We start from the raw sequence: 144,179 nt of genomic DNA, 5'->3' as shown, positions 1-144,179 counted from the left end.
ATAAATTTAAGTGCGATTTACGATTTCAACCTTTGCACTCTTGACTGCTTGGCATTCTTTGGTGAAATCAGAGATGAAGGAGCAATATGAGTTGAGGTAAAAGCAGCATTGTGTTCTGTCCATGACAATGGAGCTTTGTTCTTTCTCCACAGGGCATGTTCGACTGGGTGGATATTTTGGAAAACAAACTGGATTCAATGTCACCTGTGGGCACAGACCTGGAGACCGTGAAACAGCAGATTGAGGAGCTGAAGGTATTACTTTACTGTTTCTGAATTTGTGTTAGGTTTTTCCTTTTCCAACACTGACCTGGGACCATTGACCATGTGTGGTTTACATTGATCAAAGCATAGAGACACATTTCAGTGATCCCACCCTTGTTTGATAAACACAGTGGCCCTACAGACCAAATAACAGCTGTGTTTATCTAGAAAACGTTCTCTCCATTTGCTCTCCCACAGTTAGTTCAAAGGTGCATTGTAGTAAATATTGTATTGTCAGTGCAATTCTAGAAAGAGATAAAGAAAAACAAACCTGGAATTTGTCTGTAATGTTAGCCAAAGAGTGCATATATACTCTAGGAGTTATTAATGAGGTGAATGTTTTATCTTGTCAAGCACATATCTTTTTTTTTTTTGTGCAGGAGTTCAAAGGTGAGGCATACCAACTTCAGATTGAGATGGAGAGGCTGAACCACCAAGCAGGACTGCTTCTGAAGAAAGTGTTAGAGGAAGGAGACCGTGTTGCCATCCAGGAACCCATTAATGAGCTCAAAATGCTCTGGGACAACCTGGATGAAAAAGTCATCAACAGACAGGTAGGGATTTAAATCTATAGGCTTTGCCGTATATGTTTATCTCATTTCTATTCTAATAGACCCCTGGGTTAAAACTTATGTTTTAACATTATACTATTAGTGTCATCTTAGCCATGTTCTTCACCTGCCATAATTGACTGATTTATTCTCCTAATGTCTTTCAGCACAAGCTGGAGGGTGCTCTTCTGGCACTAGGGCAATTCCAGCATGCTCTGGACGAGCTTCTGGCCTGGCTCACTCACACCGAAGACCTGCTTAACGAACAAAAGAAAACCAGTGGGGACCCCAAAGCAATTGAGATAGAGCTTGCCAAACACCATGTAAGTGTAGTTGACATGTTTATATAGTTGACATCAGTGGGGGAGCGTGTCAGGTTAAGGGTGGATTACATCAGTATGAGTATAAATTAAATTGTGTTGTCATTATGCCTCAGAGTCACAGAAATATTTCTTTTATTTGCAAATAAGTTCTTTCAGATCTGTATTTCCGGGAATATAAATTCTCTCAAATTCTAATTAAAGATATAGAATTTATAAGATTTAAAATAGAAGATATATAATTCTAAAACATAATTATTTTATCACCAGGTGCTGCAGAATGATGTCCTGGCTCATAAGAGCACAGTAGAGGCCGTGAAAAAGGCAGGAAGTGATCTAATGGAGTCCAGTGAAGGAGAGGAGGCCTGTGGCCTGCAGAACAAACTGGAAAACCTCAACCAGCGCTGGAGGGGCATCCTGGAGAAGACTGAGCAAAGGAGGCAACTTCTGGACAATGCTTTGCTCCAGGTCTGACTCAGACATATAATTTAGCTTACTGGCAGCTTAGTGGAATGTGGACGTTTGCTAGAAACAGTGTTGAGATTGATGATCCTCTCCAGAGGAGTAAGGGTCTTTAATGAAGGAATGTGAGGGGGCAGACAGAGAGGCTATGGCTTTTACAGACTCATAAATATCCACAAGAGCATATGCACATAACATATTGCCACTGTCACTTCAAATCCTTACATCACTATTTAATTTTTTTTTTTCAGAATTTGCCATTTGTGTTCAAATGTCATCATGATTAGACATAGTACAATGATTCAAAATTTGCTTGGAAAAATCACTTATTGCATTAAATTTCATTCTAAATTTAGAAGATTTTCCAACCAGTTTTGAAAGGAGGAAAGTTTGAAAAAATGGAAATTCTTCATTTTGGATATTTGTGGGTTTTGTTCAGAAAGCAACAACATGCAGCAACTATTATAAACGTATTTCATCTACAGACTCAGACGCTATTGTTCTAGCTGAGAAGTCTCAAAATCCCGCTGTTCTTTATTCACTCTGGATTAATAAATGAAACCACCATTTTTAAAACTCCTTTTCACCTCCTGAAGCCTCCACTAATGAGTCTTTGGAGTCCATTGTTATGACTCTGGCTGCTTTGTGTCCCAGGCCCAAGGTTTCCATGGTGAAATTGAAGATATGCAGCAATGGCTGAAAGACACAGAACGTCAGCTGTTAGCATCAAAGGCGGTTGGAGGCTTACCAGACACAGCTCGCGAGCAGCTTAACGCCCATCTGGTATGTATTTAAGACTCCGAAAGGCCTGCTACAGATGGCATGCTTGTACCAGTTCAAGTATACACAAAATTCATTTACAGTGTTTTTTTTTTTTTTTTTTGTAAATTATAGTAAACTATAAACATATCTGCATACATAATTAATAGCACCATTTAAATGCTTGTTTAGATGTTCTTATTAGAGTGTGTCTATGCAGAAAAGACATTTAACTCTGTCTTGCTTTATTTGTTTAACCTCAGATGAAGGCAGAGTCATAGTGAGTAGAAAAATACAGTGAGCACATGCAGTGTTTATCTATATATAAACACCATGGGAAGGCTACAAAGAGAGGTTTCTAATATGTCGGTGCATTGATAAAACCTCTCATCTCAGAATTAGTGTAAATGCTTCAGTTAAAATAAATTATTATTATTATTTAGGGCTGAAAATTAAACTAGTGCAATATTATGGCTTCAGCTGACAATATCACAGACAATAGTTTCATAGTAGTTGTTAAGTGAGGACCCTTTCTAGTCCTAGTTCTAACCCTATTGATGACAACAAGAGCAATGCAGGGATTTTAAAAAATGAAAGTAACTTTTAAGTAATTCCTGGCAGTTAATAGAGGAGTGATGAAGGTTTTCCTGCATGTCAGAACCAATTCATACTGGAGGATGTCTGCGTGTCACACACCATTTCCAGAAATGTTGGGACATTGTGTAAATCTCTTGAAACGTTATTTAACTGACAAAGTCACAAAAAAAGATTTCCATAGTTTTCACTGACCAACTTGATTATGTATTGAAAATATCAATATCTTTTGAATTTGTTGCCTGCAACACAAAGTATATATGTAGGTTTTGGAGCAACATGCTGCCTTCCAAGTAATTTATTTTTTCCTGGGAAGGACTTGCTTATTTCAGTTAAACAAGGCCAATCCACATTAGCATGGCTCCTTTATAATAGAGTCCAGGTGCTTAACTAGTGCAGATTTGTCACACTTTGTATTTTGAAATGGAAAACACTATAATGGAGACCCTGAGCTGTTGAGCAGCTTAAAATCGAGGGAGATTGGGAAAACATTTCACTTTCAAAACTACAGTAGATGGTCTCCTCAGTTCCTATATGTTTACAGAGTGTTGTTAAGATTCAACGCAGTGGTAAACATGCCCCTGTCCCAACTTTTTTTGGAAATATGGTTTTTATATACATTCCACGCTATCATGTGTTACAGTAATTTTACCTTCTTTTATTCAGCTAATTGTTTGGAATAGTAAACATGTTGAAATGTACATGAGTTTTAAACCAATACAAATGGAAATGTCACATTTCAAGTCTTGCAAACTGAGCCAAAACACAATACATGACTACATTGTACACAGGCAGGCAACTAAATGCTACTGGTGGTAAGCTAGCATTTAGCATTATTACACTTAAAGGTGGTTTAATAAAAAGATTAATTAATTAATTTATTTATTTATTAATAATCAAGTCAGTACATTCATAGAATACATGGTCTAATGATTGTTGCTTTCCTGATATAATTATTATTATATTTACATTAAAGACATTTGACAGACATTATTATGCATTACAACATCTGTAATTATGGTACACATGTAGACTCATACAGTGTTAAGAGTCTGGTCTATGGAGACTTGGTGTAGCATAGTGCCACCTGAGACCTGGGAACTGAACCTCAGCCTGCCAGATGAAAGACAGGGGTGTTATACATTATTGTTGTTTTAGTTGTTGTTAACAAAGTGATGTTCTTTGTGTGTAGGAGCTGTGCAGTACTATGGAGGTGAAGGAAGAAGTCTATCAACAGCTTCTACATAGAGGTCAGCAGCTGATAGCTCTGATGCCAGAAGGCCAGGACAGCACCACAGAACAAGACCTAAGCAACCTGCAGGAGAAGTGGGAGTGTGTCCAGGCCAAGGTGGCTGAGAGGAAGGTGGGTGCTGCTGGGAACTGATTACACATCTCAGCTGCCAGCGTGGATCAGTGTTTTGGGGCTTCAGATCCCACAAACGGAAACGGGCCATCATGCTGATCCATGTCTGATCCCTGAGCTGTGAATTGTGGTGATGTCAGTGAGGATGTGGTCAGATGGTGAGAGTCTCTATGAAACAAAATGGGTTGTTCTATGAAGTCATACATATGCCTGCGGCTTAGTGAGTGGGGTGTCAAGCCGGGAGGGAAGGGGAAAAAAATGTCATGTGGTCTGGTCCAGACATGTTCCTAACCCAAATCTTCTGCTCTTTGATGTATCATTTCAGGATTTAGGTACTATATGTTGGCACAAACTTGATGCGTCACATTCATTTTATTCACGTTTATTTATTTGAAACATTTTACAGTCTGATTTACAACATGAACATTATTCCAGAAAGCAATTGCCCTATTTGTAGTTGGTGTTGTTTTTTTTTTTTTATCTAAAGCAGTGGTGGAATGACTTGCTTGATTTTTTGTAATTTGCATGCATTAAACAAAATGATTCTAAAATAATTTCTAAAAAAACAATATAAATAATTAGGCCTAAACTGAATGTTTTAAACACAATTATACATTTATGAGAACATATAGCTCCAATTCTGAGGAAATTTTGAAAGAAATAAAAACATGAAGAGAAAAATTTATAATGCGCTTTAATAGACTATAGGTGAGAACAGAGCGGCGCTTGGAGCAGGTGCTCACAGTGGCTCTCAGCACTTGTCAGTAGGAGGTGCGGCGCTATTAAAAAGTGTTAAAGAACTCTAATGATGCGTGGATTGGCCACCTCGTTTTCCTTTAGTTAAGTGTTCTCTCTATTTATGCCTCTAGATTTAGTCCTTCTGGGCTTTCACGGGTATTTCACGGGTAGCAGTATTTCACGGGATTGGTTCTCGGTTTGTTTTTCTTCTTTCCACTTTGCCTTTTTCTGCAATAAAATACAAATTACTCACGTCTGTCTCTGGCCTTTGCTTGTAAGAAGCTGAAGCAGGGCTTTTTCTTTACATGGATTTTGCAAAATACTGGGAGATCAAATTCCCTCCCTGAAAATAAGAATCGAGGGAACACTGCTCAGCCCTTCCCTTATAGACTACTGAACTACTGTTTATTCGTAGCCCGTGTTGTATGTTTGTTTATTTATTTATTTATTTACACAAACAGGTTTCTTAAAGCTTTTTATGAAAAACATGAAACATTATGTAGTTTACACATGAACGTTTTTCAGTTTCAGATTTTCAGTTATTAATTAATTCTTTAGTTAAGTAGTGATTTTTTCAAGGTCATCTGGCGTACCACCACTTGCTGCTTCACGTACCACAGTTTGAGAACCACTGCTCTAGAGTATAGACAGATGTTTAAAATAGACCATAAAAGGTACTTTGGATATTTAATTCAAAAGCTAAGGTGTTTTATTTATTGTATTATGTAAATTCTATTCTATAATGAATTATAAAATTTACTACATTTTTATCTGATTATTTACCTCCAGAATTGCTCGGCTCTATTTAAATATGTGGTACCTGGTGTTTTAAACTATAAACACCTTTACCTGAAAAAAAGAAAACATTTAAAACTGCAGTAAAAATGAAAGCAATAATTTGTTAAATCAGTGGAACTTTTATTTAACTGATAAATGTAACTAAATGTTTTCAATATTTCCACACACAAGCCTAATTATATTTTATAAATATTTAAACAAAAATGGCACACAGGCAAAATAATAAAGGGTTATACAAGTAACAATGTTCTGTTTCACCATTTATACGAAACTTCATAGGAGAATTGTCAGTCAGTTCTCAGCACTAGATTGCAGAAGATTTAAGTCTTTCACCATTTACAGTTCACAATATCATATAAAGATTCAGGGTGTCAGGAAGTTTTGGTGTATAAATGCCAAGGACAGAAACCACTGCTATTGTTTGAGAATCCATCATGCTGCTGTGATGCACATAGCCACATGGGAAATTATTGTCACTTAACAGTCAATAGAAATGCTAAAATTGTATCATTCTTTGAGGAAGCCGTATATTAATTCTGGGCAGAAAGCTTGTGTTCTGGCCTCAAAGTCACCTGATTAACAGTACTGTATTAAATTAATGTAGTTAAACAGATGTTGAGTCAGATGATTCAGATCATTCTTTTCATCACATCCTCCTTCATTTACCTTTATGGTGCTTGTTGCTTAAGAGTGTGACTTCCACTCCATGTCTAGTCACAAAGGGATGCTGATGCTGATTTCCATCATTTTGATGAAATGATGAAATGAAGACTTGAGTGACCACAGCTGTATGTGATGTATTTGTGTGCATATGTGTGTTGTTGGTTTGTGTAGGTGAAACTGGAGGAGGCTTTAGCAATGGCCACAGATTTCCACAACTCCTTGCAAGACTTTATCAACTGGCTGACCCAAGCTGAACAAAATCTGACCATGGTTTCTCCAGCTTCCCTCATCCTGGAGACTATTTTGTTCCAGATTGATGAGCATAAGGTATCTATCGCCATAAGTGTGCGTGTGTGTGTTTGTTAGACCAATTTTAACTACATTAATTAGCGACATCATAATCTATAAATGCAATATTAGCAAACGTTTCTAGGGAGCATATTAGAACTTTCCATTTCCAGTTAATGATTCATCATGCTCTGATATTTCCGCCCCACATTATCCAAGTCACACACAATCAGGAAGCTTCTGCTCTTTCGAGTTTAGTCACATTTGGCTCAAGTCCATTTGGTTTCTGGACGTTTTTCCACATCAAAAGGGTTTGCCTTCACCGAGGCTTATTTTATCTGCAGGTGTTTGTGACAGAGGTGAACATGCACCGGGATCAGATTATTGAGCTGGATAAGACAGGAACCCATCTGAAGTACTTCAGCCAGAAGCAGGACGTGGTGTTGATTAAGAACCTGCTGCTGAGCGTGCAGAGCCGCTGGGAGAAAGTGGTGCAACGCTCAGTGGAGCGAGGACGCCTGCTGGACGATGCAAGGAAACGCGCCAAACAGGTGTGGAAACACTCAGGATAAAGTGATTTTACTCAGTGTAGTGTCTATTATTGTTTCTACAGTATTATTATAATTTAGCTAAATGAACTATTACACATGTTGTAGTTTTCTCTCAGTTCATCTCCAGCTTAGCACTCATCAGTCATTATTCCACTTTTGTCTGTTTAACAGAGGATTTTGCTTATGATTGAGCAAAACAATATAAGCCACATTAGGTCCTAAACCTTCCTGCAGTATACTGTTGTCTGATGAAATGACCACATGTCAGTGTGCTCCCTACTTCAAATAATGTTTGTTATACGTCCTCTTTGACTTTACTGGCCTTTTTTCTCTTGAGAGAAAACCTGTCACCATCTTAATGGTCATTCAGTTACAGTTTTCTAAACTTAAGTGTGTTAGATGATCTCTCAGGGGAAAGAGACCAAATGAACACAAGTGCTGACTTTTGTTTCCGTTTTCAGTTCTGCAAAAAATGGTGAGCAAAGTCATTTAAAACCAAAGCAATGAAATAATGCTTAATGTATCGACACCATGTCACTCAATTTGCTGTATTTACTTTTATATGATGTGAGATGTGATTCAGATCCATTCCATCTAAGAATAATATTTTTGATAGTGAAATACAGAACAAATCAAATGAGAAGCATTCTCCTTCTGTCTCCTCCCCCTCAGTTCCACGAGAGCTGGACTAAACTGATGGAGTGGCTGGAGGAATCCGAAAAGGCTCTGGACTCAGAGCTGGAAATTGCCAACGATCCGGACAAGATCAAACTGCAGCTGACTCAGCACAAGGTGACTGCATCTCATCTCACTTTTATCCTAAATAATGACAGTCTTCTCAACATCCTGCTGATCTATGGCGCCTTTGTGTTTATTTTATTTATTTCCACTAACTCACATGCCAGACATCTGTAGAAGCTCAGTAAATCATGTCCAGGCAAGGTGTGAATCACTTTAAACCAGCTGTTCTCTCAATTGCTGTTACTATGTTGTTATTCTTTGGCTGCAATTCATAAAAGAAGCATCACCCTCCTTTAGTTTAGTGACAGGAGTTCTGTGTTAATCCTTTGTGAAGTTGATAAAATACTGAGCTGAGGGATTTTGAAGCTTTCATAATGCCAGAATAATCCCTCCTGGAGCTAAATATATTAGGCCAGACCCTGATCTCTGACTCTTTTAATCTGGAACCCTGAGACCCCACACATGCTCATTTCCATTATGTGCCATACATACAGTGGCAGAAGCTTATTCAATTCAGTTTAAGGCCTATTTTCCCTGAGTTTTGAAACAGAACACACGCTTATTTATTGTGTGTTTCAATAACAGCCTTTTTTGGTTTGTTTTTTTTTCCATTGTATGGTTTTGATAAAATTTAGACTGACCAATGAGAGCTCAGTTGTCATGGTTGCAGACCAAACAAATGAACATCAAGATGGCAACAGAACAGCTCATTTTGTTCACAGCAGAACACAAAAACATATTGAGCCAGCAACATGGTGACTATAAAAAATTAATTAATTAATTCATTCCTTATCTGTAAGCGTTTATCCAGTTCATTGTCACAGTGGGTCCAGAGCCTACCTGGAATCACTGGGCGCAAGGCAGGAATACACATTCACACATACAGACGCTTTTGAGTCGCAAATCCACCTACTAGCATGTGTTTTTGGACTGTGGGAGGAAACCGGAGCACCCGGAGGAAACCCACGTGGACACAGGGAGAACACACCAAACTCCTCACAGACAGTCACCCGGAGCGGGAATCGAACCCACAACCTCCAGGTCCCTGAAGCTGTGTGACTGTGACACTACCTGCTGCGCCACCGTGCCTCCCACTATAAAATATGTGTCAGTTAAAGAAAATATGAAACTTGTTTTATTGAGAGGAGCAGTATTCCTTAATGAAACATGTCCCTACCATGTGATAGGATTCCAGTATTATTGTGCATATCTAAATATAATAAAAACATTTTCAGCCCAAACCTAACATTTTCCATTAGTTAGCATGCTCCACAAGAAGAATGACTCAGTGTTAGTCAGAGTAGAGGAGAGAACACACTGCAATGTAATTAACAGCTCAGCAGTGTGGACTCTGCAGATTCCTTGGTGTTCTGTTGACTCAGTTAACAAGGATACAGTGCCATTTAAGACCCAGCATGAATGTCCTTGACCTGAGCTTAAATGTTAACTATGACTCTCTGTTGTTGGGCTGTTTTAGGAGTTCCAAAAGGCTCTGGGTGGCAAGCACTCCGTGTACGATACCACTAGCCGCACAGGCCGAGCACTGAAAGACAAAACCTCCCTGAAGGATGACAACCAGAAACTGGATGATATGCTCTGCGAACTCAGGGATAAATGGGACACTGTGTGCGGCAAGTCTGTGGAGAGGTTTGTCTCACTGATGATATATTGCCTTAGTGCAGAATTTATAGCTGTAAAATAGGAGTTGATATCCAATATATTAATATAATATTCATTATATGGCAGGAATAATAAGAAAGACACTTGATCTACATGATTCAAGAGGCTAGGAGGAACCTGAAGAGAGTCATAAATATTAGAAATAGTGCCTGTTCATTTTAATGGGAGTTTTGCTCAATGGTGCTTATTCCTCCAGAATCATGTTGTGGATCATCTTTCATGAGGAGTTTCTTCTCAGACAGTGACATAAATGACATGACTGTCCAGACCAGAAAGTCAGAGCAATGATGTTAAAGCTGAGATCTTCATGTCCAGGCCCACATTTTAATCAATGCATTTTTTTTCAGTTTTACATTTTTCCAGACCTTTCATTTCAAAGTTCTAGAAAGTGTAATTAGACTCCCTTTCTAGCACAATGTAGTACTATGAGACCTAGCCAAAACGTCTTGCCAGACTTTCTAGGTAGAGTCTGGTACATATCACGACGTAACGTGGCCAAGAACCTCCTACTACAGCAGGAAAAGAAATGTGACTGACACACAAAAGGACTAATCACAAGTCTGCTATTTTGACATGACGTGTGGTCTTATATGTCAGACCAGTACCAGAGCCAGTACAAAATGACACATTTAGTGCGTATGTTAATCCTAAGAGTGAAGCCAACTTAACGCACTGAAAGTATCAGACTCTGCATCAACTTGTGGGTGGAGTCTGTGGCTGAGACTAAACGAAACACTAAATTATGAGCAGAAATTGGCCACAACAAATTTTAAGCAAAAATTTGGTTAAAAATAAATTAATAAAATAAAAATTATTATAATAAAAAATATTAGGTGTGCATATTATGAATTGTAATTCAAAATTCATACATTCTACTGCTCTTTCATCATTTTATGATAACTATTTCATAGTATTACAATTGACAATTGTTATTTTATTATTACTTGTGGATACAATACTATCCAAGAAAAAAACAAATACATGCTTTTCAGCTCTTTATCCTTGATGCAGTGATGAATTCCTCTTGTTTACCATTTTGAAACTACTTAATTTCTAGTTTATTTTTCTTGAATGAAATGATGAATTGTCATTTTTAATAGTATGCAACCGTTTCCATAAAATGACAAAAGATTGGAAGAATGTCTGAACTTTGAATTACAATTGTGTTACACAAAAAATAATATGTTACAAAAAATGATATATTAAAATGTTTGGACATCAAATGTATACATTGAGACATTAATATTTGCAATATTTCCTTGCTATAAATGTGGCTTTTTTCCTCTCTTTTTAGCAGTTTGCCTACAATATGTCAATTCATATGAGTATGTATATAATCATAAGTATTATTAATTTGTGCATTTGTTTTATCATGTGTTTTTCTCTCAGGCAAAACAAACTGGAAGAAGCTCTGCTATTTTCTGGCCAGTTCACAGATGCCCTTCAGGCCCTGATTGACTGGCTTTATAAAGTAGAACCACAGCTGGCCGAGGACCAGCCAGTGCATGGAGACATTGACTTGGTGCTCAATCTTATTGACAGCCATAAGGTAATATTATGATTGCGAACTGAATTCAGATAAGCCATGAGGTCATCACCAAAAGTGTTTCACTGTAGAGCAATGTTAGGCTGTGACTTGCCAGACATACATTAGAATGATTAATTGCTTGAAGAGGAATTACTACATATTGTATTCCAGTGTGGATTTCCCAGAAGATTTTAGTGTTGAAATATTCCTTCAAAATCTCTCTCGTCTTCCCCGCCCTCTCTGTCCTGTGGCTCTATTTTGGGAACTCTGGGTTCTGTTCTTGGAGCTCACGGCCACAGAGAAATCTAATTATGGCATGAGAATGGCAGTTTCTCTCCCTCTGCTCCTTGTCCGGGTGTGTAATGTGGAAAAGCCTGCTGGTTTCAATTAGAGATGACAGCTGAACTCAGTCATTTAACGAAACCTCATCTCTTCCTTTAGTCCGTCCTCCACATGAGCCTCTTACAACTTCAGTGAAAGCAATACACAGCTTCTGGGTTCAGCTGTTCAAAGATGAGGGCCTTGGATCACGGAACCGCGAGTGTTTTTAGACTTGTCTAGTCCTGTTAGTGCAGATTCCACCTAATCAGTGCTGATAGATTCTATTCCTCTTGGATGGGACTAAATCAAGAATGAGACTTCTGCCAAAAAACATAGCTCTGGCATCTGTCTTGGGACCAGAGCTGCTGGAATGTCACCCACTATTAGCCCAGGGTGTTCTGTTCTCATAAACCCTCACTGCATGTTAGCTCTAACTGTAATAGTCATAAATATACTTTACTTTCCCCCCTAAAATAAATTAAAATGCACTTTTATATAAGTGTACCCTAGCACATCCTTTGCTAGCATAGAGATGAGTCAGGGGGTGGGGGGTGTGAAATCAAAAAATTTGGGCTGGAGTGGTGTTCGGTGCAATGTAGTTCAACACAGGGATGAAAGGAGAATGATATATAGAAAGAATATAGAAAGAATGATGTATAGAAAGAGCAGTGGAGAGATAATTGGGCCATGGTCCAGCTCCTAAAAGATGTCACGTGGTGACTTCTTATAGCGTTCATGGGATAATGGGAGTGGGTACTCGGTTTATGCCTTACATACTAAAGTATAAAACATCAATATATCACTTGAAATATTAAAATATTATTTAACTGTAATGTTGTTTATCCTATCTGTACTTCTAGCCGTCCTGTGTGAATGCAGAATATGATTAGCATTGTAATTAGCTTGGGAACACAATCGCTGCATTTTGTTCTGTTCCAGTATATACATTGGGGGTTTCAACCTTAGATTATGAGCCTACAGTTACATACCTATGGTAGCGCTTCCATACTTAAGTGACTGTGGAAAGTAATTTCAATGGAATATTAACAAAATGAAAATGTGTGCTTATGTCTTTTTGTGTATGTGTGTGTGTGTTTGTTTGTTTGACAGGTGTTTCAAAAGGAGCTTGGCAAAAGGACAGGCTCTGTGCAAGCTTTGAAGCGCTCAGCCCGGGATCTGATTGAGAACAGCACTGATGATTCTTCATGGGTGAAAGTTCAGATGCAGGACCTAAGCACGCGATGGGATACTGTATGTGCTCTCTCAGTGTCCAAACAGACTCGGTTGGAGCAGGCACTGTGTCAGGTAACACACTCTCTGCACTCACACTGCGCTACACGCAACCAAAATTACACATAAATACATTGCATGTCTTGTCTTGAACACTTAAAATTAACCCTTCAACTGTAAGAGCCTGTTTATTTGTCCACACTTCAGTGGCTCACTCACGTAAGTTCAGAATTACAAAATAGTATAGTTTATAGTTTCCGAAAATGGTTAATATAACAGTAATAATGTATAAAGTGACACAGCAGGTAGTGTCGCAGTCACACAGCTCCAGTCCCGCTCCGGGTGACTGTCTGTGAGGAGTTTGGTGTGTTCTCCCTGTGTCCGCATGTGTTTCCTAGGGTGCTCCCTTTTCCTCCCACGGTGCAAAAACACACGTTGATAGATGGATTGGCGACTTCAAAAGTGTCCATAGGTGTGAGTGTGTGTCGCTCTGTGAAGGACTGGTGCCCCCTCCAGGGTGTATTTCTGCCTTGCGTGGCCTGTGATTCCGGGTAGGCTGGACCCATCACGATCCTGAATTGGATAAGCAGTTACAGACAATGAATGTATGAATGATGAGCGAAAATGTATAAATAAATGTCACGGTTGTCATTTACATTGACAGCGGCAGATATGTATACTTATAATATCGGATTTTGGCATCTGCCCAGAATTCCCATATCAGTGCATGCCTACACAGCATGTTTAATTTTAAACCATAAAGAGATGCAGGAATGAATTATGGTTTCAGTACGCCCACAAACGTACTGAACAAATTCAGGAAAAAAAAAAAAAAACTAATGCAAGAAAACTTTATGATATGACCCTTTAAATGGCAACATGAGTGGCTTAAGATTATTTTTGTTTATATTCGGGAAACATACTGTAATTAATGCTGAACAATCAAGTGGATTGTATATAAATAATTATAATTCTCTGAAATGTATTCCAGCATGGGGTGTGTCATCCCAGTGTCTTATGGTCTGTTTCTCAGGCAGAGGAGTTCCACTCGACTGTTCACATTCTGCTGGAGTGGCTGGCTGAAGCAGAACAGAGCCTCCGTTTCCATGGTTCCTTACCGGATGATGAGAAAGCTCTCCAAAATCTCATTGAACAGCACAAAGCAAGTTTCCATACAGCAACACCAAGCACACAAAGCATTTCCACAGAGCAATCATCCATGTGCCCCTTCATGGAAAAGAAGTGTCATCAATGAGCAAACGCAACAATTTCTTAAAATTGCGATCTGGAATGAATAAAATTCTGGAAATAAACTTTTAGTGCAGCAGTGCTAAAGAAATTGCTCAGATGTATTTGGCCACAGTTCCAGTCTTCTCTTATTAGCTGTTTCTAAAACAGTTTGGGGATTTTGATGTGCTTTGTGTTGCCCATCTGGATTGCTAGTGGAGTAACACAAACCATATATGGCCTCTCAAGCTTTATGAAGCACCTCGGGCCAAAAACAGGACTCGACCTCCGTTATTGCATATCCATTGAGCATGATCTCATATTTTAACCTGAAAAGTTTTGTTCTGAGTCCACATACTTCTCATCAAACATTATTCATACACACAGAATGTGGGTGGGAGGGGAAAAAACCTTGTTGGAAAAAAATGTAAAGTTTCTTTGTTGTGCCTTTGCGTTGGAATCATTGTAATGATAAGCCCTATGTTCTGAGCAGGAATTTATGAAGAGGCTGGAAGAGAAGAGAGTAGCTCTGGGCAAAGCTATCGGCATGGGAGAAGCCATCTTAGCCATCTGTCATCCGGACTCTATCACCACTGTCAAACACTGGAACACCATCATTAAAGCACGCTTTGAGGAGGTCTCTGCTCACACTAGTCACTACACACTCTTATAATGGCAGCATTTACACATACTGCTTCTGTAAAGTACATATGACCCATCTTCACTAGTGTTCAAATAATCCACGTTAATCAGCTTTGTTTCATCATTGGTATGTAAATAATTCTAAACATGGGAAGTTGTATATCTACTATATTTTAACACAGTGTTTTTACAACCACAGCACCCTGTAAAAGTATGCAACATTTCAGGTCATCCCACTATCAAATGTATTAAAAACATACTCTGCATCTGTCTGACAGAGAAAAGACATAAATACACACTCACAAACACACACACACACATACACACACACACACACTCCAATGGAAAATACTGACTAAATTTCTCATCGGGAATATTTAAATGCTGAGTGATAGTTTCAGAATATTGTGACTTGTTTTTCTCTCTATATATATTCTGACTTTATTTCTTGAAATATTATACATTTATTTTTCAGAAGTTTCTGACTGTAATATTGAAGCTGAATTTTGATAAGTTTTATAACCAGTGTTTTTATTTTTTCGTCAACAATGTCAGAATATTTTTGACTGTTGATAAAGGCTTTTAACATTTTATAAAATTGTTCATTAATTGTTATTTGTAAAAAAGTGACATTAATATTAATGTCAATGATTTTGATATGGCTATAAAATTATGTCTTTGTATATCAAGCTGTAGTTTATAGTTATACCTGCTCATTCTTACACAATGCCTACATACAAATGCCTTATTTGTTGTTAGTTTTCCCGCAATCTCATGCGTTTCATTGCATATTTACTGTCTATCAGGTCACAGCATGGGCACGGCAGCATCAGCAGAGGCTCGCCACTGCTCTCAGTGAGCTTCTGGCCACTCAGGAACTGCTGGAGAGTTTGCTGAGCTGGCTGCAGTGGGCAGAGAGCACACTCACAGAGCAAGACAAAGAGGTCTTGCCTCAGGAGATAGAAGAGGTTAAAGCACTTATTGCTGAGCATCAGGTACTGTCGTTACCTTCAGTGGTTCTTCATGTGTGTTATTGCTATTGAGTTCTCTTTGATGAGGTGTTTGCTGTCATTGAATTGAAGCCATATAATTCTCTTTATTTAGAACTTCATGGAGGAGATGACCAGGAAACAACCAGATGTGGACAAAGTTACTAAGACTCATAAGAGGAAAGTCACTGCAGATCCTCCGGTTCAGTCTCAGATTCCTGTGCTGGACAAAGGAAGAACAAGCCGTATGTTTTCACATTTCTTAATGCAGCCACCAAATATATTTCATACGCATTATTGTGTATAAAATTTTTATTTTTAGCCATTATTTAGCAAACGGCTGCTGACGAAACAAAACCTTCATTGATGATTTATTTAATATGAGAAGTGACTGACAGCTGTGCTATACAGTCAATATTTCATACAAACAGATCAGCATGAAAGGTGCACAACTTTTTTTGATAAAACCGTTTTTATATCTGACAGCATCAAAACATTTTTATAACTTCATGCAGAAACAATGTAACTGTTGTTCAATTCATTCGCCTGCTAATGGTTCATACTGTGTTGTTTACAATCAGGAAAAAGATCTCCGACTCAGACTGTGTATCCTACAACAGCTCAGACTCAAATTGAGACCAAGAACCCCAGAGTTAACTTGCTAGTCAGTAAGTGGCAGCAAGTTTGGCTTCTGGCTCTGGATAGGAGAAGAAAGCTCAATGATGCTCTGGACCGACTGGAGGAGGTCAGTTAGACCTTGCAAGCTTCAGCTTAGGTTTACAAAGGCCAAACATGACATTGTGTGATTGATAGCATCTTCTCTCCAATTTTCTCTCAGCTGAAAGAGTTTGCCAACTTTGACTTTGATGTCTGGAGGAAGCGCTACATGCGGTGGATGAACCACAAGAAATCCAGAGTCATGGACTTCTTCCGCCGCATTGATAAGGACCAAGATGGAAAAGTGACTAGACAAGAGTTTATTGAGGGCATCCTTTCTTCAAGTGAGTGAATATTTCATAACTATAGGGTTAAACTTGACTAAATACATGTAATGCATTTCCGCTTTAGTTCAGACAAAAACAATCTCAACTATCCTTAAAATTGTAATCCTTTTGCCATGCTTTCAAAGTTTCGTTAGCCTTGAGGATCATATTCACATTTCATTAATGACTTATCTGCTTCTATAATCAATTTGTTAGATTTATAGATGCAGAACACATTATGGACCTGGCTTGTATTAGATGTACAAATACGTTTTAAAGCTTTTTTTGTAACACATAATTGTAATGGGCGGCACAGTGGCGCAGCAAGTAGGGTCACATTCACACAGCTCCAGGGACATGGAAGTTGTGGGTTCGAGTACCACTCCGGCGTGGCGACTCAAAGTGTCCAGTGATTCTGGGTAGGCTTCGGACCCACTGCGACCCTGAACTGGATAGGTGGTTAAAGTCAATGAATGAATGAATGAATATAATTGTATTTTCTAATTTAAACATTCTCCTGCTCCTCTGCTTTCATTATAGTAATTGTTGCATAGTATTAAAAACAATTAATTAAAAATATATATTTTTTAAGTTCTAAATTCACAATAACTAACTACACAACAATTACCATGAATTAATACTTAATGTGCAAGTCAAGCCTATAATGGAGAACTGTTTTGTCTCTACTGTTTATAGAGTTCCCCACCAGCAGACTGGAGATGAGTGCGGTAGCAGACATTTTCGATCGTGATGGCGATGGCTACATCGATTATTACGAGTTTGTGGCTGCACTGCACCCCAACAAAGATGCCTACAAACCACTCACCGATGCTGACAAGATTGAAGATGAGGTATGTGAAGATTTATATTCCAGCAAGTGAAAGTCAGTGATTCATTTTGTTGTTGAGTTTTATGTCGTTACACATTGACACATACGCTTCATTTTTGTAGGTGACGCGCCAAGTGGCAAAGTGCAAGTGTCCTAAACGGTTCCAAGTGGAACAAATTGGTGCCAACAAATACCGGGTAAGAAACAGACCTTGCTGCTTTTTCTAAGTGAATCCGAGCGTAATGCTTTCATTTATGAAGACTGATGCAGGATGCAAACTGGAGGCCAAAGCAAATACGAAGGTCTGCAGCTCATATCTAGTATTGTGTTGAAAAGAACTTCTCAAGGGCCAATAGCAATTTGAAAGTGTGGAAAATTGGCAGTTCTCCATTGGCCTCTGTCAAACTACTTTCCAAGGCAGACATCATTGCCCCCACAGTTCTGTTGCCAGAAATAATGACTTCATAGCATTTTAATGTGGCAATAGATTTTACATTCTTTTACTAAGAGGGCAAGGACACTGTCAGAACCCATTTAGACATTTATACTCAAAATGACAGGGATTTTATTTTATTTATTCATTTTTTTGAGACCCAAGGAAAATAGTCTTTGCATCTACAGTCAAATTTTGAATTCCTCGCTACAAAACAATGAGTTTAAAACTTTAAAGAGGCAAAATCAAAACGATGTTTAAACTAGTTTAATTGTTAGTAGAATAAGAAACCATTGTATTCCATTATGGTGATTACAAAGTAAATTATCTGAAAAATAAAAATATATAGGAGAGAATGTACAGACAATGTTTCTAATGTTTGTTTTCTTTTTTTTTTTCCACTGTTTAGTTCTACCTTGGAAATCAGGTATATACACACGGTGCTTTTCATGTTGTGCTGTGGTGGTTGTCTATTATTGGGTGTGTGTGTGTGGGGGGGTGTTTAACCAATTGATTTAAAAATATATATTTCTTTATTCACTTTTCCACAACTTAAGTCTTAAGCTCAGAAGCGGATAAGCATACCTATAATAATTAAGAATACTTTTAAGAGTGCTCTCTCTCAATCCTAGCTTGTTTTTCTTTGATTGTAGTACACATATTTGTTATAATTTATTTGGTCCTTCTTTCGTGAGAAAGCATGTTGTGTGGCAGAGAGGGAGAGAGAGAGAGAGAGAGAGAGAGAGAGAGAGAGAGAGAGAGAGAGAGAGAGAGAGAGAGGGGAAAGGAGTGCTTAAAAGCCTCCTCCACTGTGCTAAAAATGTTGAAATGTATTAGTCAGAAGAATGACTCCAAACATGGTGTGGGCCACTATGTGAAGTAAATAAATAAAGATATTTATCAAGGTTCTAAAGTGCAGAACATTACTTAAAGACTGATTATCAATGTTAGATTAATGGTTGAATGAGAAACTATTTTAAGCACAAGGCTGAAGAAAGTGGTTTCTCTCCACCTTAGCCATACTCAGTTTGTGTTGGAACAAATGGAATTTTAGGCCTTTTTAGGAAGTTTCATTAAATCATGAATTTATATGGTCAAGCCTTGCATATCTGCTTTTGAGATACAGTGTATTTCTAACCACCTTTTTCCTCCCTGTTCAGTATGTGTGTTCTGATGTGTTCATCGTTTGGGAGCTTTGAAGTGTAACACAAAGTGTGCACTTGCCTTCTATTGCTTTCTGTAACGTCCTTGGCATGCTTTTACTTCCAGCTCAAAAGGACTTTAACCCAAGCTGAAATAATAACTGATGATTGAGGGGTTTTTTTCCTTTCCTTTTTTCCTGGCTGACATTAAAACCTAAGCCTGAAAAAATAGTCATTTTTTTATGGTTTGTTTATTTTATTATTATTTAAAAACAGCATAATCACATAAAACATGCTTTCTCAAGGTCATGCCTTGGAAAGGCACATGGTTATTCATAGCTGGTGGGATTTGATTGGGAGGGATTCATGCAAGATTCATTTTTTTGTTCCTCTGCTTGTTGTCAGGCTTTTTTTTTATGTTGTCATGTGCACCTGTCTGTTGCATTTTTTTGCTGTTCCACGTCAACTGAACCAATTCTTTCGACAGTTTGGTCTCGTTCACTGCTTACATGACCCCTTAATCGCCGATGAGAGTATAACAAACAGGGACAATCAAAATCTAAACCCCCAACTGCACGTTGCTGTTTTGGAAAGCTGTATCCTGGTAAATGGTCATCTTTAAGCTTTGTTGTGAATTCCTTTTTTTGAGTATTTCTTACGTGATCATGCTTCAAAAATCATCCCTCTCCCCCTACAATCACCAAATTCACCAGTGGCATTAAATCATTCTGGTTATCACATAATCGGAGCAGAGGCCAGAGAAAGGCTCAGCCAGAGGGTCATCAATGTGTTGATCGTGTTTGGTGTTAAGAGAGTCCAGTCATCTTTCCATATTGTTCCATTGGAGTCTAGCCATATTGGTTCTGCATCAGTGTCAACACACGCACACATCTTCTATGAGTATGGTGGTTTTGTAGTTCTAGGGACTGCAACCTTTGTATGTATTGCTGGTTTGTGGAAAGATTTTTTTCTTTGTTTCCAGTCTGATTTCTTCTTATTTTACCAGAAAGCATGAGGCCATAATTTTGTGTGTTTGTGTGTTGTGAAATCAGCGACAACATGGCCACATCCAACTGGCAAATTTCATTTTGACAGAAAGCCTTGCTGGTCGTATTAGCTTCTATCGTAGGTATTCAGCTTGTAGGACTCTGTCCAGTGCCAAATATAACTTTTCGCTATCTTTATCTGCTGTTGTGCTTCTGCAAAGGTGGACTGACAACACTACAGCACACTCTAGTGGTGTCAGCATAGTGTTGAACTGATCTGGAACCAAACCATGCTACAGGCCTGATTAACATATTACCACACTTTAAATCAGACGACTTTGAAGCACATCACCGGTCCCAAAGAATGGCATGTGCACATTCACATAAATCAGGGATTTAAACCAGTTGGATTGACCATTCATTTGTATGTCCTCTGGAATGAGACCAATGTCATGTCTTGATCCTAAAAATTTGTCTCGTGACCATTCAGCTGGGCAACAGGCGCAAACAGAATCAAACAGAAGCTTATGGAAGCAAAATCTGAATACACAATCTGATTCATATGACCACATGGACACTTATTCATCCCTCCCTTATAGTTAGCATATGCAGAATGTGCTCATAATGTTTTAAGAACATTAGATGTGGTCAATAAAGACCAGTGTCGTGTCCAGTTTGCACTGTTACTCAGCTGTGGGGTTGTCTCATTGTGATTGTAAAACAGTGACTCAGCACTGACTCTCTGGTCTTTGCTCCTTGCCCAGTTTGGAGACTCTCAGCAGCTTAGGCTGGTGCGGATCTTGCGCAGTACTGTCATGGTGCGAGTGGGAGGAGGCTGGATGGCCCTGGACGAGTTTTTAGTCAAGAACGACCCATGCAGAGGTAATCCTTTTTTGTTTCTTTAGTTCAAATATAAAGTGTCCATATTCCACTTTTGTCTTGTATATTGAGGTCTAATTATGACATTTATATGGTTTTAGGTGCCTACAGTATTATACATCTTTTGACATTTTACCAACCTCACTTTAAATCTAAGCAATAAAAGGGCTGTTGTTTTGTCACAGTGGCTTTCAGATGAAGCACTGAAACACCCCTTTTAACTTCAGTGTGAATGGGCAGGGCTCAACTTCTATCAGCACAATATGTAGTATGTAAGGATGTTGTTTTTTGTGACATCATAAAAATGTGGTTTCAAAATGGGCTGCTTATTTCACATATGGGTGGATGGTGATTATAAACTAAAAATGGGGTTTCCATGACATTGGCCCTGTAAATTACAGCAAAAGAACACTATTGATGAGAAGCCTTGTGTAGTGTGTTGTATAGTTCAAGAGATATGTTTTAGCTCAAATTTACATTGACATTTGTTTTTAAAAGATAAAGTCTAAGATTATTGACCATTGAGTAATTTATTTGGCTAAACAGAATGAATATTAAGACCTAAAATAAGCGTGATTTGGTCACAGTCCAAAGAAATGCATGTATCTCTATTAATGTCAATTTTCGGTTTATTCATTTGAACACAGCAGCTGTGATGAATGGACCAATAGAAATGCTCCAAATTACTTGGAATAAACTCCTTTTTACATTGACTCCCATGGAAAGTTAAGAAGGTTTTTATCCTTCTCCTTTAAAGTTACTATTTAGTATGCATGTTGTTCTTTGGACAGCGACGATATGTATTTCCAATTATTGGTCATGTACTAAATTGAGTCTGCTTCTGATTGGCTGTGTTTGGTATTCTGAGAGCTTGCTGCCATGTTCCTACTAAGCTTTCTCTGTGTTCTTCTATCTGTCCTTCTACTGTTCTCCTGCTGAATGTTCCTCCTGAATTCTACGTGTTATGAACCCAACTATTATTTCTTCTAGTTCATCACCACGGGAGTAAAATGTTGCGCTCGGAATCAAACTCGTCAATTACTCAGTCTCCTATAGGTTGGCAACTCTCACACTTTCTCTCCTTGCTCCATCCCAGTGGTATGTGTGCATCAATGTGTGATTGTGTGTGTGTGTGTGTGGGCATACCCTCTGCAGTGATGGTATTCTCATTAACATTAATCTCATGCTACCTTCTTGCATGCAGCTGTTTGTTGCATCACGTTACTGGCTGCTTTTTTTTCCCTTCAGCCTCTGCTGTCTCTCTGTTTTCAGCCCCTTGCATTGCAACCATGACAATCTCACTTGGGATAGATGTTCTTAATTCAGCACTAGGAAGGGTTTGGCTTGGTATGATACAGTTGGCACGTTGTAGTGTTAGTTTTACAATGTTTAATAGCCTGCTTTAAAAACCCATTAATTAAAAGATGTGTGATTAACATTACAAATTGTTCACAGAAAATAGTTGGCACATTTTAATACTCTACATTTATTTATTTTTTTTACTACATCAGGACATGAATCAGGATCATCACAATCACTTGTTTAAAATATATTAAACCACTTTTAATAGCAAACTGATTCAAATAAATTGGTTTACAACTAGTTTACAATATGAATGATAAACATGAAACTCTGAAACTCTCTACAAGTGGCAGTTATTATTACCACTGAACTTGCATTGCTGAGTATCCCTGAAAGAGAGGAAAAACCCACACAACTTGGATGTATATTTGTAGGAACAAATTTAAAGTACAGGAAATAAAATTAAATATTTCAAATTTCTGTGCATACAGAGAAATGGTAGGTAACCATCTTTAAATATATTTTGATTATACATGACATGTATAACAGTATTCAGTCTATATGAAAGCTGATATGTTGGAGCAGACTGAAAAAGAACAAGTAATGATACATTTTAAATTTACCATAACAAGAGCAAAGAGAAACTAGGCAAGTCTAATTTAGCCGGACCGCCATTAGCTATATATCCATTTTCACAGAGGTTTGTCTGGCATTTCAGAAACAGGAAAGCCCAAAATACATACCCTTGTCATTGGAAGGTCTGGAGAAGCTTTGGTGCTTCATATCAATGTCTTTGTTTACAATAATAACAAACAATACAAATAGTTTATCTTCTCAGTTGCAGACATTGTGTGTATGATCATGGAAAGCCTGTTATTTTCTGTTCATACAAAGCTACAATAACTGAATTCGTTATAGGGACAGACAAGATGACTTTGTTAAATATATAGAAGAAAACAAAAGGCTGGGTCACAGAAACATTCTCCAAACATACAGACTATAATAAATATTACCTCAACAACGTTCAACACATTTCTGTCTGAGGCTCCAGTAAAACACTGAACTGGTGGACCTACAGCACTGAAGCGGCACGAGTGTGTCCCAATTCACCTCTCAACTCTCTGACCCCTTAAACACTTGAACAAGCATTTTTTAGGTCCCAAAAAGAGGACTTGTCCAGGGAAAAGAGGACGTTAGTCACCGCAGAACGGTTCCAAATTTAGTTCATGAACTGAAATGTGAAATATGGCTGAGCTAACAACGTACAGTTTAGTGGTGTAGTGGCGCCACCTTAAGTTCTCTCTGTGAAATACGGCTGAATTAACAGTTCCTACTCGCGCATGCGCATTTTAACATTAGGTGTCAGTCAGTCAGTAAGCGCATATGCCTCTTCTAGGCTTTTACCTATCAAGGGGCACTAAATCCAGCTGAGCATGGCTAATTATGTTATGTTTGTAATGAAACATTAATGAAACATGCACTTGGTCAGTGTTCAATTACATGAAAATTCATGTATATTATGCTCAGGAAAGCATACTCGGTTACTGTGATATAATTATAATCTATCACAATGTATAACTAATGCACATTTGTAATATCAAATTTGAAACAAAAGAAAATATAACATGAAATTAAAATTGAAAATATGAAATTAAACATATATAAAGTAAAGAAAATGAGTATAAAATGAACAGCTCGCTAGACAGTCAAGAGTCTAGCAGCCTTAATATTCAAAGCTTCAGCCTTTTAGGTGCTTCCATAAGTAATTAAAAGTTTACATATACCTAGGTCCATAAATTCACTAAAATTAGTATTATACTGCCTGTGATCCTCAGGCTACTCAAAGTGATTTTTGCATTAAACATACATATATGACTGAAGTAAATATCAGAGATTTTTCAAAATGCTTTTATAAGAGACTTACAAAATCTGAAATGTGAAATCTGATATCTGTATATACCCAGATAATCTACAATTTTCATGCTGGTCTCTTTTACAGTATGAACCTGAGCCTCATGGACACATTTCAGTGTGTTTCAGCGGCTCGAATTAAACCTTTTTCTATAGTATATTCTGAATATGTAATTTAAAAAGTTTTTAGATTTAAAAGTGACCACATCTGAAAATGATCCCTACATTACTTGATTTATCAAATTATTGGTAAAAGCAGCCCAGAGTATATTATTTAACATCTAGTTGTTTCCTTTGAGGGAATTTGTCATATTTTTCCATAGAGCTCAATGATGTGAAACTGCATGTCACCTGCTCATATCATGTAGTATCCCTCAATCATCAGAGTCTCTCATTTTTTTCTCAGAACCCACTGCCGTCACTACAGGTTCATTTGACCCATTTATAAAATGGGCCTCATTTCCCAAACCACCTTCTCCATACAATCACCTCCCTTCAAAGCCCACCCTTCCGTGTCCTTCTAGTAGTTCTCGACTCATTGCTGTCTGCTTCTCTTCAGCTAAGGGCAGAACCAACGTGGAGCTGCGAGAGAAGTTCATCCTTCCAGAAGGCACCACGCAGGTGATGGCCAGCTTTCGCTACAGAGGCCGAAGGTCACGGCCGTCGTCGAGGGGCGCCTCCCCTAACAGATCAAACTCCAGCCTCAGCTGTCCTGCCCATCATAACCAAGCTGCTCCCGGCAGCAAGGTAATATGTTTGTCATAGCTTGTTTTTAGGCATACACCTGCAATATCATTGATTAACCCATTATTAGTAGCTTTCATGTTACTGTTTATTGAGTTTCCACATTGTCCATCTTGTCCTTTTTACAAAAGAAGGGTTCACCACTTTTTTATTTTCTCAAAAATTTCAAATGTTTAAATTTAAAGACTTTAGATGAAAGCTCCAGGGAGCACAAATCATTTATGCTCACACAAGTTTGTTTTAAAGTAGACCCTATAAAGAAATGTCCTCTGTCCATATTATGTCTATATTATATGAGGATTGGGCTGTAGAGCAGAAGCAATGAAACTCCATCATGTATCTCGTAGATAAGATGAAGTTTGTGATCAACATCTAGTCATCTCATATCCATCTCCATACCTAACTTCATTATTTCTCCCGTGGTTGAAATGCCATCAAATCCTCACAACAATGTTTAAGCATGTAGTCTAAAGCCTTTTCAGAAGAGCAGGAGTTGTAATTGCCACAAACACTCTACACTTTCTCTACACTTATTATTATACACATATTGATTTGTTTTCTCTGGGACTTTAAACAGATAGTCTACACCAGATTACATTAAACTGTCTGAAATTCAGGGTTTTTTAAACCTAGGATAAAATTTTGATTAACTGGTGAACCACTTCCATTCAAACCCCATTTTGTGTATTCATGTCTTTCACCTCCCATTGTTCCTCACAGACTCCCCAACATTTAACGCGCAATTATGATAAACCCTGGCTGACCAACAGCAAATCAGCTAGTCCTCTAAAATCATCCGACTCCTTTGAAAACCAAGGGTCATCCAATGAGGTATAGTGAATAAAGAGACGTGACAAATTCGACATATCAAGAGCTTATCTAACCACAGCCTTTAACCCCCTATCGGTTTCCTTCTCTATACCTGAGGTTAACTCTATGATATTTAAATGATGTCCAGACTCACACTTTGGTTTGCCAAAGCATGATGACTGCCATTTGTAGGGTTCTGATTAACAACGAAAAGAAGCTCTAATTATGATGTTGCATTAGAAAAGGTTTCATATTAACATACAGGGTTGGCTTTTTATTGTCTATAAATAGAAACAGGGTTGGGACACTAACAAACTTTCTCCTTACAGTTGGGTTTTGCTGGTCAACTTTTAACTACTAACTAAAATAGGAACAAATTTTTCTGTAACTGCTTTAGGATATGCCTTTCCATTCTGCCATTCTGTTTTTTATTTATTTATGTATGTATTTATTTATTTATTTATGTTTACTAAATTGCTTTCTCTACAATAAATGAGGTCTTCTCCTTCTCCAAATTTTCCCATGTAGCTTCTAATGTGAGGCATTACTCTACCTTTCAGTTTTAATATCCTGTGGCCATGTGATGGTTCAGCTGTAGCTTTAGAATGACACTGGTAATTAGAAAATTGAATCTCTTTAATTTGAATTACATATAGTGATGTGGTCTGAGGACTGGCACTCCAGCCATAACGTGACTAACCAACTGGAGTCTGCAGGGTATATTTATCTATTTAAAATCAGTTCACATTACTAATATCCAAATAACTACTTTGGAGAGAGAGAGAGAGAGAGAGAGAGAGAGAGAGAGAGAGAGAGAGAGAGAGAGAGAGACCTTAAACTATCTTCCTGTACAATTCTGACTGTTCTCTAATAAACCTCTTTGACAGAATACACCCATCCAAGGCAGCAAGCTCCGTCTGCCTGGCTATTTGTCAGGGAAGGGCTTTCAGTCTGCAGAGGAGGGCACCCTGATAAACGCAGCTGTTTTGAAGGCCAGGGGTCAAGCCATTGGTGAGTTACAGTCCTGTGTTCTGTAAAAACTGCTTCCGTTGTCAAAGTGAGAGTGTGTTGAAAAATCAGATTCACACCGTTTTTTTATGTTTGTGAGACTTGTTGTGAAGTGATGCTTAGTCAAAGTCAAACAACTCCAGGGACCTGGAGGTTGTGGGTTCAAGTCCCGCTCCGGGTGACTGTCTGTGAGGGGTTTGTTGTGTTGTCCATGTGGGGTGCTCCGGTTTTCTCTCACAGTCCAAAAACACACGTTGGTAGGTGAATTGACGACTCAAAAGTGTCTGTAGGTGTAAGTGTGTGAGTAAATGTGTGAGTGTGTGTGTCGCCTTGTGAAGGACTGGTGCCCCCTCCAGGGTGTGTTCCTGCCTTGCGCCCAATGATTCCGGGTAGGCTCCGGACCCACCGCGACCCTGAGCTGGATAAGCGGTAACAGACAATGAATGAAGTAATAATGGAAATGTATACACCTGTAATCATGCAATCAATACCTCAGTCATCACACATGTGCTTAAAACTGCTTTGTAATTAGCTGTTTGCTGTTTAGAGCTAGAAACAACAAAAGCAACTGACATCAGTTCACAGCTCAATGCATGTGGTTTGCAGGATTCTGAATGAAGCTCATAAGCTTGCACTGCAAGTTAGCTACATTAACCATGAGGCAAAAAAACAAAAAAGATATTACAATACACATCTGCTCATCCATTATTCTTCTGAAATAGACAATGGTTATACTGGTATTAATCAGTGGTGGAATGAATTACAAACACATGATTCAGGCAGGATTATAGTTTTTGAGTCACAGATCAGATTGTTTTTCAGATCACCAGATAGAAAATAAAACTGGCACTTGACTGACCTTCAACATTGAAATATAATTGAAATAAGGTCATTTCGTTATTTCATTGAAACAACATTGAAACCAATTTAAAGTCGGTTAAAGTCCCGCTCCGGGTGACTGTCTGTGAGGAGTTGGTGTGTTCTCCCTGTGTCTGTGTGGGTTTCCTCCGGGTGCTCCGGTTTCCTCCCACAGTCCAAAAACACACGTTGGTAGGTGGACTGGTGACTCAAAAGTGTCCGTAGGTGTGAGTGTGTGTGTATGTATGTGTCACCCTGTGAAGAACTGATGAATGAATGAATGTTGTGGTGTGATGTGATGTCATTGATCAGTTTCATTTCCGTTCTACATTAAAACGGAAGAGTAGAGTGTAGCCCATCACTCTAAGGTCGACTTGCATCAAGATTTCTCCATTATCCCCCAGCGTATAAGTCTCCACTCTTCACACAAATAGAGCTCTGCTCTCCGCAGACCCCAGAGCAATGTCGCTGCAGTCGTGTTCGCTCTGGCTCTAGTGGCACAGTGTTTACAAACTGTAACAGTTTTATCCACACGCTCCATTGCGGTGACACACTGCTGCTCTGTCTGTATGTCCTCACGGCACCTCTGAGTCAGGAATTAGGGAATCGTTACTGTAAAAAGCTATAGCAGCAGTAAAACTGCATTCCACTCTGTTGTGGTTAAATTTTGCAGATTAATCCGCAGTTCACACGTGTCCTGAATCTGCGTGGGGGCCATATGGGCCACAGAATATCCGTTACCTCGGTAGTATTAATAGTTTACCCCTCTCTGCTGCAGTAACAGCTTCTTGTTTTAGTAAAGCTTTACAAAAAATCTTGGGGCATTTCTCTAAAACATTTGATAGCATTCAGACTCATAAGCAGTAGTGAGGTTTTGGATGATTAGTTCTGGTTCGCACGCAACACTCCAACTCATCCCGAAGTGATAGAGCAGTGGAGCTTTGTGACCTTAATCTCATGCGCAGATGCTCTAGAGCATGTCATCTCATGCTTTTCTATGGGCTTTTACGAGCCAGGCCTTATATCAAGGGTGTCTACAAATTTTGGACATAAGGTGTATCTTGGTTTATCAATTGCACTTTTAAAAACAGTAAAGGTCTTGAAATCATTTCAAAATCAGATGAAATCATTAAGACATTATTGCACCTCTTCCCTCCTCAGGCCCCAGTAAGATTCCCAGCAGGCCGGGCAGTAAAGCGGGCAGCCGAGGGAGCAGCCGCAGAGGAAGTGACGCATCTGATTTCGACATCTCTGACATCCAGTCCGTCTGCTCAGACATGTCGGAGACAGTGACGGACTCAGGAAGGCCCACGCCCCGGTCAGCATCCCGCCAGCACGGAGGCAAGCCTTCCAAAATCCCCACCCCCCAGAGGCGGAGCACGCCCACCAGCAAACTGGCCAAATCCACCAAGAGATAGTCAGTAGCCTGGCTTTGGTAACAGAGAGAGACCAGCCTACACCTCCACCGCACTGTGCTGGCCAACACTGGACGGAGACTGGACACCCCTTAGACACTAAAGACTGCAAAACAACCATTATTTAAAACTAAAACAGTGTAGCAAGATGTAAATTATTCTGTGGCAAAACGTGGCGAAAGAGAAGCGCGTGAGTGGAATGTGATGGTTTTGTGTATTTGTCCTGTATTTTTATTTTATTTTGTGAATAATGTCGCATCAGATTATTATTATAATTATTATTATTATTTTATTTGATCCCTGCTACGCCTGGAGAGGTTAGCACCAGTGGGAAAGAAAGACTGTACATTGTGAAGCAAACTAACAGGCTTCCACATCGTTTGACTGAGCTGAAGCTGAATGTACTGTAACCTCCTCAAGCTGAGACGCTTGTGAGCAATGGTATGCCACTGTATATCGCCAGGGCACCACGACTATTTATTCATCTATTTAAAGTGCAATGATGTGCTGCTGATAATGCATTTTAAAAGGGCAATACAATATTTTAACTGTAACCACAGCAACTGCCCATCTTAAAACAAACACTACAGAGAACCTGGTCATGGCCTTCAAACAGTCCGTCATACCCACCTGATGCATTCGCAAATATCATTTATTTATCATCATCCATTTCTTGCATTGTGTGCCATTTAACCTTGACAGGAACCTCAGGAGGTTTCTGACAGTAGATGTTCATAAGTGCATTCATGTCTGTGTACTGTATGGGTCTTTTATTTTTGCCTGGGTGACAGTGGCTTACTCACAACCTTTTTTGTAATAAATCTGCTTGCAGAAAGCTATGACGGTATAAAAGCAAAGCTGCCTCATCTGTTTTCATCTGTACAGCATGTTTCTTGAAAAAAAAAAAGTCAGTGTAGCGGCCGAAACAAGGACGTATTGTGTCAGATGCAGATGTACGCAATAATGTTTAAATCAGTCTTAAGTCCTAAATAGGACGTTTTCACGAGATGTACGAGCTGGGGGGAAAGACAACGTCAGCATTCTGGTGCTTCCAGTGTGCCTTCTGCCAGGTCCTGAGAAGAAAGGGAAAAAAAGGGGGACTTCCCAGCTAAAGCATGCCAGATGGTCTTTGCTCTGCAGTGGATTAATGGTAGAATGAGTGAATGAGGCAAAGCATAACCAGCTGAGATGAAGGCAGGATCAGTAGCAGTCACCATACGCCCCCAACCTCGTACATGCTTTTACACAGTATAGCAAGTGACATAATACAATTCTGAAGACATGCTATGCTTCCCATAAGTGATATTTCCTTCCAGTTTTAGGAACTAAGCCAATGTTTCTGCCCTTTAACAGAATTAGCAAGTAGCGTGATTTAGAAACCATACTTTACAGTATCTACTCTTTTATCAGATTAATCACAGGATTTGCCCAGTCACACACACTTAATTCTTCAAAGAATGAGCATTTACTGCTAAGGTACTTGATTCTCTTTTAGAGTTTGGGTGAAATGTGCTGAACAGCCTGTGATTACAACAAGTCAACAGCCTGGAAAATATCCAGCTTCTCAGGACAGGTACATATATTTGTTGAACACAATTCCTACAGATTGGGCGAGTGTGTGATGCCCTGTGATGGACCTGCGTCCTGTCAAAGGTGGGTAGCCTGACTTGCACCCAATTCTGACACACTGCCAACCCGATAAAGCATTTACAGAAGATGAATGGGTAATATCCACAACCTGATTAATGATTTCCAGGCAGAAAATTAAAAAATGCATGTGTTTTGGTTTTATTTTTCATGCCATTGTATGTAACCGCTTATCCAATTCAGGGTCGCAGTGGATCCGGAGCCTACCCAGAATAACTGGGTGCAAGGCAGGAACACACCCTGGAGGGGGCGCCAGTCCTTCACAGTTCGACACACACTCACACATTCACTCACACCTATGGACAATTATGAGTAGTGTATCCACCTACCAGCGTGTGTTTTTGGACCAAAACCACACGGACACAAGGAGAGCTCCTCACAGACTCGAAACTACAACCTCCAGATCCCAGGAGCTGTGTGACTGTGACACTACCTGCTGTGCCACCATGCCACCACAAATGCTTATGTATGCATACAAACATAACTCGCTTCGAGTTCACTTATTCACTTACCAAAATTATTCAAATATGCAAATGCATGAATTATTTGGATATCTGCAGTGCTAGGTATAGACACATAAACTTACACAGTTTTGAACCACTAGCTACAAAAAATCACTTGGAATTACTCACCAAAAGCAACTTTTAGTTCAAAGAAATGATTATTTACATTTTTCAAACTTCAAGAACGAATCCCACTTTTAACATTAATTCTGTAACTAAATTATGTGTGCTAGGCATCACGTTTATTTACAGCTGCCTTTATTATCCATCTTTATTTTCAATCTTTATTGTTCATCTTTATTTACAGCTGCCTTCTAATTTTTCAAAAGCAGTGACAGTCCACCTCACTAAAATTTCAGAATAATTTTACACATTTGCCTGCAAATATATTTTAATTTGGAGATAAAAGTTTAGCATTTGAACAGTATAATGCTGCTGCATTTATTATTTATATGTACAGTTGTATTTATTAATTTATTTTCCCTGTTGCTGCGAGTAATTCTCAGTGGATCTCTGTACACAATTACCCCAGTTTTTAGACGCTATGTTTGCAGAACTCCACTCATGCCTATCTGTGACATTCTGCATCTTTCTATTAGAGGCCTCTCTCAGAGGATCCTCTGTCCTCCTGATCAACAGGCACTGCAGGACCTACAGTGTCTGGACAGGCCTCCTTTACTGTACTTATGACTGTATTTACTCTTGGATAATAATCATTAATGTTGCCAGAGTCCTGGGTAAGTATTTGGTCATTCAGTCCCTAAGACCGACCTGTCCAGCATTCAGTGAGGACGTCAACAGTGACACTAGAAACTCAGCAAAGTCTATACACACCATGCCTCCCAAGGGCTTTATGGCATAGTGTTTGCTTAAGATAATTCTTCCTAGTGACCACACTCTGCTGAAATTGGCCTCTAAGGAGCAGGCAGATCCCTCTGGACCGAAGGTGGAATGGAGCTTCAGGGGTCAGCTCCTGTGCCAGTACACGTTCAGTAAGTAGAGGCTAGTGAAGCAGGGCTAAAGGTTGGACTCACACAACTAATGCTGGACATGGCACTTTAAAATTGGATATAGCTTCACTGAACAACCTTCTGAGGAAAAGCCCACAGTGAGCACCTACCAAACTCTCTCTGCGGAATGTAAGTGTATACGTAAGTTAATGGAACGGATTTATCAAATTGGTCTGTAAAGTGAATGCTTAACTAATGCACTTTAGGACCAAGTCTAATCTTATAAGAGAATGGAGTGTTGTCTCATAAGAGGTCTGAAGTACAATTACTAATTGTGCATTTAATACAAAGAATTTAGATTTTCTGATATACATTTTTGATTTTTAACGCAAAATGGATGAGCGCTTCTAACCACATAACTTTGCCTTTTAATATTGCATTGTGTTGTTTTTATGTGTTCTAACATTATATATTTAGATGTATACTGCATATTTATTAAAACACATTTAACAGGTTGATGGCCATAAAAATGATCTACTATACAGTTAGATTTGGAAATTTATTTTGCACAGTAAAAAGGAGCTTATTATCAATGAAAGTTGATGTAACAGGTTTTAAAAGCAATTTTGACCAACTGATGATTCTAAATGTATTCAGTAATTTAAATGTGAAATAAGATTACTGGGTGAAAAAATGTTGTATTATTATTATTTTTTTTCAAAAACAGTTATTATTTATTTTTTATGGAATTTCCTTTATAGTGGACAACAGGATGACACACAGTAATTGTATTAATATAATATTTCTTATTTTCTATTCTGCATCAAACCAAATACCTGCTGCAACTAAGACAATCATGGAAACTAATTTAAATGAAAAATTGGTTAATTTGACCACCGTTTCCAAGAGTATTATGTAAATTTCTCTCTTTTGGTATTATTAGAAATACTTCAGATACACATTATATTAACATTTACAGTAACAATTTCCTATTCAGGAAAAAGAATAACCCAATCAAAAGGCGAAAATGTAATTTGACCAAAAAGATCCTTTTCCTATTGCCTTTCCAACCCTTTTAGCCACACTAACTCAACATGTGTCCGCAAGCCTAAGACTTTGAAGCCAAAGTTTTAAAACTTTCCATAGGTCGTACCTAATAGTATGACATACTGTATCCACACCAGCTTAGTGATGCCTCAGTAATTTCATTTTAATATTTTACATTTTAAATGTAAATTTTTTTAACATGAGATTTTCTAATCAATACAGAAATAAAAAAAGTCAAATATGATATTAAATCTGTTTTTCTGTGGAAATCATGGTAAGTACCAATGTCCACCACAGAGGACAACAAAATAAGTATACTGTTCTTCTCTATCTGCTCTAAAAATGAGTTAAAAGGTTTTCCTCCCTAAAACATATCAACTAAGGACTTTAGAAACATCATAAATATATTTCAACTACTTGCCTCGCTTGTTCCCATAAAATAGGTTTTTGAGATGGCGGCCATTTTGAAAAAGTAGAACGTCTGTTACAATTGACACACCTCAATAAATTATAAATCATAGGAAAGTAGCTGATATGTTTTACCATGTACCCCACAGGGGGGGGGGGGGGGGGGGATAAATTGCCAGGTCTTAAAAGGGTTATATATACATGCTGTACATAAATGGTAAATATGGAGATAGATGTAGGTGGAGGTTTTTACAGAATTTTTAATTTTTTAATTTTTAAAATTAATTAACTGTCTGCCACGTTTATTCTAGTGTTTATTCTAATGTAATTTTCTTTATTTATATCAGGTTTGAAGGCCTGTAGCTTTAGGTCAGCTTCACTGAATGTTTCAGCTGGACTCTGTGTAAAGTGAAAGCCATTGACGGGCATGAAACTGTTTTCCCACCATATCTATTCATTTATAACCGTTGTTTATTTTCTTGCCATTAAGTATGCAGCTTGTTGTCTGGCTAATTACAGAGGCTTTATAAGAGGATTTATTTGCGTTACTCTATTTTTTTAACAAAATTATATTTTTATCCCTTTTTTCAGGTATTAACGCACATCCAGGCTTTTGCAATGCCAGCTTTGAAGAAAATGCTGGTTCTTCGTGTCCTTTTGGCTTTTTTTGTCCTCGTCAAATGCCAGGATTTACCAAGTATGTTACCCTCATTACAGACCACAGATTTAAAAAGGAATTCCACAGATTTAACAAATGTCTAAATAATTAAATGTTTTGGGTGCAAGTCATACATAGACGTTTTACGTTTGAAGCTAAAGTATAAGAGCCATATTGTTTAGAGAAGTGGTTACAGGACTTATGAAAATATAACTCTAATCTACATCATGGAATACATCTATAGGCAACAATGGTTCCGATGCCAATGTAGAGTTAGAGTTTATATACAAGTTTTGCCTATTTTTTATTTAATCTATTCAAGGCATTATAACAAAAATTAGCCAATATTTGCTACTATTGCATCCTTATTCCCATTATATACAGGTCTGGTCACTTTGGACATTAAATAAGCATATCTTTTAAACCTGTAGACATTTTAACCCTAGTTCCTGTCACAAAAATGTGAAAATGTTACACCCCCAATGATAAACAATACAAAGCCTACATTAGTATAGTTTGCATAAGTATAGTATTATGTAGTTTCTAACACAGCTTTACTACTAGGGCACATGTGAACCATCTCATAACCTCATTATCATATCCTTCATTAGCTGGAGCAGGGAAAATCTGAAAAATCAGAAAATCTGAGCAACGAGTTTCTACATTCTGTACTTTACTGAAGTTCGAATATTCATCCAGCAGAGGCCAGTAGAGAACCGTTGACCTCAGGCCACTCCACAACTGCCGGAATGCGATGAGTATGAGGGGGATCCCTCGACCTCAGCATAATCTTCCCCATGTCGACTCTTTTTCAGCCTCTAAAACTGATCCTTCCATCAAATGAACACACGTTTAAGCTGCTTCGACCAGTTTGACTACATAAAATAGGCTGTGGTCACACTTTCGTGCTGTCATGTTTCCTCAAGTACAGAAATAGCGTGAAGCTCCTGGCTCTCCTCTTGGCCGTGGCACTGATTGCAATTAACTTTGCCAGGACATTATTAGCTTGTGCCTGAAAAATTTTTCCATAAACTTAGCAGGAATCATTATAGTCTCATTGAGCGATGGAATGATTGAATTTACAACAAAGGGAAGCTTGGCTCTTCCAAGTCTTCTGAAACATGAGGCCACACATTGAAGCGTATTATATTCTCTTTATACACAGAGTGACGGATAAAGCAAGTTTACCTGATTACCATAATCTCTGCATGCTTGTAATTATGTAATATAGACAGAGTTGAATTAGCATGCAGCACGAATCAGTAGAGGGGAGGGATGACAAATAGCTTGGCTCTGTATTTATTTGGTACCATAGACACTGTGTTTATTTTTAGGCTACGACCTGTTGGAAGAGTTCCGCCTGTCTGAGTCCAGAGGAGTGAGGCGGGTGGAGGGATCAGAACCAGATGCAGTAGCGTACCGTGTAAACCCCTCCCTTCACCTCCGAAAAAGCATGAGGTATTCTCACAACTGGAAGCAAGAACAGATTAAAGCAGCAGTGTGAATGGTGTACTGTTAGAAAAATGGACAAATATACAAACGACATACTGGTTTTGATTGGCTGCTAGGCAAAGTGTACTGTATGTCCAAAATTTGTAGACACCTCTTGTAATTAGTGATTTCATCTACTTTAAGGTGCATCCGTTGGTAACCCTTTCAAATCCTGCTCAACCTTTTTGGTAGAGCATATTTAGTCACTGTATCTTATTAAAAAATGTATAAACACAATGCTGACCCACTGGTGTGGTATGGTGAAACCTCTGTCCAAACCTCTGTGTGGAGATGTGAGAAATGCAATGTTTTCTCATGTCGACCAGCAATGTTTTGTAGCACACTACAAGAAATAAACTATAAATATAAATATAAATATAAAGCATATGCTCAGTTGCACCACCACACAAATGAGTATTGCAGTTCAATTTTTGCATTTGCATGTGTTCGGTTTTCACCACAAAGTGCCATAAAACATTTGGTAGAAGTGTATATTTCCAAAATTGTGGGGTCCTTTAAATAAACTATCAAACAAGCAAATAAATAAATACATAGGAGAACAAAAATATATATTATTGCCCTCAAAAAAATACAAAAGGTAAAAAAAAAAAGTTCATTGCCTAATTTCTTGGTGAAGATATTAAAGGGTTAAAATGTGTACAAGGTTTCTATAATCTTCACAAAAAAGCATGAAATAAAACCAGATGCTCTTGAGTAGCTGCACATAAGCCTGCCTTCCTCATGCCCAATGGAAGAGGGGTATAAATCCTTCTAGACACTGGGCAGTAGAACTAAACGTTCAACATCAGTACCTGAGTTCACCAATACAGTTAAATTCTCACTGGAATGTATTAACATCTAGTCCAGACCTTTCCGTAAGAGCAGAAGCTACTGCTGCAAAGGGGCAGGGCTGGGTCAGACCATCTGGTAATATTCTTGATGTTGATGTTATTCGAGCAGGTGCCCACCATCTTTTGATCACTGTATATTTGTTCAATTTTATAGATAATACCATGCAGACAGTGCAGAAACCACAAAAGCATGTGTCTTTGTGATCATTTATATAAACACAATACATTTGATGATCGTAGTGTGTACAACACCCGAATTAAGCTTCCTATACATGCTGGCGGCATTAGCCTTAAAGCCCCATGCTGTTCGCAGTCACACAGCTCCAGTCCTGCTCCGGGTGACTGTCTGTGAGGAGTTGGTGTGTTCTGCCCGTGTCTGCGTGGGTTTCCTCCAGGTGCTCCGGTTTTCTCCCACAGACGAAAAACACACGTTGGTAGGTGGATTGGCGACTCAAAAGTGTGAATGTGTGAGTGTGTGTTGCCCTGTGAAAGGCTGGCGCCCCCTCTAGGGTGTGATCTCGCCTTCCACCTAGTGATTCCAGGTAGGCTCCGGGTCCACCGTGACTCTGAACTGGATAAGCAGTTACAGACAATGAATGAATGAATGCATTACTTGAAATGATTATGTTATGTTATATATAATTAAATATAATATATCATTTGAAAAGGGCGGCATGGTGGCGCAGCAGGAGTTGGTGTGTTCTCCCCGTGTCCGTGTGGGTTTCCTCCGGGTGCTCCGGTTTCCTCCCACAGTCCGAAAACACACATTGGGAGGTGGATTGGCGACTCAAAAGTGTCCGTAGGTGTGAGTGAATGTGTCTGTGTTGCCCTGTGAAGGACTGGTGCCCCCTCCAGGGTGTATTCCTGCCTTGCGCCCAATGATTCCAGGTAGGCTCTGGACCCACCACGACCCTGAATTGGATAAGCGGTTACAGATAATGAATGAATGAATGAATATCAATTGAAAAATACTTTATCTGACATCTTTTCCCAAGAGATGACATTTAGCTTTTTATGTCCACTCCCAAGAACTGCACTCTAATCATTTTCAGTTATCAGAAGTCAGTAAATGAGACTGCAAAGATTAAAAAAAAAATAAAAAAAGCACATTAGAAATCTAGCATAGCTTAACAGACTATATCGTATTGCACTCTGTCACATGGCGTTTTGCAGGAATTCTAACAATTTTCTTTCAGTGAGTGAGTTTTCCGCTGGCCTTGGCCTTCCACTGAGTGCAACAAATCGCCGCTCTGAACAATAGCTTTAAATTTCTAATGCTGGATAAGCCACTGGATGCACAACTTGTATTCCTGACTTGTATTGCTGATAATATCAATCCACTTGTATGGGGATTCATACAGATTTCAGGAAAGATTCCAAATGTAACATGTAAAATCTTCATATATTCTTAGTATCTAAAGAGGTGCTGCTGTCCTGGAATGCCCTCACAGGATTTCCCACAATCTTGAGTAGGTTTTAATATGTTGCTGGGACCACAGCATGTTACAGTGCGCTAGTGTCATGCCTCCCAGGCACAGCAGTAGTTTCTCCATGTGCTGGGTCTTTCCTTTTTGTGTGTAGGCCAACCAAGCTGTCCTCAGTGAACTCCCACTGCTTGACAACCAAGCCATGTTTACATACAGAGAGAGAGAGAGAGAGAGAGAGAGAATTACTGTAAATCAGTGCACCAAATGTGGAGACAAAATGTGATCAGCGGCATTGAGGACAACAAGAGAGGGCTGATGCAGGGCCTCCAAGCAGATTTGTTCATAAACGTTGGAAATTGTGCAACAGCCTCATTGTTCTTGGAAACATTAACTGCTAATTTCAACAAACTGGCTCTGCCTAAAAACAAATCCAAAAAAGCACAGAAGCTATAGTACACAAACAAGCAGAAATACCAAAGCCTAAACAACAAGGCAGAGCTAAAGGAGAACATGTGGTTTAGATTAATGTGCAGATCAGCTTTAAGAGAACGCAGAGCACTGTATACAAACGTAAAGCCACAGCTGCTTGTATGTGTGACAAAGGATTTCAAATGGTGTTGTATTAGCACTTACATTATTTATGTACAATGTCATATTACAGCCTCTCAAACACAACCACAAACTTCTGGTAATCTGCCTCACGTTGTCTCTATCTCTTTGTCCTTACCTCCACTAGCGATGTTTACCCTGATGGCCTGCCTGAAGACTACTCTGTCATAGCCACCTTCAAACTGAGCAAGGACGCAGCTAAGCAGTCATGGAACCTGTGGCAGGTCAGCGATCCCGAGGGCCGGGAGCAGGTAGGGCTGCGATTTCATGGCGACTCCAGAACATTAGACTTTTTCTACAGTGGGCCCAGTGGCTCGCAGATGCTGCGCACCTTCCATGGTGTGGAGAAGCTGTTTGATGGCGAGTGGCACAAACTGGCGCTCAGCGTGAAAGGAGACCAGGCCAAGCTGCTGGTGGACTGTGAGGAGGTCAGCACTGAGCCCCTGGACGAGCCACGGCCACTCATCCGCAGCGGCTACACCTCAATCGCCAAGAGAGCTGTTGGGGATCGCTCTGTTTCTGTGAGTTTAAAATAAGAATTACTTGAAGTCTGAATATACATATACAGTTGTATACAAAGCAGGGGCACCAATATGTGTTTTTGTGTTTGTATATGTTTTCCTTTTATTACATTGAGGAAATAGATATTGTTTGCTTACTTGGAGTGATATTTCCAAGAACAGAATGCATATTTGGGATTTTAAATTTTTATATATTTATTTATTACTAGTCAGTCCACCATGTAATACAGTATTGGGTAAACTATTAACAATCGCAGATAAATAGGGGAAAACAAATATTTCAAATTTCGATTCAAAGAACGGAAATCCTAGAGGATGGCAAGCCATGTCCACCCCTAGCTATTCATTCATTCATTCATTATCTGTAAGCGCTTATCCAGTTCAGGGTCACGGTGGATCCAGAGCCTACCTGAAATCATTGGACGCAAGGCGGGGATACACCCTGGAGGAGGCGCCAGTCCTTCACAGGGGAACACACACATTCACTCACACACTCACACCTACGAACACTTTTGTGTCACCAATCCACCTACCAATGTGTGTTTTTGGACTGTGGAAGGAATCCGGAGCACCCGGAAGAAACCCACGCGGACACGGGAAGAACACACCAACTCCTCACAGACAGTCACCCGGAGTGGGACTCGAATGGGAATTGCTAATTATAGACACAAGAAATTTGTTTTGGTTTGAAAGACTGTATTCTTCCCTTCAGGTGCCTCAGTGGTTTGCTCCACTGCCTCCACTATCATCACGAGAGTTTAAGTGATATTGGGGTTTTTTTCTTATGAGGTTGCTCTCAAATGTTATTTGGCTCCTGTCTCCCTCCAACATACCTGTTTTATAAAGAGAAACTGACAGTTTGTCCAGCTGGTTATGTTCCATTAAGAATATGTTAGATGAGATCACGCCACTATGCCCATGTATAGAGTGCCATCTACTGGTCATTATTGGTTTTATTGGTTGAACATATATGTAGCTTTAAAACAACAGTACCCCATTTAGGAATTCCTCTTGAAAAATGTCATCTTTTTTTAATCATCATCCCTGGTTAATGCCTTTTTAGATCTCTATGTTAATTATAAAAACAAATTTGACAGACACATTTGAGTGGCACTGATGTATAGTTAGTGTGAGTACAACATTATTTTGCCTTTCTAAACACTTCCCAATTATGCTGAGAGAGAAAACAGCAGAAACTGAGGAAGAATGTGCACTTTAAGCACTTTTCAAGCTGGATTCGTTTCATCTGGGGACTAAAGATTTTCAAATTGTAATTCTCAACAATGAAATTTAGTCCAAGATTTGACCTAATCCATGTCCATGAAAGTAGCAAGTAAATTCATCCCATAAGAACCAGTCAATCTGATGCATTGCAACTGCATTATAGTGTCTCTTCTGTTAAAGCTACTACAGCTCTAATAGTTATGTTATTGCCTTATTACTGTGGGTTTAATTTCTGTTCTTGGAATACTCCTATTTGGCACAGTCTTCAATGCTTTAAAACACACCATAACACAAAGAAGGGTCTGTTAATTAACAAATGAGTTGGATTATGGGAGTCAAAAGAGGGAAATTACTAGAGAATTCAACACCAATACTGGGAAACGTCTTCCAACACCATTTAAGGTGATTTGGACTTCAGAAGAAAACCAGTGCAGCTCCAGTAATTTTTATAGTAAAATGCTTCTGAAAACAAACAGTTCAAAGATGAATTTTCATTATGTATTTAGACATTCAGTTGAAAGGCATGTAAAAATGTAATTTCTCTACTATGTTTTTTAAACAGATCGTTTACCTTGTTTGAAAGTCTGTTAACAAAAATGGGATTCCCTCTGATGTCACTGCGAATTCAAGTCTACAATTTAAACAGAAACAGTTTTCCGTGCACAAATGCTGCAGTTTGCATTCTTTTTTCTTTTTTATGTTAACGTTTAGTGGTTGACGTTGAGATTTAATATTGTGGGAAACATAAGGTTTGGATTAGGTGTAGTTGTGTTTGAGCCTGGAAGTCTGTGTATCCATCTGGAGGCTGAAACTATGCCTATGACAAACTTTAACAGCCCAAATAGGAATCTATAACCAAACCAACTTGTTTTAGATATTTTATACATATAAAGGAAAAGGAAAACCAGTGATGAGTATAAATCATTATTAAAGTATTTCAGTCCAGCTGCACGCATTGGTTATAGCTCACTGTGGGTTAGGCTGAGAATTACGACGTCCTTCACCTAAATCCTGTTTAGCTCTGGAGAGTGTTTCCATTTGGCAAGATAAGCCATTTGTGTGATGGAGGATAAATGAGTGCAGTATAATGACCGTTAAACATGCGATCACATGCACAGCTTGCTACATTACACTTGTGCTCAAATGTACACACTGGTGCCCTCTGATTATTCAGGTGGACCTACAGAAGATGCATGTCTCCTGTGATGCTGACCAGGCCTATTCTGAAGGCTGCTGCGAGCTGTCCAACATGGTGAGTCAGCTTCTGCTGCTGCTACTACTGTGTGTGTGTGTGAGTGTGTGTGTCAGCACCATCTGTTATCAGATTCATTTACATTGTGGTGTAAATGTACTCATGACTATTCAACTTGACTAAAGGATTTAGGAAGCTGTTTGGTGCAGCATAATAATATCTGAAATTCCTTTTGATTAGCTTACTTTATTCTGAAGATTTTTAAATACAAATACATATAATTCACAAATGGAACTAGGGAAATAACTGTAAAATATGGGTGACCAAATGTTTTGTCATGTTAAGTAAAAATGCAATGTATATTATTGGGCTGAGTGTCAATAAGACGATGTGTCCAAATAAACAATGTAAATAGACTTCAAATCATACATTTTACAGAGTTATATAGAAACAATTTGTAGTTACTGAATGAATACATGTATGGAGTAATTCACAGTGAAAAATCTGTATCTATAAAATAGTAATTTTACAGCAGAAGGAAAAAAAAGCCTTCTAAACTTGCAATGGAAAGTTATGTAAAAAAAATATTTAATTCCAAGTAATTTTGGAGCATTTCTATTGGTCCATTCATCATGAAGCATTCACACAGCAAAAATGGAGATACAGGCTTGTCATTGGACAGTAATGTTATTCAAATTATAATGCCATGATTTCTACTGCAGTATATTTGTGATTAAACAAATTAAATACAATGTACTCATTCACACGTCTTTTAATTTTACTCGATTTTGATTCGTCATGATGCTGTTTGTTGCACTCCAGTAACTTTACGAATGTATCATTTTATTTTGATTAAATAAGATAATAATAATAATATTAATAATAAAAAATAATAATAATAATAATAATAATCATAATAATAACCCACACAAACTAAAAAAAACAGAATCTAATAAACTCAATTTCCTATGTTGATAGACACAGTATACAATGAAAATTTACTCAGTACTTGATTATCATTTATTGAGCTGCTAGTTGTACTCAAAGATATATACATTAAAAAATACATCTAAATAGCTGAATATATTGTATTAAAAGTAGAATCAAAAAGATTTAAACATTTTTTTAGGTCAGGGTTGAGGTATATTACATGCAAGCTAAATGAAACACCTAATGTGCCAGCTTTGAATAATGGGCCACATTTTGGGCAGCCATTTTATTAAATATTATTATGGCCAGATTACAAATGAACATAACTTTCCATTGTTGCTGCAGCTGCCACCCTTAGTTTCGTACTCCTCCATCCCCAACTACTCTCTTTTACTTTCCTCTGTGCAGTGTGGAGGGTATGCTGAGATTGGCTTGACTGCTGGCAGAGGCAGAGCTGCATGTAAATGCCAGCATGGACAACCAGGTCCCCAGGGACGTCCCGGACAGAAGGTTAGCCGCACACCCAACTTTTAAAACATTTCATCTCTTACTCTTTATCGTCAAACTCATCTGTCTATCCACAGGGTCACAGGGGTCTGCCAGGGAACCCAGGAGAACCTGGACGAGTTGGGAACTGGGTAAGAAACTTCTCACCTCTGTGTGGGATTCCACTACATTTGGACTGAGCAAAGTCTGCAGCAGGTAACAGGAGGTAATTAGGCTCCTGTTTAGAATACACAGGGATGAGTGAAGGGTGGAGTGACTCTAAAAATGGAAGGAGAAAAGGCAAGGGATACATATATAGAGAGGGAAAGGAAGAGTGTGAAGCAGGCCAGCAAGATGGAGACCAGTTGTGGAAAATGGCAGTAGAAGCATTGCTGAGAGAAGGCATGATGGAAACAGAGCTGGGAACAGGCCTGTTCTCAAGACGGTAAACACTGTGGCTTCCCTCACTCTTTCAGCAGAGCAGCCCAGACATTAATCAGCATTTATTACCCTCATTTACATAAGGTGCCATTAATGCTTGAGTGTTTGTGTCACAGTCATGTAATCAGTATTGCCCAGGATAACAAAAGACTCCTTTTAAGTAGATAAAGATGACAAGGCACATTCTGATGAACACAAGAGCTCTGATTACTGTTTGATTCATGAGAAATTCTACAGTAGGGATGCCTAATGTGAGGGAGAGGAAATCAAACAACAACATGTGCCGCCACAATGCTTGGATCCTTCAGTTTCCTACAGTTTGAAAAAGTGACCACAGAGGAAAAGAATCCAAACTTTGGTTCTGGTGGTAAGGGAGAAATGGACTTCTGGCATGAGATCCAGCTCTTCTTCATTTGCTGCCACTTTCATTTTCTCTTCATATGTGACAGGGGCTGCAACATAGACTAAACCTTTGTAGAATGCTCTCTGGGGTCTTCTCACTTACTAAGCACTTTACTTGAGTGTTTGAGCTTTACTTGAGGTGGAATCATACAAACAAGGGATAAAAAGGACATAAAGTCTGACTAACGCAGAGTGAAAAAGCTAAACAGTAAGCAACAAATGCGCAAGAGAATGCTTCATGATCAACTTAATTAAAGGACATTGCACACTGCATAAGGATCCAATTACTTGTGTACATTTGGCCTATGTGAATTTAGCTCCCCCCCGAACAACCCTAGGCGGTAGACATGATTCTTTCCACTCCAGAGTTATGACTAATTTACATCTTTGATCCACATCCAGTTCTCAGTGGTGAGTTGGAACAGAAGGCCATCTTTAAAGCATGGCTCAAGCAGCATGTGCTTTAGTGAACATGATCTCTACTTACAGGGAAAATACATCTGAGATGCCCAATGGGAAGAGCATCTGTGATAAGCGCGGTATATGTGGGGGTCTATTAGTTCAGGGCTGGAGGGCCATTCGCAAATTTGGGTGCTGGAGGGCATCCTGGAATAGTTTGGGGACACACCTACTAAATCAGTCAATGGAATATTGAATCTGTAATTTGTGAAAATAAATTATTTTAAATTAATAAATTCATACATAAAATAAATCTCTCCAGAGGAAAAAGGGTCCCTTTAATGTCTCTGTAGTTTCTCTTACACAAAAATGAGATCAGATGGAAAGACAAATGAGACTTTAGCAAGTCTCCTGCTGCTGAAATGTATCTCCTGAGATAAAGGCCTTAGTCATTTCACACATGTCTCCTTTCGAATTTTGCTGGAGATCTCAGTAAAGCCACACCCTGTGCTTAAGTTTTCCAGAAGAACTAAACCCTAGTCTGTCCCCTATCTCTCTCTCATGTCTCAGGTCTCCTTTTTGTCTATTTTTTTCTCCTAAAGAAGAATCACCATTATGTATCCTGAGCCTACACATATGAGCAACCTTTTGAGCGCAATAAAACGTTTCCTCTGGGTCCTTAAAATCTCTAGACAATACTGAGATGAGATGGAGAATGTTGTTCCAGTGTCCTCCTTGGTTTTAGCAGTAATTTCTGTAAAGTCTCATACCGTACTCAGATTTTGCAAGATAACATCACTCAAGTTTATCTGCAACTGGACTTTAGACAGGAACTCAGTATGATCCATTTTTCATCCAAAGACTAAAAGTATTTTTTTTATCTGGGGCAGAAATATCCTGTGAAAATTATATTGTTTTCTAATCTAAATTCATGAGAATTGCCATTAATCTCCCCAGGGTTTAAAAGATCAACATTTGTGCATTAAAATTTTCCAAAGTATGCCTGACTGCGGTCCACAAGAACCAGAACCGAACATCCCTGCATTAGACTGAATGTCAGAGCCCCAGTATTTCTCCTTCTGTTTATTTTACACTGTTTTCCCATGAATACACACACACACACACACACACACACACACAGCAGTAGCCACGATGAATACAGAGCACCCGGTGGACATCTGTTCTGATTAACTTTTCGCAGCGTGTGTTTCACACTCTGTGTATTTCAGACTTGGGAAGAGTTGTGTTTACACCCCCTGTTAGGCTAGTGAGTACCTGCCCTGCCCTGTGCAGACAAACCTGCAGTGGGTGGTCTCAGACTAGATCAGATAAAGTCTGCTGACTCTACTCTCCTCCACAAAGCCCTTCCCCAAAGGCCTGTCCACTCATTCACACTCACTGTGAGTTACTGTCCGGACTGGGCTTGCGTTTGATGGACTGCTCTCCAATGAAGCTTCTTACTAAACAGGCGCTAAGTGAATAAGTGCTTGTTTATGACTGAAAGTGATTAGATGGTGGGGTGTGGGGAGAATTGCTCTTTACAAACAGGGCCTAGTTACACAGCTGGCTTCATTGGCGCAACAATTCAGGCCTGTTTTTATCAGGACTGTGCCACTGGGGCATTCAGATTGTTGTTAAATACATGTCAGTTAGCATCAGATTCACAGGAAAAAGCTTAGACAGCTGTACCGTCTTCCCACCCAAGCTAAAAGGATCACGATGCTGCAATGTCTAGTATTACAGATGCAGCCAGCTCATTTTAGTGAATAAAGAGTAACCAGGGTGTCAGAGTTCAACATTAATTATGTTTAATTGTTCATTATTTCTTGATTAATTGTTGCGACTCACAAAGATTAAACATATTCATTTTCAAAACATCCTGGCAGCTGTGGTCATTTGTATTAGTTAGGAGACATGCTAAAGGCAGATGTAGCCAGCATTTAATACAAAAATTCTTCACTATGACACTTTTGTGAGCATAATTATGCCATAAATTGGAATTCTTTACATTGTTGGTCAACATTATTGGCCAGTTAGGGCCAACGTTTTTATCTTTGGTGATTGTTGCACATTCTTGTTTACACAATATTTTAGCATCTAATGTTTTTTCAATTCTCTTAATGTTTCCTTGATGTAGGGGCCACGTGGAGAAACTGGAGCCTATGGAAAAATAGGAGAAACTGGTCCTAAGGTAAGGTCTATACTGCTAGATGTTTGAATGATAAATGTATTGACTTAAAACTAGTAATGCTGCTTATCCAATTCATTATACTTTTATTTGTTTCTTTAATTAAACTCTGTTTCTTTAGACTTTATCTGTGTTAAGTCTCATCAGTGATAGCATCTCCTGTGTAAAGGTCTATATAAAGAAAACTGAACTAGATTGTGTCCCTCTAGGGCGATGCTGGAATCAAAGGAGAGAAGGGAATGAGAGGACTGCATGGCCCTGAGGTAAACTGTCATAACCACTGTGGCCTTTGACATTCTGCTTCTAAGCATAAGTGATGTAAATGAGTCTTCCTTTCGCAGGGTGACCGGGGACCTAAAGGTCTGAAAGGTTTACCAGGTGCTACAGGACATAAGGTAAGAAATGCAGGAGAGACATACACTCCGACAGGAGAATATTAATCGTTTCCATACAACTTTGATGAACGGAGTGTATGCAAACAGAAATTTCTGAGCCACATATCCACAGTTTACGCTTTATGACTTGTAATAACTTAAACGCAACCATGTCTGTATTGTATCTCTTAGTTCTTCCAAGTTCCTTAATAGTTCCTGTTCTGTTCTAAAAACTGTAGGGAGTGCAAGGGCCTGCTGGAGAGAGAGGTGAGACCGGAGCTCTAGGATTGAAAGTAAGTTACATCAAAAATAAATAAATAAATAAAATAAAATAAAATAAAATGTAAAAAACTGTTCATAGCTGTTTTTTTTTTTGCTGTAAATATTAAGTGAGTCATTCACTCCTTGCCGCCTCTTCCAGGGTTTGACCGGAGATCGGGGATACATGGGGATTTCCGGATATCAAGGAGTGAAGGCAAGTGTGTTGCCTTTTTTGTGTCCAGTCTGAAAGACATGTATCAGCTCTGTGTGGTCCAAACACCTGATTGTTCCCGTTTTTTTCCTTCTAAAGGGAGAGGAGGGCTTCTCCGGAGCAGAAGGACCTGCAGGACCACGGGGCCCACAGGTATGGAAACGGGCTGGAGGCCCCTGCACACTGTGTACCATTAGTTACTACAATGACATTTAGGACCTCTGGGCCACTCTTAAATCCAAAATCTGTCACCTCTGAGGTTGTCTGTGCATGCACTATTTGTCAAATGATTCATTTTAATGCTGGTGTGTACACAGAGGAATTCACTTCAGCTTATGTTTTTGGCTCTGGCTCTTTTTAAACAAACAAGCAGCACCTGAGGATTAGGTAGTGGCAAGAGTGGGGTTATGTGATTTTGTTTTATTAAAGAACACTTCAGATAAAGGTGTGAATACAGTGTGCACCTATGTTGCAAAGGCTTCAATGGTAGAAGAACATAACACTGCTGGATATGTGGAAATATAAAGAGGGGAAAACACTGCTAATATTGGAACAGATTACTGTCAAGATAAAAATACAGTTGCCTTGGTGAGTGTTTTTTTTTTGTTGTTGTTGATAAACTGCTGCAAAATTATTTTGCAAAGCACAAATGAACTTTAAAATATCAAAGGCATTTTTGCCATATTTCGTAATATGAAGCATTTTACATAACATGCTACTTAGTGCCTCATATCTGATGACTCTGCTCTAATAAGATTTTGTCTTTGATTATTGTCTGTATGCTCTATAACAGGGTATTGTGGGAGATCCTGGTGAGAGGGGAAAACCTGGAGAAAAAGGAAAGCCTGTACATATTCCAACTATTACATTCTCATATTAAGTTAAATAAATGTTATTTTGTAATATGTTTACTATATTATTATTATATTTTTATTTATATTTAGGATGTTCTCCCTGTTTACTAGGATATACCTCTGTATATTTTCATTTTACTCAGGGTATTCAAGGCCTTAAAGGACAAGTTGGAGGCACAGGGGTGAAGGTAGACATGATGGAACCTATATACTTCACATCATAATTTACTAATTTATGGTGGCATTTCCAGTGTTGAGTAATATTGTTGTCAATCTCCTAGGGTATCGTTGGCGATCCAGGTTTGCCTGGGAGGGATGGAGATCCTGGCATTGAAGTAAATTCTATAAACATGTTTAAACCATGCAACATCCTCTTTTTATGTCCATATGTTTGTTTTACATTTTCCAGTTTGGTAGTGATCTCAGACTCATTTCTTCACAGGCCTATCAAGGACCGCAGGGGCCTGAGGGTCGAAGTGGAAAGGCTGGGGAGAGGGTAACATCAATCTGCTACATAAAACTTCTTCCTGACAAAATGCATTTTTTGTATGGCCATATAATCCTGGGGTCTATATTTCACACAGGGTGAGAAAGGTGCTCAGGGGCCTCCGGGGAACATGGGTCCTCAAGGACGTACTGTAAGTAGTTTTCAGTCTGGAACCTGCTATCAAACATGATCTCTTTAAACATCACCTGAATATTTTTGCCACTCTCTTGAGCTTCCAAGGTATAAAGAACTTAAAGTCTGCCTTAAAGTCTAAACTTATAAAATGTTACTATCTTCAGGGCTTGCAAGGTTACAAGGGCTCTGCTGGAAAGCCAGGAAGACCTGGATTTATAGGGCCCCCAGGCAGAACGGTGAGAGTTTAAGATAAATATTTCAAAGCCATGTATAATAAAAGCTTATTTCCTATAAAGGATTCATCTTAAAATATGTTTTTTTTTTTTTATTTCACCAGGGGCATGTGGGAATACCTGGACGACCAGGCCCAAAGGTAACAACCTCTACTAACTCTGTAAACCTTCTAACTCACTGCCGTAAATGTCAGCAGTCAGCAGTGATTTAGAAAAAGTTTACTGGTGTATGTGCAGAAGATATGTTCAAATCATTGTAGAGGTAGAAGCTTGTTAAAATGTAAATATACGATATGGGGAAAAGTGTGTACATTTCTTCTGAAATGAAGGTAATTTAAAAGTAATTTGGTCAATAATAACTTCTACTCTTCTGGGAAGGTTTTAGATCCAATGTAGGACCAGTTCTGGATTGATATAATGGCATTTAGCCAGGAGAATAAGTGAGGTCTGGACTTGATGTTGAATGTCAAAAAAATCACTTTTGGATCTCAAATGTCACTCATCTCAAATGAATGAATGGTGCGTCAACAAGAAAGCCCTTCTACTGCCCCACAGCCTAATGCTGGGGCTATGTGTGATGCTTGCCATTGGGTGTTTTGATTATAAACTGAAAGAAAAGAAAATCTGAAAAATCAACTGTAAAATTCTTGCAACCACAGCTGCCAGTAAAACTTGTTTATTTTATTTTACTGTAATTTTTTTTCAGTGCAATGTACAGTTGCTATGTGTAAGATATTAGAGTGTGCTTTGTCCCACATCTTAAATGTTATATTCAATAAATATTTTGTTTAAAATATATTACTGTGGGGAAAAAAAAAACAAATATACACTTTACTGTAAATATACAACCTTCTACCATAGTTTTGCCACAAAGTTAACATGAAAATACTGTGACAAGCACAAGGATGGAATTTGAGACAGCCATACTGTGAATAAACATCCTTAATACTGTCTTTAAAAGAACATAGTGAAGAAAGAAGTGAGGAAACAGGAAGTATTTGGGCTTTGTTTGTGACAAAATTCATGTGTGTGAGTGCCACGCTCCAGTGCCTGAACACAGAGGTGATCTCCTCTGACCCTCACACATCTTGTCACACAGAAACACACACCACTGAATATGTCCGTTTATGAATGCAGTGAGTATTTAACTTTAACGTTTAATTTTATTCTTCAGAAAATAGAGGTGTGTTTTGGCTAATAAAGTTTATTTTATTTTATTTTTAATGGCATTTCACTTTTTTTTGAGTTTACAGTCTTGGTTTGACAATGTTTCACCGAACATTTATTTATTTATTTATTTATTTATTTATTTATACAGTGTTCAGTCATGATTTTAGGCATTCCTAATTGTGTTTGTGTGTGTGGAATGTCCAGTTAAATGAGTGGAATCACTGTGTTCTAACAACAAAAACACTTAGCGGGACACATGGCAAACAGAGGTTGAGCACCCAGACAGTGTCAGCCTGGAGGACTGAAAGTAAATCAAACTCCTGTAAATCTTCAACATCACCTACATTTTTCTGCCTACAGAGATTCTGCTGTCAGTATTAGACTCCATGGAAGGCTCACTGCCACTGTGCAGTATCATATGATAGTATGGCTTTAGTGTTCAGGCATGTTTAATTCTCTTTCCATACCGTCATATTCTGTAAACCAATCTCTGTGAATGAAATGAAGAAAAAAATGTCTTCATGAAGCAAAATTGATTGCATGTGACTCCTATTTTCATTCTCAAATGTCTGTAGGTAAAACTATGCAAACCTTGATTTCCTTTGAAAGGGAACAGCCAAAAATTCTGTCCATTTAAACCTATATTAAAAAATGCCAATGAATTGCTTAATCATTGGCACATTATCCTTTTCAGTAGTATTGACTACCACTTAGACCACAGAAGTGCAAACAAAAGTTCGGTGCATGCTCTTGAACCTGCACGTGGTCCTCTGACAGTTCGGAACCCCTGCGTATTTTAACAGTGGTGTCATGTCTGTCCTTAGTTTTGCTTCACTGCTTAGCACACCAGCACTTATTCTCACAGCCAGCTGGCTCAGAGACCAGCCACACTACACTGTCTGTGACTGAAACCATCGACTGCTGTGTTCTCATTCCAGTGTCAGCAGTCTATTTCAATCTAAACGTTTGATATTTTCCACACATAACTGAAGATCACTCAGTCTCTCTGGAATTAGCCAATAATCAGTACTGTTAAAAGAATCATACTTTCCATTGCGCATCTTGTCATATATGTCATATCTTGTCATATATATGGCAAAGATAGTTTATTCTCTCCCCTTGGCCAAAGGTTTGAGTTAGTTCAGCTACTTTAAGGTGCAGTAATTGCTGACACAGACGTGCAGTTTTGCATGCGAAGCCTGTTCAAACATATTAATTCTCCATAGAAAATCATGAGATGGGATGTTGTATTAACCTAGTTTACACCTAAAGCTTACATTCTATGAGCTTAAATAACACATGAAGAATTCTAGTTGTCATTTTTCTCAACCCAAGTTTCAAGTAACATTATTTGACCCTCTGGTCATACACAATAAAATTAAAATGAAATTATCAGAAATTTTTCCAAAACAAATTCCAATTCAAATTTCCTTATATGTAACTGTACACTTTCACCTGCGTTCAGGCTGCACAGATCAATAAATGTGCAACTAGTCTTCGACTCCACCCACCTCTCTGCCACTGGCCTGCACCTCAAAATACTCACCCTGTACATTTCTGTGACTGGTTTCTTAGGTTTATCATTTATGTAAGAAAGCCTGGCTGTTTGAATCACACTGTAGGACATTTGTCTTTGGTACAGTGTAATTTCAAAGAGGAAATGCTCAGCAATAGTGTGGACTATTTCCCTAATGAATCCAGCATATAAAAAACACCATACAGATATTTTAAGACTATAAACATAGTTGATTGTCGGCGGTTAAGTCTTAAACATGATAAACCCACTTTATTTAAAACAAACAAACATATAAACAAACAGTTTAATCAAATAAAGCAGTGCACTGAAAGTAAGAGGCTACAATTATGCTACATTTTGAATTTGCCACCAAGTGCACCTGATATTTTTCATAAGCCTGCTGACTTTGTACTGATGTTGAACCCTTAATCTGATATGAATAACGCTTATTTATCTTGCAGGGAACCACTGGTATTCTGGGAATTCAAGGTGTAAAAGGGTCGAAGGTAGTAAATCAGTAATTTATTACACATTCTTTGCACATGTCCTCTACAGTTCTCAGATTAAATGTGCTTTATTATTTTTTTTAATATAGGGAGTGAAAGGACAAAAAGGACCAAAAGGCAGGGTAAGAGTGCCTTTCTGTTTTGCAGAGCCTGGTGAGCTGAGTATTCAATGATCTTTCCATGTAGTTTACATTTTAAGTGGCACTGTGTCTGCACGGTGAACTCTAGATTTTATCCCAGTATAACTCTGTGCTGTAACAGATGAGAGAACAGCAATCAGATTATTTAGAGAGACCTGTATGTGCACAGATGTAACAAATGGCAGCAACTTTGCTTAGACATCTGTGTATTCCTCTGGAGTTCCAGTCCTGACACTTGTTGCCAACAAATGTGACTTTCAGAATTGACTTAATATTACATATACTGTATAACACTAATGTTTGTGTGTGTTCAAGGCTGGGGATAGGGGTAAGCCAGGACCAAAGGGAGGCCAAGGAAAGCGAGGACCAGCTGGAGAGCCTGGTCGTAAAGGCCGTGTGGGGACCAAGGGCGTCAGAGGAGATGGAGGACCAGTGGGCTTTCAGGGGCCTCCAGGACCACCAGTGAGTTCTGGCTAGGCAAATGTAATCTTTAGTCACTCTGCTTTATTGGCTTTTTTGCATTTAAGTTACACTAGATTCTACTGACTCACAAATTATTAACAAAAAGTGAGCATTGTGTACATCTGCTGTTTTGCTTAGAGATTTAAAAGCTCAAGTAAGGTCCACTTTCACTGTGTACCAGAACACTCATAACAGAGGAATCATTTGACTGAAGGGTCCATTAGCAGAGTTTCTGAAGCACCCTCTAACCAACTCAAGGTTCTGTTCAGGGTTCCATAGTATGTTCCTTAAAAAAAAATACCCAGAAAAAGCTGTTACCACTTGCAGTGAACACACATCTTCAAAGTGGCAGTCTTTGTGCCACTTGGCATTGCGCGTCTAACATGTGTGGTAACCATTTTGTGTCAAGAGCCCTAGTAAACGCGTTCTCGTTAGTGTGGCTCAGCAGCCCAGGGCGAAGGCTGTAAATCTGTAATGAGCCCGGTGAAATTTTGTTGGCTGTGTTTGTTTCTCCCTCATTACACAGCTACCCATTTCCTCCCTAAACCTCTTAGCTTACTACAAGGCAAAGCAGCACTGAGCTGAGCAGTTTGTCTCAGGGCTGGGTCTCAGCCAGTGTTGGAAGCTGTAATGATCTCCCTATTTCTCCCATATTCTCTCTCTGTCTCTCTCAGGGCCCCACACTCCCTGCCCAACATGTTATCGAGGTTTGCAAGAAAGTGGTGCTGGAACAGATGTCTACTTTTGCCAACTCCGTGAAGCGAACATGTGCTGCTGTTTGTCCACTCTATGGCGACGTGCCCATGGGTGCCCCAGGACCTCCAGGACTAAAAGGACCACCTGGACCTCCTGTGAGTCACACTCCTCTGCCTGGGATAAAACCAAGAACAGCTAAAATGGAATCATCTTACTGCTGAATCTGCAAACATCCGCCTCTAGATGTGGCTTGTTTCAGATATCATAAATTAGTAATTTATGCTTGTCAGCTTCGCTGGATATCAAGACAGGTTTTTGCACATATTACACAAAGGAAGCCCATGCTCCATACATCAACAATCTCAGCATCTGCTGAGCCAACTTTGATATGCTCACAGTGTGTAGTCCTCTGGAGAACATGCCGCAGTGCTTGGCACTATTGGTTGGAATTAAAACATTCAGACTTTCCAAGTCTCCATGAAGACGAATAGGAAGTTCGAGATGAGGCACTTGCTCTGTGTTGAATACTTGTTGGAGAGGATCCCTCCTCTACACTGGAGTGGAAACCCTTTTCCATAATCCTCAAGCAGACCGTTTTTCAGGCTTCTCAAACATTTTCACTTGGGAGGCCCAAAGGCCGATAAAAGTTCACACAGCCTCAAATTCAGATATGTATGAAGTAGAGAACTGAAAAACTGACTCAGTAAGGGTTATGAAAGCCCTCACCACAACAAATAAAGTGCTTTTGAACACTTTTTTTTTCATGATCTCAAACCGAGTTTAGGAAAGAATAAAAAAATGTGGTTTTCCATTATCCACAGAACAACAGAACAGTCTAAATTTAAGGCAACTGAGAAAATATGTAAAAGGTTATATTCAGGCTGCTCAAATGGCTGCATATAGAGCCATAATTCCAAGAACAATTTATTATTTAAACTTTTATTTTTATTTTGGAAATAAAAAATGCCAACTTATTAAATATATATATTACTTTGTTGCCACCAGTCAAACTATTTCTTAATATATGGCAGCTTTTTTGCTGAGAGTGAATTCAAAACCAAACCCAGATAAAAATGATCAATGCCCATTTTGACTGCTATTTTAGGGTGATCCTGGAACTGATGGTGCTGATGGAGAAGTAGGACAGCAAGGTTTCTACGGAGAGGCTGGCGATCCTGGCAGAAAAGGAGAGCGAGGTAATACATTAATCCCATCAAATAACTGGTCAGAGATGTAGAAATCATGCAGGAATCAGCATTAGTAATGGTCCTGTGCACAGCTTTACTTGGTTTTTGATAAAAAAAAAAAAATGTTTCCTTTAATTCCAGGCAGCATGATATCTGCCATAATCTGTGGTTAGATGAGTAACCACTACATTTCCAGATTTCTGTTTCAGTAGTAGCCTGTACTTCAACTCAGAGAAAACAATTAAAGACCTCTTGGCTGTTTAAAATGCTCATTCAGTCAGCAGCCACAATGATCATATAGGTGTCATAAAGGTGCATTCCTCAGGTATAGAAGCCATAGTAGTAAGATATACATCTGGATCAGTTTCCTTGAATAAAGCAAAACATCTGAAAGCAAACATCTGCCAACACAGTATGACTATTAACATTATTAAGAATAACCAGCTGTGAGGCTCCCGTGCCAGATAATACTAAGATGACTAATGAATGCACAGATACAGCCAAAAGATGTTCGCGAATGGAGTGTTTGAAGAAGGATTACCTCCCACACCACCTTGGTTTGTTTGGACACCGAATGAGATATGAAAGTTGAAAAATGAAAACAATAAATGCAGATGGTTAGTTTAATGCAAAAACAAAAAGAACTAAAATTGCTAAAAGATGAATATACAGTTGTTAGTTCATTATTTGAGATACTGGATAAACCTGTAAAAAAGAAACATGAGCCAGATCACTATTAGAATACATCTGACAAGTTAACATGAATATATTTCAGAATATCACTATAATCAGATTCTCCCGATTCTCCAGCTCCTTTCTCCACTTGCACTGTAGGTTGCAGATAAGTGAGGACATTGAGAAATATGAATTATTACATTTGGCTGAGAGCTAAATTTACTACAACTCCCCACATTTTCATTTCACCAAGCTTTCACATCAGAGGTCATTTTGAAACTACAGATTAAAGAGCATTTTTTTCCAGCTTTAAAGGAACACAAGATTAGTTATTTTTGCTCCTGGGCTACACCAGCATTTGCAGAGTGTAATACACTTTTACAGCACTGTCCTGGAACCAAGGGGGAGTGAGAGGGAGGGGACTAGTTTTCTACCCTTCTCTAAAAGTTTCACAGTACAGTCTTTGCAGGTCTGAGCCTTAAGTAGCAAAGACAGAGGCTCTATCCTAATTATTACAGGTCAGTGGGGCATCACAATGATTCTGAAACTGTAATTGTAAAGTTTTACCTTGTGTTCCTTTAATTCACTATCAGATTTTCAGTGGGTCAAAATGGTTACATATGTTGATTGTCTCTTTAAACAGTCAGAAAATTTTTTAAATTGATATAATGGCCACATGCCAAATTAGGAGTGAATAATTGTAACCGTGACTGTACTTAAAGTCCTGTCTTTACAGCAATAGCCTTTTTCGCACTTGATAATGTCCAAGCAAATCAGTCAAGACCTCAGAAATAATTGTGGACATCCACAGGTCTGGGCCCCCTTAGAAACATTTTCCAAAAATCTAATTGATGCCACAAGCATCTAGACAAACATATACATTTAGGAAGAGACAAACTACATTGTTCAAGAAGACATGCAAATTAAGTCCCAGGGTTTAACGAATATATGTCCAAAAGGTTCAAATGAAATCAAAGTCAGTAAGACAGGAACTGGTGAATGACTCAGAGGTGTCAGGTACCAAACTGTCCACATCCACCATTAAAACCATGCTAAATCGCCACAGGCTGCCATGCAAGTGAGGTGCCCTAACCTCAAGACCAGCTAATAAAAAAGGCCAACCTGAAAACTGCATATGATAACAGGACAAAGACCTAGCATTTGGGGGAGTGCTCTCTAGTCTGATTAAACACAAATGGAACTGTTTGGTCACAATCAACAGCACTATATACAGGGGACAAAGGCTTATCCAAAGAACACCATCCCAACTGTGAAGCATTATGGGTGGCAGCATCATGTTGTGAAGCTGTTTTGCTGAGAATGTGACTGGTGCACTTCAGAAATTAGATGGCATCATGAGAGATGACTATTTCAAAATACTGAAACAGCACCTCAAGGCATCAGTCCACAAGCTGGATCATGGTCAAACAATTATCCTCAACATTCAAAACAGGCAAAAAGTTGTCTGTTTTGGAGTGTCCACTGCAAAGTCTTGACCTGAATCCCACAGGAAATCTGTGTGCTGAACTGACAAAGTATGTCTGAGCAAGGAGGCCAACAAACTTGACTAAATTACAGCAGCTCTTTGGGGAGGAATGGGCTGAAATTCCAGAAGAGTATTGTGAGAAATTTGTGAAATGTTTTCCTCAGCATTTCATTCAAGTTTAATTATTTAATAATTAAACACCCAAATCACCAAATATTAACAGCATATAAATTTCTGATCCATTGGAAATGCGATATAATAAAATAAGTCTGACATAAATCTTTATGTAGAAATAAAGGACATGAAACATATGGTGACGTGAAATGTGTGGAGATTGGAAGGCATTTGTAAATATATGTGTATGTAAACATTTAGCCTCAACTGTGTATATGACTAATGATATTTAATTACTGATTAAACTGTAATAACCCCTGGTGTATTCATAAGCACTGACAGGGATGAAAGGTGTTTTTTACGTGTTGTTATTTAGTCTGGTGTAAAATCTGTGGTACTGTCCCTAGCCAAGCTAATGAAATGTAAGAACATTTATTAGCGGTTTTATACATTTATTCTGTAGTGACCTCAGCCCCACTCATGCTCATTATTTAGTATGAACAGAATGTTTATGTGTAGCTGCTCTTTCCTTAGGCTATAGCATGCATGCATTCAGATTATTGTTTAGTTTAATGATTTCTGTTGATTTTTTCCCCCAGGTTCTCCAGGAGAGAGAGGAGACAGGGGACCTAAAGGCTATGGTTTACCTGGTTACACTGGAGACCAGGGACAAAAGGGTAATTTCAGCTTATATTTTCAAAAAAAAATAGCTCCATATGCTACTTTGTAGTTCTACAATTACAGACTATAGTAGTATAGTATAGTAGTAGTTAATCTGTTTCTCAGCATATGTTGTTAGTCCCCTTTCATCCTGTTCTTCAGTGGTCAAGACCGCCACAGGATCACCACAGAGCAGGCATGATTTGGGTGGTGGGTCATTCTCAGTGCTGATAGAAATGGATCAGACACAGCAGTGTGCCTCGAGTTTTTAAACATGTTGTCCATTCACTCTCCAATATATCAGACACTCCTACCATGGTGGTCCACCTTGAAGAGGCAAAGTCAGAGGCAATACCATATCTGTGCAGCAGTGACACTGAGTGCTTAAAAACCCCAGGAGCACTGCTGTGTCTAATCCACTCATACCAGTAAAACACACACTAAAATACAACCACCATATCAGTGTAATTGCAGAATGGCCACCAGCCAAATCATACCTGCTCTGTGGTGGTCTTAAAGGAGTCCTGATCATTGAAGAACAGGGTGAAAGGGGGATAAAAACATGTACAGAGTAAGAGGTGGACTACAGTCTGTAACTGCAGAACTACAAAGTACTCATGTATGGCCAGTTTAGCTGATAAAATGGACAATGAATGCAGATGTAAGGCAGGTGTTTCTAATCCAGTAATCCACTCAGTGTATACTATTAGCCATAAAACTGATAACACAGAAGTGAAAGACAAAAAAAAAATCTCTCCAAGCTGTATTTAGGCAAAATGTACAATGAGAAATTAATAACTGCTTCATCGTATGAACATAATTAAAAAAGATATTTTGGTAAATATAGCATGGATTCCATATTGATTCCTGGAGAAAATAAATTAGGACAGTCCTAAAATGTTTAAAAAATAAAAAGTGCAATCAAGGATAGGTCAAGGCCAAGGGTCAAGGCTCAGTACACACTGGCAAATAATCCAATTGTTAAAGAAGTATGCTCCTCAATGAGAAGTGATGACATCATCAAAAGACTTGGGTAATCCAGACAAATATTTAGATGTAAACGACAATGATGGCAATTGGACTGTTCGCTGATGTACCTCAAGCTTTGACCCATCCTCACTCTTAAAGTATTGGACCTATCCTGATAATGCTATCTGACTTTGGAATTACTTTGATAAACAGTTTGTTGTTGCAAATAAAAAACTGTACTCTGGAGAGCTGAAGCCATATGTCAGAAACATCCAGAAATGCTAGACTTCATCTGAAGTGAACTGAAGCTCCGTGGAAACATGTTTTGTGCTCCAACAAGTAAGTTAATCTATCAGAATGTTCATGGAAATAATGGACATTTTTTTCCAGAATAGAGCCCAAAACCAGGCCTTGTCATAGTAAGGGAACATGCCGGTGACTTTGGCAGCTGGCACATGTGAAGGCACGAATGCTGAAAGATATATACACATTTTTGAGTATGCTGCCTTTTAGGCAAAGTATTTTCAGGGATGGCCTTGATCATTTCAACATGACAGAAACCCACATTCTATGTAGGTGCAAGATTGCTCTGCTGAAAACATGTGGCACATTATGATGTGCAAAATACTCCTTGGTTGTATAGTTAAAGACTTGTACATCAGAAAGAGTGGGGTAAAAACCTGTTTAACATCTGTCTTAGTCACCAAATATTGTGTGGTATAAAAAGAAACATGACAGGTTAAGGTGATGGCTTGTTTTATTTTTTATATCATCGCCATCTATAAAATAGCTATATATAATAATAATAAGACATTAGCTTAAAGTTTATCTCATACTTACAGGGCAACGGGGACGACCTGGCAGGGTGTATGATGGGCAACCTGGTAAGATGGGCGAGAGAGGTCACGTTGGTCGACCAGGTTTGAGAGGTCATGCTGGACTACCTGGGGTTCCTGGACTTTGCTTGACCACTGGCTGTGCCTTGCTCAATGCCACTGCCAAAGGAGCACCAGTTCAGGTACAGGTACCCCAATGGGCACCAGAGCGGTCACCCCAGCGTTCGTCTCAGAGAGCATCCCAGCGGTCCTCCCAGCGATCCTCCCAGCGCTCATCCCAGAGACAGAGGACACGTCAATAAAGACAACTGAAAAAACTAAATCACACTTTATTTGAATGCTGAGAAGCAAAATAACTTTTATTTGCAACCGAGTAAAGGGAAAATAATTCATGTAAATACACACACACACACACACACTCACACAAACAAAGAGACAAAAATTCCAAATATTCTGCAAAGAACAATGAAAATGTTCTGGTATATTGCTTGGGGATAATATAGTTATATATGTATTTTATTTACAAATATTTTCAAATTCATGTGTAAAATATTCAAGTTCTTAACAGAAATTACCTCTATTTAGTTTTCGGTCATGATCTTTTTATTAAAACTAAGAAAATAGTTAATTTTTTATTCCAAGTAACTCTTAGCCATCACATGACCCGTTCTCTAGTTCTGCTGTAATTTAGGTTTCACATTAGTTGTTTACAGATCAGATGTCTTAAAGCAGTGTGTTCTTTTATGATTTGAATACACTATTTTCCTCAAAACTTGTGATTGGTCTTTTACTTTTTTGAACTTTTTTGAACTGACAATGACAGTTGACAGCAGTCACAACAGTGATGTGTTCTGATAATTATAAGGGTTTATTTTTGTTTGTTTGTTTGGGTTCATTTTTGCCTCTGTGTGAAGAGCTCCGATGATCTGCATACAATGCGTAAAGCTTCATATAATGCATTATATATATATATATATATATATACAGGTAGTGTCGCAGTCCCACAGCTCCAGGGACCTGGAGGTTGTGGGTTCGATTCCCGCTCAAGGTGAGTGTCTGTGAGGAGTTGGTGTGTTCTCCGCGTGGGTTTCCTCCGGGTGCTCCGGTTTCCTCCCACAGTCCAAAAACACACGTTGGTAGGTGGATTGGCGACTCAAAAAGTGTCTGTAGGTGTGAGTGAATGTGTGTGTGTGTGTGTCTGTGTTGCCCTGTGAAGGACTGGCGCCCCCTCCAGGGTGTATTCCCGCCTTGCACCCAATGATTCCAGGTAGGCTCTGGACCCACCGCGACCCTGAACTGGATAAACAGTTACAGATAATGAATGGATGAATGAATGAGTGTACACCATGAGAAAATTCAGGTACACTCTATGGTCCAACGTTTTAAAATACGCTATATAATTACTGAATTCAGCTTTTTTAATAAGGCACCCCCATAATGAAGTCAACCATTCAGTTGTCCACAAAAAGGCATGAAATGCAATAGGAAACTTTGAAGCAACTCTACCTGAACCTAATGTCACCATGCCTATTGACAAGTGATGGCTAAAAGGGGTATAAGCCCCAAGTACAGGGTTGAGGAGCAGTGGAATAATCCTGTTAGTTGCAAAGTGGTGCCTGCAAGGATCTGATTTGATTATCCCAACACTTCTTTGGGACCGGACTTGATGGGTTAAACTTAGCTTCCCATGTACATCAATGAGCCTTAGAAACCCATTTCCCTTCTTGGACCAATTTTGTTAGGTATTAAACCACTACATGCCAGGAACACCCCACAAGATCTGATACTCTGAAGATGCTCTAACCATCACGATTTAGCCTGTGCCAAATTTACTCACACTCTTTACCCTTACCTTTTTTTCAGTTCACTTGCTGCTTTATATATTTGAGAGGCTTGAGAAGCTATTGCAATGAAATAACTAAAGTGATTTATGTCAGCTTTCAGTGGATTTAGTCTTGTGGCTTGTAAATCTGTTTCCAGAAAAGCATCTAGAATCACTGCTGGAGGAAATGATTGGAGCAGAAAATTCTCTCAATGAACTGAAAGGATTGTAGTACTATAGATGATCAAGACACTTGCTATGTATATTATCATCATCATCTTATCCACTTCATTCATTTGCAGCAGCAGAGTGAACCCAGGCATCCCTGTCCCCCACTGCTGTCTTTAGCTCATCCTAGGTACTCCCAGGTTTGTTTTTAGGCCAGCCAGGAGATATAATGCCTCCAGCAAGAGGTCTACCTCAAGCTCCTTCTGGAGTGCATGTCTCCACAGAGCAACCTGGTGGAGAAAAAACAATCTTATTTTGTTTCCTTTTTCACTAATTCACTCCTGTACCTCTGTAAACTTTAATAACACAGAGACTACACCTAACTTACAATCGAGCTAATGACTCATGACATAAAACAAGATGCCAAGATAATTAATATCATCCACCTAGAGTAGGTTTTCACCCCCTACCTGAAGGGAGCATGCCATATTTTCCAGGAAATAGCAATGGTGTCAGACTTATAGATGCTGATTCGCATACTGACCACGTCACACTCAGCTGCAAACATCTGAACTGCATGCTGGAGGCTTCTGTACTATGAAGAAGGACATGAACATCTGAAAACAGAAGAGGTGACACTTCTGACAGGGTCCCACCAAGAGTAGCCCTCATGACCTAGGCTAGGTCATGTTCACTGAGATATTTTGTGGGGGTGCTCTGGGAGTATGGTGTGCCAGGGCTGGTCCTTTTACTCATGTGTTTTGTCTTCATTAATGCAAAATTAAGTGTGGGTGTTGGACTCTGTCAGGGCTGTGCCTCGTCTCCACTGTTTGTGATAGGGGTGTGTGTGTGTGTGTGTTTTTCCCTGGTCTCATTTGACAGAATCTTGGTGTAGCTGTACACAAACCTTTTTTGTGTGTCTGTATGAGACCTCATTCCCTCATACTGCTGCACCAATTCCTTCCATGGAAACTCTTATGATTTTTCTCCTTCTCCCTCTCATTTCTCCATTTCAGTCCGATCACTTGTTTCACCCACACATTACACTAATCTCCTGAACTCACCACAGCAGTGATCATGTTAATTGCCTTTACTGCATGGAATTATGAACCATTACAATGTTGGCAAATGGTTGTGCCAAAGAAGAGGCGTTTCTGTACCTGATGGTTAAGGATCAGGGCCTTAATATTAAGCTCAAAATGAAGGGGATACCCCCTATTGGTTTGCCACTGTGAAATGCTTTTTCCCCCCAATTTAGTATGCTCCAATGACATTGAGATTGAAAGGCCAACAAATAATAGGAATTCTTTGTTTTTATGAGGGAAGGATCCATGCTTTATGTTTATTCAGGCTCCACATTAAAAGCTAATGGTGCAAGCATGAATTTTCACCTATTTCACTGTTTAAATATTTTCTTTCTTCAGTAATAAAAAGCGTACATGTAAACATGTTGAAAATATCAAACACTGTGTTTTCTCAGGCACTCTGCATGTATTCCAGTCTCCTAACTCACAATAAACGTAGGCAAGTCCAAACTACACAAACCCTCCAAAATTAATCATTTTGGCTGTCACACCCCGCTGCTATTTAAACCAATAGAGGAAAGACATATGACCTGCACCTCACAGACATGACTTAGCAGTTGACTTTTCAAACCCCATGGAATGCGCAGTCTTCCAAAACCAGCTGTATCTTTCAATTTACAAGGAATCGGCTGAGAGGACTCCCCGGAACAGGCAGAGAAGGATCTGTGATTTACCAGAAGTTCTTTTTCAAATGCGTCAATCACTGCACCCCAATCCTCAGATTAAACATTCGTCATGGAGGCAGTTGTCTGCCAGAGACAGCAGGTGGGCCCCTTACAGAGGGGAGCTTTGGGATTCCAGTTTTCCAACAAATCAATCTTTGGAAGTCAATGGCAGAATTTGGGAACAAGATCAAAACTAGCAGATTAAGCAAAATCCCTTTACTTGTGTATTTGTATAGCTGGGTCTGGGAGAGAGGAGTAAATATGCATGCTAAATTTGCTTCCTGACTTTTCACAGAATCGCATGCTAGAGGAGTTGGAGGATGAGTCCCAGAAGATGTGAGTGATGATTCCTTAGAATTTGAGAAGATGGAGGCACAGTGTCTGTGGGCGGAGAAGAGAACAGAGCTTTTGCTCTCTGGCATGTTCATCATCCCCACGTCTGTTCAATCAAGCAGAGGCCAACAGGCATGAAATGTGCACTAAAAAAGGCTATTGAAGAGCTCATAGGATAGCCCCATTTTAGCCCATATAGGCTAAAACTGTGTAAGGGTGTCGGAGATCAACCTATGTTTACTTAATTTTCATTCATAACAAAAAACATTCCATTCATTTGTTGGTATAAGTTACTCCACTTGCTTAAGGAGGGGGTGTTTTTTTTTCCTGTCAAACATTTGTTTCGTAAGAAGCCAGCCCAAAGACATTGGTCTGAATATGTTTAGAAAACTAAACAATTATTTGTTCATTCATAGTCTATAACCAGTTTATCCTCTTCAATGTCACGGTGGGTCCATAGTCTACCCAGTATCATTGAGCACAAGGCAGAACGACAACATGTACAAAGCTCCGGTCCACAACATCACAAACTCACACAATGACAGCTTTGGAGTTTTTTGCACAGTCAATCCACTTAACAATATGTGTTTGTTTGTTTTTTCCACTGTTTTCTGGAGAATTAATGATTTAGGTAATGTCCTCTCTGACAAGAAATATATGGAGAGTAGCCTCTGACTTCATCGGAGTAGTGTATCCTCAGCTGCTAAACATGATGTTACAACTAATATTATTAGTTATTATTTCCATTAGAAAAAAACACAAGAATCCCACATTCTTTGGCTTATTTATAATCCTTTTTGTGAAAATTAAACAAAATGTTAACAAGAACATAAGCTTTATTTCATTGGTGCACCACCCTCAACACAAGCCACAAAATTGTGCATTTGTCCCTTATTTGTACTTGTTTCAAGTGAAGTCAAGTTTCAAGTCAAGTGAACACTACTTTGGATCATAAACAGTTTGTATGTGACCTGGACAGGATCTAGATAATTACACATCTAAAACAGACTGCAAGTGTCATGGTCTACAGAGGATTAAATAGGAAGTTGTGCTATCGATGATTTATAGTTGTTAACATTCCACAGTTGAAATATCCTCATTAAAGAGAGCACTTATTAAAGTTTTGCCAAGAATGGATTCTGTTCTCAAGTATATCATGCATCATGGTCAAGCACAGCATATTTTGGAGTGCGAAACTTACACTAGTGGCTTTTAAACTTACATGTATATTTATTTTAAATTACCATAGAAGTGTTGTTTTTTTTTGTTTTTTTTTCTTGAAAATAGATACCAATTTACTGGAGTGCCACAATAAGATAAAAATATACAATATATATATATATATATATATATATATATATATATATATATATATATATATATATATATATATTATCTGAATATAGAAACCTAGCTTGCAAGACTTAGATGCCAGCTTATGTGCTATATACTATCCTCTGTGGCTGACTTATGCCACACACATTCATATGAATTTCTATAATACAAGAGAATAGTGTTTTAATAAGAAAATCTAGCCTAATAAGACCAGGAAGAAAAAGTAATGTGTTTAAACAAACTGGACTCGGTATCAGAAAGCATGCAACTTATCTAATCTTGCGTATCATTCCAGAAACCCTCACTCACTGTTCATTGCCTCTGCAGGCATAACTAATCCAAATCCCTACGGTTTAGATAGATGTTGCCAACATTACAATTATTTTCCTTTGCTTTCAGAAAATGTGCTCTTATTCTCTTTTGCTATTTTTTTTATGAAGCTTTTCTTATCTGCATCTGTTTCCACCCCTTGGTAATTGAAAGTGGCTGGTAGCCAAAGAGAGATAGAGAGAAAAAGAAAAAGAGAGAGAGAGAGAACGAGAGAGAAAGAGAGAGAGAGAGAGAGAGAGAGAGAGAGAGAGAGAGAGAGAGAGAGAGAGAGAGTTGGAAAGGAGATGGAGAGGGCAGGCCCATTCACTGAAGGAACATCTGTGACTCTGCAGCCTCCCCAAACCCACCTCCTCCAGACTAGTGCTCTGCAAAACCCTGGGTATGGAACACCTATGAGGGCGTAAAGGGGGGACTTCATTCAGCAGGAGTCCAGCTCCACACACTTTGCGTTCTGGTAAACCTTTCCTTTTTCTTGCTTAAATTATGGTAGGGCAATTTAGTTGTAAATGCATGTTGTTGTTGTTGTTGTTGTTTCCTTGGTTTGTCATTGTGTGGATTTGGTGTTTGATTTTCTTTTATATAGCTCTGGCTGCTAACTGAGAATATCAGCATGACGAAGATTGAGATGTGTTACGTGTTTCATTCTGTGATGCGCTAATATTTAACAAAGGCATGTTTGGAAACATCATCTGGAACGTCTTGAGCAATACACATTTGTTTTTTATTTGACATGTTGTGCCTACAGCATTTTAAAAAACGTGTCCCATCCCTTGGTGAGAAGTGAAAGAATGTTTATATGCTGTGAAACCTATGAAAGAAAATGAAGCATGCCAAGATTCTTGTGAGTTCTACACTTATTTTTAACAACGTCCATGCAGGTTATTGAGCATACAGGTTTCCCAAGCCTGACAGCTGCATACTGAAAACATTAGGAATAGTTATCAGTTCCCTTACACATAAGAGGAATGAAAGGAAGGATTTAACTGCTGTTTTGGCAAAGCGCACGACTCATAAAGCTGATGTTTTTTTTTTTTTTCTATAAATAATAAGAAAAGCTCTGTGTTGCCCCTACAAGATGTTTCCTTGGTTCTTCTGAGAGTGGAAGCTTTAAAAGGCATGAACAGGGGTGGCTGAAGTGTAGTAATCAAAAAAAGGAACAGAGGGGGATCCCAGACATGGACAGAATGTTACTCTTGGGGATGGCCTGATGTAAGGAACAGTGGAAACCCCCTGAATGGCTGGAATTATTTAGTCCTCAGTGAAATTGCTTGGTTTTATGGTTTTCATTATTTGAAATCAATTCATTGGGCTCTCTGATGCAATGTATTTGTTCTTCCCTAGTGCTTTTGAGTGCTTTGAGACTTTGTGTGTTCATTTATTTGTCTCTTATGTTGGATACTTAAATGAAAATTCTTAACAGCAGTTCAAATTATTTCCACTTAAAATTCTATATACATCAAAAACCAGACTTTAGATATGAACAATTAAAGACAGAAGTGCCATGTAAAAACCCCTTTTTAGAAAACTTGGGACACTGAGCAAAATAAAGGGTATGCCATGTGAGCAAATCATTTAAACACACTATTTATTTGAAAATGTTAAAACTGAGAAATGTTGTTGTTCTTTGAAAAATATTTACCCATTTTAAATTTGATGCCCGCAACACATTACAGAAATGTTGGGACAGTGAACAAAATGCTCCATAATGCTATGGAAATTAAGCACACAGTTGAAAATCCAGCATCTGCTATGTTATGAGGGGAATTAGTGCACATGGCATTGGTGACTTGCACCTCAGTGAAGCCACTGTTAAGGCTGAGCAGGTGTTGGAGCAACATGCTGCCATCCAGATGACATCTTCTTCAGGAGAAGTCAAATTCACATTCTGCATGAATTACAACAGCATGGCTCCTTAGTAAAAGAATTTGGGTGCTATACTAGTCCAGACCTGTTACACACTGAAAACAACTTGTGCAATATGTAATGAAAAACACAATAGCAGAGTCCCTGAGCTTTTGAGCAGTTGAAATCCTATAAAAAGCAAGAATCAGAATATAGTTCACTTTCCAAACTATAGCAACTGATCTTCTCAGTTCCCAAACACTTACAGAGTGTTGTAAAATTGTGATGCATCACAGTCGTAAACATGCCCCCATTCCAAAAATTTTGCATCAAATTGGGCAAATATCTCTCAAAATTTCTCAATTTTACTGTTTAAAATATTGTCTTTGTACTATTTCTTCTATTTCTATTTATTTATTGGTTTTATTTCATCATTATTAGAAATATAGCTATTTTACAGCTTATTGACCCATTAAGCATTCCACTTAAAGTATTTTCTATATTTATTCACTAAATGATTTATCCCTTAAAATGATCTGGAATCTGTTATGAAATACACTAATCCAATTTACACGGTGGTCTATGTAGTTACTGAATAATAAGCTTCAGGGTGTAATAAGCCTAGGGATTAGCAGGGATAAAATAATTGCACAACACTATATTATGGCTATGGAGCAGTTAACACTCTGAGCAATACCTCATCTGGAGAACAGGGACGAATCAGCTGTTCAGCAAGTGTTTCCTGTCTCCCACATCTATTTGGATGAAACCCACTAGGCAGAAATAAATCTTAAACAAGTATCCCTGCAAACAAGATGAATTACTCTCTACCAAATTCCCGAGATTTCCATGAGATTTACATGTCATGTTTTGGATGATACATGCGAGGATACGCTGGTGTGAATTTGAGAGTGTAATAGTGCACTGTTATTTAAACATGTCACATTCCATCTATGCTATTGCCCTCTGTCTATGACCTGGGAAAGGAACTGTAAAGGTCTGGAAAGCCTTAATAACTTCAGAGTTCAATCAAAGCGTTATGGAGCAGAAAAATGCCATATGTCAAGAGGCACTGTCCAGGAGACACATATGCACAGCTAGTTTTAATGGAATTTAGTCCAACATTCATATTCATACCCACAAGACTTTGGTGTTGTCCACATTGGAAGGACTGATGTTGCATAACTGCTATGTCCAATCAAACTCTGTCTACTTTTTTTGGACAAATGTGGCCTTCATTTTGTCATGAGTACATGTGTTTGGTCACTGTTCAGAACTGGAAATTCACTGTCTGACACTGTAAATGGATTCCATGTGCGATTGGCAGTGAAGTAGAAATATCCAGTTCTGAGGAAAAGCAAGTAGGAGGGCGTATAACGGCTGGGTCGTGCAAATAATGGTGCGTTCCAGATCACTCCCCCCCACAAGCTGGGATTTGGGAAAGCACTGAAGCAAAAGGCCAGCTCTGTCATGGCAGTATAATTCTATGTAGTTGCTTCAATATGGAGGTCAAAGAGAGGAAAACCCCATTACTATAATAATAATAAAGAGGAATATACACAATGTATAGGGCACAGTGGCAAACAGTGCATCAGTCTGACCTGTGTTAAGGTCAACCTTATCTTTTAGATGGCTTCCAAAGGATTTCAAATGATCAAAGAAGCTCTTTGATCATTTGAAATCCTTTGGAAGGGTGGCACGGTAGCAGGTAGTGTCGTAGTCACCAGGTCACCAGGTGCTCTGGTTTCCTCCCACAGTCCAAAAACACACGTTGGTAGGTGAATTGGCGACTTAAAAGTGTCCGTAGATGTGAGTGTGTGTGTGTCTGCGTTGCCCTGTGAAGGACTGGCGCCCCCTCCAGGGTGTATTCCCGCCTTGCGGCCAATGATTCCAGGTAGGCTCTGGACCCACCGTGACCCTGAACTGGAAAAGCGGTTACAGATAATGAATGAATATATATATATATATAAAGATATTTATCTTATAGTATAAATGTTCTATTGAATGGTCCTCATTAGAATATTTACGTGAAGCTTTCACAGAAAGGTTTGTCACACACTTTATTTACAAAAATATTTCTCAAAAGAGCTTTTTATTAGATGGTGTGTGGTTATATAACATCATATTAACTACTGTATTTTGGCACGTACTCTTAAGAGAAAAGCTCTGAAAGCAACTCATGTTTTTCTTACCGCAGCTGTATTTATTAGCAATGCAAACCCACTCTGTCAGAAATCTCTGTTACTAATTTATTACTGTTTTTTGTCATGTCTGCAATTCTGTTTTTCTGGAAACTGCAGTAAAATACATGATTTTCCAAAGAAGCCAAAGTGCCTTTGGAAATGCAGTTCTATGTGCATGTCTGACACAGCCAAACCATGTTCGCTTTAATACCCAGTACATTTGATAGATGACGCTGTAAATGTTCAATCATTCAATTGAACATAAATTGTTCAGCTGGCTTCCACCAGTCTCTGTGTAATTTCTTTGTTTGCCATGGACAATTGTGGTCATTAACAATCATGTTCTTCTGGCATGGATTTCATTAACCTCACCATATTCTGTGCACCAGGAATTAAAAGCAATGTTATCTCTTTTTTTCTATGTGACACACAAAAAGCATGCTTTTCATGTAACAAACCATCATGAAGTCTGCTTTAACATCCACAAGATGTCACTGGTGTGAGGTCATCTAAGAACTGCACGTTTTGTCTTCATTTCCCTTTAGGATCAAAAACTGGAGCTTGGCACTTCAAGAACATGAGTTGCAAAACGAGATCCATGCATTTTGTCTTTTGGTGTCTGTACTCCATGCTCCTTCCCTTATTATGTACAGCACAAGATGAAGACATGAGATTAAGTAAGATGCTTCTCTCATCTCCATTACCATCGCATGTAGAAACTTGTCTCTGATAACATCACCTAATAAATCCTGTTAATTAATCAAGCATTTCAACCTACGTATTGCTCACTTATGGAACTTTTGCACTGCATGGTACTAAGCTTAGCTTGGCTCTACTCTGCTTTTTTCCTTTTCCACTAGACAAATCTGGTACCTGGGAATGGGTACTTTTTTTAGTCCTTGCTTGCTTGTGGTTCCAAGCAAGCTGAGTAGGGACTAATGAAGTGAAGTGTAAACTTTGCAGAGTGCTGTTTAGCCAGAGAGACTTGTCAATCACCATAAAAAGCAGACTTCCAGCACAAACTAGGCATTTTTAAAATATCCACGTTACAGTAGTGCAAGGCAGCTTGTAAAATTACGCAGTGGTCTTTGAAGCGGTCTTTGAATGCTCCTTGAATCAGTGGCCCAAGAACGTATTCAGCAAGACCTTTATGATGCAACAAGCAAAAAAAAAAAAATCTCTACTGATCTCTCTGAACTGAGGGGTGGTTAAACATTTTCAGTCAAAAAACCCCCCCCAAAAAAACCAAATATGTGATGCATAAACAATGTTACCGCTTCCATTGTTGTGGTTTCCAAAGCCCGCAGTTCCCATTGGAGATGGTGTTTTTCAATGTCACTGGCTACATCTGGGGGAAGGATGGGGGCTGCTAGTGGAAAATTTACCAGGGAACAAGACCCAAAATAAGTGAGTAGAACCAAGTAGTCAAATAGAGTAGGCACCATGCAGATGAAAAGCACCATGGTACTTTTCCAGTGCTTGGTAACTACTCTTCTTTGCTGTACTCTGATTTTGGTCTATGGTATATGATACTTTTTCAACTAAACCCCCAACATGTAGCCAGTAATGTCACAAAACACAGTCACTAACAGGAAAATCACAATAATGGTGGGGGTAAAGTTGAGCATTGTTTACTCTTTGTGTATATGTGTGTTGTTTTTAGGGACTGTATATGGCTTAACTGCACACCAGTTTGGACACATCAGTAGAGTTTTTTTTAATCCTTGTTGCACCACCCAGCTCTCGCTGTAGTCTTTCATTGGCAACTGATCCAACAAATGTTTCTATCTCTTGAAAAAGACCATTTATGTGCATCTGTGGTTTGAATAGAAACAAATGTGATATCTATTGTAGCTTGCAGATTTTACAAATGGCTACTTTGTGCTGGATATCTGCATTTCATTGTGACTGACAAGTGCTCTGCAAGGTTTTCACATTTTGTCTCAAATTGGCTCGCTGGGAATGATGAGTGAGCAGGCAGTAAAAGAAAGTACCTGGTTCCAGGTAGCAGGGAACAAATTTCCCTAATGGAAAAGGGGAAAAAAAAGATTAATAGAGCCAAGTCTAGTCGAGTAGGGACCATGCAATGAAAAAGTACCATTAGTGTCAACTTTTCTTACTCTTTTACACACAATGGGTAAAGATGTGACACCCCTACTTCCTTCCCTTTCCAGGTTGCAGAACAGCCCCTAGTGATTTAGTATTCATACTTGATGGCTCATGGAGTGTGGATGACACAAATTTTGAGATAGTTAAATGGTGGCTAGTGAACATCACAACGAGCTTCAACATTGGCCAGAAGTTCACCCAGATTGGGGTGGTCCAGTACAGTGATGATCCTGTCTTACATATACCACTGGGACAACATTACTCAACCAAAGACCTCAGCCAAAGTATAGAGTCTATAGACTACATGGGGGGCAACACCAACACGGGAAGAGCTATCAAATTTACCAGTCACGAGTTGTTTGACCTGTCTGAGCGCGGGCCGAATGGGGTAGCAAAAATTGCTGTGGTCCTGACAGATGGGAAGTCACAAGATGATGTGCAAGAAGCTGCAGACGCTGCTAGGAAAAAAGGGATAATCCTCTTTGCGATTGGTGTTGGGTCTGAGACAGAGGAGTCAGAGTTACGGGCAATTGCCAATAAGCCATCCTCTACCTATGTCTTCTATGTGGAAGACTACAAAGCCATCTCCAGGATCCGTGAAGTTATTAGGCAGAAGCTATGTGAAGGTAAAACGTTTTCTTTTGACTTACTGATGTGTTTAATGCTTTGTTTTGTCATGTTTAGGTATGTGCTAACCCCTAGTTTGTGTTTTTTGCAGATCTTGGTATTAAATTATTCTGTTTTATGGAGAGTCTTTAGAGAGGAAGTTGCCTCTTTACAAAATACCTGTACAGACAGATTTATTTCACCTCCCAGAATGAGCGTGCATAATTTGGTGATTTTCACAGATGAGATCAGCACTTGATTTACACTTCTGCACATTGAAGTTTTCTCTTTCCACCTGGCTGGTAGTAAATTTAAGTGTGAAATGAAGACAGAGAACTGGAAAATGTTCAAAACACTCAAGTATCTGAAAGCACAAGCTCAATATTTTGGTCTCTTTATACAAACTAGCCAGGTGTATGACAGACAAAAATTAAAAATAAAAAATAAATTCTTTCTGCCCACGAGTTTCTCATCAGTCTGTGCCTTGTGTTCCAACAGCATCTTATTACATTAAATTTATGTCACTCAGGTGTCTCATGTGAGGATGCTGTTATGACAAGTTGGGTTTATTTTAACAATCATAAACCAATTAAGAAACCTACCTTAAAATCAGAACAGCAATATTATTAAAATGTAAAACATGACAATTTGACTCATCCAGTAATTCACAGTTCCAGCAAGTTTGTTGCAAAAGAAGAAGCACAAGCTGTACTATCTGTAAGATACAGTAGAAGCATTGTCATGAATTTTGTTGTAAGATGTGTGAAGAAAACAAACAAATACCAAGTACTCAAATGCCCAAGTTTTTACATTAATTTAATTCTAGGGTGGGTGGTGAGAATATATTTTACTATAGGGATTTTCTGTTCTAATCCTTGATTACTAAAAATGGGACCCACAAATATCTGAATAACAATAAAGGAAAACCTGACCTCTATGAAAGTGTGTGTGGAACCAAATTTTTTTTCTGGATTCTGTAGTTCTTCTGGACATTGTCAGAGTTAAGATTAAGATATACTTTGGAAGTGATGGTCATTTGTCTGTTTTTTTTTTTTTTTTTTACAATGCCTGGGATGTTCTTTAGACCGGCATATTTGCAAAATGTCCAGGGTTCCATGCCAAGGTCCTTTGCTACAGATTCCAAGGCCAAATGAAACAAAGTCCAGCATTCCTTGAACGTTTAAAGATTCCCAACCACTCTACCTGATGTTACAGAAAATTTCATTGCAATTTCAATGAAAAATAAAAGCTATGATTGAATAAATGAAGTACATAGATTGAGTCGGAAGTATAAACTTTATTTTAAATAAAAATGATTCTCATGTGGAGTTAAGATATACAACATATAGCATAAAATGTAATTTGCAACACTTTCATTTTCCATTTTAATATTCCATAGAAACTGTGTGTCCAACAAAGATACCAATTGACTCTCGGGATGAAAAAGGATTTGATATTCTGCTGCACTTGAACTTGGCCAAGAAAATCGAAAAGACAAAAGGATCTCGGAATGGACTCAAAGCCTACCAAGTGATACCCCCCTTGGATCTAAGTGAGAACACCAGGTACACTTTGGAAAAAAGTATTGTATTTTTTAAACACTATTTACACATTTTATTCAACTTCAAACAATCTTTCTATTTTGCTATTTATAGGATTTTGTTTCCTGATGGGCTTCCACCATCTTATGTGTTTGTGGCCACTCTTAAGTACAAGGGCTCTGTGCTGATTGAGGAGTGGGATTTGTGGAGGATACAGACAACTGACGGAATGCCTCAAATGGCAGTCACTCTAAATGGTGTGGACAGAACACTCATGTTTACAACTACCAGCAGAACACCGAGTGGAACACAGACAGTGGTCTTTAAGAAGCCACCTGCAAAGGTAAATGTCACAAAACAGCATCTATCTTAAATAAAATATTGTGCAAGTCAAAAAATAAAAAACAAAACAAACAAAAAAATTAAAAATTAAAATACTGCATAATTATTATCCCATCATTAGAAATTAAAGAACACTAGGTAAGATTAGGGTTTTATGGGTTTTGGGTTCTTGGGGCTCCCCCTAGTGTAATTCATTTTGACAGCATTGTACTGACATCAATGGTGAAGGGTGGTCCTACTCTCCTCCAAAAGTTCTATAGAGCAGTTTTTGCAGTGTTATGTTCAGAGTAGCAATAATTTGGGATTGGACTTCTAATTACTTTTTTACTGTTGATTACAACTGGTGAACTAGTCAGACATGTAGTGTCTTTCAAATATTTGTAAGTGGCTCTATTATTTTTAAGTACATAATGTGGGAAATCTGCATTCTATTTCTCAGCATGATAGTAAAATAGTAACACTGCCTTGCTTTGAAATTATAGTCAAACAGCAATGTATATCTGTGCAAACAGAAGCACAAATATACCTGCTGTTAGTAACTACTGCCACCTCATTCCCCAGGTCTCCGGAGTATCATAAAATTCCTTCATCAGAGTTTGGTCTTCAAAATGTTGAAGAACCTTCTTAAACAGTTGTTTCATTGTTTCATGCTACCTTCTGATGTTTTATTCTGTCATGGACACAGAAACTTTTTGATGAACATTGGCATCAGCTGCGTCTCCTGGTAACAGAAGAGGAAGTCACTCTCTACGTTGATGACCTTGAAATAGAAACCTTGCAACTGGAACCCCCTGATGGCATTTTCATCAATGGAAAAACACAGGTTGGGAAATATGTCAGAAAAGAAACCACTGTTCCGGTAAGCATACCAACCTGGACTGTAATTCATTTAATATCCACTGACAGACACAAATCATGTACACCATGCGTTAACTCAAGACAAGCATATATTACTTTCACTAAACACACACTTACGAACATCCTAGCAGTAAAAAGAGTTTGGTGAGCCATTGGGTGTTGTAGTGTGGATAAACATTACTTTGCATGGTAAGTTTAATAAAAGTGCTTAATTAGAAACTACACCATCATCCCCTTTTTGATAACAATCTCAACAAAATACAAACTTTTAAGTTTAATCAGACTACATTTTATGTAGCTTTGAATTTCTCAACTGGCTTAAAAATGCAACAAAATCTATGTTCAAATGTTTGCAGACAGCCATTAAAATGAGTGAATTAAGTGGATTTTTTTTTTTTTTGGTGCACCCACTCTGGACAGAGTTTTTATACCATGTTGTCTCTAGAGCAGTGGAACTGTGTTCTCTGGAGTGGTGCAGCAGGACTCAATATATTTGGAATGGGCTTTATAATCCAAAACTAATTATACATCATCACCAGATCTCACTAATTTTCATGTAGTTGAATGCCACTGAAACCTAACAGCCAATTTAATGTTAAGTCTAAAACAATTTGTGGAAGAATACATGCTGCTTCAATGAGGGTACAATATTTTAAAAGTCCCTACATTTCAGAAGGAATGTGGGAGACTTCATTTCTTAGCTTTAATTCTGAATACACTTCTGTAGTGAGAAACCCTTATTATGTGACTGCAAATCATGTTGCAAACCTGACTTGGTCAAGCAGATTTCTCAGTTACAACATCCAGAGAATTTGACCTTTTCTCTCTAGAGGGGTCATCCAGGTGCTTGTTCAGTCTCTCATTTCAGGATTTGACAACTGCAACTCCTTTCTGGCTGGTCTGAGAGCTTTTGCTAAATGTCCTAAATGTAAATTAACTATAACAGAAGTCTTAGGCACCTAAGATAATTAAATATATTTAAACTAATGCCTTCTCACATTCACACACAGAATATCACATTGACTGGAATAATGTTATTTGGTTTTAATCTAATGTTGGGTATTATTTGTTACTGCTCAGACAAATACCTTTTTAAACCTCCGGTGCTTAAAACTATATATATATATATATATATATATATATATATATATATTTTAAATAATCAAAGGATTTCCTCAGAATTACTTTTTTTAAGCTCTGACAATTTCTGCTAACTTATCTCTGAACAGTTTGAACTTCAGAAGCTACGAATCTACTGTGACCCTGAGCAGAATAACAGAGAAACTGCTTGTGAAATACCTGGAGTTGTGAGTACAAGAATTTTGGATGCTCCTATTTTGGCACTCACAGATATATTCCATCCCTTAAAAGTCACATTGTTTTTCCAGTATAACCCATACTGTGATACCAATTATATGAGTATATAAGGTTGTGTTAACTCACAAATCTTTTAAGGAATATCATGTACACTGGTGCTTGAAAATTTAGAATGTTCTATATTTCTAAATTTGACTTTAAATTCATCAGATTTACACACAAGGCCTAAAAAGAGAAACACATCAAACAAATGAAACAATAATATCAGACTTGGACTTTTCTTAACTGAGAAAACTGCTCCAGTGTTACATATCTGTAAGTGGCAAAAAGAGGTGAACCTTTAGGGTTAGCATATAATTTGGAGGTGAAATTAAAGTCAGGTGTTTTTAGTCAGAGGGATGATAATCACATGGAGGTGGGTGCCCTGTTTTATTTAACGATCAGGGATCTATCAAAGTCTGATCTTCACAACACATTTGTGGAAGTGTATCATGGCTCAAACAAAGGAGCTTTCTGAAACCATCTGAAGAAAAGTCATTGATGCTGGACAAGGTTAGAAAACCATCTCTAAAACATTTGTGTACTGTGTACAAATGGAGGAAATTCAAGACAATTATTACCCTCTCCAGGATTGATTGGCTAAGAAACATCACTTCAAAAGCAAGGCATGCAATTGTCCTTGAAGTTACAAATAAACCCATGGTAACATCTAAGCAAGTAATGGCTTTTCTTACATTGGCTAATTTTAATGTTCATGAGACCACCATTAGGTGGTCAAAATTTAGTGGGAACATATAGTTGCAGTTATAGCTGCACAAGAGTGTCACTGCAGGTACCGATAGCTAAGGTTCACATGCTTTTGCCACTCACAGATATGTAATTTTGGAATGTTTTTCTCAATAAATAAATCAAGTTTAATAGTTTTGTCTAATTTATTTTATGGGATTATCTACTTTTAGGACTAAAGTCTGCTTTTAGGTTAAATTTATGCAGAAATACAGAAAGTTCTAAAAGGTTCACAAACTTTAAAACACCACTGTATTAGCAGGCACTGAAGATATAATGTGCATGTTAATGCTTCCAATGTTTCTTCTGCCTGCTTCTCTCTCAGTTATCATAAAATGCATTCAAAGAAACTTCTAGCTATTTCAAGTTTACTAACCAAGCTTGCAAAATGCAGAAAATATCAAAAGTCAGTGGTAAAACAAATTTACAGAGAAGATACATTTTCTTTCTGGCTAAGATCACATTTACATTCTTAAGCAATGAGTTTGCATTACACTTAATTAACCTGTGCTGATTTGCTGCACTTTGGCCGATTACATTATTTCACTCCTTTCATTTGTAGGATGGAGAGGTATGTATTTTGACCAATGTCTTTGCTCGCTTGAAAAAGTAACTGCTAAGCTCATTTTCAACTGCAGAGGTAAGACTCCCTGTGTTGTTCTTTAAGAGTGCCAAAATATACTGAAAACAGCTGTCTCAACCGTGTCATGCCATTTGATTTATTAAAGTTAGAAAGGCCAAAAGAACATACATTAACACCTCAAAAGCCAGCACAGCCTGGTAAAACCCCTTAAGAAGCCTCTTTAGAGGCTTCAGATGCATGTCTTTTAAAGGAACAATATGTAATACTGACAGCAGTGTTTAAAATGGCTACCAAAGTCTAAATTCAAAATGTGGAGAGAATTCTGTCCTGTCCCCCTCCACTCCTGACGAAAAACTCACGCAGGTTGCCAGGTTGAGGAAACCTACAGGATCGAGTGCAAGACGTGACCAAATCAAGACATTGATTCCTCACCTTGGTTGTTAAACACACAAACCACAGTTTTTGCCTTGAATCCATATATCTGTACTGTTGCTGACCATATTCGGGACGGCTGAGGCTTTTTAGGTCCAGTAGTATCTAACTTCATCTCTGTTCGCTTGCTCATTTCCATGGCTGCAGCACACTGTTTTTGCTTGCTGCTATTGTGTTTCATACCTGGCAATGCAGGAAATGGAAACAGTACTGGGGAAAGGGCAGTGGGCTGGATCAAAGGCTCTGCTCTGTACCAGACCTTCCTCGAAGGAAAACATACTGGCTGTAGCTCTGCTGTCAGAGATGCCAGTGCTTCAACTTAGCATGTTTCCTTAATCTTTGATGATACAATCAGGTCATTTTATAATGTAGTACAAGATTTATATTACATATTGCTCCTTTAAAGCTTTATTTGAACTTTCAATTGGTCTCTGTTGGAGATTCTCTTTTATTGCCTTATAACTTTCATGCCACATAATTCTCAGTCATGTAGACAGATCTAATTCAAGAATGTAAAAATCCCTTAAGTGTTCTATCTTCCCACTGAGTGAACTTTAATACCACATTTTGCTATGGCCTCTTTCAGTGCTGCTATGCTGTATTTGTGAATGCAGATATCATAAACGCGCTTAAGAAACAGACAAATGCCACTTTGTACAATATTGAAATCAACTGTATTTCACAGTTTGGGAAATATGAAATAATATCTGGTCTCTTTGGAATTCCTTCAGTGTGCTGATGTATTGGCTGACATTAATCCAACCACAGAACCCTGCATATGTCCTCCTGGGGAACCTGGAGCTTCTGGCCCAAAGGTTAAACATTTAACCATTTTACACTTTGACAAAATGCCTTGGTTAAAGGTTAAAGAAATTTACCTGTAGACTCTCACAGTGTTTAAAAATACCACTTAACTTTTCACTGCATTACATTTACACAGAAGTCTCCTTAAGGAATGTTTAAAATTTATAAGGTCAAGTCTATGCTTGAAAACATATGCTGCTTTTCAGTGGGAGATCACTTTAAAAGATAATCAGCTTTCTAAAATGCTTAAGGCTTATTCTTTTTTACAGTGTATTTTTATATAACTGTAGTTTAGAGGTCCACGGAGCTATTTCTTCTTATTAACCATATTGTTATTCTGAGCTGTGTTGCTCTTCTTGATTATAGATGTCATATTAAATTCAAAAGCTAGTAATTTAAATCTAAACAAAGCAGCATCCAAACAGTACATATGTACAGCCTTATTTTAATTCTATTAAAAATAAATAAATAAAAATAAAAATTCTTGTCTTTAATAGGGAGAGACAGGAAAAACGGGGGAGTCCGGCAGACCTGGCCTTCCTGGTGCTGATGGTAAGCCTGTGAGTACTACGCAGTTTAATACAAACCTCAAATCAGATGGAGCACTTGTAGTGCTGGGCAGGGTGCTAAAAGACTGAAGGATAATAATGTATTTTTAATGATGTAAGATCATTATAGAAGAAAGCAGTCAAGACTCCAGGAAATGCAAGGCAAAAACATATCACAAGTGATCCTGTTCTGATTATAGTGTCAAATTCATTTTACTTAGTAGAAAACTACTCATTACTACATATTTGCCCGCTACAACACTCATGTTGACAATCTACTCCTTGATCTATATATGGCTGTTTATGGTGGTTGTATGTGCAGCTGAACACATCCCAAATCTCAAGATGTGGAAGCCATTTGTCCACCTGTAGACAGTCCAGAGTTTAACTTCTCAGTACTGAATTTCTTATGGCTGTATTTAAATATCATATATCAGTCAAGCTTGACTCATTTCCAGAGAAAATTAGCACCAACCAATTATGATTTTCTGATCCAATAGAAGAATGCAAGATGGTGAGATGGCAAGAAATTTTTGCAACTGATTAGAAGTTTATTAAAATGTGCCTTCCAGGGATTCTAAATTAATCTGAATTAATTCAATCAGCATTTAAGGTTCAGAGCTAGGGTGGGTTCACTTGAATCATTTAACAAATACAGTGAATCATTTCTGAGTTACCACAAACTGTTGATGGGTGGCATTCATAAACATCCTTAAAAAATGAAGGCTGATTTCAGAGGCCAATATATAGTTTACTGACATTAATATTTACTTATAACATGTAAAATAGGTCAAATGAAGCACAGTAGATAACCCTGTTGCTTCACATACAGGAAAATAGGGTTTAGTTGGTATATGTAAATAACGTGCATGCCAAACAGTGCACATATTAAGAGACTTTAACATGTATTTTGTATTGTTTATCTACATAGTTGTGTTTTTAATAGTATGGTTGTATGACTTTTACAAGTTATAAATTACATATATTTTGAAATTATTTGCAATAGAAACTTTAAAAACTGTCCCCATTACTCATATTTTTCATAACTACAAATTACTGATGCCAGAGAAGTATTGCAACAGTTGGAGAATGAATAAATGCACTTATTGCAACACAGTCTAACATTTCTGCAACACATGGTCCTTGACTCCTTAGTTAGATACATGCTCTTGCCAAACAGTTATTGATTATATTGGTAATAATTCTAATTTCTAGCCCATGGCTTAATACATGCATAATTTAATAGGAACAGGGGAGGCTTATTTGTAGATTGGGAGGATCAAAAAACAACAACTGGAAATGCTTATAAAAGAAACAGAAACTTGCATAATCAGTGTTTCCATAAAAGTGCTATACCAAGTTATTGAAAGGAGATAAATGGATAAAACTGATTTGTATGCCATTGTGGCTGTCTTTGTAGTTTTCTTTGGCAAAATGAAATCTTGACTGAAAAAGCAATACTACTCACAAAGGAAAAGTGAACATTTTGTAGATATGTGCAAGGAACAAATTCACAGACTCTACTAGTTATGTAAAGAGAAAAAAATGTTACGTTAACAAATTAAATGCTATGAATCTAAACAACAATGATTCATTAAATAACAAACATATTGAACAAATACCTATGATATTTCAACAAAAACATATGAAATAGAATTTTCATAAACAGCAAGCGTCACAAGTTAAACACAGGAGAGCGCAAACACTACTGAGCTCTGTTTTAGACTTTTTTTTTTTTTTAATCAAATTTTGACAAGCCAATTGCTCCATGTGAATGCTCAGTAGGATAGTTAACTATTAATCCCACAGCAGTCTCACAAAGAAGGTAGAATTGAAGACAAACAACCATCTGTCACTTACAGGGAGGGAAAAAATGGCACATTGAAAATGTTTTCATTATTTAATAAACAGAATATTGCATTTAACAAAATCAACAAAATACGACATTTGAATGGGGCTATGTCTAAAATTCAGCATACAATTAAAGATGTGTTTTACCCAACTGTTCAAATTCTACAGGCAGTTAAATTAATACTTTTTTCCATTAGCGTCTTACATCTGTAAAGTTATGTGGTGCATTAAATTATGTCTCCTTTTCCACATTCGATCATAATATCTAAGGTCAACTTACTGTAAGGCTGTCTGTCTTAATACAAAGAATAATTCTTTGTTGGCCTCCATGCCCTTTGCGCGTTGGCAGTTGGACAGAGTGTCAATCCTCTCACTTGCCTATCATAAACTGAGGAGGACTGTACAGCATTCACAAATGTCAAGAACTCTCTTGTACTAAAAGGGTCTGGTTATGAAAAGCAAGATTTAGATTTAGTTTATGTCTCAAAGACAAAGGAATGAGTGTTATCCTCTCACTGAATAAAGGATTGCACAGATGTTAATTGTAGGCGTTTACAGATATCAAATGCTAATAATATGCTACATGTTCTAGAGAAATTATGCATAAAGCATTCTTGGCCTTTATATTAAACTTTTATTTCTGGATGCCCTTTTTAAATATTTTTTGGCAGGTTTTGCTGATTTTAAAGGTATAAAAACTTTAAAAACAGGAAATTTAAATGACATATTTCAGCACATTTTAATGTATAATTAATACATATTTAGAGGGAACATGACTGCAAAATGTGGGGCATCAGGGTTTTTTATTTATGTATTTATTTTTATTCTGTCACCATTTAAACCTCAGAGAGCAAACATCCCCCACTATCAGTGGAACTATGGTCCATCATACAAACATGATCTGAACAGAAGAGTCACTTGAAGGACAATTGGTTTCTATTTCTATTTGTTTTGTTCTGTTTTTTCCTTTTCTCATAGTAATATGTTTATTGCAGGCAACGTACTTTCAGTTATAATGTCAAAACCTACACTGACCAGAAAATCCCATACATCTGACACATTATCCTGAAGCAGATATGCTTAATATCTTGTATTGTGTAACTGATATAAAGATTATTCTACTTTCACACTGCTAGATTTCAAGGTCGCCTATTAAATGACACCTTTTTCTAAATTGGAGCATAGATATTGTCCAGTGCTACAAGAATTAACTAGCAATAGCTACTAAAAGTTTCTTTTAAATGATAAAATTCAACGGGCCTCTATTTCTTTTTGGACCAAATATTGAACATTTCTGTCACTGCTACAAACAATAGAAAAATGCATTTATATATTTTAAAAACAATGAAGAGAAAAATTAATTGTTTAATGTTTAAAAGACATGGAGAGGAAAATATGCTGCATGTTTGATTATTGACTGCTTTTAGATATGCATTTCAGAACTCAAACAGACGCCAACTAAACACTGAATGTGACAACAGTGTAAGAGCACATCCTAAATTAATTTATTCAGTTATAACACTCCACCTCAGCTATTAAAACAAATGTGGTGCACTACTACTTGTTTCTTGATACATTTACAGGACCTTATTTATTTATTTATTTATTTATTTATTTAAGGGTGTTCCTGGATCAAGAGGTATTCCTGGCCTTCAAGGTCCTCCTGGCATTGTGGTATGAATGCAACAGACAACAGGCTCAAATTATTAAAGTAATCACAGTAAAGCCTTGCTGAATATAAATAATATGGGATAATTTTTTCCTGTGTTTAGGGGCCTCGTGGAGCAGATGGGTATAAGGGAGAAAAGGGGAGCCCTGGACAGCCTGTAAGTAATTGTTAGTTTATCATATTTATTTTGTAATTCCTCACCATGTACATTTACTTAATGATATGTATCTGTTTCTTGCTTTTCAGGGTGAAAGGGGAGTCTCAGGGTTACCTGGGCCACCAGGTCAACGAGGTGATAAGGTAATATTTTCTTTAAAATATATTTACAATATATTTCCAAATTTATACACTTAAAGAGTATATCAAATAAGGTCATGCAAAGATATTATACAAGGGCTTTCAGACATCATTCAATCATGCATTCATTATCTGTAACCACTTATCCAGTTCAGGGTCGCGGTGGGTCCAGAGCCTACCTGGAGTCATTGGGCGCAAGGCGGGAATACACCCTGGAGGGGGCGCCAATCCTTCCCAGGGCAACACACACACTCACACATTCACACCTACGGACACTTTTGAGTCACTAGTCCATCTACCAACGTGTATTTTTGGACTGTGGGAGGAAACCGGAGCACCCGGAGAAAACCCACGCGGACAAACAACCTCCAGGCCCCTGGACACTACTACTTCGACGCTACCTGCTGCGCCACTGTGCATTTTTTCTGTTAAATATGTATTCTGCTTTTTTGATTTCCTTTTTGCTAAAACCTGCATTTAAAGGAGACGTTTAAAATGATACACAAATGCTAACTTGTAAATACCTATCAAAGTGGATTCAGAGAGTCTTCAATCTTAGCCATACTGCTTTAGGCAACCTTTATCCGCCATATAACAATATAGAAAAAAGGCAGCAAGTGAACAAGGCACACACACACCAAAACAAAAATAGTAAATAAACAATACACCACCCCTCCTCATCCACCCCAACATAACATTACACAAAATGTCCCAAAAATAACCCCAAAACAGTGAAGAAGGGAAGCCAAGGTGCATGCTTGGAACTCCTTGTGACACCCCAGCCCCTCCCAAAAACCAGCACCCCTACATTATTAAAGAACTGAAGGTTACAAAACAGCCATTTATCCTTATTTGAGTGCAATTTCAAATGTGTTCTGAATATTTGAATATTGATATATAAATATTTTTTTTATTTATTTCCTCACAGGGGGTTACTGGCTCTCAAGGTGTGCCAGGGATTCCAGGCAAAGATGGACTAGTGGTAAGTCAAACCTTTCACTAAATACTTTCTATATGTTGTGTAAAATTGTAAAATGTTTACCTGTGTACAAAAGAAATGAGGATAATGGGGATCCTGAGTAGTGCAATGCACCCATGTCTAAATATATAGGGAAGATTGTGCTTTTGCCACAGCTTCTCCCAGCTCAGCAATGCAAAAAAAAACAAAACTGCACTATGTAAATTTTGGATGAGGGTAGATCAAGAATCCAGCTCTAAGAATCCTGAGATACAGTACCTGTAGCTCCATTGTCATGCACATTACTCAGTTAAATATGTAAACGTGTACTTTTGTAATGTTTAATACATAATTTATTATCACTGTCCAACGAAAACATGTTAATAACTTGTAATAAATTTAAGTAAAAACCTTAACTTTAAATGGAAGCCAATGTAAAAAGATTTTGTAATTTTGTAAAATATTTTGTAAAAAAAGTAATTTTGGAGCATTTGTACCAGTTCATACATCATGACATTTTCCACGCAGTATGAAAGACTGCTGTAGCATTCAAATGATGTGGTAAACTAAAGATTGACAGAATATGTTTTTTTTCAGTTTCAAATGATCTAAACTTCAAGCAATTCCACTGTTAAAAACTACTGAATTAACTAATTATGTTGCAGAAGTGAATGAGTAATCGTGTTAAATAACCGTAATGTCAATACTGACCAAAATAATCATTATGGTTTTTGCAGTTATTGAGCAGCCCCAGCTAGGCGTTATGAAGAGTGATCTTATGAAGAGCGATCAATGTTTCAAAACATAATATAAACCCAACTTCCTGAGTATTCCTGAGTTTCCTGAGTATTCAGAGGAAATCTGTCTCCATTTCCAGACATTACACATATTTTCTGTTACAGGGTGAAAAGGGAAGCAGTGGACCTGCTGGTCCACCTGGATATCCAGGGGAGAATGTATGTATGCAGTTCCATCATTTATGCTCATAATCTCTGTTCGGTAAATATGAGGCAATCACCTGATCTACCCACCGCGCAGTGAACTTTGGTTTTTCAACAGGGGCCACCTGGAAGAGATGGAAACAATGGCATTCCAGGAGGGATTGGTCTAAAGGTTTGCATTATTTCAAGTTCTCAAAGAAAACAAAACAAACAAAAAACTTTATTAATTTAGGTAGTCATGCAAGATATTTGGCATTACATTGCTCCAGTGCAGCGTCACACCAAATCCCATTCATTTTCAATAGGAGGTGTTGGCCCAGTCAGTTGCACTTGTGATGCATGATGGGTGATAGGTCTGATCACGGCATAAGTGATCACAAAACCTTAAACAGAGATGAATTTTGCCACCTAATCTGGCCAACGCAATGTGTCTATCCAATGAGAAGACGACTCATTGTTGAGTGTTGAGTCCACAATACAATGAGTGAAGCATTTTTTCCATGTTCAATATGGACGAGATATTTGATGACAAAGGGTACACCTTTATTACTCCCACATACAGCCAGCAGAGGAGAGGTATGCATTCATGTCCATTAACTGTTGTAATGCATTCTTTCCTATTTGTCCAACATTTTAGAGCCAGCTTTTGAAGCAAATCCAGTAGATCCCATGTTATTCCCAATTCTCTGCTGTCCATGCTTGGCTCCTTAGACACTGAAATTTTTACGACAGGAACTTTTAAGACCTCAATCTTCCAAGCATCATCTCAGAAATGTTACGATATATTAAATTTGACCCACTGCAACTGGTGCAAGGGTGTGTGCACATAAATGAGGAGACTGCAGTGCCTGAGCCTCACGTGTTTCCCCCATGCCCTGTCGCTCTGCATGGTCATGCATCTCTAGTAACTTGCTTCATACAAGGCAAACATATTTGAAGGTGCTCTTGCAAATTAGGCACAAATCCACAGGCATTAATCCCTCTGGTTCCTCTGCAGGGAACCATAGAGAGAGTCAAATGGCCCAAAACTCATATTAGGAGCTTGTGTCAAGTCAAAAATAAACACATTTAGATTCAGTGCAAGTTTCCACACCTTTTACAGAGTCCTACAGTATTGTGCAAATGCACCTGAATTAGAATACAGTAGGACAGTTCATTTTTAGAGTTTGGTCTCTTAGAGTATTAGCATATACACTGAACGATAAATGGATTAGAAATGATCAATGGATTTTGTCAGCTCCACGGACCATAAAGGAGCACTTTGAACTTCTACAATTAGAAAATGACTGTAGTCCACCTATTTCTTTGCACATATATCTACCGCCATTTCACTCTGTTTTTCAATAGTCACAATCCCCACAGAGCAGGCATGATTTGGATGTTGGATCATTCCCAGCACTGCAGTGACACTGACATGATGTTGGTATGAGTGGATCTGGAGGTGGAATTTTTTTTTTTTTTTAATAAACACACTGTCCACTCATTTGTACACCTACCTCATTGTCCACCTTGTAGGTGTAAAGTCAGAGACTATAGCTCATCTGTTGCTGCACAGTTTTTGCTGATCGTCTTCTAGTCCTTCATCAGTGGACACAGGACGCCACGCACAGGACGCTGCAGATATTTTTCTGATTGGTGGGCTATTCTGTGCTGGTCCTGTGAGGTCGCTGTCCATTAAAGAACAGAGTGAAAGGGGGCAAACTATGTAGTTCTATAGTTACATACTGTAATCCATCTGTTGCTCTGCATACAAAGTCATACAAAGTGCTCCTGTATTATCAGTTGATCTGAAAGAATGGACAGTGAGTGTAGAAACAAGGAGGTAGTCATAATTCTATGGTTGGTCTGTATATATATACACTCAAATTACAGACCTCCCTAGGTAAAACAAATCCAGCTTTGTTCATTAGAATTTGTATAACAATGTTCTTCTCTGTACTGAACAACAATTTCAGTTTCCTGGCTTCTTTAGAGAAGCAGATGTTTCTTGTTATTCTGAGCGGTTCATCACAAACCACAAATCCTGAATGTTACACTTTGAAGCTTTGAAATGCAGACTCTTTAATATTCACATTTTCTGTTTTCTCAAATCCAGGGAGAAGCTATGGGAATAAGTGGTTTACCTTCAGAGCCTGAACAATCCTATAACTATTATATTTTGGCAGCAGTCCGCTAAATTCTCACTAAATATTCCTCCATTCAACTAAGTAGTCTCTCCTAGAAAGATCTTGGGTTATGCCTAGTTCAGTGTCTTTCTAAAACTCTGATATTTCTTGTGTTCCTATATTTCTTTAGGGAGATAAAGGAGATCCTGGCATTCCTGGCCTAGACGGAACACAAGGACATGTTGTAAGTATATGCTACCTGGTTCACACCTGTCTAGCAGTCATTTCCATTATGTTGATAAATATATTTTAACATAATTAAATGCTATTCTAAACTTTTTACTCTTAAGCACGCTGATCTGATCTGGTAAAGAGCATTAGTGAATACATGTTAGAGGGCTAGTGTTGGACAGCTGAAATCCTCTGTGTAGTAAGTGAGCCTGTGAGTGACTCAGCTATCCAGCTATTTATTGGAAAGTCAGTTTACTAGCCAGGAGCATGGTCTGAGTCACAGATTTGTGACCCCACTGAGGGGATTCCACAACAAAGTCCATTTTAAAGTGAAGACAGTGCTTAATTTGAGCCAGATCCTGTTGAAACAAGATCCAGCACCTCTTATCTTTGGAGCATGTGTTCCAGAACCTATTTACATGGATCCGGTGCCTCTGCATTTTTATATTAGACAATGATGTCTTCAACCCCTCCCATTCTGTTCATAAAACACAACTGTAAACCCATTCCAGATTCATCACGGTCCTTGCTCACTTGCTAGATAACTCCACTTTGGGGCCCCCTATCCCACTGTATACAAATTAAGCCAAGTGAAGGCACATATCAACCTTAATTTGCTTGCTACTGACATTGTGCAAACCTTAACCTATTAACCTTAGTTTTTGTCAAAGACAGGAATGCCTGCAATTGGGCAACTCTTAATGCTACTTATTGTGTACCTTATGTTATTTGAAACTGTTTTATAGAACAGAAAGTGGAAAAGTCCTCTCTGTCATTTACTTGGACAAACTGTAGACATATGTATTTCATAGGCCTACAGTTTTGCTAATAATACATTTTATTTATAAAGCGCTTTTCAATTACCCAAAGCGCTAACAATATTAAGTCGCAGAACAAAAACAGACACAGAACATCAAAGGACAAACAGACACAGGGCAGTAGGAAAATTTACAAAACCGCTTACACACAAAAAGTAAAACAAGGCTACATAGAGGCCAGTGAGCAGCACTGAGCCAAAGGGTTAAATTGGGTCCCAAGAATAACAGTCATTGTAAGCTGGAACAATTTTAGTGGCTGGTAGCCTAGTGGACCAGCAGTCCGCAGGTCACCAGTCACAGCCGGCGGACATTGAGGCCGTGCTCCCCCCAGCCACAGCACTTAGCATGCACTTATCAGCTGAATCAACAGCAGCTAGCGCAGGTGTTTATCAAACATACCCTCAGCCCACATCTGTAATAGCAGCTGCCACAGCAGGACACCAAACACAGGCGGCAGGCTCATTGGTCCATAATCCCAGTGCACAAAACAGCGATGACAGCCAGGCACATGCCAAACTGTGGCGATGGAAACGGCCCCCACGGTCAACAGGTCCAGCAGTTAGCATCAGAGATAGCACACAGCTAACCTCCAGGCAGCGAGAGAAAAAAAAACACACACAGGTTTGATCTTGGAGCAGAGAGTAGCAGAGGAGACTACCCCACTGCACTCAGATACCCTCACAAACAGCCGTAAGTTAAAAAAAACTACTAAACCATCAAATAAACGTAACACAAGTAATACATGGGCAGAAACTGCAGTCACAATATGGACGCCAGCGTGCCTTAGCCTAATAGTTGCCAGTGGACTATGAGACTTGAATGATTTCACTGAGTGATGTGCAAATAAATCTAGTTGCATATACCTACTGGACTTGAGAAAAAAAATGCCATTAAAAGTATTTGGCAGGAGAAAAACAGGTTTGTCCAAAATAGACACAGGGCGTCAGGAAATTAGTCCCTAGACATAGGTCTACTACTCAATTTTTGTAGACACACTATTTACACACTGAGACATTGTGAGGAAACACAAGTGTGACAGTCTTATAGTGTGCAGGTCTGACTTGTTACTAATAGTTAATTTCTAATTTACTTCATATCATATATGATCCCAGAGTGATGGATTGTGTGTTAGTTGTGAAGGACATGACAAGAATTTTTCAATGATGAACCAGCCAAGTGGCATTAATCAGCTAATAAATGGTGCAAACTACTGTTAGATGCCAATATTTATCCCAGTTTGTACTGCTGCTGTATATCAGTGAATTAGGCTGAACTTTCGCAAGGAATTTGTTACAGCACTGCACTGTATATTGTGTGCAGTGAGAAATGATTTCTGATCTACTTTCTTATTTGTGATGATAGAGCTGATATAATAGTGATGAGCTTTAATAAGCTGTTATAAAAAGAACCAATATCCAAGACATGCAACTTCCAAATTTTGAATCATGGTACACACAACTTGGGCAAGGCCAAAAATCTCTATACCCTTTCACACCAAGTATGGGAATAAAGGCATGCAATGGTGCACTGTCTTCAGTGTAACAATGTGATATCACATTTACATATACCTTTTTCCTACAAAATGTTCAGCCATTATATGTCCTTGAAGAATTAGACCTATAAAGAAGGAAGGAGCTTTATTTTGCAACATGTTTCCATGTTCCTTTTACTATTCCCTGATGAGCAAATTCTGACCAAACATCTGCTTCCGCTTATCATGGAAAACGTACAAATAAGCTATTTCAGCGTGGCTTTGCTGGATGTACTGGAATTATAAAGAGTTTGTTTGCTCCCCTGTTCATTCACAAACCACTCTATTTACTGTTTCCCCAAATGTATGCTCTCAAGAGACCATTAAACGCTTACTCAGTTTCCCATTAGTCTATAAATGAGAAATAATCACTGAATAATACAAAGTTGATGTAAAATACAGCAATCATTCTTGGTAAAGTGAATACACTTGTGGCCTGCTACTGAATTAATGGCTTGAATATATGTGTGTGGTTTTTTAAAAAATCTTTTTGCAGTCTTTAACAATAAATGTATATTCAGTAATGTTCAATTAATCTATTTAATTGCATAGAGTTATATATGCTCAGGTTTTTAATAGTCTAGATATTGATAAAAATACTGTTCAGTCCTATTAGACACCATTAAGTATTCACAAAGATAAAATGCAAATCTTCATATAATCAAAAATAGTTTTTACAGGGCACAACATAAGCAAACATTAGGGTGGACCATTATAAAACTCGTGTTTTGATCTTGTAAGCAGAGCAAAAAATAGTTTTAACTTACAAATTCCTCAGATGTTTTGACCAGTAATGAGATTATGTACCTTTTAGAAAACATTGAAGAGAAGGGAATGTTTTTAGCAGATATTACAGAGGCACATGTATTAAATTTCAAAAAGAAAGTGTGGATCACTTTGGGACCACTTCAGGATGATAAAATTTGGCATATGCATAATAAGTTGCAGGTGGTTTTAACTTCCCAAAGTTGTCAAATATAGTTCAATAAATAATTAAAAAGCTGAATATACCATAATTCACTGGAACACATTTGTCTGATTTGATTTCTCACCAAAAGAGGCATTTACTACATTACATTACAGTTTTGTGTTTACATAACAGCTAATTTAACATTTTAACAGTAAGGAACAGTGGAAATAGATACCATGAAATTACATATAATAATGTATAATTTAAAATGTTAACTACTTACAATGTTTCTTATATTTTATTCTTATATAGCCGCTGTCCAGTTAACACAGCAGCTGTCCTTCATATCATGTGAAAATTTCATGGGGAATGAACCAATTGAAATGCTCCAAATTTACTTGGAATTAAATTATTTTACATAGACCTCCACTGAAAGTTAAGAAAGTTTATTCCTCCTTCAGTAAAGTTAATATTTTGGGAGATTCATATTTTTTATTGGACAGCAATGATATGTAGTACCACAAACACCTATGTAAAATAATTTATTCTGCCCACAGTAATGTGCAAAGTCAAAGAGCACTATATCATATCTACAACCCATTTTGCGAGAAATGTGAAAGCTGAGGATAATAATTGTTAAAGTTCTTTCATGATAAAGGACTTCAGCTGTTTGCATGCACAAGATAACTGCCGGCATTGTCTTGCTGAAAAAACAGTCCTACGTTAAAATAAGTTTACAATTGTATAGGTTTTTCATTCATTCACTCATTCATTATCTGTAACCGTTTATCCAATTCAGGGTCGTGGTGGGTCCAGAGCCTACCTGGAATCATTGGGCGCAAGGTGGGACTACACCCTGGAGGGGGCTCCAGTCCTTCACAGGGCAACACAGACACACACACACACACACACACGGACACTTTTGAGTTGCCAATCCGCCTACCAACGTGTGTTTTTGGACTGTGGGAGGAAACCGGAGCACCCGGAGGAAACCCACACGGACACGGGGAGAACACACAACTCCTTACAGACAGCCATCCAGAGCGGGAATTGAACCCACAACCTCCAGGCCCCTGGAGCTTTGTGACTGCGACACTACCTGCTGCACCACCGTGCCGCCCTGTATAGGTTTTTAAATAATTTAAAAATCTGTGTATTAAATGGTCATTAATTAAATAAACACCTTAAAAGGCATTAATAATTGTAACACAGAGCTAGAAAGGGCCACAGTGACCTGATGTTTACTAAACAGTGATAGTGTCAGAAAAGTATCAAAAATAAAGAATACACTGAGATATAAGAAATTGAATTTAGACACTCCATATGTTAATGTTCAAACCACATTATCATTAATGTCTAAACAGACATTCTGTCTGTGGTTAATTGATCAAACATTCTGATTAGATGGTTAAACCTGTTAATAAACAAATGTGCTGAAGCTGACTGGGTTAATGTCAACTCATGGTGAAGACAAAGTGTAGTCAGTATTCTGCAAGATTTGAGGTTTAACTGTAGATGGATTTGGGTTCAGTATTTGGGAAAGAGCAGGTCATTGTTACGCTTCCTATCTGTGCGTTACAACTTATTATTAATCATTTTTTATTTATTTACAACCTAAACAATAATCATTAATAAACAGAATTAAACCATTTACACATCATTATGTGTAATCAAGTGTAATCTTATGATAAAATGGCAGCAACAATTGTCTCACAAGGAATGGCACAAAGAGTCAATGAGCCATGACCCACCTTAACTTGCATCTTAACTGGGCCTTTGGTGGTAGCATTTTGTACCTTTTTATTTTCACCTGCTTATTGTGGAATATTTTAAAATGGTGTAATTTGAATGTCCTATGACTTTTCACTCTTTATCTGGACCGGTCCCAACTTCTTTGGTGTGAAGTGGAAGCATCAGATCCTAATTTAGTTTACATTTAAAAAATACAATCCAATTATTCAATGAATTTATTGGAAATAATTTACATGTATTTTCATCCAATTAAATAAATTCATTAATTTTCTGTAACTGCTTAACCAGTTCAGGGTCATGGTGGGTCCGGAGCCTATCCGGAATCACTGGGTGCAAGGCAGGAACACATCCTGGAGGGGATGCCAGTCCTTCAATGTTCAAGAGTATTAAAGTTGTCTGTTTTCTGTATCATAAGCTTTTTTTTCAAGCTGGGCGATATGGCCAAAAATGTTATGACGATAAATGTTTCTATATTGATCGTTCTCGATATTTATCACAATATTAACATTTTGTCACACTGTGACAATATATGTCAAAATGATGTCAGGCAACTAACAGTGCTCGCGCAAATGGGAAAACCCATTTCCCAGGATGAAAATACACTTTGAGTGAAGAAAAACCTGCACGCAATGGAAAGATTCTGCGCTTGTTTTGTGACAGGGTGTAGCCATAACAGACAAAATGCACCCCAAACCACAGAAGATTTAATATATAAATATTTAATACATACACACAAGCAATTGAATTAAACCTATTATAGTCTTGTATACATTCTCACAATTGCCTATGTTCATTTAACATAATAGCATGAGTATATGTGCCTGATAGTGTGCAGCTGGCTATGCTAACTGGAAACAGAAATAGTTTATTGAACTTTATTACCCAAAGCTTATCGCTGTCACTGAGAAAAAAAATTATCATGAAACAAATCTATATCGTTTTATCCCCCAGCACTAAATTAACACCTTTGGACATTTTACCTTTAGCACTTGAAAAGACTACTGCAGAGCATCTTAGGCGTTATTGGGTAGTTGCTTATGTCATTGTTAGTGTATGTTATAATGGTAACAATGTCAGTGAGACCTAGGAACGCAGTTTGTTATTCAGTAGACATCTCGCCTGGAATATATAAATTGTAACAATGGTCATTGGCTTTTGCAGAGTGTTATATTTTGGTTTCACAAACTAACGTTACAATCAGGACTTATACAAGCAGAGAAAGTTACTCAGTAACTTCATTATTAAACAAGTGCATTGAAATGTACATGTTTGTGCAGCTTTAAAAATTAACAGAATATAAATCATAAAATGAACATGAACCATACTGCCTATTCTTAATAAGAATAACAGTAGTAGAACATGTTAGTGCCAAGTGCCAAGATCTTTGGTTTGGTCATTATTTAGAAGTTGTAGAGAGCTTATATCATGTTATTTTTGAGTTGTTTCCTATGTTATCCTGACAATGATATTTAACAACATCCTGTAAGACCTATTTCTCTCTCTGGCTGAGAAAGCTGCGGGGACAAATTACATATGTGATTAATCAAGGCATGCAGTGGAAAACAAACCCCTCGTCCCAGAGCCATGTATGTTAGCTTCATTAGAGGAAAAGGAAACTCTCTAGTTTGATTTGCCAACAATGTAATGTCCACAGTAGTTCTTACTTTAAATTGCTATTTGTTTTTTAAAAACTTGTCTGTTTAGCATGGTCACCGTCATCAATGTCATTAATTAGAGTTGTAATTTATTAGAAAACCTGAATATCCGCCACATAAAGGACAATAACAGATGTAATCAATATCGGTTCAATTTATTTATTTATTTTTAAGGGACTGCCTGGAATACCTGGCAGTGAAGGCCCACAAGGATTTAAGGTGAGTCTGTCATTTGCTTGGAATTTATATATATATATATATATATATATATATATATATATATATATATATATTTTTTTTTTTTTTTTTCTAATTAAATTGTAAGCAAATTTTCTACTCTTATTTATAACCATCAAACTGATACAACACATTAAGTATTAAGCCTATATATATAATATTTATATATAATTTAATATGTTTGGGAAGAAAAAGCTTCTGCTCAATTGTTTTAAAAACAGGGTGAAGATGGATTACCTGGCCCAAAGGGAGCCAGAGGGATACCTGGAGAAAATGTAAGTCTATAACTGCAAATTCACAACAAAATTATCAAGAACTGAGACCTTTCTACAAGAAAACATATACCAGCCTGTCTAGCCTTAACAGTGGAGATAAAAAAAAATCTGTGTAAGCAGACAATAAAATGAAATAAATAAATAAATAAATCAAACAATGCCATTTCAGTCTTAGGTGAAAAGACAGGAAAAGACGAATATATATATATATATATATATATATATATATATAGGGGTGCCAGGAGTCACGTATGTGATTCTTCATTCCATTTATAATAAGCGACACTAACAAAATCAGAAAACCAGTCATTAATAAACTCTCTTTCATTTGAGGAGTACAAATATTCAATATTTGATGTTATATCTCTGAGCTGCCTTTTTTTTTTTTTTTTTAAATAAAGATATGTATACGATCTTGTCAAGTAAAATATAACAGGTTAATTGTGTGTCTATCCATATTTTACAGGGTGAGATAGGTTTACCCGGAACACCTGGCTCTCCTGGATTACCTGGACCAAAGGTTAAAACATGTTTTTGTATTTTCCAATAAACTTATAATAATGTTGCTTTTAACTGAATGATGAGGGAGTTTATTTCAAAACTATTTATACAGTAGGACTATTAAGGGGGGGAGGGGGGACGAAAGATTATACATTTTTCATAGGAAAAGATTCTTAGTATAAAAAAACCAAAAGAACCGTGAAGCTCTTTTGATTAGGTTTAACAGCCTTAATACTGTGTTGTGATGATTAATGTAATCTTTTTGTGATAACTACAAGATATTTTTTAAATATTTTAAATAAAGCACAATTTTTCAAACACATTTTACGCCTTTTATATCATTAGGGCACTAAAGGAGATGATGGGGGAAAAGGCCAACCAGGGCTTCCTGGACAACAGGTCTGTATCCAAACAAGAATTCAGTAGCAATTTACACCATGACTCTGAGATGGATTAAGCAGAAGAAAATGAAATTAGTATTACCCAAATAAGTAGTCCAGACTAAATAAACTATTTAGTCAAAATCATGTGGGCTTCTCTATATTTGTGATGTTTGAACATCCTGTTGAATTAAAATTCATTCATTCATTCGTTATCTGTAACCGCTTATTCAGTTCAGGGACACGGTGGGCGCAAGGTGGGAATACACCCTGGAGGGGGCACCAGTCTTTCACATGGCAACGCAGACACACACATTCACTCACACCTATGGACACTTTTGAGTTGCCAATCCACCTGCCAACATGTGTTTTTGGACTGTGGGAGGAAACCGGAGCACCTGGAGGAAACCCACGCAGACACGGGGAGAACACACCAACTTCTCACAGACAGTCACCCGGAGCTGGAATCAAACCCACAACCTCCAGGCCCCTGGAGCTGTGTGACTATGACACTACCTGCTGCGCCACCGTGCCGCCCCAAATTAACATTACTCATATTAATTAAAGCCTTCTGTTATAGTCTTCTGCATAGAAAACAGCAGCTTTACCCACTACACGGCCCACACTATACACTAGAGAGGAATGCGACTATTTGATTATTTAAGCGTGTTTCGAAAATGTATTAAAATCAGTTATATGCAAATCAGCTTGTTCTAGTGTTATTGCTCTCGGTAACTTTGTGTGCATGACTGGCAGCCATCAGAAAGAGTGTTTCCTAAAGCAAGGCTCTTTCTTAGCTATCTTCATTCCAACTTCAACTTGGAGCAGTCAGAGATTGTTTTTTTGAGACAGGGTTGTTATTCAGCTAGGTTTTGGCCATTCAAGAGGAGCCATGAGAGATTGGACAGGGCTTTTATGTTATTCTGATCATTACGAGGTGGTTAGGAAAATGTGCATCCCTACTCCACACTTATTATCCACATATTCTGAGGAACTTATGTTTTCAGTGAGATACAGTAGCTAACAAATGAGTTTAAAAGAAGTGAGTTGGTGTTTTACAGTGCTAAAGCTATGTCGATACATATCAACATCAGCCTCTAATTTTGTCTAATGTAACAGATGAGAAATAGAATATGTTAAAGGAGAATTCATTCACTATTTATTAACAATAATAAAATTTTATTTACGTTGATTGTTACCATTACATAAAAATTTTATTACCCAATTATTTCCTTATTATAAGTGCTACCAATTGATTTATCTACTGTATAGCTGTGCCTGTGACAGCCAAATCCACAAATTACCATGAGTGTGCAAATACCTTTTACCGTAAAGTTGGTTTTGTAGTATTATATCAATACATTTTTAACTCTTATTTTTCATAAGGGTCATGCTGGAGAACCAGGCAGCCCAGGTCAGCCAGGACATCCAGGAATGCCTGGCATACAAGGAAAAAAGGTATTAATGACAACAGAAATTTTCTGTGGATTGTCTGTACCACACTGATAGAACAACTAGAGTTCAGCTTATGTACTATAAATGGGTAATGTTCCCCAAATTTGTTTGGTAATAATGAAAAATCAAATGTGTTTAGTGAATTTTACATGGAATCCCTCACGTGCTTTATCCTGAACAGATTTCTCTAAGCCTATTAACATTATTATTTAATGTCTGTCATGGAAAAAGAAAACATAGTTAGGTTAATACTGCAGGTAAGTGCTATTGAAGACATGCCAAATTTATTTTCATATACAATAAAACACAAATCTCTCTGCTTCTGAAATAGTTAAGACAAATGTTTGACGTCACATGGCATAAATGTTTATGTATTGTTGTGGTTTATTTTGTAATAATGAGCTTACAATTTTGAGCAGGGGCCATTATGGAGAATCCTCTAAAATCACTGAAATCCTATTTTAGAGACTTTTTTCAGATATCAAAGCATAGAATGTTATATTACACAAACTGAGACTAAAAATAATTACAACACAGTTAAGTAACTGTGCAAATGCAGGGGACGTTAAAAACTATACAGTTGTGCAGAGATTTTTTGTCTGTTAAAAATCTGTTCCTTCATATAATCCAGGGGAATGATCAATGTTCACAGAACTTGTTAGACACATTCCTTTGGGATCCCTCACTTATTTAAAATAGCACTCATTCTAAGAAATGGATTGGCCATAATAAATTTAATACAGATTCACTGCATTAAATCGTGCTTAGACTACATAATATTGTTTTTTTCCCCTCTTTCTTTTATCTGTCAGGGTGAAAGAGGAGAATCGGGTGAAAGAGGAGTAGAGGTATATCAAACCCCATATGCATGCCACTTTAAAATGCATTTAATGTAATTGTAACAGTCACTGATGACAATCATATTTATCTATGTATTTGTAGTCTTTCTCTCCCTCTGTAATTTTGTGTGGGGATATATCGTCACTGTGTAAAGAAAACATGTATCTTCAAAAAGAGTAACTTTACAAGTGAAGGAAAAATCTTAATATTCAATGGAAAATTCAATACAAAAAGATTTTATTCCAAGTAATTTTGGAACATTTTAATTAATCCATTCATCATGAAATATTTATAGAATATGAAAGACAACTATGTTCAGATGCAGTAAAATAGGGACAAAAGGGACATGACTTTACATTGGAGAGTGATGATATAAATTATTAGATCATCTGCTGAGCATTGTTACTTCATAATTAACTGACTTGGGGTCAATAAAAATATTTAATATTTCTGTAAACATCTACATTTAAATGATCTTTCCCAACTGTAAAACAGGGGATAAAAGGTGACAAAGGAGATCCAGGAAAACCTGGTGACAATGTAAGTTTCTCTGTTTACATAAAAATTTGTATTTTTTGCACATAGAAATTCAATGCCTATTCTTGGAACAGTTTCACTGTAATAACTAGTTTCTCTACAGTGCAGTATTTCAAATCAACCCCCTTTAAAACTGTTCGGGAAAATCGTGTTGCTTTGAAAATGTTCACAATGTGCTCTCTCTATGAACAGGGTTTAACTGGCCTGAGTGGGGAAAAAGGAGAGGTGGGTTAAAACCTATATATATTTCATTTGGAATTAGTTTTAAAACAAGGGTGGGTATCACAGTCAGTTCTATATATCTTTTAAGTCAGTACATTGATTGTGCCACTAAACACACAAGCATCAAACAATACAAATTTAAGAGTGCATTTACTACTTTGCTTTAAGCTTTGTCTTCAAAAAGAGTGAAAATGAATACATAAATAAAAATACTGTGATACTCTGAAACCACCATAATAGTGCTACACATGTTTAGCCATACCACCCAGCTTTAAGAAAAGTAATTAAAAAAAAACTGCTGTGGTTATCTATATACACTTGTAATAGAGCTGGATGGCGAAAACAATGCTAGTACATGAAAAAGTACTATTACTACTAACAATGGCAAAAGAGTGAAAAAGGAAAGTTTTGCATTAGAAAAAGCCATGACAAACCATGACAAAAAATCAAGCTGCTTGAATTTGTGTGCTAAGAGTAGCATAATCTCACCCACCAGCAGTGTGAAAGACTGGTGGACAGCATGCCGAGAATCATGGACCTGGGTTTAAGTTCTGGACTCCTGCTACATTTTGTATTGCCAATTCCTGTAAAATAGATGCTTTAAATAACATTTTTTTTCTGGTATTTGGAAGAAATTTTGCAATCATTTATCTGGAAATTGGGAGGAACTTTATAGAATTAAAACAACATTGCTCATTTTAGTCAAATGCATACCTACATGTTGTAAATATGGATCATTTTGCAGTGGTCTCTTTGCATACATCATAGATTCTATTGGTATATTGATGGCATTACCCGGTAGCATCTGTAGCACTTGAGCTAATCTTACAATATTACTACAGCAAAAGGACAGTTTAGAAGCCAACATGTTGACATGTGAGTATGTTTATATGTTGCTTTGGTACAAAAATGATGCAAAAAAGTAAAAACAAAACATTTCTGTTGGAAAACTGAAAACAGCCAGGCAAATTTTTCATGTCCTTAATCTATTATGAATCAGTTAATGCAGTGAAAAATAGACTATCAAATCTAACTTCATTGCTCATCATTAATGCATAACAGTTAAGCTAATATCCTTATTTTTAATTTAATTTTATTTTAATAATGTTGTTTGAATTGTTTGTTGATGCTGTGCTTGTGTGCATGTCAGAAAGGGACAACAGGAGACCCTGGCCAGAGGGGACAGGCAGGACACCAGGGACAGCCAGGAGTACCCGGGCAGCCAGGTCCCCCTGGATCCAGAGGACAAATTGGGGACACTGGTCCCCCTGGACAACCTGGACCTGAAGGAAGACCAGTATGTGTTTTATCTGCTTAAGAACTAAACACTTCAAGTAATACTACAAATTATCTGTAGGTGTGATCATAGACACTTTCTTGAAAACTCATAAAATTCACCATTAAAAAGTACATACAACTAAAAGCCTTTTATACAGATAGCAGTAAAATAATTAGAACTCAAACAGAGGGTATCTAGAACACCAATCAGCATATCTCTGAATACAGCTGCACATAATACGTTGGATTAAATGACAATTGTCATTTTTAATAGTATGCAACAGTTACCATAAAATGACAAAAGAGCAGGAGAACATTTAAAAATTTATATATTTGAATTAAAATTTTACACTCTTCAAAATTCTTTATAAGTAATTTAAGACTTCTTTTAGAGTGTGTCTTTTGTTTCACTTGGCAAGTGGTCAAAACCATTCACAAGAGGTAAAGTTTCTGTTTTGGCTGACAGTAAACCCTGACTGGCTTTATAAACAGAAAATAACAATAAGAAAAAAATAGGATGAACTAAAATATAATAGAGTCAAGAATAGGCAGACTGCGGTCCGAGACCGGACCCAGACGCTGTGCAATATGGACCTGTAACTGATAAACTATTAAGAGCTGTTTAATATTAAACAAAGAGTTTGTTTTAAGAGGTGTGACTCTACTGGTCATTACGGTTTAGTTTTAGTGCCCCAAGGATATTACCAGACTAATGACATGCGTTTCTGCATATGGCACGTGAAGTTCAGCGCATTATGATGATCAGTGACTCAAATGAGTGACACACACAGGGAAGGGCTCTAGACACTGCTGTCCTGGCACAGGTAAAAGAAAAAAAAGCCCAAGGCAACATGATAAAAAGTCTTTTGGGACACCTTTCTTTACGACAGTGTTGTGTGAGGTAAAACCAGAAACTTTAATGGGAAGGGAATGATTATCAGTTGAAATTCTTATAATGCTGAACATGGATTCAGGGCGGCACGGTGGCGCAGCAGGTAGTGTCGCAGTCACACAGCTCCAGGGGCCTGGACGTTGTGGGTTCGATTCCCGCTCTGGTTGACTGTCTGTGAGGAGTTGGTGTGTTCTCCCCGTGTCCGCGTGGGTTTCCTCCGGGTGCTCTGGTTTCCTCCCACAGTCCAAAAAACACACATTGGTAGGTGAATTGGTGACTCAAAAAGTGTCCGTGAGTGTGTGTCTGTGTTGCCCTGTGAAGGACTGGCGCCCCCTCCAGGGTGTATTCCTGCCTTGCGCCCAATGATTCCAGGTAGGCTCTGGACCCACCGTGACCCTGAATTGGATAAGCGGTTACAGATACTGAATGAATGAACATGGATTCTGTTTACGGATAAAGTCCCGTCCTTCAGAAATAAGAGCCAATCAGATGGTCATGGAAAAACAGTAAAGCCAACTGCAACTAAAAAAGTCATTAGGGACTTTATATAAAATATGCATATTTTTTTTTCCTCAAAGTCATTGATTTATTTGTCATTTTTTCTTGAAATTAGAAAAGGACATTTTAGAGTATAGGCTATTTATATTTATTAATAATCGTTGCAATATACTGAAATGTAATTGAAAGTGAAATTTGATTTGACGTTCCTTTCCTCCAGAAAATTATACTATTTTAAAGCAATTTTAATATACAAGATATGACACTGATCATAATTTTTTAATAATAACAGATTTTTTCTTTGTCTATCTTACAAGTATTGCATGAATTTAATTTTTCTGTTGCAGAACAGTGACATCTTATCTCTTCTTTGCAGGGAAGAGAATTATCTGAGCAACATATTCAGCAGATATGCAGAGAAGTCCTTCGATGTGAGTATTCAAAACAACTAAATACTGTAACACTCAACCAACCCATTCACATTTCTGCTTTGAAAAGGGAAGCTCAAAAATGTCAGTTAAATTAAAAGGACAAGAAATTTCTCCTGACCAACACTAGACAACTTGACAATATTTCACAAACTTTTGAATGTAGCCCACCCAGACCAGAGCCTAGCTGTTGGAAAGCAGTTATTATCGTATAGCAATGCTGCATTGTCTGTCACTGTATGCAGGTGAAACTTGTTACTGTTAGCTCACTTCCAAAACTCTACAGCCCAACTCTAAAGACCCAGTAAAAAGGGTAATTTAAACTCCACAAACATTTGCTTCCATTTTTGAAAAAGAACAATAACCCTCAGAATGTTTAATATGAAAATTGTCAACACTTTCCTTGTGGACTAAAATGTTGTGACATGACTTGTCCCATTTGATGTCATACATACTTCTTTGAATTGTAGCTGAAATTCCCTCGCTTCTACTGAGCAGTCAACACAGTCCACAGAGGGGTTGTGACCGCTGTCAAACAAGACCAGGATCTCCTGGACCACCAGGACCAGTAGGCCCCCAAGGTCAAAGAGGATTTCCAGGTGTGCCAGGATCTAACGGGATGCAGGGACACCGTGGTTTACCTGGGAGGCCTGGTATCCCTGGTATGAAAGGTATAAAGGCATGAACTTACATTAAAAGAGCAATATGTAATATTGACACCAAGCATTTAAAATCAAATCTATAATACAATTTAAAAACAGTGGAGAGAGCTGTCTGCCTCCTCCCCTTCTTCCCCAGACATGAAGTTCAAGCAGGTTGCCAGTTTGACGAGAAACTGAACAAACAAGCAAAAGAACTTGGACCGGAAATAGCTAAGAAGAATCTGCCATAATAAACACTTTTTATGAGATAAGTGCTTAAGAAAAGGGCTTCCTGAGTGTGGGTTGAGTGAAGGGTTTTTCGATCCTGTGCAGTTCAGCTTGGCACAACTTAACAGTGCAAACCAAAATACGTTGATGATTAAAAAAAAAAAACAAAACATCTGAGATATTCAGTTTCAGCGATTGGTGCTGGAGGAAAAGAAAAGTAAAAAAAAAATTAAAAAGTGAAATTAGCAGGGTCAGACACTGTTTAGAAACAGCTGGCCAGCTAACAGGCACGTGTTGTTTAGCCCATCACAGTACAGCTAAATTCACAAACCACCCGTGTTTACAGTGTGACATCACCAGTCGGTGAGGTCCCACAGCGCCCCATCCCTGTGGCTCTCTTAAATGCACATTAACTTTTGGCCTTGTACTTAAGACACAGAACAGAAATTTGACACATCACACACGTCACAAATAAATCTCTCATTTTCAGATACCGTGGTAAACATTATCACCATTATACCACCCAACCCTAATCTAATGTAAAAACAAGAATGAATCTCTCCAATTATTAAAAACTGTTATTAGAAATATCCTGTGACCATTATATCAGCTAGCATAGTACAGTATAAAAATTAAATACTTACTTCATGAGTTTCTGCATTAAGGAACTGTCAAACAGTATATGCTTTGTGATGCTTACTGTGCCTACTAAAAGATGCATGACTGATGTAAATAAAATACCTAATTTTATAATAAAAAATATAAAATAATAAAATTTTAAAATATAAAATATTTTAGCAATATTATGAACATCAGGTCTTACAAACCAGCAGCATTTATATTTAATACAAGTTTGTAAATGTTCTCAAATTGTGCAAATCTACCATTTTGCAATCTAAGTCACACCCTCAAAATTGCATCTTTGCCAGTAGGCGCATGTTTCCCCATAGCAGTGTTCTTCCTTAAAGGCAAATACACTGGTCCAAAAAAATAAATGATCAATGTAAATCAAAACTATCCCATGGAGGTCTGATTTTGGAATCATACTCAAAATAAAAGTGGAACATCAAATTACAGGCTGATCCAGCTTCAGTGGAAATTCCTCAAGACAGGTTAAAATGAGGCTCAGTAGTGTGTGTGATCTGTCTGCATGTTCTCCCTACAATGCATGGGCATGCTCATGAAGAGGCAGCAGATGTTGTCCTCAGGGATGGCCTGGACAGTCTGTGGTGCAACGTGGCTCATAAAAAAATATAATGCAAGTGAAAAGGCAACAAAAATGCATTTTAAACTGAAAATTCTCATTTTATCTTTATGCTGTACAAGTAGAAATACATTTATCTCCAAAAGTCTAACTATTTAAAAATCAAAGATTTTATTCCAAGTAATTTGAGCATTTTTCATAGAACCTTTTTTATGCATACATTTTCACACAATGTGAAGGACAGCTGCTGTGCTGAAATGATATAGTAAACTAAACATTTACATAAATAGATATATATCTTTTTCTTTGGACAGTTTTCCAAAATGTGACAAATTTCGCCTCTCCCATTACATCACAGCAAATATTACTGCATTAAAATGAATGATTAGTGTGCATAAGAAGCTAAATGCCTATTATTTATGTGAACAGTAATTGCTGTGCATGATAAACGTAAAACCACATACAACAACAAAAATATATTACAAGAAAGAATACATGCCAAAGTATCTGTAAATTCTATATATTACAAACAAGCTCAGTAAAATACAGGTGTTATGCACATTCTAGCTTGAGACAATATTTTAGTTGCTCAGCAGTTCTCTATAGTCCTTTTCCTGATCATCTCCACTTAACACTTTGGTGCACTTTGTTGGCCTAAATATTATTAGATTATATACATTATTAGACCTACATACATTAAGGACCACCACAAAGTAGGTTCAGCACTGCAATAACCAACCTGGTCTCATGCCTACTCGTGATATAGTCACATATATATAGAAGACTGCAATTCGTGACATAGTGGCACATTTTCGGCATTTTATGCGACAATATCACAATTGTAAGTGTATGGGTAATTACCATACAAACCCTCGTATCAGCGCCCCATGTTATGCGACAGTAACACGACAAATCTTCCTCATTACAGGCATCATTACCATCCATTAATTCCGCTGTCTTATTTATATTTACAGAAAATATAACCTTACTAATTCATTATTTGGTAAAATATCGATGCAAATAATGGCTAGAGAAATGTTCTTCTCAGTATTAACCTTTTGAAAATTAGTCAAAATAACGTTAAGTGAAAGAAATGTTCTTGTTAGAGTTAAAGCTAAAGTAGGACACCAATAATAAGCATTGCTTAGGAGAAATGTTATAATAAAATATTTTATGGCTTTGCTGGAATAACAACCTATGTTATGTAATTCGCATTATGCCTTTTTCTATGTTATGAGTAATGACGCCTGTAATGAGGAAGAGTTTGTGTGTTACTGTCGCATAGTGTTTGCATGGTAATTACCTATACACTTATGATTGTGATATTGTCACATAAAATACAGAAAATATGCGACTATGTCACGAATTGCAGTCTCCTATATATGTGACTATATCACGAGTAAGTGTGAGACCGGGGTTGCAATAACACACTTTAATGGAGATGTTGCATTAATTTGTGTGGATCAGACAGCAGTGCTGCTGGAGTTTTTAAACACCATTGTCACTGCTAGACTGAATAGTCCACCAACCAGAAATATCCAGCCAATATGGTCTTATTACCACTAGGACTAGAGGATAATAATATATTTTACTGCAACAACTGAGCTTCTGTGTTTGACTTTACACTTACAGGGTGGACCAATGAGATAGGTGTGTCTGATAGATTGGACAGTGTTGACAACACCTTTGTTGTAAGTGGAGCTGATAAAACAGACAAAGAGTGTAGAAAAAGTAGCTGGATTTAATATTAGAGCTGATCGGTGTATGCCGGTGCATCATGCATTTGGTCAACCAACATTTAAAAAGTCCTTGCGAAACTTTTTTGTAATGTAACAATTAAAAATAGAGTAAATAATGTTTTTATCCATGATTAATGGAATTTTTGATGAAACCTAAAGAATTATGTTGATTTTGAAATTTTCAGGTGATCCAGGAGAAAAGGGTGACAAAGGAAGTCAAGGGCGATCAGGAACTGGGGAGCCAGGTGCTCCAGGATTTCCAGGCAAGCAAATAGTTTCAGTAAAATGTGTATATACATTGTAGTTCCGACATACAGTCATGGCTGAAAGTGTAGGTTCCCCTGGACTTTTTTCCAGACAATGAAGTATTACTCCCAGAACATTATTGCAATGACACATGTTTTTTCCTTTGTGTATATTGGAACAACCCCCCCCCCAAAAAACAAAAACAAAAAAACAAAATTGATAGAATTTCAGGGAAAACCCCAAAAATAGGCCTGAAAAAATTATTGGCACCTTTTCATAAAAATCAAACCAGATTAAAGTTAAAGTTGCATTGTGTCACATTAAGCATGGAGAACAGAAGCGAATTGTCTGAGGACTTCAGAAACAAAATTGTGGAAAAATCTCAAGGTTACATGTCCATGTTCCTTTGTCCTCGGTGTGCAAGTTTACAGCCCATGGCACTGTAATCTCCCTGAATGTGGATGAAAGAGAAAAATTGATTACAATTTGCAACACAGAATAGCCCTGATGATGGATAAGCAGCCCCAATCAAATTCCAAAGAAATTCAAGCTGTACTCCAGGCTCAGGGTGCTTCAGTGTTAGCGTGAAGTATCCATCAATATTTGAATGAAATGAAACACTACGGCAGGAGACCCAAGAGGACCCCACTGCTGACACATACATTTCAGCAAACTGCAATCTAGCTTTGTCTGAGAGTAAGCCAAAATCCTTCTAGGAAAATGTCTTGTGGACAGATGAGAAATTCTGTTAAAAGCACATCATTTTACTGTTTACTGAAAATATAATGAGGCCTACAAAGAAAAGAACACAGTACACAGTGGAGGTTCAAAGATTTTTTGGGGTTGTTTTGCTGCCTCTGGCACTGGGTGCCTTGACTGTGTGCAAGGCATCATGAAATCTGAAGATTACCAAAGGATTTTATTTTACAATATAGGTCTCAGAAAGCTGGGTTTATATCTTAAGTCATGGGTCTTCCAGTACGACAATAACCCCAAACAAACTTCAAAAAGCACCCAGAAATGGATGACAGCAAAGCGCTGGACAGTTCTGAATCACACTGCACACCTGTGGAGAGATCTAAAAATTGCTCTTGGGAAAAGGCACCCTTAATATATGAGAGACCCAGAGCAGTTTGCAAAATAAGAGTGGTGCAAAATTCCAGTTGAGAAGTGTAAGAAGCTTGCTGATGGTTATAGGAAGCGATTGATCACCAAAGGGTGTGCAAACAAATATTAATTCAGGGTGCCAATGCTGTTGTCCAGCCCATTCTTGGAGTTTTGAGTAGTTCCAATATACACAAAGTAAATAAACGCGTATAACGAAACATACTTATTTGCTATAATTTACAGGGAGAAGTACTTTATTTTCTGGAAAAATTTCAGGGGTGCCAACACTTTTGGCCATGACTGTCAAATATAAGCTATTATCAGACTTATGTACTGTATTTTCACTAATTTGCTAATATTTTTTCTTCTTGGTAGGTCCAATGGGTCCACCTGGGGCGAGCAAATCAGGTCATCCCGGCAAACCAGGCCTGCCTGGACGTAACGGGCAGGAGGGTAAAAGAGGATATCCTGGAGAACCTGGGTCACCAGGTGTATGCCATCCATCCATGTGCTATGGCGCAATGTTCAGAAGAGATTCTTTTAGTAAAGGCCCAAACTATTGAAACAACCTTGGATGAAACATGGACTACCAGCCTGAATGTGGTGCTCAGTGAATGAGAGAAAAGTTAACAGCAAACCTTTCCAATCTCAGGATGATCATATTTTCAATGGTGTCTCTAATGCACATTAAGTACCTCTGATAGTGTAAATAATGAAATGAAACATGGCATTGCTTAAACATCATCACAAACTTTGCATCATAAACGAAATAGTGCCATTGGTAACTGACAGTGTTTTTATAGTAAGCAAAATGAATCAGACCAACTGCAATAAAAAGCATCCAGTGTCTGGAGCACTGCACTGCTTAGAAACATGAAACATATGGCACTGCTCGCTTCTTTACTCTGTAGCTCCCTCCAGTGTTTGTCTGTAGCTTTTCAACCATCCTGTAGTATCACACCTCTTTTAGTAACTTTTCATTATTTAATACATTGGAGAAGCATTGTCTGGCCACAAGTTAATCAACATCCTGTATGTTCTATACATTGACATCATGCTTTCCATCCATAGCTTTAATGTAAATCATAAAAACTGCATGCGTTTCATACAAGTGGCTCGCCGTCTGCTAATCTGTTAAATGAATGCCTCATTTTCCTTTATAGACAACATAAATGTTAGACTGGGCTCTTGTCCACATTTTTATAATGTTATAATAATTATTATTATTAATTTCAAATGTGAGCCTGTTATGAAACAGAATTAGCACTGCTGTGCTGTAATTTTCTGGATGCTCTTCAAACAATTAATAATGTTTTAGTTATTCTTATGAACACAATTCTACTTTTGTAAAGTGTCATTTCTTATTTTTAATGTGTTTATGACTTAAAGTGCTTTTGATAATGAATTAAAACCTTTTTTTATTAGGTCTGTCTCTTATTTGCTACCTTACATGTCAACAGGTTTATAAATATATTGAAACAATCATATGCTTTCAGAGGAAATGCACACTTGTTATTATGCTAGAAGAGAATACAGAGTGAATTTTAAAATGCATTTGAAACTAATCAAAACATGAAAAAAAACATTTCAACATTTGTAGCAATAAGAAATTTAAGATATATTTTGTTAATCGTATTTGTTTTACATTAGTTTTCAGGTGTGCCCTCCTCAAGGGTTTATGGTAAATTCTACAAACCCTACAAATTAACCAGGGCTTTTGGTTTTATTTAGTCATTAGTACAAGATAAACAATAACTGCATGACACAAGATCCTCAAGAGGGTTTGAATTTGACCTTAATTCTTTCTTTTCTAGCTAACAATCAGAAACATGTATAATTTTGTACAGTAATACCTACTAGTTATACTTAAAATGAAAGTGATCTTTAACAAAACATGAAGTGTCTCAAAGATGAAAGAGAATGAATACTGCCATGCTTACCCACTGGTTAGAGACAGCTGGAACACTAACAATGACTAAAAAATGACTAACAATGAGTTATTTTCTCACTCCTTTTTGTGTCTGCTGCTGTTCTGCACTTTGGTTGATATGTAATAATTTAATCCATAGAATATTATATTTTGATTGCACTGGAAAGAGAACAAACCATAATTCCAAACACTGTAAGAATATTTTAATCAGACATCTGCAAATAACCAAATGGATAGAGTGGATTTTATCATAAGGTATTTTAAGATTATTGTCCTGCATTGACAAGATAGCAGTGCCACAGGAATTTTATAACATTAATTTTCATGCATTTTCTAAAGTAAAACTGGCAGAGTTCTGAATATAACTTTTGTTCCATTATCATTCATTCATCACCTGTAACCGTTTATCCAGTTCAGGGTCACAGTGGGTCCAGAGCCTACCTGGAATCATGGGGCGCAAAGTAGGAATACACCCTGCAGGGCGCACCAGTCCTTCCCAGGGCACCACACACACCCCTATGGACACACCCAGAGCGGGACTTGAACCCACAACCTCCAGGTCCCTGAAGCTGTGTGACTGAGACACTACCTGCTGCACCACCGTGCCGCCCTTTGTTGCATTATGTTGGCCAAATATTAATAGACAATCAGTGCAAGACATTTTAAAACCATAAGGTATGCATATACACTCATTTACTTAGCCTACACAAAACTCTTCAAGATTTTACAAGATTTCTTTATAAATTTGTGACATTTGCTATGTGCTATTCAAACCGTGCCAAAGGTAGGGTGACCATATTTGAGTTTTCAAAAAAGAGGACACATGGGGCAGGTTGGCAGCACAAATGCTTCCAAAACCATGTAACTATGCTGCCGAAATGTAATACATAAACAGATACTTGTTTACAAGATAAAAAAATGCCTTTTAGGACAGATTCCTTTCCATTCCTTTCCTAAGCAAAAATAATAAAATAATATTTTTGTCCTTTCTTTACAGTTTATTATGGAAACCTGTTATTTTCTGTTCATTCCAAACTTCAAAACTGAAGCTCTGTATTAAAGCGACTTGTTTACTTTTTGGCTGTGTTTTTTAAACGTTACTAAAAGCAAGCACCACATTTTATCAACCAGAAGAAGTGTCAGTGTTCCAGCTGTCTCTAACCAGTGGGTATTCTTCATAAGTTTTCTTCATAAGACATTTGCCCAAGGTTTCATCAGCAATTCTAATATGTAAGGCATTTTGTATATTACATTTTAATATAATTTAGTTTTCTACAGTTGTTTTTGAAATCATTTAGATATAAAATGCCTTATAATTACAGTTTACTAAAGATAAGTTAAAACCTTTCAACTTGAACACAAAGTTAGGGGCCTATGCCAAACTTATACTAATACATCTAATGTCAAAATATCAGCAATTTTTAACAGGCTAAAGAATGCCTGAAAAATATTTATAAATGAGAATATAATGTATCTATCATGGAATTATAATTTGTATTGATAATATATTAAATATCTATTTATAATAGATATATTATATTTAATATTTTACATAATAATGCATTTCATTTAAGTGAAACTGCTTATTTGCAGTATGCTAATTTTACCAAGCTTTTTCTTTTTTTTTTGGCTTAAAGAGGAAAAAATCCTTATGCACAACTTGCAGCTGTTCCCTCATATCTCTTTACTAACACACCTTTACGGCTTTTAACTACTTTTTACAGAAGTTTATACGGAGGTATTATCGTTGTTTCATATTAGCAATGATGCTAGTTTTGGAAACCCTTGATAGCTAATGTCAGGGTTCATACACTTTTTTACCAAAACATTTCCATGACTTTTCCATGCCTTTGAGGCAAATTTTGCTGACCATACATTCTCTGAAACATCTGTGTAGATGTGAAAATGAAGATTATTTTAAGTAAAAATGAATGACAAGCCATATGAATTGGTTTAAATAAATATTTATTGAAGTCACACTGATACAGTGTTTTACAGAATTAAATGGGTTAAACCCTGAGAACTCTAGTAACATAAGTAATTAACAAATAACAGATATTTGGAAAGAATTGTGTTGAAAAAGAATTAAGTAAATAAAATGATCCATTAGTTTCACTTGACATTAACTTCAGAAGTCAGTGTCAAAGACTTTTTTGGAACACAAAAAGGGGAAAAAAAAAAAGAGTTTTATTAGACAAAGTCAAACAACGCAAATTCAACACACTGGTTTCTCTCCTGTATGACTGTATGTGTCTCTTAAGACTTAACTGTATAAGAACTTTATAAGAGTTTATAGCTTTTAATTGAAGCAGTGTGTGACCTAACAGTACCATTTTCCATTAGAATATCATGAAAAAGTTGATTTATTTCAGTAATTCCATTCAAAAAGTGAAACTTGTATATTACACATTCATTCATTATGCACAGACTGATATATTTCAAGTGTTTATTTCTTTTAATTTGATGATAACTGACAACTAATGAAAACCCCAAATTCAGTATCTCAGAAAATTAGAATCCTGTCAGTAATATAGACCACTGATACTAGTAAAAACCTTCTGGACCGATTACATGACAAATCGGTCACTCTGAAATATTTCGGGTGTAAGCAAGACGGTGTATGAAATCTGTATATTTCTCTCATTAAATCAGATGTCCTTCAGCAAGGGCTTCAGAACCTGCCCCAAGCAAAGGAGTTCAAGTGTCTCTAGATCTCGTTTAGGACTAATGGGAAGAGGGATTGTGACACAGACCGTGGGTTAGGTGCAGCCTTTGCAGTAATGAGGTCACTATAGCAACCCGTCGTGTTAAAGAGGGAGCTGAGCCATAAAGCAAAGCTCGAAATTGTGACTGGACAATTGGTATCGTGGGTCAAGAATTTTAATCAGCCCTTTGGAGCCCTTGGTCGCTGTGGGTCCGAAGCCTACTTGGAATTACTGGGTGCAATGCAAGATCACACCCTGGAGGGGGCCCCAGTCCTTCACAGGGCAACACACTCATTCAATCACACCAATGGCCACTTTTTGAGTCGCCAATCCACCTACCAATGTGTCTTTTTGGACCGTGGGACCTGGAAATGTTGGAAACTGGAGCACCTGGATGACCCACATGGACACACGGAGAAAACACTAAACTCCTCACAGACTGTCACCTGGAGCGGGACTTGAACCCACAACCTCCAGGTCCCTGGAGCTGTGTGACTGCAACACTAAAGGACTTATATTGTATTATTTTATTTTAAAGAGCTCTAAAATGAAATCTTACAAATGTTCACCTCTCCTTCTAGAGAAGAGAATGTAATGTACCTTTAGGAAACACAACTGGACAATAAAACCACTGTGACAGGCAGACACCCCCAAAAGTGCAAAGCTCTTGTACCCTTGCAAGAGCTTTGACCCTGGAGGTGGAACTTGGAGCTCCTCACTTGGCTCAGACCCAGAGTACCTTTTGGTGAGAACTCAGTGAGAAACACCTGGTAAAGGTGTGCTGGAGATGGCAAATAACCTGCCTAAAAACAATAAATAAATTAATTAATAATTGTGGAGTTTCAAATCATATAAATGTTACGCAATCAACCGTACGATTATGACCACCTCTTTGTTTGTTTCTACACCCACTGTCCATTTTCACAGCTCCACTGTCCACATGAGCACTTTGTAGTTCTATGATTACAGACTGAACACCATCTGTTGCTCTGTATACATTGATTGCCCACGTTCAGCCTGTTCTTCAATGGTCGGGAACACCAAAGGACCAACAAAGAGCAGGTATGGTTTGGGTGGTGGATCACTGTCAATGGCGCAGTGACACTGACGTGGTAGTAGTGTGTTAGTGTGTAGTATGCTGGTACAAATGGATCAGACACAGCAGTGCTGCTTGAGTTTTTAAAGCCCTCAGTGACACTGCTGGACTGAGAATAGTCCACCAACCAAAAACATCCACTAAAGAGCATCCTATGTCCACTGATGAACGACTAGAGGACGAGCAACACAAACTGTACAGCAACAGATGAGCTACTGTCTCTGACTTTACATCTACAAGGTCGACCAATGAGGTAGGTGTGTTTAATAGATCGGACACTGGGTTTAAAAACTTCAGCAGCATTGCTATGTCTGATACAATCATACTAACACAACACACATTAACACATCACCAACACAGTGTCATGGCAGCGCTGAGAATGAGACACCACCCAACATTGTCTGTGATGAAAATTCTGAAAATAGGAAGCAACATTTAACTAAATTCTGTGGACAATACGTAGGATAAGACATGAAAATATTCATAATTAATGTTAGTTTAATTTTATTAATTCATGTTGGACCATAATATTTTAAAATATATAATACATTTTGTTGCTTGTGGATTATAGAATTTTATATTTACTTTTTATAATTACCTCCAGAAAAAATCAGATGACTGGGGAACTTCCCAAAAAAAAAAAAAAAAAAAAAAACAACACTTTTTTTCAAATGGAAAAATAAATCACAAATATTATGGCAAAGTAATAATTGTGACACAAAATATGTAACAGTTACTAGTGAAAAAAGCAATGTAGAACTCTGCTACCATCTAGTGACTAAATAATATTAAATCTCAAATAACTACTCCATTAATAAGTTTGCTTCAGTCCAGGAAATATTAAGAATAGTACTGAGGCCACTACCATAAATAAAACATCTTCTTTCATACATACAATTTAACTTTAGAAATTAATTTTCAACATTGAACTATTGATATGAAAGCAAAATTTGGAAGAGGAAGAAAAATCCCTGGGAAAAAAGAGTCTCCTCTCTCTTAGGTGAGGCGTGCCTCCTCTGAGGAGTTTAGTCTCTCTCTCAGTGGAGTGAAGTGAGTCTCTCAGGTGTGGAGTATGTCTCTCAAGTGTGAAGTGTGTCTCTCAGGTGTAGAGTGAGTCTCTCAGGTGTGCAGTGTCTCTCAGGTGTGGAGTGTGTTTCTCAGGTGTAGAGTGAGTCTCTCAGGTGTGAAGTGAATCTCTCAGGTGTGGAGTGAGTCTCTCAGGTGTGAAGCGAATCTCTCAGGTGTGGAGTGTGTCTGTCAGGTGTGGAGTGTATCTCTCAGGTGTGAAGTGAGTCTCTCAGGTGTGGAGTGAGTCTCTCAGGTGTGGAGTGTCTCTCTCAGGTGTGAAGTGAGTCTCTCGGGGGTGAAATGAGTCTCTCAGGTGTGAAGTGAGTCTCTCGGGGGTGAAATGAGTCTCTCGGGTGTGGAGTGTGTCTCTCAGGTGTGAAGTGAGTCTCTCAGGTGTGGAGTGTGTCTCTCAGGTGTGGAGTGTCTCTCTCACGTGTGAAGTGAGTCTCTCAGGTGTGGAGTATGTCTCTCAGGTGTGGAATGTCTCTCTCAGGTGTTGAAGTGTGTATCTCAGATGTGGGGTGTGTCTCAGGTTTAGAGTGCCTTTCTCAGGTGTAGTGTTTGGAGTGTGTCTTAAGTTTAGTCTCTCCCAGGTGCTGAGTGTATCCCTCAGGTGTGGAGTGTGTCTCTCAGGTGTGGATTGTCTCTCGTGTCTGTCTTTATGACTCAGTGCTGCTGATGACCGCTAGAGGAGGAACAGAGCCGCAATAACTGCTCTCCACACACACACACACACACACACACACACACACACACACACACACATACGGGCTGAGGACATCACCCTGCCGCTCATGAACTGCGAAGCAGTCTGTGAAAGTTCAGCGTGGAGAAGTTTAGGGCTTTTCTCCATGTTTCTTTTCTCAGGAGAGACCTACGCGCGCGGGGCGCAGAAGAGTTCCCGCGGGTTTTGGTGCGCGAGGCGCCGCTGAGCCCCGGGAGTTTACTACAACAATCCAGCGTGCGGATACACCAGGATATTACTATAGTTTACAACTCTTGCTTTGTTTTGGGTTTCGTGTTTATGCATTTTTTAATGTTTAATTCGAGTAAATATAACATTAATCTTTATTAATTATTGCGCATTATTTTCCTTATTTTTTATTGTTGCTTAAATATCTCATTTAAATTTATATTTATTTTAAATATATGTTTTGACTTTTGTCGTTTTTTTTGGGAATAGTTAATATTTTAACTTTTACTTGATCTTAATCGAAATTGTAATTCTTATTGGGTTTTTAATTTTACTAACTTTCTAACTTGTTTTTTTTTTGTTTGTTTGTTTTTTGGCTTTTTATCTTTTTATTACGATTCGAAATATATATATACAACCCGTAAACAACAAGATAAACTGTTGGTATCGTTAACGGTATTTAGGATGGAGCTGGTCGTGAGCGCCGCGTACTGAGAGCGCTTCGCGTGTGTGAAGCGTGCGTGCGTGCGTGTGTGTGTGTGTGTGAAAAGTATGACGCCGCTGCTGAGTGTTTACGGACTCGTGTTGTGGAGTTGTTGTTGCGCTGGCGTGGCGCGGGCCGCCGTGGCGGAGCAGCACGTGCATTCGAGTTTCATCTACCGGCGCCTGCGGAGCCACGAGCGCCGCGACATGCAGCGCGAGATTCTATCCGTGCTGGGCTTGCCGCAACGCCCGCGCCCGCGTGCGCGCCCGGTCACTGCGCGCGCACACGCGGCTTCGGCGCCGCGCTTCATGCTGCGCCTCTACAACGCCCTGAACACGGAGCAGCAGGACGCGATTTCCGTTCAGAGCGGGCAGAGCTCCCCACAGCGTGAGACCCCCAACCACAGCGCGCAGCTCATCACCCAGCACGACACGAACTTCCTCAACGACGCAGACATGGTCATGAGCTTCGTCAACCTGGGTGAGTAAACTACACCTGAGCCCAGGGTTCTTTTGTGAGAGATCAGAGCACCTTAATGGCCCTTCAAGTTTTAACACCCAGATACACTCTCAGAAAAAACTGTCACTCTGGTGGTTCCATTCCCTGTCTCTGGTGACTGTCTTCAGTAATGAGGGAAAATGATTGCACTATATTTTTTAATTGCAATGTAGGTTTTTATAGATGCAATGAGTCCATGCACCCAGTGTCAACTGCAGACTTTTATTATGTTATTCTGTTTAAACCCATTCTGTTATGAAATCAAAATATTGACTATTCCTTCTGAGAATATGTATTTTCAAGGTCCACAGTTGGACTTTAAGAACATTGCAGTGTACCTTATACTGTACACTGTACCTTTAGTAAACAAATAGTCTACCATTTTACTGACAGTGTAGAGTGTTTCATAAACACAATGATCTTTCCAGAAAGCATCTTGCTTCTAACACCCATAACCCTGTCATCTTCACACTAGAGATTGGCTAATTCAGTCTTTAATTCAGCAATGATCTAGGATTCAGATCTGCATGTTTCATAGGCAAACTACATTGCAAATTTTAATAAAGTACTGGCCACCCAAATATTTACATGTTTCATAAAGATCACTCAGCCCTACCCAAGTCTGGCTGAACTGTTCTAGAGAGCCCAGCCAGATGTTTTACATTGAAAAGCAAACCAAAAAGCTTAGGGTTGACATTGATGTAAGAGAATCTTCAATTAAAAATAGAATATGATGCATATGTTTCCTAATTAATGGTCACTAAAACATCCTCTCTGGGTACCAGCACAGGGACAGTGATAGATTCTCTGAGAATGTGTCTGGGGAATATCTGTGTGTGAACAATTTGATTAAGGTGGACAGATTTTTGCCAGCCGGCTGCAAGACAAAACAGCAAACCTGAAGCCTGGGAACATTTGGGAAATATTTTCAAAATGACGGAAATGCAGTTAAAACTAGTAATGTGTTCTTTATCTCAAGGAAGTCATGAGTCAAGTCAAAGCTGTTTTCATGAATTAAAGTATTGGGTCAAAAAAATAAAAATAAAAAGTTCTCTATAGGACTGCAATGAAGCTTTTCGGTTCCCTCTGTCTACAAGTGAAATGTGTTAGGAACTTTATTTCACCATGCTACAGAGCGAAAAGCATGCTACAAAGATAAAGCAGTTCATGCAGAAGTCCTTCAGTTTTAGCTGACAAACCTTAAATATTCCTACCCATATATTTCTCGTGTAGCATAGCAATCACTTCAAGATCAAATTACTTAGAATAATCAGTACACCTAAGGATCTATTGCTTCAAATGTGCATATTTCTTTATCATAAATTGACATTGCTCAAATACAACTCCAATCTGGTTAGGCATATTTGTGCCTATATTGTTTCCTATAGTATTTTCTTTGAGGTTTTGGGAAATTGTAAGCACATTACGTTTTTTAATTCAGAATTGGTTAGCTCACCTGTACACAGAGCTTCGATTTTATGGCTGCTATTTAATCACCAGACAGGAAAGAACTGTCCAGTTTAATTCTATCATTTGTACCAAACTACTTCCCAGATTTCATGTTTCACAAACCTCTGACTCTATGACTCCAAACCCTACCCTTTCCATTAAATAAATGTCCAAAAAAAAAAAAAAAAACCAGCTGAAAACCTGGCCATTTTTAATTCAACAAAGACTGGTGCAACTGTACACGGGGCTGTGGCTGTCTCTTTAATCACAACCAACAGAAATGCAAACTTTAAAGAAAGTATTGTTTGTAATTTTCATGCAAAGTAAACAAATAAATACATAAATACATAATGATAGAAATTAGAAAGGACTATAAGATACTATAGTCATTGTATATGTCAATTTGAGGCAACTAGGACAGTGATTGTGAATAGGCCCCTGTCATTTGTATTATCAGCACATATGCAAAACATGCATGTCTTAACCCAAACACCCAGCTCACAACCCCCATCCCCCAAATATTTCTCTAATATTTCAAGCTAACAGGTAGTATACGTTTTGGATTACTTGCTGTAAAATAATAATAATAATAATAATAATAATAATAATAATAATAATAATAATAATAATTTAAAAAATCAATTTGAAATCTAAAATATAATTCAGGCACTAAATGTAAATGTCTGAAACATAGCAGAGTAAAACAGGGAACTCTTTCCTGACATCTGACAATAAGTAAAATATCATTTAGAGAAAGCAGGGATCTGTAAAAACATTTTGTCACAATATGTACACAAATTATAAAATAAGTGATATCTTTTGTTCAGTTGTTTGCCTGTGATCACACTGCCATATTATTATTTTTATTTTTGATGATAATTATTGATTATCTATATTTAAATAATGAAACGGGATTTAGACATGAAAAAACTTTTCCACACTGTTCCATATAGCAATGACTTGGTTTTAAATATACCACTAAAATGCAATATTAATCTTCCAGGCTGTTTCCAAAGAGAAGATATTTTAATCAAATCTCCAGATTATAAGAATCCAAACTAAGAAACTTTCCTCTGATTCAAAAGTTCACTTCAAACCGTAATTAATAAACCTGCTTGAAGGGAAATTCTTAATTTTTCTAGAATTTTGTATAATATTTTATTTGTAATATAAACAAAGTTGGTTGATGTGAGTATGGTCTGAGTTGTATGTGAAATTGTTGGTGTACAGTAGAAAAACATAAATTTTATTTGACCGTGGTGACAGGAAACAGGGGTAATGATATCCACATTTCAAATATAGCTTTTTATACTTTCTATCCAAAATGACAAGTGTTTTCTGAGGTATTTTGTATAATTGGTTTTAAGCAAAGATCTTTTTAAAATTGTTTTAAATATCTGAAAGCACATTTATAAACAATTTAATATAATAACTTCCCGTGAAAGGGGATTTTAAAGGATTTATTTATTTAATTCTGTTTTTTTTTTCAAACATCTGGTTCCTTTCAGTACCGGTGAAAATTTCCAAAACAAAAGTGTATCTCCACAGTACACTTTCCACAATCAAACCATTCAGAATTTATTTGTTTACATCTGAACCACAGAATTAGGCAAATATTGTACATTTGGTCCAATGGTCCTGTATTTATATTCCAAAAGTGACCTTTGCTAACATTCTGAGTGCTAAAACAGCAGGTGATCTTCTATTTTTGTCAAGTGTCTTTTTTTACAGCATGTTCCTGAAGAAAATATAGCCCAGTGTATCCTTGAGATCTCTGTAAAGTGAGTGAAACGAGCGGTATATATGGTCTCTGGAAACGTGGAGGCAATTGTAGGTTAGAGAGGAAACAGAAAACGGCCGCTAAAGAGGGTTATTATATCAGATCATTTGTTTGGAATAAAAAAGATTCCCTTTTAATAGTAACACTTCCATGGTGTCCACCCATATTCAGTTACACAGAGAATACTGGTACGTGTGAGCGAGCACGCACAGCACACAGACGAGCAGAAAAAGTTTACTAATGACAGATTTCCAGAGCCATCCTTAAACATTTTAGCTAAATTCTTGCCATTATACATTATACATACATTGATGCCATTGGCAACACTTTTTGTAAAAGTATAATTTGATCCAAGTCTCTTAAAACTTACCATCAAGTTACCAAGCAAAATTGATCTAGAACTTTAGGTACACAAATACCTTTTGTAATTAGACTTATCAAAGCCAAAGTAAGCATCATTCCTTGTTTTACAGCTGAGATTCAGTGTTGTAATAAATATACTTATATTAAAGAAGTGGTAGGTTACTTGTAAGTGTACTATTTCAGTACTTCTCAGGACTAAATTGGTCCATGTCTTATTTTATAAAATCTACTTTAAATATAAGTAATTAGGTGTAAGAGTAGTTAACTTTGAGTACAGAACTAATTTAGAAAATATTTATTTTGTACTTCATCTATTCTAAAAGTAAACTACTACTTCTTATACTATATACTAGTAACATACTTCTATGCCACCTAAAATTGTAATGGATTGTGATATGAATTAAGCCTGCATACATTACTCCCAAACCCAACCTGGTATCTTGGTGAAAATGTACGTTTTACTCAAATACCATTTCTGGAATTTCTAAACCCTGAGTGAAAAAGCAGACTTAAAACTTTGCCTAAGCCTAACCAAATGCATAAGCATAACCCTAACTCTAAAGGTATCCTGAAAATGTAAATGCAGCATCCAGAAAGTTAGAAATTCAGTTTTTTGTGTTTTAAATACTATCACTAAATAACATCTTTATAGCTCTTCTTGGGTAAATAACATTGATTGTATGCAATGAAACAGCACCACAAGTGATTGGAGGCTCACTTAGTGAATGTACAATAAATGCAAATTATGATGAAGCAAAGCAAAAGTATTAACTCACAAATTTAAATAATTAAATTCAGGTGTTCCAATCACTTCCATGGCTACAGGTGTATAAAACCAAACCCCTAGGCATGCAGAATGCGTTGCAACCTTTTTTGAAAGAATGGGTCACTCTCAGGAGCTCAGTGAAATCCAGTATGGTACCATGATAGGATGCCACATTTGCAACAAAAAGTTGTGAAATTTCCTGTCAATATTATTATAACAAAGTGGAAGTGATTGGAAATGACAGCAACTCATGATAGTGATAGGCCACGTAAAAAATTGAGTGGAGTCAGCGAATGCTAAGCTGCATAGTGTGCAGAGGTCAGCAACTTTCTGCAGAGTCAATCACTACAGACCTCCAAACCTCATGTGGCCTTCAGATTAGCTCAGGAACCGTGCATAGAGAGCTTTATGGAATGGGTTTCCATGGCCAAGCATCTGCACCCAAGCCTCATATCACCAAGCGCAATGCAAAGTGTCGGATGCAGCAGTGAAAAGCATGCTGCCACTAGACTCTAGATCATTAGATTTGCATTCTCTTGAGTGATGAATCACACTCCTTCTTCTGGCAATCTGATGGACGAGTCTGGGTTTGGCAGTTGCCAGGAGAATGGCACTTGTCTGACTGCATTGTGCCAAGTGTAAAGTTTGGTGAAGAGGGGATTATGGTGGGGTTGTTTTTCAGAAGTTGGGCTCTGCCCTTTAGATCCAGTGTAAGGAACTCTTAATGCTTCAGCATACCAAGCAATTTTGGGCAATTTCATTTTCCCAAATTTGTGGTAACAGTTTGGGGATGGCTCCTTCCTGCTCCATCATGTCTGTGCCCCAGTGCACAAAGCAAGGTCCAGAAAGACATTGATGAGTGAATTTGGGCCAGCCTCTCATTGCCCACCCAGACTCAAAGCCAGCTCAACCAAACAAAAAATATATATTTTCCTTTGCTTATTTCTGTATTTTTCACATTTTTAAATTCATGAATATTCTTTTTACATTTTTAATGAACTTATAATGATAAGAAAACGTATCACATGTAACCCCTGTTCAACTAAGCACCCTATTTCTGAGCCTGTTTCTAAAGCGCATGAAACACAGTTTATCCCTCTTTCCCTCTCACTGTGTGCTGTCTCAAGAGTTCGTGTTGAATCTCTGCTTTTATTAGGATCCTTTCTGTTTAGAAAGCTGTTAAACTGTCCAGACAGTCTAATGAGTGTATTATGTTGCCATATTCTTTCGAGTTTTTTTACCCTGAATCATATAACTCTGACATTGTGTGTGGTAAAGAAAACTCAGGTGAAATTAGAGAGTGCTAGCTAAAGAAATGTTTATGTGGAAATGTTAATGTTCAAAGACATTCAAAATGTTTACAAGCAAGAGAAAGAGAAAAAAACCCAGAGCATTAGAGGTATATGAAGTATATTCTATTTATATATTGACAAAATATTTGGTTCAGTTGTAAGCTTGGTGCTAGCAGGCCTAAGGGTCTGCCTGGGGTAGCATTGTGGCTAAAAGCGCTAATATATGAATTTAAGGTTTAAATGTGTTGATTCATTGTTTATTTCAAGTTGAATGTGCTTGAAGTACAGCATTACTAAACATAGTGCTGCATCATACTTTTTTTTTCTTTTACGGAAAATTAACAGAAGGGCGGCACGATGGTGCAGCAGGTAGTGTCATAGTCAAACAGCTCCAGGGACCTGGAGGTTGTGGGTTCAAGTCCCGCTCTGGGTGACTGTCTGTGAGGAGTTTGGTGTGTTCTCTCCATATCCACGTGGATTCCTCCGGGTGCTCCTGTTTCCTCCTACAGTCCAAAAACACTTTTGGTAGGTGGATTGGAGACTCAATAGCGTCCGTAGGTGTGAGTGCGTGAGTGAATGTGTGTGTGTGTCGCCCTGTGAAGGACTGGTGCTCCCTCCAGGGTGTGTTTCTGCCTTTTGCCCAATGATTCCGAGTAGGTTCCGGACCCACCGTGACCCTGAACTGGATAAGCGGCTACAGACAATGAACAAATGAATGAATGAAAAATTAACGGTCTCCTCAGAGCCAAGAAGCAGAGCCGAGAACTACAAGTCCCAGTGAGCTGTGCGGGTGATGTCAGCTGCGCACACATCCAGTCAGCACAGCAGGGAGAGAGAGAGAGACAGATAAAAGAAACACATACACACATGGAGCTTGTCTGTCTGTGTAGACTTGAACAAACTTTCTGATACACATACACAGGAAAGATCATTTAAAAGTAAATAAATCATGGCCAAAGTAAAAGAAACTGGGAAATGTTTTTATTGCAATTGTTTATGAATATAGTTTTTCTTGCTTGTTCTGATTCAACATTCCAAAATTCAGCCTATTCTGGACACATTTGTTGGCCACATGCGAAGGAGTTTTAGAAATGGGACAGAATAATCGCAGTGCTTATCAACCTATAAATGTGTCCTTCACAGTTTGCAGTCCCTAAATTGAACTGGCATCCCTGCTCAAATCAAACTTACAATACAGTTCTAGCTTTCTAAATGAGACTAAACACTTGCCAACGCATTATATTTTACTGCCCCCCAACCAAAGCAGTCTAGAACTGGGCCTGGAGTTGTGGTGTGGAAGAACTTGACTTGCCTGCACCGAGGCCTGACCTCAACTCAATAGAACACCTTTGGAATGAAGTAGAGTGAAAACTATGAGCCAGGCCTGGAAGAATGGTCAACAATTCCCATAGAGCTGCTATTAGAGCTGCAAAGTGTGGGCTGACATCATATTAAACCCTATGGATTAAGAATGGAATGACATATGAAGTTCATATGCATGCGAAGGCAGACGAGCAAATCAGTTAGGCAATATTTAAATATGGTTATCCTATGCTAAATGACTACCCATTTTGTTTGTATCTCGCACTTAACTCAAAAATTACTCTAAATAGGTTGAATACAGTTTCTGTTACAGTGAAATAATGTAAATATTTTTATTAGCCAAAACACAAATTTTTACATATCTTTACTGTAAAAAATATATTATTTAAAAGTTAAAACACTTGCACTGTGTTTATAACAAAAATATTCCATAATATTTATATAATGGAAAACACTTCTCATTTTTGCTTTTTTTTTTTTTTTGTAAAAAATTTATTTTGTCATTGTTAAATACAGAAAACATTATGGGCAGTGCAAGTGGCCAAGGATTGGGAGTAGCTGAGACTCATGGGAGAGCTCCCAGCATGCCTACCAGCTCCATATTTTCTGTCATTTTCAGAATTTGTCTTTTTTTCATGCTTTTTGGCTTTGGGGCGATTATTTTGTGCATGTTTAGTGCTGATGTCTAACAAGATGTGTGTTCATCAGGAAAGTTTATCATCAGCCTGTGCTGAATTGTGGCACCCAGATACTGAACATTCCTTTGCCCATTTGACAATTCCTCCTTTTAATATCTCAGTCTCCATTCTTTCATTTGTCACACTATTTACATGCTAATTTTTATGGCAAAACAATGTTTCTTGTTTTTTGTATATAAATACTATGGGTTTTTACAGTGTATATCTGTTTGTTTAAAATAAATGTACTGTAAAGACAGTTCTTGGCTGTAAAATTCATGATTGCCAAAAAGAATATATAAAATAATATATATACTACAGTGAAATTCTGGCAAACACAGCTGCTGTTTTTTTACAATATATATTTTATGGGTTTTTTTATCTAAACATTTCTAGTTTACAGTCCCCTCTCTCTCTCGCGTTATATATATATATATATATATATATATATATATATATATATATATATATATATATATATATATATATATATAATGTTGTACCCCGCTCTCGCTCAGATTAAACTGCATCTTGAAGTTGTTGTATCATTGAATGATCGTTTTGTATAACATTGAAACTGATCTCCAGGGACCTGGAGGTTGTGGGTTCGACTGTGAGGAGTTTGGTGTGTTATCCCTTTGTCCACATGGGTTTCCTCCAGGTGCTCCGATTTCCTCCCACAGTCCAAAAACACACTTTGGTAGGTGGATTGGTGACTCAAAAGTGTCCGTAGGTGTGAGTGTGTGAATGACTGTCTGTGTTGCCCTGTGAAGAACAGGCTCACTCTCCAATGTGGCCAATGTGGCTCTACATATAAGAGTATGATTGGTCCATAAAGATAGCTTGGAGGGAGGTTTGTCTGGGCCAGACTTAACTGCTGAATCTTCTGTTGTGGGTATTGTGGGCTTAATTCAGTAGCACAGATGGCGATAGGTGCCTACCTGATGACTCCTGTGAAGAGCTGGCAATGTTGTGGTTGCTTTCAAGAAGAGAGTGAACTGGGCCCTATGTGACGCTCTATTGGACTGGCATAATATGTTACATCTGTGTATAACCAAAATAATTAGTTACACTGTCCTGGAACAAATGTCCCAAAAAGATCTAGTATGTACTCCACGCGTTTCAAGTGTAACAAAGTTTAATGGTTAGAACTCACTATCATTGATATTCAACCAAAATATGTAGTACTTTGAAGCTCATACCCCACTCTTACTTCAATGCAACACACACACACACACACACACCTGGTTAATATCTCAATCTTTGTGGACAGTACAGTCTTTTCAGCTGGCATAGTTTTATGGAAGGTTGCGTGTTTTTTTAAGGAAAGTCTGTGTGATAAGCGTGATTAACCCTGTAATGCTTCAGTAGCACTGCCCCTTCTGACCCAGCAGTTCACACAAACCTATCTAACCACTGTGTGAGCCGCAGATAATTGGCAGTAATTATTTCCTGTTGCTGTAGAGTGGGCAGATGGTGTAGAAGGCCAAGTCTGCATTAGGTCAACACCACTGAGCCACTAAAACTGGGGGCCTTCTTCTTGTTTCTGTAACTCACTGATTGTTTGTCTACAGCTGTGCATTATATTCACTTTCACCAGACTTCAGACTATGTTTCTAGGCCTGTGTCCTCTTTTTTTTTAATTTGGAAGTTATTGTAGGTAATAGTTGTTAAATGGGAGGGAAAAACATCAACAGAGTTCTGTTGACACGAGAGCCAAGAAAGTAGGATTGAAACATTGGCTGGAGCTTGCAGAGTTTTAGTTAAGGTGGCCCATAGGGAAATCCATCCCCATGACCAAGCCACATATGTTTTCACTCAGAAACATCAGGGCATGTACACAGTCCGCTTTAAAAGAACGAGTCTCTTAATTGAGAGCAAGGCAAAGAGAAAAATCTGTTCCCACATTGCTCTGTGTTTCTAGCTTCTAAATAAAATGTACAGAAGCGAATGGTTGGCACTAATGGTGTGTGTGTGTGTGTGTGTGTGTGTGTGTGTGAATGATCATTAAACTTTTTGGTAACAGTTTCTATAAAGCCTGTATATGTAAACGTTTATATCATTGGACACTTCAAGTAAAGTAATTTAGTTATTAATTAAAGCACTTGTTTAATAATATACAATATTATTATTATTATTATTATAGTGACTATAATCACTATAAGGCATTTTATACATTTATAATATATTTATAATTCTCAACATGTATTATAGGCATTTTATAATTATGCACACATCATCCATTTAAAAGGCATTACAATGAAAAGGGTACCCTCTGTACCCTCACAGGCCACTTTATTAGGTACAATAAGGCACACCTTGCATCTAAATTGTCCATTTTATCAGCTTTACTGACCATACAGGAGCACTTTGTAGTTCTACAGTTACATAATGTAGTTAATCTGTTACTCTGCATACTTTATACTTCCTTTCACCCTGATCTTTCCTGGTCAGGACCCTCACACAGTAGGTATCACTGTCTACTATTGTTGGTCCAATTTGTCAGAGACAGTAGCTCACTTTTTGCTGCACAGTTTGTGTTGGTCATCCTCTAGTCCTTCATCAGTGGACACAGGATGCCGCTCACAGGACACTTGTGGTTGGATATTTTTGGTTGAACTATTCTCCGTCCATCAGCACTGCTGTGTCAGATCCACTCTTATCGGTACAACACGTACTGCAGCTATGAAAATGATCAAGCACCTAAATCATATCTGCTTTGTGGCCATTGTGTCATAGCTACATCTGGACCATTGAAAAGCAGGATGAAATGGGGATAAAAATGCATGCAAGTCCTGTATGGTCAGTGGAGCTGATAAAATGGACAATGACTGTAGATACAAGTTATTGTTATAAATGTTTTTGTAATATGTACAGTGGGTTTTTCTAACATTTTACGTTAATTATAAAATAAAAGGGGAATCTTATGCTTTGAAATCTTACCATAAAATTGAGCTGCCCATTTGTATATATATATATATATATATATATATATATATATATATATATACCCAGTGCAGTCTTTTTACATGTGTGTGAATGTCACTGCTTCCACTCAAAATATGTAATGTTTTGTATGAATAAATTAAGTGCTTCTATGACTTGACAGCCCGTCTAACACCCCACTCACCCTTCTCTGTTGTTAATTAGCAGACCAGGCTGGAGCTGAGTCTGACCAGCTGCTAAAACTCGAGCCTGACCCCTGACCTCTTCCTGTTAAGTAACCACAGACTTTCACTGTAGATAAATTATCAGAGAAAAGAGACGGGGCTGCCTTATTTCACTGGCACCATGGCACAAACTCACCCCACTGCTGCACAGGCACTCTTTACCCTCCGTTATTTCCGTTATTTTGATAGGAGGGCTGCATGCATTCTTTTAAAGGAGCACTAAGTGGGACAGAGCTTATCACTGTAGTGTATAACTGTTAGACAAATATGATGTAGACTTATAGGAATATTTTTGTTTTGTGAAATGTTTCATATAAATCAGGGATAACTTGATAGGCTGTTTTAGGACTATATATAGTGCTTTTGCCTTTTTCCTTTTTTCCTTTTTTTAAATTTCGTGTGTGTGTTTGTGTTTGTAAAGAGCAACATTTGTTTCCAAGGAATATATGTTTGAGAATATATTCATATAATGACAGATCACCAAAATTTCATGTTAAACAGCACCTAAAACATTCATGTTTTAAAGATAGGAGAAAATAAAACTTAATTTTTGCTTCCGATCTGACAAAATCAACAGGTGTTTCTTATGGCATGAACAACACAATGTCATGTTTCAGAAAGAATCTTGTGTTATGAATGGTAGCACATTTAATAAGGCTCGCCAAATATTCATTAATTATATGTTAACAAATAGTTATTCATTATCTACAGTTTACTGTTCATTGAGCATGTTTATTTCAATGATTCACTGGTAATGTATTAAATGTGAGTTAGAACTATTTTTACTTATTATAATAAGTAATGAAATAACTCACTAGTACTTGTGCCAGTTCTGTTAATGAACTTATTCATTGAAGTTGTGTTTAATACATATCTTAGTTCACAAATGTATATAAAATGAATGCATGTTAAGAGACATTTACTGTTAAAAAATGGCCAATTAGTCCAATTAGGGCTGTTAATTTTGATAGTAACAATTGTAAAGATGGTGTATTGTGACTTTACCAGGGATGGGGAACGGAGACTGAGACATTATTGCATTTTAAGTAACCTTAATCAAGCCAATAAAAGCGAACATGGAAAAGGAACTAAAGGAATGAGCAGCCTTTTGTTTTTTGGTGTGTGGTGGACCCAGCGGAGACCTCAACCAAAGCCCTGTAACTTCTTGCCAGGGTGCACTCTCTGCTGCTAACCAAAGCAAACTCCAATACATACATGCTGTTTTCCCTGGTGTCGTCCACTTTACAGTCTCCATGAATTTTTTGAATCACGGGACGTAAAGACACACAAGTGTAAAGTATGTGAAATATGTGCATGTTGTCAGGAGAACAAAAGCTTTATCTTGTGGACTTGGCCACGCTGAAGGGCAGAGTGTCATTAGCGAAGGCCTGTTTTGTTTAACGGCAGCCCATTCATCACCGTGAAAGAATAGTGAAGGCTCACAGTGGAGGGCCTGTCCTGAGAAGGCTACTTCTGCTCACTTGACCGATTTAATGAACTGGATATTGCTTTTTTTGGTCGTCTAAATGTTTGGCTTGGGAAGGGAACGCTGAGGAACCGTGATCGATGGCTGTTTCCAAGCAAGAAAGCAACTGTTGACACGTTACATGTGCGAGGCATATCTCACGCTCCTCCAGCAGAGACTGCTTAGACAGCACAGCTAAGAGAACACCCCACACCCCCACCAAAAAAAAAGAAAAAACTGGAGAGTGTGAAATAATGTATCAATCCTTTATTATTATTATTATTATTATTATTATTATTATTATTATTATTATTATTATTATAGCTGTTTTGAGTTTTTTTCTACTCAAATTTTGAAATCAATTTACTGCCTACCAATTCCACCTGCTAGCTAGGTCTCTCCTTGTCACGCATTGTGACCAAACTGGGAGGATGCAGGGAGTACATGCATCCCCTTTTTGGACTGCTGCTAACACAGTATCATGCTACAGCTCAGCATGCTTGGAGGAGAGCACCAAATACTCAGCTAACAAATGTACACATAAAGCTTGCACTGTGCTGAGCGATTTGGAAGAAGGAGGGTCATCCTACCCACTCAAAGAGAGCGAAAGCAACTCTTTAGGACTACCAACCTGATGTGCCTCAGGCATCACCGAGCATCAAACTTGTGATCTCCAGATGATAGAACCAGTGCTTTTGTTTCTTTTTTTTTACTAATGCATTCCGTGTGTTTTCTTGCAGTGGAGCGGGACCGGGATTTTTCCCACCAGAGGAGACATTATAAAGAGTTCCGCTTCGACCTGACTCAGATTCCCGAGGGAGAAGCAGTGACAGCGGCAGAGTTTCGCATCTTTAAAGATCACTGTCACGGCAAATATGAAAATGTCACGCTCATAGTTTCCATATACCAAGTTATCAAGGAATACCCAAACAGGTGAGTGACAAGAGCTATAGCCTTTACTACAGTGGTTCCCAAAGAGTGTGTATGTGTGTGTGTATGTACAAAATACATATTACTTGAAATAATTCCACTGGAAAATGGTGCATCAGTTTTATTTCGTTTTGTTCCATAAAAAGCAAAAATATTCTTATCTACAAAAGGTGGGCTTTGCATTCATCAGCATTAATTAATAGGAAACCACAGCTTTAAGAAATTATTAAATTAATATTTTCATACAGCAGCGTATGCTTTCAGCCAAATATTTCTGGACACCTGCTCATGCAAAATTCCTTTTCAAGTCTAGGTGATTAAATTAATGTAAGGGATTGAATTAAGGGATGATTTATGCTTCTGTGTTGTGGCCTAGGTAACGTGTTGCTGTATATCCTACAACGTACCCTATGCCATACTCTATGCCATACACTGCACCGTAGCTTTATGCCCCTCAAGCCAATGCATGCCATAGAGCATGATGGCCTTACAGTTTGATTCATGTTACATTTCACCTAAAGTTTTCTTAGTGGTTCACAGACCACACGGTTGAGTTACAGCAGAAGTGTTAAAGTTAGAAGTGTTTCTGTTTGGAGTGAACTCGGGTTCATGCATGCAGATATTATTCATAAATGTATGCTTTTGCTTATTAATGCTCTTGATGCTGACGTCAGTGAAAAACAAATTGAACTCCAAATATTTTGAAATGTTTTGGATGAGTTGAAGTGATGGATTTGGAAAAGTATTTATTGCTGTATTTCTTTATTTATGGATTTCAGTAGTGAATGACCATCAAGTTGATGCCCTTGAAGCTTAAAAGGATTAAATAAATATTGAATATGCTTTGGTTCTTGTTTACGTGCTGTGGAGATCCACTTTGCGGTAAAGCTCTGTGCAAAAGTTTGGACACCACTGGTCCAATGATATGATATGCTGCTTTCCTAACTGAGAAGATATACACATCCATCAATAACATTTTTCACATAGCTACGTTTGCAGCAAGTTTACAGTGTATATGATGAGTGTAACATACTGGGAAACAAAATAAACTTAAAATACTGTATGTGAGGGCAGCATGGTGGTGCAGCAGACAGTGCCACTGTCACCCAGCTCCAGGGTGTCTGTGAGTCACAATCCAGTCCTGCATGATGTAACACATCCGTCAGAGCAACGTTATTGTCATATTTTGCTAAAGCTTTTTTTATTGCATGTATATATGAATAATAATAATATATATATATATATATATATATATATATATATATATATATATTCTGTTTTGAATGTTTTCCCATGAAAACATATAGTAACAATCCTTTGTATGTGATGTGAGGAAGTCATCTACCCCTTTAACGTTTTTCTTATGGGAAAATAAGATTTATATTGCATATCAATTACATCATGCAGCAGTTTATAGAGCATAAACCTCACATAAAGGAACACCTTTTTGGTTTCTGGCAGCAACAATATGTGATGTATATGGATTTTAAACTTGTAAGTGAACATAGAAGCTGCCAAAGTTTGTCTTCCCCCGAACATTAGTTCATGTATGAGGGTCGACTTTGACACTGAGTGACATTCTTAGTTTCCCCTATGGCTCCAGTGGATGTTTTAAAACGCTCTTTTTAAAAAGCCACGGCTGCTCTGTAAAACAGTTTGGATGGGCAATCAGGCAGAAAATAAAAGGACATCCTGTTTATACTAGAGTGTCTGGAGTCTGTCTGGAGTCTCCTCAAGTGCTGATTAAACAGTGTGTCTCAGGAAGTTTTAAGAGTGTAATTTGTCACTATTGAAATACTGACAATGGTCTTAAGCCACACGTGGCAGTTAATATACTGCTTCACCAAGAAAGAACAGCTGAACAGCTAACTCAGAAATTACCTTTGATAAACCTTTTAAGCAGTTTGAATATAATATTTCTAAAGTAGGTTTATAGCATGGGTCTTGCTGTTAATTTCACAGTTTTTTTTACAATGAGTTAAACTTCTTATGAATACATAATAACCTATAATCTATAGCATAGGCCTGCAGCACTACTTATAAGTAGGTATAGTTACATGAAAAACCCTTTACAAAATACGTGTACATGACCTTTTTTTAGGCTTCATAACACATGAAAATAATGTAAAGACTACATTTACATTAATATAAATGTAATTAAATTAAATATTCATTCATTCATTATCTGTAACCGCCAGTTCAGGGTCGCAGTAGGTCCGGAGCCTACCTGGAATCATTGGGAGCAAGGCAGGAACACACCCTGGAGGGGGCGCCAGTCCTTCACAGGGCGACACACATTCACTCACACTCACACCTATGGACACTTTTGAGTTGCCAATCCACCTACTAATGTGTGGTTTTTTTGGACTGCGGGAGGAAACCGGAGCACCCGGAGGAAACCCACGCGGACATGGGGAGAACACATCAAACTCCTCACAGGCTTGAACCCACAACCTTCAGGTCCCTGGGGCTGTGAGACTGTGACACTACCTGCTGTTCCACCATGCTGCCCTTAAATTAAATATAATATAATTAAATTATAATTAATTCATTTCATAAGTATTATAAAAAGTTTACATTTATTAAGCAATAGGAATATAGGAAAATAGGAAATCTTACACTAGTTTTAAAGTTATTTTCCCAATAAAGTTAAGTTGTTTTCTTACCAGTCTTATTGGCACACATTTATAATCACTTGTTTTATTTAGTGCTGGAAAACTTCCAAATACCAAAGTGGCAGGTGGCACTTTTATCTGCATATATTTCACAAACAAAGCATATTTCATAACCTTCACAGATAACACTCCTCACTATGTCTCCTTGTTTTCATAAAAGTATGAAATGTAACTGTGTTAATGTAATAGGATACATTCTCTGACTTTAATCCAGTGGAAAAACTCAGCTGACTGTGGCATTATGGGCCTTTGAAGTAAAAATGAAATGAAATTTTGAAATGAAGACAAGCCTTTCATTAAAAGTGTAACAAGGGTGTTTGCAGACACCCCTTTAATTAGAGAATTTGGCTACCTTGAATTACACAGATGTTCAGCTGTGCGCACACAAACACACACACTCCTTGTATCATCTCATTAGAAAAGCATGAAATAAGCCAGGAAAATGTCACCATGCTAAATACCAGAAGTGTTTGGAATGTAGTCAAGCCCCACACTGTTGTGTTGTGTTGGGTTGTGGAGCAGTAGAACTGTGTTCCTGGAATGATGGATCTCCTTGTAGACTAATCATACAGCATTGATACCTCATTTTACTAATGTTCTTGTGGAACTTCATCAAATGCTCACAGAATTCAATAAACATATAGTGTAAGGCTTATTCGGAAGTTGTCAGTGCAGCAAAAGTGGACAAACAACTTATTAAAACTTTGATTTTAGATTTAAAATGGCATGTTTGGTCATCGTCTACATGTGTTATTTACCTGATCCAGGTTATTTAAAATGTATTTAATGGACATTTATAAATTAAAGATCCCTATATGTTTCTTACCTTAATCCCAAGACATGTACATTACATTTTGTACAGGTCTATTAAGCATTAAAGAGGTTCTTCAAACTGCACATCTCATTTAAAAACATGGTCCATTAACATCTCCTTAAATGGCCAGGACCTGCCAGCATTTTTAACCTAATAATAACTCTTCTATGACAGTGGTTCTCAAAAGGGTCCCCAGATGAGCCCCAGATGGCGCAGATATTTTTGCACTAACCTAACCGGCAACACATAGGGATAAACCAATAATGGGATCCATCTGGGGTGATTGAGAACCACTGTTCTTACATATTTGTGTTTGCAAAGTAGTCCATGCAGTAACTGGATAGTACACTTTAGGATAACAGTAATAAACATGGGATGTTAAAAAGCCTAGGAATGTAAGGGTTAAAGAACATTCAATTTAGAATTCCTTAATCCAATTCCTGATCCTGGGTTTTAAAATTACTGGCTGTGATGGCAATTATTGACTAGTCCATATTAGTAGAAGGGAATTTCCAGTTTTTGCCATGATTTGTGGATAAATAAAATTCATTCAGTGCTTTAAAGTGAAATGGCTAGTTCACGAGTATGTATGGGTTATGTACATATTACTTGTTGGTTGGGACATTGTCGTGTGTTTGCTTATAGTTGTTGAATTTTTTGGGAACACAGCTCTGCACTTCAGTTCAGACAGAACAGTATAGATTGTTTATTTATTTATTTAATTATGTATTTAGTTAGTTAGTTCCTTGTTGCATCATCCAACTCCTGCTGGAGTCATTAATTGGCCACCAATCTAAGGAGTGTTTGAATCACTACAAAAGACCACAGCATAATTGTGAGTTGGGTAATATATATATATATATATATATATCCTGTAGCTTGGAGATTTTATGGATTTAGTCTACTTTACACATCACGATTTGTTCCTACTCAGCTCACTTGGAACCATGAGTAAGCAGGTACTAGAAAAGCACTTGGTTCCAAGTACCAGGTACCAAATTTGATTAATAGAAAAGCAACAAAGATAAGTAGTGTAAAGCTCAGTGTATTTTAAAGTGGCACAGTATGTTTGAGGAAAAAATAAATGTTGTTGGTATGTGGCTGAATATGAACTTGTTTGTGAGTTTTTATTCAATGTCTGAATTACCACAGTACCTCATATGTTACTTGATTTCTTTAGTTCTATAGCACATTCTAATTTTACGTACATGCAGTTAACAATCTCCCGAATTTGGCATAAATTCCAACTTAAATAATTAGAAACAACAAAAGTAAGTCCATATTACCCAATTATGGAGTAGGAATAGAGCAATATCCTCATCTTGATTTGTGCTTTTCATTGCTTGCGGTCTATAAAACCACTGATGTGTTTTCTGTGCCGTGATCAAAGAGAGAAATCCTAGCATTTCCTTTTTTTTTTTTTTAACTCATTTACCGACACTGGGGCTTTGTAAACACATTAGACCTTTTTAAGCATGCAAAACCAATGAAGAGCAACAAATTGTGAGTAAACGTTCTGAATTTTATAAAAATTATTTTCATTAAAATCATGCACAAAGCCTTTAACAATTAGTGCTTACAAACTGCAGGACTGGCAATGTGCCATAGAAACCATTTTGAATCTTTCATTTTTAAAAGTTTACTGACTTTTTTCTCTGCTACAGTGTGTGCAGCTGTTAATTCAAAGTTGAATCTTTGAATGTTCCTGAAACTGCATAAGCTGTAAACCGGGGGTTAGTCAGCTGGGCTTCTGCTGTATCTAATCTATCAACCTGCACTCATCCAAGGCCTTGGCAGAACTGAGGACTGTCTTTGTTCTAGGCCATGTGCACAATGTGAGAATGTGTCACCCCCTTGCATCACTTCCCCTTCCATTCCAACCCTGTTCCTCCTCACTCGCAGGGTTCACACTCCCTGATAAAGTCCAAGGATAAGGCTTTACCATTAACAGGTCATTTGCAAGTTCCCTCTACTTACGAAGTTTCAGAAGCCCATCAGTTATCGCTCCTGCCAGTCTTTGTCAGGCCACTCACATCCAAGCAGGACCATCTGCTGCTAATAGAGGCCTCCAGGGGAGGAAGACCATTCCCTTCAATCCCTCAATCCCACCTGCCTCTGCTGCAGTTATAAGCCACAGGAAGAGGCTTATCTAGGACAGGGCATTGACCATTAGGAAGGTTTCGATGAAAACACAATACTGATGTTAAGGGGCTAAAATTCAGTTAATACATATTTTATAGTGTCAAAATTAAACCAACAGATTTTATTTAAATAGTGATTCATACTGTAAATTTTCAAACACAAATGTTGGTCCTCAAGGGATAGATTTCTCAAACTCTAGAAGCAGAAACTCTCTAGTCTATAGTGCTTTTCCACTACATGGTACAGACTTTACTTCACTTTGCACATCTTGGCTTTCTTTTTGGATTTTCCATGAGGAAATCATGGCACCTGGTACATGGAAATCTGGGACTTTTGTAGCTCATAGGGCTTTTGGTATGGCCAAAAATTTGCATTGCATAATTTTTTTTAAATTTACAATTATTATGTATTGTTTGTTTACGGCATGACTGGGATCTTATATAGGTTTGCCACTTATATATAGGTTTGCCACTTATTCTTGTGCCAAAAATACACTTCATAATGAAGGCTTTAAGTGTTGTACAGTTTGCGCACAAAATGACAATAAATGAAGGAATAAAATAGGCAAATTTGTACTACCAAAGATGTTTAAATGAAGAAACTACTTAAAGATCTGCAGCAGCCTGATGGAAAATTCAGGAGCGAGCGAGAGAGAGAGAGAGAGAGAGAGAGAGAGAGAGAGAGAGAGAGAGAGAGAACAGATCTCTTTTGCCATGTCTCTCAAAGCTGTTGGTTAGGATGCAAAAACGTTCCGGGGGGTCATTAGCGAGAGTGCACATGCACTAGCCTAATGTTGCTAGCCACAGGAGTGCTAAATGTTTGTGCTGTGCCTAAATTACACAGCCCTCAATTTTGTTTTTGCTATTTTGTTGCACACTGATTGACAGGTATACAGCCCAGCTCTGCCTGCTCACTAGTGTTTATAAGTGAGTAGAGTAGGGACTAAACCATGATGTGTAAATCTTGTAGAGCACTGATTGGCCAGACATCCAGAACAACCAACTGGTTATAAAATCTACAAGCTACAGCAGGAATCACATTTGTTTTCATCTGACCCACAACAGCAGCTCTTAAAATGACATGATGGTGTCTGACAAAAGACTCCACTGAGAGCTGGACTGTGCAACCAGAAAAGATATATCTGAAATGGTGCATGGCTAAGTGGGGTTTGCAAAGTAAAAAATGCATGATGAATAAACAACACTTGCTGTGGCCTAGTGTTGCCAGATTGGGTGAATACCCACCACATTGTACAGATTTAGTTTTAAATCAAATTGTATTGCTTTATGAAGCATTTTAGGAAATTATTATTATCAGCAATTAATGGGCTATTAGGCCATTAATTATGCATTTTGGCTGATTTTGAAAGACATTTTGCCTGAAAACTCGTGTACAATCTAGCAGCACTGCTATTGTCATTGTTGTAGTTTCCAAAGCCTGTGGTTGCAATATCACCCTTTACATTTCAGGGAGAGGCATGCTAGTGGAAAATCAAGTATCAGGTACCAAGTTCCAAAATGTGAATAGACTCAAATAAAATTGAGTATATAGGGCCCGGACCCACTGTGACCATGAACTGGATAAGCGGTTACAGACAATGAATGAATGAATAGTAAACAAAATTGTCAGATAAAGGTCAGTAGTACATTAATACTGACTGATATTATTGGCCAAACAATATATCAGTCAAGCCCTATGTTTTCGCTTATATTTGAGCAGGACATAGCTGTGGCTTGCACTTCCCTGGCTTGCATGCCATAGAGAGATGGAGGTGGAGATATGGTTCTCCAGGGGTTCTCCGATGGTGATTTGAAACAACCTTGACCACCCGAGGCCTCAAAACCACCAGGCCACTCTACTTTTATGAGGAAACTGGATCTAAAACCTTCACACATTCACCCCCTTTTCCGTGTGGCTTTTATTCCTTTGATAAATGGAATTTCTCAGCTCAGCACCCAGTTCTGGAAGTCTCACCTTAGGTCATACTCCACTCTGCGGGTGTTAACTGCTTAGCAATGTGCAGTAATTGTTAAGGAAAAGCTGTGAAATGGTGATAAAAGTATTAAAAATAAAGCATTTCATGTAGGATCTGCTGTAAGCTAAGGATTATACATACTGGATTTGCCATGTGTATATTTAAAGTAAAGATTTATACAAGACTTGATAACATTTTTTGTTTGTGGTATGAGATCAGGGCCAATTTGTGTGTGTGTGTGTGTGTGTGTGTGTGTTATGCATGTCTGGGCCTGTTAAATTGTCTTTTTTCTAACCTCACAGTGTGTGGACCATAGGATATTTTGGAACATGATTTAGTGGTACAAATTTGAAGCCAAGATAACAAAGAAAGACTGCATTCATTTTAAGGCTTAATCTTTGAATTTGCATTTGTAATTGCACATGAAGAAGGTAATTATGGATCTTTATATATGCATATGCAAATAAGACATATGCTCAAAACTATATTCTCAATGATCTTTTCAGAGATGCTGAGACATTTTTGCTGGATTCAAAGAAAGTCCGTGCCTCAGATGGGGGATGGCTGGTGTTTGACATCACAGCTACCAGTAACCACTGGGTGCTGAACCCTCAGCAGAACATGGGCCTTCAGCTTGGCATAGAAACAATGGATGGTAAGGCAAAGACATGAGCTTATTTTCTAAGCATAAAGCATCATAATGTTAGTGAACCACACTGCCTGTTTCAAAAGTCACTTGAAAAGTTATCATTTGTAGTCCAATGATTGCTCCCAATGATTCCAGGTAGGCTCTGGACCCACCGCAAGGCTGAACTGGATAAGCGGTTACAGATAATGAATGAATGAATGAATGTAGTCCCTTAGTGGACTTTTTGTGTGCACATTAGCCCTATTCAGACAAGATGTTTTTACATGGAGAGCTGAGGTAATGTAATTTTACCACATAACATCAGTAATGTTTACCTACCTATAGCGGCCAGAAGTTTTATTCCTCTGAGTAACAACCTCCTTTAGATTGTCATATGGATTTGCATGTGATGCATCATTCAGCACCAGAGGTTCACCAACAACTGGGATGATTCATATGATTTTTACCATACGTTACATCTCTAAATGCCTTCTCCAGCACCTTCACTCCTGAGAAAACACACAAGAAACTCCTTTAACATGGGATATGATTGAAGACCCCCCAAACACAAACACATGTCTATTCACATGGGATTAATTTACCCCAGGGTTATTTTTACTGGTCTTTTTATAGTAGTTAAATGATTCCAGAATCTTTCCTGAAACGGGAGCGGGCACACCAGAAAAATTACTGAAATGGTCTAATCAGACATGAATAAACCTACTGAAATACTCCATTAACAACCCCATTTCCAGAAAAGTTGGGAGAGTGTGCAAAATGTAAATAAAAACAGAATGAATAATGTGCAAATCATTTAAACCATGTTTATTTATTTAATTTAAAATAGAACAAAGGCATTTTTCAACATATTTCAAATGGAGTTTTATTGCCCATTTTAAATTTGACTTCAAAGAAATGTGTTGCTGCAACACATTCCAGAAAATTTAGGATGGTGAATAAAAGACTAGTAAACTTACATAATGTTACAAACAAATAAATGAGGTTAACTGGTAAAAGGTCAGTGAAATGTTTAGGTTTAAAAAGAGCATCTCAAAGAGTTGATGAGGGGGGCTTCACTACACTGTGAAAGACTGTGCAAAGAGTGAAATAATTCAAGGATTACATTAACACACATAAACAGGATCCAAAACATGGGGCCTTTTCTGGGACCCATTCAACTTAAGATAGATTGAGGCAATATGGAAAGATGTCCTGCGGTCTGACAAATACATTTTTTTTAATTCTTTATGTAAATCATAGATGCAGCGTCATCTGGGCTAAAGAAGAGAGGGACCATCCAGCTTATTATAAGCGCACAGTTCAAAATCCAGCATCTGTGATGGTTGGGGGTGGGGGTACTTTAGTTCACATAGCATTGAGTGACTTTTACATTTATGCACTGTTAATGTTGACTGACATATACAGGTTTTGGGGCAGCATGCTGTCATCCAGGTGTCTTCTTTCCAGGAAATCCTTGCTGATTTCAGTAAGACAAAAATGTTTTTGTTTTTTTTAAATGACTTGCTAACTCACAAATAAAGATGAGAATACATAATCTATTTTTAATAATACAAATTTGCATTGAAATACATTTCTCCAGTCTGGTTATTGATTGAAAAATGGAGAAAGCTTTTCTCTTTTCTTTCCTCCAACTTAACTGGCTAAAACCTATATCTGACCATAGTAGCTCAACATTAAACCTTAAATCAGATGTTATTCTGAAGAAAATTTAAACCATATCTCCTCTCTCATAAGCCATGTGCATGTTTTGTATTGCATTTGTATTTCATATTGTCACCATGGTTTCAAATAGCCTTATCATGTGGGTGGACATGGGAGGAAAGACTGTCTGCACTTATTGTTGGATGGTTATTTTCCTCATCCTGTTCACCATGTGATTTTACACTGGCTACCTAGAGTCTGCACTGTACATTATTTATTATGTCATAACTGTTATTTTCAAGTGTCTTCTCAGGAGCTCAGGATGTTTAAGCTCAGTCTAGCATTCATTGCTTATACTCATGTTCTGTGTTGCACCATGGTCCTGGAGGAACGTTGTCTCATTACAGTGTGTACTTTGATATAGCTGAAAAAAGCCTCTTGAAACTTTTTATAAAAGTTATATATAACAGTTAAATATAATTTTTTATATAGCTTAATATGGCCCTCTCTTCACTTTTGAAGGGGTTGAGGGATCGGGAGGTATTGTTGGGATGAATATATAAAATCTATATTTTTGTTGCTCACAGGTATGATATCTGAACTTTTTTTTTTTTGGTAATAATTGATCAAACAGGCTTTGGACCTTAGTGCTTCTTCCTGCGTCACACAGTGCAGAACTCCCTCATGCTTAGCCTCTCTGCATAACAATTTGTTATGCCAAGTTGTTATCACATTTCCCCACTGGATATGTAGGTAATTTTGTTTCTTAAAGCCATATTAATATATTTTGTATAGGCAGTTATTTGTGATTTTTAATTAATTATTACCATATACTGGAATACCAGTGGCAGATTGTTAAAGGTATTTATTTTTTCAGTTTCTGTAAAGATTTGAGAAACCTTTAGTATTCTTATTTTTTCCAGGGGTTCAGCAAATATTACAGTAATAAATTGGAGTTATACACATAATTTATCTTGCAAGCCTATTGTCTTTTGAGACTTTTGGTGTATTGTGTATCTTATTGTGCCAAAGAACCACTAATATGTTATGAAAAGGAAAATTGCAGACAATAGCTTTAGTGGGTAGAGGGCTAGAGGCAGTCAATTTTTAGGTCTACAACAACAACAACAACAACAAAATTATTTTGTCAGCAAAAAAATTTTTCATATTTTTTTATGGACACAATGGTATTAATTACATTCATGTTTTTTTTAATCCAGTGTTGTTGTTTTTTTTTTGCTCTCTGTACCTGAAAATGTGCTCTTTTGCACAGATATGATAATAGTTTGAAAACAGTGCACAGTTCAAAACCAGTGCACATGTTTAAACAATAGAAAGCAGACAGTCTGTACTTCTGTCAGAAGAGTAAAATCAGTCATAAAATCATTTCTTCTGGGAGCTGTTTGATTTTGAAGTGCCATTTTTTGGCTTTTGCAGTAAAACTAAAAAGTGTAACTGCTGTTTATCTCTGAAAAAACTAATTCTGTTCCTCTTATTGTTGGACTATTGTTTTGCTGACCCAAGGATGCTCTTCTTTTAAGACTTGATTCTTCTTAAGATTTTTTATTTCTTGCTGAACCTTAATTATATTCTGAAATCATGAAAACACCCAATTATTCCTCACTGTAACACACGACACATGAGTGTCGTTATATAGAATCTCATTTTATCTCACAGGATAAACATATACTTTACCTAATGTGTTTATTCAGCTAAAACTATCTGGGCAAATATATTCAGACATCCACTTTTAGAATGAAGTTTTTTCCCCTTTCCTGCAGGCTGTACTCCTCTATGAAGTTTTAACACTTGTTACGTAAATATTCCTGTGTGGGCTTGATGACATTCTGTGTTCAGTATTAACATTCACTAATTATAAGATGTTTCATTAACATTTGGACATATACTTTATGTCTTAGTGTGTAGAGGCACAGGATTTTAAAACAATGCTACAAAAAAAAACCACACACAACAAAATCAAAAGTCTTGCATTGTTGTAAAAATGGGTGAGCATTAGATAAGATTAAATTACTACATTATATTACGCTTGAAAAAGATACAAATTTGTTCCTAAAACATTCTCTTCAAAGTTTTAAACAGTGTGTTTTGTCTTTGTTCATATCCAGGACGAAGCATCAACATGAAATCTGCTGGGATCATTGGAAGGAGTGGGCCACAGTCCAAGCAGCCTTTTCTTGTCGCATTTTTCAAAGCCAGTGAAGTGTTGCTGCGCTCTGTCAGGGCCGCTGGGGGCAAGAGGAAGAACCACAGCAGAAACAAAAGCAGAAGTCAACAGAAAACCTCACAGGCTCCCTGGAGTGCAGGTACAGTTTGTGTACATCCAATGTCTAAGCTATAAATCCCACTGTGTCTGTAGCATAAATTTCACTGGCTTTTGCAAGTACATAATTTTTAACAAAACAGAGCCTTGTCTTATTGTTTTTTACAGTTTAAAAATTTTATTTAATTCCAATTTTTTTTTTTGCGCTTTCTACAAACTGAAATTGTGACAAAGCAACTATACAGGAATCGGGAATTAACAGAAAATAGACAATACAATAAAGTAAATTAAGCACTGTTTTCAAAGCACTGTTTTAGACAAGTATAAATACAAGGAATATACCCAGTTTTAGAAACACCATCTCATCCTACATTTCTTCTGAAATAAATGATATTATTAGGGAGTTTGTCCCCCTTTTGCCTCAGGAACAGCTTCTGCTCTTCTGGGAAGATTTTACACAAGATGGAGATACACTGCTGCAAAGATTAGATAGCATAAAGTCTTTAGAGAACTTTAGTAAGATCTTTTGTATTTGTAGAAAATTCCACTTTTCTTCATCCAAATGGTGTATCCTTTATACTCCTCTAGTACATTCTTGGTTAGCTTAGGCTCATGTGCAGAGCTTCCCTCATTCATGTCACGCTTATCTAAACAGACTACACAAACTGTAAGCCTATATTTTCACAATGGAAACATCTAAATGCAGCCAAGTTGGAGTTCATTCATTTTAAGTGGCATCCACAATTTTGAAGATATAATAGGATGTGGTAGCATGATCATCTGGTCTTTGGGAAATGATTTAACTAATTTCATTGCTAAGTGAGGACCATCCGTCAGCTGGTAACACAAAGGGGAATGCCCATGAGGGTTGGACACTGAAGCCCACCCATGCAGAAGTAGACTAAACAACATTAAATGACTTTGCTGGCGTTTGAAAACTGACGGTGGGGGCTTTTGCTGTTGCTTTTTTTTAAAAATCTAGATCAAAACACCAGTGAGCAGAAGCAAGCCTGCAAAAAGCATGAGCTTTACGTCAGCTTCCGAGACTTAGGATGGCAGGTACGGAAATGTCAGAGAAACAAACAAAGGAAAAGTAAACATATCTCAAATCATGTTCACAGAGAAGATTATTTTGTCTAACTATTTTGTATTCTCTCTCTCTCTCTCTCTCTCTCTCTCTCTCTTTCTCTCTCTCTCTCTCTCTCTCTCTCTCTCTCTCTTTCTCTCTCTCTCTCTCTCTCTCTCTCTCTCTCTCTCTCTCTCCTTATGCTATATGAAGGACTGGATAATTGCACCTGAGGGCTATGCAGCATTTTACTGTGATGGAGAATGCTCCTTCCCACTCAATGCACATATGAATGCAACAAATCATGCAATAGTCCAGACTTTGGTAAGTACCAAATATATATATATATAGGGTGGGTTTATTGTATGGCTACGCCTTAATAAAATGGGAATGGTTGGTGATATTAACTTCCTGTTTGCGGCACATTAGTATATGGGAAGGGGGAAACTTTTCAAGATGGGTGGTGACCATGGTGGCCATTTTGAAGTCGGCCATTTTGCATCAAACTTTTGTTTTTTCAATGGGAAGAGGGTCATGTGACACATCAAACTTATTGGGATTTTCAAAAGAAAAACAGTGGTGGTTTTAATGTAACTTTATTCTTTCGTGAGTTATTTACAAGTTTCTGACCACTTATAAAATGTGTTCAAAGTGCCGCCCATTGTGTTGGATTGTCAATGCAACCCTCTTCTCCCACTCTTCACACACTGATAGCAACTCCGCAGGACAAATGCTAGCACAGGCTTCCAGTATCCGTAGTTTCAGTGGCCTTGAGGTTTCCATTGATGAAGAATGGCCCCACTATCTTTGTACCCCATATACCACACCATAACATCAAGATGTGCAGCACCTGAAACTACGGATACTGGAAGCCTGTGCTAGCATTTCTCCTGCAGTGTTGCTATCAGTGTGTGAAGAGTGGGAGAAGAGTGTTAGTAAATATTGCATCCCTAGTTGTATTATGTCACATAAATTACTTATTTAGTCAGTGGTATTGCATTCTTCTCTGACAACGCATAACTATTCTTGATCTTCCCATCCCAGGTCCATCTTATGTTCCCTCAGAATGTGCCAAAACCCTGCTGTGCCCCCACCAAGCTGAACGCTATATCTGTGCTCTACTTTGATGACAGCTCTAACGTAATTCTGAAGAAATACCGCAACATGGTGGTCAGGTCTTGTGGGTGCCACTGAGTGTTTGGGTGTTTGTTTTTGCAGACACAGATAAAGGCTAATCTTAGGCTAAATTACCCTACATGGAGATTATCCATTGAAATCAGTTTAATCTAGAGCTCCATGTTAATCTTTGTTTGTAAAACCCATCAAGATGGAAATATTACTGGAATTAAATCCATACTCTCCTAGTAGATAGTTTTGATATTTGGTGTACAGTGTTATGTATATATTAGCTCATGAATGCTCTTATTTATTTGCCTTTAACTGTTCTAATAGAGGGTATGTAGAACCAAGTTACCACTTACAGATACATATCTGATACTGAAGACTGGTTTTCCCAAACAAGAATAAGCCTAAAATTAGCCTGATTAGAATCTCTAATAGAGTTTCACCAGGGGGACAGCAGTTTAGTCCAAGACTGGACTTACTCTATTTCTGAGGAAGCAGTCCTGAGTGATCTTTCCTGAAAAGTGAGGCCAGTACAGCTAGCAATAGCTATGACATTTCTAATGATCCATTGGTTCCATTCACCAAGAACATTTGTGTATATGTTAAACTCTGACATTTTGTATTCAAGTCATTGTCAATTCATATTTCAGACCACTCTAAAAATTAAATGCTGCTATTTTTGGAAGAGATGAAAATATGCAATATTTAGTAACTACTTTGTAACATTTTACTGCGGCAAATGTTAAATTTGGATTATCTATATTTTTGTATTAAGATAAAATGAACATGTTCCTCTCTAGCTCTTGTCAACAGCTTTGAATCATAGAAATAGGAATACCAAATATGGTCGTGTTGAGATGGGACTCAATTCCCCCTTGCCCCCACCACAAACACACCCTAGAGTCACTTTAATTAATTTCATTCTTGCTCTTTCTTTCTGGAAAACCTATGATTTGTTTAAGTTAATAGTCTTCCAAGCTGTTCCTGACTTTTTAAAAACATTTACATTAGTAATTTGAGTAATATATTTTTGGAGAATATTGCATTTACTGTATTAGAACAATGTTTATGTGTCATTAAATATATTTTCAAATAACAACTGGTCATCTTTTTTGTCTTTCTCTACACATTAAAAATGTTCCATTTGTTTGGTGATGTTCTAGGCAGTAAATGGAGGTAGATACAAATTGATGTTGCAAATTATAATATTGAAAAGAAAGATATTGACATTAGTGTTAATATGACATACCTAAATTGTTGAAACAGAATGAAACAGATAAAGTACTGTGTAAAAATAAGATAAGTATCTCTAGGTGTAAAGAAAAGGAAAATAAAATTAGCAAATTGTATAAAAAAATTGGGTGTCTGAATATTCTTGAGGTTACTTATTTTTAATCATAACGAGGAGATGGAAATGATGAATAAAATAACTG

The 144,179-nt window shown here is 37.8% G+C and overlaps 4 protein-coding genes across 6 annotated transcripts in view; all 4 read left to right on the top strand.

Annotated features, from left to right (window-relative positions):
- dst (dystonin) overlaps nucleotides 1-29,850 on the top strand; it is a 194,724-nt gene extending 164,874 nt beyond the window's left edge. The window contains exons 75-101 of the mRNA XM_066678377.1: nucleotides 153-254; nucleotides 644-817; nucleotides 982-1,137; nucleotides 1,405-1,602; nucleotides 2,251-2,379; nucleotides 4,142-4,312; nucleotides 6,683-6,838; nucleotides 7,144-7,350; nucleotides 8,023-8,142; nucleotides 9,569-9,738; nucleotides 11,161-11,320; nucleotides 12,731-12,925; nucleotides 13,884-14,012; nucleotides 14,571-14,714; nucleotides 15,526-15,714; nucleotides 15,824-15,953; nucleotides 16,290-16,453; nucleotides 16,547-16,709; nucleotides 17,388-17,542; nucleotides 17,643-17,717; nucleotides 18,363-18,380; nucleotides 20,846-20,963; nucleotides 21,951-22,016; nucleotides 24,733-24,920; nucleotides 25,638-25,748; nucleotides 26,615-26,738; nucleotides 28,755-29,850. Of these exons, the coding sequence (XP_066534474.1) occupies nucleotides 153-254; nucleotides 644-817; nucleotides 982-1,137; nucleotides 1,405-1,602; nucleotides 2,251-2,379; nucleotides 4,142-4,312; nucleotides 6,683-6,838; nucleotides 7,144-7,350; nucleotides 8,023-8,142; nucleotides 9,569-9,738; nucleotides 11,161-11,320; nucleotides 12,731-12,925; nucleotides 13,884-14,012; nucleotides 14,571-14,714; nucleotides 15,526-15,714; nucleotides 15,824-15,953; nucleotides 16,290-16,453; nucleotides 16,547-16,709; nucleotides 17,388-17,542; nucleotides 17,643-17,717; nucleotides 18,363-18,380; nucleotides 20,846-20,963; nucleotides 21,951-22,016; nucleotides 24,733-24,920; nucleotides 25,638-25,748; nucleotides 26,615-26,738; nucleotides 28,755-29,011 (3,969 nt within the window). The 3' untranslated portion in view covers nucleotides 29,012-29,850. The remainder of the gene's footprint in view (nucleotides 1-152; nucleotides 255-643; nucleotides 818-981; nucleotides 1,138-1,404; nucleotides 1,603-2,250; nucleotides 2,380-4,141; nucleotides 4,313-6,682; nucleotides 6,839-7,143; nucleotides 7,351-8,022; nucleotides 8,143-9,568; nucleotides 9,739-11,160; nucleotides 11,321-12,730; nucleotides 12,926-13,883; nucleotides 14,013-14,570; nucleotides 14,715-15,525; nucleotides 15,715-15,823; nucleotides 15,954-16,289; nucleotides 16,454-16,546; nucleotides 16,710-17,387; nucleotides 17,543-17,642; nucleotides 17,718-18,362; nucleotides 18,381-20,845; nucleotides 20,964-21,950; nucleotides 22,017-24,732; nucleotides 24,921-25,637; nucleotides 25,749-26,614; nucleotides 26,739-28,754) is intronic.
- A 4,121-nt stretch (nucleotides 29,851-33,971) lies between these two features.
- zmp:0000000760 (collagen alpha-1(IX) chain) lies at nucleotides 33,972-60,002 on the top strand. 2 transcript variants are annotated; one of them, XM_066679667.1, is made up of 27 exons: nucleotides 33,972-34,052; nucleotides 34,155-34,260; nucleotides 35,556-35,679; nucleotides 38,727-39,120; nucleotides 41,519-41,596; nucleotides 42,875-42,976; nucleotides 43,051-43,104; nucleotides 46,332-46,385; nucleotides 46,592-46,645; nucleotides 46,724-46,777; nucleotides 46,996-47,049; nucleotides 47,178-47,231; nucleotides 47,328-47,381; nucleotides 48,022-48,075; nucleotides 48,226-48,270; nucleotides 48,364-48,417; nucleotides 48,525-48,578; nucleotides 48,667-48,720; nucleotides 48,869-48,940; nucleotides 49,042-49,077; nucleotides 52,085-52,129; nucleotides 52,219-52,251; nucleotides 52,585-52,731; nucleotides 53,406-53,582; nucleotides 54,533-54,623; nucleotides 57,489-57,566; nucleotides 59,361-60,002. In XM_066679667.1, exons 2-27 carry the CDS (start codon nucleotides 34,182-34,184, stop codon nucleotides 59,654-59,656), a joined length of 2,391 nt encoding a protein of 796 aa, XP_066535764.1. In that variant the 5' UTR covers nucleotides 33,972-34,052; nucleotides 34,155-34,181; the 3' UTR covers nucleotides 59,657-60,002. The 2 variants fall into 2 exon arrangements, with proteins under 2 accessions (XP_066535764.1, XP_066535765.1); XM_066679668.1 differs by lacking the exon at nucleotides 43,051-43,104.
- A 5,409-nt stretch (nucleotides 60,003-65,411) lies between these two features.
- col21a1 (collagen, type XXI, alpha 1) lies at nucleotides 65,412-107,855 on the top strand. 2 transcript variants are annotated; one of them, XM_066679993.1, is made up of 29 exons: nucleotides 65,412-65,546; nucleotides 69,663-69,794; nucleotides 71,292-71,852; nucleotides 73,232-73,397; nucleotides 73,488-73,716; nucleotides 74,401-74,574; nucleotides 75,803-75,880; nucleotides 78,423-78,506; nucleotides 78,993-79,055; nucleotides 82,515-82,568; nucleotides 82,667-82,720; nucleotides 82,810-82,863; nucleotides 83,789-83,842; nucleotides 84,721-84,774; nucleotides 84,878-84,931; nucleotides 87,055-87,108; nucleotides 93,936-93,980; nucleotides 94,220-94,273; nucleotides 94,740-94,793; nucleotides 95,120-95,173; nucleotides 96,541-96,612; nucleotides 97,422-97,457; nucleotides 97,945-97,989; nucleotides 98,179-98,211; nucleotides 99,359-99,505; nucleotides 101,253-101,307; nucleotides 101,775-101,975; nucleotides 105,302-105,379; nucleotides 106,845-107,855. In XM_066679993.1, the coding sequence occupies exons 2-29, from the start codon at nucleotides 69,695-69,697 to the stop codon at nucleotides 107,030-107,032; spliced, it is 2,895 nt and encodes a 964-aa protein (XP_066536090.1). In that variant the 5' UTR covers nucleotides 65,412-65,546; nucleotides 69,663-69,694; the 3' UTR covers nucleotides 107,033-107,855. The 2 variants fall into 2 exon arrangements, with proteins under 2 accessions (XP_066536090.1, XP_066536091.1); XM_066679994.1 differs by lacking the exons at nucleotides 105,302-105,379; nucleotides 106,845-107,855 and having other exon boundaries at nucleotides 99,363-99,505; nucleotides 101,775-101,934.
- Nucleotides 107,856-114,572: 6,717 nt separating this feature from the next.
- bmp5 (bone morphogenetic protein 5) lies at nucleotides 114,573-143,801 on the top strand. The gene is made up of 7 exons (XM_066678604.1): nucleotides 114,573-115,145; nucleotides 128,189-128,381; nucleotides 136,491-136,639; nucleotides 140,401-140,598; nucleotides 141,538-141,614; nucleotides 141,835-141,945; nucleotides 142,666-143,801. Exons 1-7 carry the CDS (start codon nucleotides 114,734-114,736, stop codon nucleotides 142,813-142,815), a joined length of 1,290 nt encoding a protein of 429 aa, XP_066534701.1. The 5' UTR covers nucleotides 114,573-114,733; the 3' UTR covers nucleotides 142,816-143,801.
- Nucleotides 143,802-144,179: the final 378 nt, after the last annotated feature.

This window comes from Hoplias malabaricus, chromosome 8 (assembly GCF_029633855.1).
Source record: "Hoplias malabaricus isolate fHopMal1 chromosome 8, fHopMal1.hap1, whole genome shotgun sequence".
Classification (NCBI taxonomy): Eukaryota; Metazoa; Chordata; class Actinopteri; order Characiformes; family Erythrinidae; genus Hoplias; species Hoplias malabaricus.
Note: the sequence above shows the minus strand (reverse complement) of the source record. Positions and strands in the feature narration are given on the sequence as shown.

Bases quoted from the DNA above. Each gene is read 5' to 3' on its own strand.
- bmp5 (XM_066678604.1), top strand. From the start codon at position 114,734: ATGACGCCGCTGCTGAGTGTTTACGGACTCGTGTTGTGGAGTTGTTGT. The intron at 115,146-128,188 runs GTGAGTAAACTA...GTTTTCTTGCAG, and splicing joins CATGAGCTTCGTCAACCTGG to TGGAGCGGGACCGGGATTTT. The intron at 128,382-136,490 runs GTGAGTGACAAG...TGATCTTTTCAG, and splicing joins ATCAAGGAATACCCAAACAG to AGATGCTGAGACATTTTTGC.
- col21a1 (XM_066679993.1), top strand. From the start codon at position 69,695: ATGAGTTGCAAAACGAGATCCATGCATTTTGTCTTTTGGTGTCTGTAC. The intron at 78,507-78,992 runs GTTAAACATTTA...TGTCTTTAATAG, and splicing joins CTGGAGCTTCTGGCCCAAAG to GGAGAGACAGGAAAAACGGG. The intron at 97,458-97,944 runs GTATATCAAACC...ACTGTAAAACAG, and splicing joins CGGGTGAAAGAGGAGTAGAG to GGGATAAAAGGTGACAAAGG.
- zmp:0000000760 (XM_066679667.1), top strand. From the start codon at position 34,182: ATGCCAGCTTTGAAGAAAATGCTGGTTCTTCGTGTCCTTTTGGCTTTT. The intron at 43,105-46,331 runs GTAAGAAACTTC...TCCTTGATGTAG, and splicing joins CTGGACGAGTTGGGAACTGG to GGGCCACGTGGAGAAACTGG. The intron at 46,778-46,995 runs GTAAGAAATGCA...TAAAAACTGTAG, and splicing joins CAGGTGCTACAGGACATAAG to GGAGTGCAAGGGCCTGCTGG.